Consider the following 144,179-nt stretch of genomic DNA (forward strand, 5'->3'; position numbering starts at 1 on the left):
CTCTCTGGCTGTTAGGTTTTAGGCGGTGGCCGTGACCGAGCGCCTGGCCATCCTTTACATTCTTTGGTTATAATGTACTAATAAGGAGTGTGAGAGGTTATTTCTCACATAAGCTCCACCCAAAGACTCTGTGTCTTCTCCTTCCCCCTTCTCTCCTTCCCTCTCTTGCACCACTCACCGCACAGCTTCCCCACAAGTGGTGGTAGAGCCTAGGAGCTCGTTCGATCCCGGCTACACCCCACGCGTGCAGCCCTCCCTGTCCAGCAAGGAAGCAAGAGAGCTTTGGAAGCTCTGCAGCAGTTAATCAAAGACTGCATCGAGCAGTCGAGCGAGGAGAGAGTCGGAAGGCATCTGCAGAATCGGAGCTTGGCAAGCATCACACAGATTGAGCAGTAGCGAGCAGGCGGAGCAACAGGTGAATCGAAGCTTTGGGAGCCCTGCAGATTTGAGCAGGGGAAATGGAAAGCAAGAGATCAGAAGCTCAAATCATAGCAAGTGCAAGCTTTTTTGAAAAGGTGTCGAGCACTTAAGTCGGCAGTTGATCGTGCTTAGGAGTAGTTGTCGGCTCAAACACACACACACTCTGCATGTGCACACAAGGAGCAGCACCGAGTACAGCAGGAGCAGCTGAGAATCAACAGGTGAACATGAGAGAAAGCAAATCGAGAGCAGGGACTGGTGGGGTGAGAGAGGCAGAAGCACTCAGAACCTTGACATCAAACAAATTAAGCAAGTAGCAGTCCTTGTACAAAAAACGAACTCTACACACACACACACACACAAGCAAGGCATTTTGCAAGACAGCGTCGAGCAGGGAAACAGAGCAACTTGAGGAGTTGAAAATCGGGTCAGCACCGAGCAGACAAGCAAGAGTCGAGTAGCAATCGAGCTTGCGAGGCCATCCCAAGGTAGCGCTTGCAGATTACCCACATACACACCCAACCTCCTTCTCCATAACACAGTCGACAGTGGAGCATGCCTTCGACAGTTCTTTGGCAGAAGAACTCGGTTTTTTGAGTTTACACACTTAGTGTGTGCAAACAGTCGTTCACACACATCAAAGCTGAGAACGAGATAGCAAGCAATCGATAATGAGATTGTGTGTTTGCTCGCGCACACACGCACACATTGCCTGTTGCAGTTTTGATCAATCTGACAGCCATAAAATTAGCAGCTCGCAAACCCGACATAGCCCTCGACCACTCTCGGACACCAACACATGTGTGCTCCCACACAGACACTTGGTAGCTCGAAGACTTCTGTTTGGCGACGGAAAGCGACATCGACATCGGATTTTGTGGGTGATTTACTCTTGGCATGCACGGGCGAGGTATCTCTGTCATATAGGAGTGACGCCCGGCACCGCATCGAGCACATTTTTGTCATTCTACACCGACACGCAGGTACACAAGGGGTTTTTCGAGCCCACCTATACCAATTTCTCCAGGTTTTCAGACACTTACAAACACATCGCTTTTCAAGCAATTTTGACAGTAGTTTCTTTGTGGACAGATGCGTGGACATATGCATATTTGTTTGAGCACGCATAGTGCTATTGAGATCTTTTAAAAGTAGATATTCTCGCAGGGATACTTTTTGCTACACGCAGTAGTTCTTGGCACCTATTCGTGCGCAGTCACTCATGTACATTGAGTTGCGATCATTGCCTATGTACGTTGTTTGTTACATTTATTTGGCATGATACTTTGGTATCTTTTCGATCGTTCCTAAAACTCGGACCGGAAGAGCCTTTTCTGAGACTATGGCTAGTCGTTTTATGTGTGCTTTAGCCTTTGGAGGGTTGTTGCGTGAGGTTTTCTTTGAGTTGGGTATTCTCGAATGTTGAGATACCTTCGATGATACAGGTAGTCGGAGTTCCCCTCTTACAGTACCCTCACCGTAAGATATGTATCTGGTCAGACTTTTTTGCTTTTGACATCGAGTTGGCGATCACACGGCATTGATTTTTGAGCAGTTTATATCCAGTGGTTGTTTTGAGCAGTTTATGTGCTTACTTTTGGCCTGTCGGGTTTGAGAGTTTGCTCTCCATATAGAGGAGATTTTGTCGGATTTTTTTCGCGAGTACGTTTCATGCATTCTTGGCACATTTGGTTGTTCTTACACAGTGATTCTACTACATTTGGTTTGAGTTTTTGCTCCTGTTATACGAAAAACTTTGTTAAAATTTTTTTAGAAAAATTTTAAAGTTTTTGGTCACATTCTTTTGAGTCATGGTTGCGAGTAGTGCTTTCAAAAGAGAAGAGTACTACATCAAAAAAATTGATGGCACAAACTTTGCTATTTGACGGCAGCATATGCAAGATGTTTTGATCAACAAAGGTATGATAGCACCCTTGCGTAAAAGAAGAGAGAACATGTATATTGATGAACAGTGGGAAGACTTGAATGAGCGTGCCATGGCGACCATTAGCCTACACCTTGGTAAATCCATTTACGTTACCATAATGAATAAGATCAATGCCAAAGATTTATGGATGCTCTATGTGCAACATGGGATGACAATAATGCTTCCAACAAGGTTTTCTTGATAAAGAAGCTTATGTGCATGAATATGAAAGCGGACACTAATGTTAGTTCTCACTTGAACGAGTTCAACAATATATTTTCACAGATTACTTCAAAAGGTTTCAACTTTGGTGATGAAATGAAGGCCATTTTCTTACTATGTTCGCTACCATCATGGGATACCTTCAACACAGCCATAAGCAATTCTGCACTTAATGGCAAGCTAGTTTTCAGTAATGTTTCTAGTGAGTTGCTCACTGAGGAGATTCAACGTCAATCTCTTGATGCGAGTGGGCATGGTGATGCGTATGTGGCTAGTGGCAATCATGACAAGCAAAGACAGTGTGGTCATAGCTGCGTTCGTTCTTAGGATTGCAGCCAAAGTCATAGGAAGAGTCACGGCAAAGACATAAGAAATATTGAGTGTTACTACTGCCATAAGAAGAGACACTTGAAGAAAGATTGCCGCACATTGCAGCATGACAAGGACAAAGAGAAAGCAAAGTTTGACAAACCTAAAAGCAGCGTGAAAATTGAAGAGATTAATGTGGTTGAGTCTCCAACCATTGAAACAGTTTCTGACGTGTCAAATGATGTGTTGAATTTTACATCGGATTTGAGTCTTGATGCATTGTTAGCTCTTAACGAGTGTTATGCACATAATTGGATTGTGGACTCAGGTGCTAGCTTTCACGTGACTCCTCACAAGGAGTGGTTTTCTACATATACCACCACACATGGCACAATGAAGCTAAACAATTCTTATGAGTTTGATATATGTGGTGTGGGCAACATCAAGTTTCTATGCATAATGGCATTGAGTTTATGCTGCACAATGTCAGACATGTACCCAAACTGACAAAGAGTTTGGGTTACACTATCATAATTTCTCATGGTTCTTGGATTATCAAGAAAGGAAATCTGGTCATGCTTAAAGGCCAGAAGTCTGGCTCATTGTACTCACTCTTATGTCTCTTTTGTGAAAGAGAATTCTATTTATGTAGTCGAGCTGCCGTCTACAAAGTTGTGGCATAGCCAGCTAGTCATATGAGCCAGAAGTGAATGAAATTCTTACAGCGTTCTGGTTATATCCTTGTGTTAGATTACTCTAACTTCTCTTTATGTGAGCATCGTATCTATGAAAAACAGACTAGGTTGACATCAGCACCTTTGGACAAGGAATTAGGGAGTCCTCTAGATCTTGTTCATAACGTTTTGTGCGGATCTATGTCAGTCAAGTCTTTGGGGGGAGCATTATACTTCTTGACATCCATAGATGACTCTACTAGAAATTATCTCTTGAAGCAAAAGAGCGACATCTTTAGTTCTTCTAGAAGTTCTTAGCCTCATTTGAGAACCAATCGGGTAGAAAGCTTAAAGCTTTGCGAAGTGGCAATGGAGGCGAGTACATCTCCTCCGAGTTTAAGGATTTATGCAGCAAACGAGGCATTAGAAGGTAGTTTACCATGCCTTACACACCCTGTCAAAACGATGTGATTGAAAGGATGAATAAAACCATTTGCGAACGGGTCACTTCTATGTTGTCTACGGCCAACTTACCTCAAGAATTTTGGGGAGAAGTTATTATCACGGCTGCTTATTTGATCAATCGGTCACCTAATACACCACTATAGTACAAGGTTCCGCAGGAGATGTGGACGAGAAAACAACTCAATTATGGCATATTATGTGTGTTTGTGTGTGAGGCATTCTCTCATGTGCCAAAAGAGCTTAGACAAAATATGGACCTTAAATCACACAAGTGCATTTTCATTGGATATGGTGTGGACGGAGAGATGGGATATCGTCTTTGGTGCCCGAAATCTAAGAAAATTATACATAGCTCACATGTGATATTCAATGAGTCTAAGATGTATAGACAACCAATGAAAGACATGGAGTATCACAGAGTACGATTTGAGGATGTTGCCTCACCACCAGTTACACAAAAAGTTGAACGTGCTAGTGATGCACCTTCCACTAGTACACACACACATATTGCTTCAGAGAGAGCGGAATCCAGTAGTCACGCACTTCAAAAATCTACTCGTACATCTCGTGCACCTGAGCGTTTTGAGCCAAGATTGGACTATTTGCTAGTCACTGATTGCGATAAGCCCACTTGCTACAAAGAGGCCATTCAAATGGACAATAACATGAAGTGGGAAGAGGCTATGCAATCTGTGTATATGGGATTACAGAGTTACCAGCCGGTAAACAGGCATTGCCATGCAAATGGGTGTACAAGAAGAAGTATACCATAGATGATCACGAGCATAAGTATAAGGTTAGATTGGTTGCTAAAGGGTTCAAGCAAACGAAAGGCGTGGATTTCGGTGAAATCTTTTCTCCTGTGGTCAAGATGACTACATTGTGTCATGTGCTTGATCTAGTAGCCATCAATAACATGGAATTGGTCCAAATGGATGTGAAGACAATGTTTCTTCATGGGGATCTTGAAAAGGAAGTCTACATGAAACAACCAAAAGGTTTTGCAATAAAGCTTGAGAAGCCAACACGGGCAGAACTAGTGTGTATACTCAAGAAGGCTTTGTATGGGTTAAAGCAAGGCTCAAGGTAATGGTACATCAAGTTCGATAGGCACATTCAATCCTAGGGTTATGTCCGGAGCCAAGAGGATCACTGCTTGTACATAAGGAGGTTGAACAATGGTTCCCTCATTATTCTGGTTTTGTACGTGGATGACATGCTCATAGCCGGGAAGTCAAAAGATGAGATTACACTTCTCAAGGATGGCTTAAGCAAGCAGTTTGCTATAAAATATCTGGGTGATGCACATCACTTTCTTGATATGCGTATCAAGAGAGATCACAAATGTGGTAAACTTGAACTTTTGTAGGAAGAGTATGTTCACAAGGTCTTGCAATGTTTTAATAAGCAAGTGGGGAAAGCATTGAGTACCCCAATGGTTGCACACAAAAAACTTAGCAAGCATGATTGTCCCAAATCAGATGCTAGAACGGTAGAGATGGCAAAGGTGCCCTATTCTTCGGCAGCTGGCAGTCTCAAGTTCGCCATGGTTAGCACACGGCCTGGCATTGCATATGCAATGGGAGTGGTCAGCAGGTATATGAAAAATCCAGGCAAAAAGCATTGGGAAGCAATGAAGCACATCTTGAGATACATGAAGGGCTTAGCTAGCAAGTGCTTATGCTGTGGGAACAGTGATGCATCCGTAGTTGGATACACTAATTCAGATTATGCGAGATGTGTGGATAATAGGCGATCCACATCTGGTTACATTTTCTTGTTCATTGGAGCGGCAATTTCTTGGAGATCATGTCTCCAAAATTGCACTTCATCTTCCACCACTGAGGCAGTGTATGTTGCAGTTTCCAGTTCTAGTAAGGAAGCTATGTGGTTATCTCGTTTAGTGGGAGACATTGGTATACACCAGACTCCAATGCTACATTGTGATAGTCAGAGTGTGATTGTGTTAGCAAAGAACCTCGTGTTTCACTCCAAATCGAAACACATAGATGCCAGGTCTCATGTGGTACGGGATATTTTGGCTAGCAATGAAGTTTACATGGATAAAAACCCAGTGGATGCTCTAACGAAGAGCTTAGCTTTAGACTGGTTCGCACATTGCATAGAGATGATGGGTGTAGAATGAAGCTATAGTCATGCTTCATGTTTGTACAATTGTACATAATAGCCCCTACATTCTTTATCCACTTGGGCCACCATGGCCTTCAAATGGGAGATTGTTAGGTTTTAGGCCAAGTGGTCGAGCGCCCGTCCATCCTTTATATTCTTTGGTTATAAGGTAGTAATAAGTAGTGTGAGAGGTTCTTTCTCACATAAGCTCCACCCAAAGACTCCGTGTCTTCTCCTTCCCCCTTTTTTCCTTCCCTCTCTTGCATTCACCGCACGGCTTCCCCACATTGGTGACCTCTAGAGTTTTGTGACACTCCAACCCTCAAGGGACCCCCTTGCTCTGTTGCCAGAGCAAGTACTTTCTTTATTCTTGCACAATGTTGATACAATGACTAAATGCTAAGATGCTGATGCTAATGGGTACTGATGCTAGGTACTAGGTACTGAGGTATTGAGGGTTTATGTCGAAGACGATGATGTCGACGACGGGTACTACTAGTCTATGTCGAAGACAATGATGTCGACGACGGGTACTACTAGTCTATGTCGAAGACAATGATGTCGACGACGGGTGCTGCTGGTCTATGTTGAAGACGGTGAGGCTGACGACATGGTCATGCGGGTTCTATGCTATGATACCAATGTCAAGTGCAACGGAAATGTTTATGAATTAAGCTCGGATCTAGTACTTCGCACACAAATGCAAGGGACACTCCCCACTACAATGTGGTCTACTTTGAAAGGCCATAGGCTGTTAGCTGTTGTGGATTGTAGTGGCCCTACATCAAACATAATACTCTTCTTGTAAACTGAGTGCGTGCTACAGATTTGGATCTACCATTGACTAAGAAACTTGAGTAGATGGACCAGCCCCATCATAATTGTAAGAGGGCCATGCCTGCAAATAATAGAAAGAAAGCTACACTTAAGCTTCCCTTTAACTAACTATAGATAAACCTAAATCTATTACTTGGACTTACCACCTCAAGCATCAAGTCCACTGGAGGCGACAACCACCCTGGTGGGCCCCCCAGCTGTGACGTGAACCAACCAAAGGAAGAATTCGGGGGCTTCTTCCGAATAGGTGGTCTCTCATCTGGAATCTACAAGAGATTAGTTTATAAGTATTGACCTAATTTCTCTTCTAATCTCCCTATACTTAATCTACACACCTCTATCTCTCTACACCCACTCTACACTGCTTCAATATCCTCTAACCTAATCTATATCACTTCTCTACACCTAATCTACACCGCATATAGAGAGAGAGAGAGAGAGAGAGAGAGAGAGAGAGAGAGAGAGAGAGAGGAAATAGAAGTAGGTAAGGTGTAGAAAGAGCATGGAGAGAGGTATAAATTTCCAAGAATCTATCTAGCTCTCTTTCTACATTTCATCTCTACCTAATCTACACACCTATATCTCTCTACATAAGGTAGACAGAGAGGTCATAGAGAGGGAGGTAAATGAACAAAATATAGAGAGAGGGAAAATAAAAGTAGGTTAGGTGTAGAGAGAGAGAGAGAGATAGGGAGATACATACATACATACATACATATATATACACACTTGCATAGATACGTATATACATGCAAACACATATTCTATTAGACCTTAGTAGGGTTTAGTAATGCCAAATGTCTAGTGGCACCTCTTTAGATATCATCACGATCTCAATCATGGTAAAACCAAGGATATGTTTTGGTAATCCATACATAAATGGATCAAGGACATCAATGCCATGATTAAAAATGGACTATATTTAAGAAGGTTTCATATATACAGTAATGATTAAATACATAGACCTGAACTATACTATTAGATCTAAGTAGGGACTAGTAGTACCACTAGTTTAGTGGCATCTCTTTAGATATAATCACAATATCAATTGTTGTAAAACCAAGGATAAATTGTAGTAATCCATACATGAGTGGAGCAAGAACTGCAATGCCATGACTAAAAAAAGACTATACCTCAGAGGAAGCGTTCAACCATCGAGTGATATGGCCCCTTAGTTCCTATATACATGCATATATACACACACACTCATGTACGTACATATATACATGCATATATATATTTGCACACTCACATATGGATCCCCCCCCCCCCACAACACACACACACACACACACACACACACATCAAAAGTAATGATATACACCTCTATCTACATTCTCTCTTTTTCCCTCTCTAATCATGCTAATAGCTCTCTCTCTCTCTCTCTCTCTCTCTCTCTCTCTCTCTCTTTATACCTAATCTTACCTAATCAACATTCTCTTATCTACATCTTGAATATACCTAATCTACACACCTCTACTTATTTACCTAATCAAAGTAGATAAAGAGGGAATATAAAGAGAGGTAGAAAAGGTGTAAATTAGGTGTAGAGAGAGAGGTATACCTATCCTACACCTAATCTACACACCTCTACTTCTCTACTTAATCAAGATAGATACAAAGAACTTTAAAAAAGAGGTAGATAAGGTGTAGAGAGTGAGGTAGATAGATATTTATCCACCAATCTACCTCTCTTTCTACACCTTATCTAAACCTAACCTACACACCTCTACTTCGCTACCTAATCAAGGTACAGAGAGAGGACGTACAAAGAGAGGTAGAATAGGTATCAATTAAGTGTGTACACACAAGCTCTCTCATACACACACATATTGACACATTCACATAGATATGTACATATAAGCATATATATACACACACACACGTAGATACGTACATATAAGCACACATATATACACACTCATATAGATGCATATATACATATGCATATGCATATATATATATACATACTAGTAGATTTAAGTAGGGGCTAGTAGTGCCAAAGGTCTAGTGGCACCTCTTTAGATATCATCATAATCTCAATTGTGATAGGTAATCCATACAGAAGTGGATCAAGGACCACAATGCCACAATTAAAAAGGAACTATATCCGAGAGGAAGCATTCAACCATCAAGTCTCATGCACCCTTACTTAGTCCCTACATACATGCATATATAGGTGGGTTAAATCTTCAATGCCCCCCTTACGTCTGGTTCATATTTCATCTGACATTCCGACATCTTTAAGTTTCATCCCAGTCCATAGAATTTATGAATAATGATCCAGAGCAGAGCAGACTCTTTAGGACAAGAGGCGTTGGACCAGAGGGATTTGAATTTGAAGGCCCATTGTTTCCTATCTAAGGACAACTTCCATCGGTGGTTTAAGGTGATGTGAAGAGGGGGAGAATGGGGGCTGGAGGAGAGCTGAGGGTGGGAAAGTTTGAAGCCTCCTCGCCAGGTGACCCTATGAAGGGAGAGGTCGGGGCTGCAGATGAGGAGCCAGTTCCAAGAGCCAGGCAGTTGCTCCAATCTTCTCTTGAGATAGGAGATTTTCCAAGGTCAGAGTTGAAGCTTAAGCAAAAATTCCAGATCAAGCAACTAGTCATGTAGGTCAAGAGACTAGAAATCAGCCCAACATTTTACACCTTTTATGTGGAGGGAAAGAGCCATCGTGGAGTGGTCAATCTGAAGATCATGCCCAGTGAACCAAGGCCACCATACTAAGTCGTTGAGAAGCAAGGGTTGACTATGGTTGGACTTCCAGTTGGGGACCAAGTTTTTCATATGCCTATTCTAGGCTCCCCACAACGATCAAAGAAGATCTAACCCACCGGAAAGTGACGGGTGGGGAAACGAAGAAATGGATGAGAGGTGGTAGGTCCTTCCAGCTAGAATGATCGGTGACTCTGAATTTTTTCATAATTTGAATAAAAGAATTTCCCATTCAGCTTGAAGATCTACGAGGGCTTGAGTGATGGTCTTGAGAGCCAGTTTGTTTGCAAGCTAGGAGACATTAATGATGCCTAGGCCCCCTTTGTCTTTAGGAAGGCAACAAATGTCCCACTTTACCTTGGCTTTTTTGTGGGATGATAATTCACCAACCCATAAAAAAATGTGGCACACTTTCATTATATCTTTGAGGTGGCCTTCAACAAGCTAGAAAGAAAACTAGATAGGCCAATAAGAAATGATTTATGACCATCACTCTTCCCATGAGGGGGACCCTTGAAAGCCTTTCCATCTTTCGAGTTTAGCTTGAAATTGATCTACTACCCATTTCTACCTTTCTTTCACAGAGAGCCCAAAACCCATGGGGATACACCAATAACCTGAAGGGTTCATGAGCTTTCAACAGTCTGTAGTCAATAGCTAGCAGCCATCGAGGGAGCGGAGTGTCCCCTTGCTTAACCTCGGTTTTAGAGTGGTTGATCTTAAACCTATAGGCTAGACAAAAGAAGTGCAAGCACTGCTAGAATTCCCATAGGGATTCCTCATCATTGGCGAGTAGGGCTTTCGTATCATTAGCAAATTGAGAGAGGCACTAATGGAACTGGGCTCTAGGGAGTTGAATGCCCTTGATTTTTTCTTCCAGAAGCTTGGTTTTGACTAGGTAGTTGAGGCCATTTGCGGCTATGGAAAAGAGGAGAGGAGCAAGGGGGCAACCTTGTCTCCCTGAGCAACTGAGCGTGAAGCATTTGGAGAGAAGACCATTGAAGGCAATCCTTGCTCGAGCGTGCCCAAAAAGAGTCTTGACAAACTTCAATAACATAGGACCAAAACCCAGCCATTCCATGCTAAGAAGAATGAATGACCATTCTAGCCGATCATATGATTTTGGCAAAACAAAGTCCTAGGCGGAATCCTTGGCATGCTCTATTCCTTCCCACAAAGTAATTACTACCTCCATGATATTTCTTCTTCTTTTAAAACCTTTCTGTTCAGCAGATATCCATCGCATGAGATGAGGAGTAATCATGTTGTGATGGCTTTGGCGAAGATTTTGTAGATAGTGTTGAGCATTGTAAGGGGATGCCAGTTCAACAACATCTCCCTCGGCCCCATTTTGTGTAGAATTTTGATTACTCCCATGTTGAAGGCATACAAGAGGGCTTCATGGGCGAGTGACTCCTCCTAGACCTTCAAGATGTAGGGCAATAAAAGCTCTTTGAATGTCTGAAAAAAGTCCAAGGGAAGCCCATCTAGCCCAAGAGCCAAGACTTTTTCTTTTCCTAAGATACATACTCCTTTGTTGAGAAACCTATCCTCTATGGATTCTACCATGTTAAAGTATCCCAAAAGTAGAGCCAACCCATTAAAGGCTGTAAGTTCTTCCCAAAGGTCAGCTCAATCAGCTATAGAACCTTCTGCATAGATGGAGATGATCCATAAGTTGAAGGGGACAGGATCACTGATAGCACTCCAGTACTTCCCAGTACGTTTCAAGGACGAGGGCTATTGCTTAGGTACCCCTAAAGCGGTGTCATGTGCGACTTTTAGGTGGGTTGAGGTGATCTAGCTGAGCTCGTTGGATACATTAGAGAGTCTCTTGAGTGAGTCTTTGCTAGTAACCTTGATCTCTTGAAGGGCAATAACATCCATTCTTTTCTCTCGTAGCCAATTGGAAATCTTCTTGGACTTGTTGGGGTCAGAGAGTCTCTTTATATTCTAGGAAATAATTTTCATTTATGGCCTCAAAGGGGTATGGGAAACATTAGAGTGGCTTATTTTGTTGTCTTTGAGAATCTCCATGGGAGATAAGGACGAGAGCTAACAAGGACCCATTACACGCGGTTGTATCCTTACTTAGATCAAGCTTTGAGGACTGATCTAGGGTATTGACTTGTTGCTCAAGAGCAGAAGAAGGTTCCTTAGGGCTGGGAGGACGCAATCATCTTCTTCAGAGTTCAAGGAGTCCCCAAAGTTAGTAAGAGAAGCAACACTGCAAATCATTTGGGTCTAGGAGCTGGTTGAACTTCTATCTCGGGGGGGTGGGGGGGTTTGGGGGTAGATTTTCCTTTAGGGGGATGGGATTCAACACTTTGAGGGGTAGGCCTGGGGGGTTACAAGCTTACGGGGGAACATAAATTCTAGGGGGAGAGGGGGAAGGAGTGGGAGAAGGATTCTTAATAGGGCAATTCTTACAAAATGACCTTCTACCCCACACAAAAAAAAAAGCTTGAGGGAGGTACTTGTATTCTAGAGGTTATTTGATCCCTGCACCATCATCTGTGAATATGTCAACATCAAGGGGGAGCGGGACTGAAATATCCATTTCAATGAGGACTGAAGGATGCCACAAAGGAATGAATTCACGCGAAGGGCGACCCCCCAATAATTTTTTAGAGTTGAAAGGATAACATTTTGAGATGCTAATGGTAGTGGAGGGGAAGGTTAGGCAGATCTACCCAAACAGGGTACTACTTCTGGGCAAATACTTCAAGGTTTAAATGCTTGTTCCATCAAGAGAGAGGGAGGGGAGAACTTTTTAGATCCAAGGGCCCATACTGATAATATCAAAGGCCATTTTTTTATGTCTAAAAGATGAACAAGTAGTGATTCTTTGAAAGAGCTTGGATTGTTTTGAGGACTTCTCCTCTAAGTCCCCACTGATTTTTGATCTAGCCTTTGAGGGTCTTAGTCGAGGGCCTCAGGCCCGCTAGAAGACCAATCATAACCCTTGCTTCTAAATCTTTCTCAAGTTTGGCAATCTGAGAGGTAGTGAGACTAACAGAAGGCTTACCTCCCGTGCTGCAACTCGAGCTAGTCGGAGGGGTTCTTTGGCCTTCTTGGTGGAAAAATGGGGGTGGGGGGGTGCAAGCAAGGTCCGAGGGACCTCCCCAATAGGGACTTGATGAGAGCTTGATGCTTCGCAGTAAGAGGTCTGCCCGTCCTGTTGAGAAGTGAAGCTTGGTGATGCAAAAAGACATGGTGGATTTGTTCTGCTTGATATGCTTGGAAAGATTCCAAGAGGAAGGGAGGGATGGGAGAGACGGAGTGGGGAGAGAAAGCTAAGCATCATCCCGTGGAAGAGATCTATGAGTGGAGAGAAGGGGTGTATCCCACATGCTAGGATGTTTTGCAACGGCATTATGAGACAAGAGGGGGCCAGGAAACCCAAGGAAGCACATGACCTCCCACAGGATAAAGAAAAAGGGAAATGCTAATCTAGCAGGCTTCCATTGCTAACCTCTTTGGTGGATACAGGAGTTCCACCACTAACCTTCATGGTGCAACTATTTTGGAGCGGAGCACTTGACATGTTGCTTCATTCAATTTTCAACCTACTGCTGGCAGCTACTCAGTTATTTCAAGGATTCCCACAAATCCCCTCTATCTAGCCTATGTCATGGCCTATACAACATTAGATCAACAAAATAACGATGAATCAATCTCACACCCTCTTCAATGGGAAGCACTCCCTAGTACGGCCAAGGGTTCTCGATGTCGTGCAACATGCTCTTTTATTTCTTTTAAAAATCCAATCAGCCTGCACTCGCACACATGATCTCTCTGAGCAAACTAAGCCTTGATCTTCCCTCATCCCTCATCCATGCATGCAAAGTCTAATCAGGCATGCTCTCTAAGAAAGCTCTCAAAGCGATCTCTCTCTCTCTCTCTCTCTCTCTCTCTCTCTCTCTCTCTCTCTCTCTCTCTCTCTCTCTCTCTCTCTCTCTCTCTCTGTGTGTGTGCGTGTGTGTGTGTGTGTGTGTGTGTGTGTGTGTGTGTGTGTGTGTGTGTGTGTGTGTGTGTGTGTGTGTGTGTGTGTGTGTGTGTGTGTGTCGCAAGCTCAAGCTCGTTCAAGTCACGTGACATTTTTTTTTTGCTAGTATTGAATTCTTGTGCAACTTTAAAAGCTGAGCTCTTAGGCTTATGTCCCACAAGGACACAATGCACACATATCCCGGTTTGTAGTGTGACTTTCCCAGCAGAAAGAAATTGAAAGCATGACCTTTGCAAAAGAAACTAAATGATGCATAATTTTGTAAAAGAAACTAAGTGATGCATAGATTTGTAGAGAATGCACTTGGTCATTGGCAGCAACGCCTCCATGACTACCTCAGACTGCTCTGAGATGCCTATCACCAAACATGCACACATGTTCAATTGAGAGTAATGCTACTTTCTTTGAGCATGTGTTTTTGACTGGACATGTAATAGCTAGATAGAAAATCTCAAATAATCCACTACATGGACTATACATGTAGAATCTAAGCAATTGTCAATGTAAGCAATAATAAAATCCCCTTCTCCCCATGCCCCCCCCCATGTACGATATAAGCATCCCAAAATTGGCGGCACCCCTGATTGATTGTATATGCTTATCGAAATTCTTCAAAAAACCCTCTATTGTGCACTCACGTGCCACCATACAGAAGATATTAGTGAACCCCTTGAGTGGTGGAGTTTCTCACAGGCATGCCAATCACCACTTCAATGATATAATGATGTGTGTCCCTACCAATTCACCTACTTGGAGGCACATCAAGACTCAGTGGCCAGCGTTTCAACTAGAGCCTCTACACTTGAGGCTTGGGTTGTCAAGTGATGGTGTCAATCCCTTTGACACCAAGTCTACATCATGGATCACTTGGCTAGTGGTGATCATCAACATCATCAACTAAGATATTCAACCATGGAAGACAACCAAGAAGGGTAATACATCTTCTTTCGCCGTTTGTGCTAGGGAGCTACAAAGTGGTGAATGTTGATAGTGGAAATTCAGTGACAAAATCCATCAAAATATGTTCCCAAGGTTTTTAAGGAATAGGGAGAGGGTGTAAAAGTCCCAATTTGTTATCCGTTGTTGCTTTGACCTTTTGACAAATTAAACAAGTTGAAACATACTGTTTAACGTCAGTTTTCATAGTAGGCCAAAAGAAATCACGACATAAGTTTTGAAAAATAATAGCAAATCCTCTATGTCCAGCATAGGGTGGTTGTGCAACTCTTCAATGATCAATGTACAAAAAGGTTTAGCTACACACAATGTTTGTTTGAATTAAAGAAATTTTCTTGAATAGTGTATTCCAAAAATGTGTGCACAAAGTTCTCAATCATATGCAACCATGTGGTTTTGAAATCATCATCTTGTGCATAAGTGTCAGGCATTGAATCAAATGAAGTACCCGTAATGGTTGATAGATTCTTAAGAGAGGGTCTTTGACTCAAAGCATCAGCTACAACATTCTCCTTACCAGGTTGGTATTGAATGTTGGGTTGAAAATTTTGAATGAAGGAATCCCACCTAATATGTCTATCATCTATTAAGGATTGAGACATTAAATACTTGATAATTTGTAGATCAATTTTGATGATTAAATGAGCACCCATTAAATAGTGTTTCCAAATTTTCAAAGCATGTATAACAACAGTTAACTTTTTGTCATATGTAGTAAATTTTTCTTCAGATGGTTTAAACTTACGACTTTCAAATGAGAGAATGGTTATCTTACATAAGGACTGCACCGTTACCTTTTCCACTAGCATCAGTGTGACAACGACAAAGAATGGTTTATCAAAATCAGGAAATTGCAGTAGTAGTAGCACTCTTGAGTGCATTGGAGGAACTTTCTTCCAAATCAGTCCATATTTAAGGATTTTTTTTAAAAAACAGGAGAGTAGGTAATGAGATTTGTAAGCAAAGTTACGTACAAACTTCCTGTAATGATTGCATAGGCCAATAAAAGAACGAAGTTTATGCAAATTTTTGGGTCTAGTCCATGATTGAATGGCTTCAATTTTCTTCGGGTCTACATATATTCCCTTACCTGATACAATGTGTCCCAAGTATTCAATTTCAAATTGGAAAAATAAACTCTTTTCAGGATTCAGATACAAGTGGTTGTGTCCAAGCAATTCAAATACACGTGTTAAATGGTCTCTATGTTCTTGTTCTGATTTACTGAATACAAGAATGTCATCAAAGAACACAATCAAAAAATCTTAATGCTAAATGAAAATTATGTTCATCATGTGTGTGAAAGTGGCTGGTGCATTTGTCAAACCAAATGGCATGACAAGAAATTCATAGTGTCCCGTTTGTGTTCTGAAAGCAGTTTTGTAGACATCTTGATCAAGATTTTGAGTTGGTGATACCTTGATTTGAGGTCAATTTTGCTAAAGATGTTTGCCTCTTTTAGTTTGTCTAATAGATCATCCACTCTAGGAATAGAGAACCTATTCTTGATGGTGAGCTTGTTTAAAGCCCTGTAGTTAATACACATACAAAAAGTCCCATTTTTCTTCTTAACAAGTACTGGAGCTCCGTATGATGAATTACTAGGTCTTATAAGTCCTCGATCAAACAAGTCACTGATTTGAGTTTGTATCTCCGTGTGTACAGTTGGATTTACACGATAAGGTGCTCTACAAGGAGGTTCACTACCCGGTATAATATCTATTTTTGTGGTCTTTTGGGTGTGAAGGTGGTATTCCAGGTGATCATGCATGAAATAGTTCTAAAATTGTGAGAGAAAATCATCATATGAAGAGTTACATGAGTTTTTGGTTTCATCGGAAATTTGATTTACCAACACTAGATATATTTTTCCTTGTTTTCGAATGGCTCTTTTGGCTCGAGTGTGAGAAAGAAGTGGAAATTTTTGGTGTGCTAGTGTTGCTTGGATGGAGAAATTTTTATTATCATGAGTGAGAGACATAGTACGTGTTTTATAATTAATTGATGGGTCAAATTCATGATGAAATGGCATTCCCAAAATCATATCAAGACCATGCAATTGTGCTACCAAAAATGTACATGCTTGTGTAAATTCACCAATGCAAACTTTAACAGTGAGTTGGGTTTTGCAACTAAAACATTGATTATTGAAAACAATTCTGACTTTGTGAGGTGAAGAAATTTCAGAGAGAGATAGCTGTTGTGCCAACCATACAGAAATAAAATCATGGTTACTGCCGTCATTCAAAAGAATGGTGACACTTTCACTCCACTGTGCCTTGCACTTTAAACAAAGTGTGAGGAGATATAGGAGTACTTGAAGATGGGTTCTCATCGTGATCATACTCAGGATCATATCTCTCACCATAATTAGCTTCCACTTTATTGTCGTCAGGATTAGCATCTTCGATGAGGTTAACAGTAGCATCGTTGGGGTGATTGTTGTTGAAGGGTTTTTGGCTTGGATTTTGATTGACTCCATTGGATTGGCCATTGCTCTTAACATAACCTTTTGGGCACTTATCTACATAGTGACCATATTGAAAACATTTGAAACACTTTACCTTTTTATTACAATTAGAGTTTTGAGCAGGACGTTGGTTGAAAGAATTTTGGATGCCTCGTTGTTGCGTGTTGTTGTTGTTGTTGCTATGAGGTTGAGAAGTTGTAGCAAAATTGTCAAATCTGCGTCTCTTGAAAATGGTACGGCTTTGATGTTTGTTCCTGTCAAAGTTAGGAGAGAAAGAATCTCTCTTGTTACGGTTAGTGTTAGCAGTTTGTTCAATGTGAGAGGGTTATCCACCTTTCATCTTCTTCGTATTAAGGACCAAATTAATAACATATCTACCTCAGCACCAATTTGTAGTGCTAAGCCAGAGATATATTTATGCTTTAATTTCCTGCGATTGACATATTCAAAGATTGCAATTGAATTAAACAGTTCCCAAAACGATCAGTATAGCCTTGGACACCTTCATTTCGACCCTGTCGAATTAAATCCCACTGGCGTCGTGCTTTAGCTTTATACTGTGTGGACAAAAATTGAGGTGAAAATAGTTTTTTGAGTGCATGCCAAGTACATGGTCTTTTTTCGTGTTGTTTGGTGGTGTTCCACCACATTGCAACGCTACTGGTGAGATGATTTGATACACATTTTACCATTTCACGTTCGAAAAAGTCTTCATCATGAAAATAGGCATCTAATTGACTAACCCATTTTAGAACCGTGCTAGCATCTTTAGTGCCATCAAAATCCTTGAAAGTGAAGTTTTTTCTGCTAATTTTGTTTTGCTTGGGTGCCGGTGCAGATTCTATGCCTGTAGAATACAATAATTTATCTTCAAGCTCTTGCCTTCGCATGCGTTCATACATGAGGGATTGTTGCAGATTGGCAAGCTGTTCAGCAATTGTGGGTGCTTGTGGAAGGTGTGCCATGATTGCTTGCTTTTCTTTTTCTTTTTTTTCCTTTTTTTTCTTTTTTTTTTCCTTTTTTTGTTTAAATGTGTGTTGAAAATTTTAAATGGCTATATGGAGATTTTTACAGATGCAGTATGCAAAATAAGTGAGAGAGAGTAAAAGAAATGATAGAAATAAAATGTACTTAGCTTAATATTGCATTGGCATCCATTCAAGAAGCGATGTGCGAGGAAATTGCCGAGAAGGTGAGCACCCAAACGGTTGGTCTGTGAGTCGGTCGAGTTCGCGGCATCCAATCTTCCGTATCCCAAAATTAATGGCAATACAATCGCTAATTTATATTACTGGTCATCGTAAAATGGAATTGGATCTTACTTCCGAGCTCCCTTCCTCCGTAGATGATAGTTGTTAATGGTGCTGGCCCTTTGATGGTTTTTCATTAGTCACCGCCCGCTTCACTCTCTTGATATGAATCCTCGAAGATTGTGGAATAAAAGCGACCGACTTTTAAGGGTTTTGGGCGACGTTTGTCCTAGTTAAAGTGAAACGGCCGAAATTTGTGACGATTGGGATGTAAGAGTTGTTGTTGGTAGGCCAATGAAACAAGTAATATCGATCAGCTTCCTTTTGATGCTCGATTGCAAACCTCTCAAAGCGTGTAACCTTTGAGGCTTTGGGTGATTATTTGATGGCCACACCTTTAAATTGTAAAAAGGTGTGAATGCATGGCATAGAAAAGTCATGAGGTAGCGAGCAGATTTGGACAACGATGCTGCGTAGGGAAAAGTACTTGATGGCGGCCGCTATGAAGCTTCTCTGCGTGCTTGAAGGCAAAATTGCTCCCAAGGCCAGGGCAACCACTACGATGTTGATTTTGCTCGTTTCTGCTATGGACGACAGTGAAGCTTTTGTCGGCACGATGTGTTCCCACGCCCACTCGGACAGAGGTAGATTTTCAAGAATTTAGAGTGTGTGTGTGTAGAGGGGTCTTCTCACAGCTGTGGAGAGTCGGAAGTCGCAATTTTTGAGTAGCCCTTGGGTCGATTTCCTCTTCAACACTCCGCGTGTCTTCACAAATCCGCCTTCTTCTTGATTCCTTACAATTTTGTCTTAGTTTACAAAATCAATTTGTTAATTCATAAATCTCTTTTGAAATCGACCTCAATTGCCAATTCTATTGAACCCAAGGCTCTTTCGAATCTTCAAGCTCCTCTGCTTTCTTCGACTCTTGCTCTCTCGCCTTCACAATCAATAGGAATTAGCCATCAATTAAAATTTAAATTGAGCATACCAAATCTCGTTGTCGTTAAGCAAATTAATTTGTCGACTTGTCGATTTATCGATTGATCACCGATTAGCTTCAATTTGAAGATCTAATATTGCCAATTGGAAATTCCTCTTTGGAGTTGGAATTTGATTGCCGATTTCCTCAAACCTGAGGCTTTGATACCACTAATGGAAAATTCGAGGGAGACCGGTTGCTTAGAACACTTCAACGATTGCTTAGAACACTTCAACGATTGCTCACAAACATCACCATCAACCTGCCAACCTCTTTCGCCAATTTCCAAGCGCGCACACACACCTAAACTATCACACACACACACACACACACACACACACACACACACACACACACACACACACACACACACACTAAAAGCACAGAATTGACAGAGACAAGTTGTAAGAAGGTGTAAGAGCATGGAAGAGAAGATGTAGACTTAATTAAGTAGTACACAGAGAACACATAATAGCTTAAGAGATGGGATATGGAAAATTGAGAGCATCTACACAAGAAATGCCTAAAATCATAGCCCTTAACTCCACGACACCTCTCTTGTGGAGTTGGTATTTGATATTTGATTATTATTGGTGCCAAAATTGGAGGCCCCTCTTTTACACTTTAGTTCCACTTAAGTAATTAGTGGTACACACTAGTTATTGCATGACCCTCTTAGGGTGGGTTCTCACTGTCCTATTTACAAAGGATCCATAGTGACTCGCTTCTAAAATGCTCTACTAGGATAAAATGAAAGAGAATTATTATTTGTTGGCGGCTCCTCGTCAACTCCTAGAGTTCCAATCTACAATGATTAAGCCAACTATCCAAATTGCAGTAAACCACATGTAGCCGGAGGGTACCCAGTCTCGTAACATGTCAAATGTATTTTTGCTGGTTATAGTGTTGAAAGCAAAGGTTATAGGTTGTACCATCCGCAAACAAAGCGTATCTTGGTCTCACGTGATGTTGTGTTTTCTGTTCATTTTCTATGTGCATTGGCAGCTCATTTTGGTTGGGATGTACATCAATCTGATATTGTTGGTGCTTTCTTGAATGGTGACATTTTTGGGGAAGTCTATGTAATGCAGCCTCGTGGTTTTGTCAAGAAAGAACAAGAGGACAAAGTGTGCAGATGTAAGAAGGCTTTGCATGGGTTGAAGCAACCTCCTCGTGCTTGGTATTAGAAAGATTACAGTCATTTGGTCAAACGAGGCTTTGAAAATAGTCCAACAGAAAGCACATTTTACATCAAGCATGAGGGAGATGTACTTCTCATTGTTGTTCTTTATGTGGATGATTTGCTGATCACTCATCCCAATGAGGCACATATTGCTGAATTTAAGGCTGATTTGAATGCTAATTTCAAGATGAAAGATTTGGGGTTGTTGCATCATTACTTGGGCATACAGTTTAAGCAGTGTGATGGTGGTATTGCCTTGTGTCAGAAAAGTTACATAGAGACATTGCTATGTAAGTTTGGACTTTAGCATTGAAAACTTATTGCCACTCCCATGGAAACAAGTATGAAGTTGAGTCTACATGATGCTGGTGATCCTGCTCATGTCACTCTTTACCAAACTACTGTTGGCTGCCTCATTTATGTACGCAACACAAAACTGAATATTCAGTTTGCAGTCTCACAGGTCAGCAAACTTATGCATAGCCCAGGTGAAGGGGATCGGGGAGCACCACAGACGGAGAGTGAGCGAGAGAAGGAGACACACGACACAGATATGGGTGGGGAGACTCAAAAGAGTGAGCAGCCCCCTATACACTTATGCTATGTATAAGGTACAAGTCAGTGGGCGCCCAGACTCTGGGCGGCCGGGCAAGGCACAAACGCCTATACCCCAACAACCTCCCACTTAAAGGCGACTGTGCCTTTAAGAAAGGGAACCTAGTTTAAAGACTACAAAAGGTGAGAGAAAACCGCTCTCAACTGATGCCCACTGGCTGGCTGTGATCGTGTGCATCCGGCTGTCCTGCTCCCGTGTAAGTCCATACACCACCAGACGTACCGCACACGTACTGCAAGTATGTATGCAATACCTGCATATCTCCCTCGTGCACTATGCCATCATCAGTCAACAAACGACTGACAACCCCAACTGCAAATGCTCCCACTGCAGCTGCGATATCTGGTCTCAAGATCAGCATCTCATACATGAGACCACCGAATGACGATGCAATGCTAGCGGGCCTTGCTAGCTCTACGGAGCATGCATCAACATATATATCCCTGGCAATAGGCATCTCTGACTGACAAGGCGTGTCAGCCACATGCATCTCCTGACTGTCCACAAAAGACGCATCAACCTGTCGTGCAACCTCAGAGCAAACCAGCTGCTCTAGGTGTCTGCTGGAAGACATATCCTGCACAACTATATAGCCATGCTCACTATCGAGCATAGAAAGGAATGACTGCATAATCGCTGACATCTCAGTCTCCTCTGCAATCATCCACTGCAAACATGACCACTCAATCTGATGTGACTCACTAGAGCTCTCATGCTCTAACTCCGTATGCATAGACTCTTGCACAACGTCCTCCTGTCGTGACTCACTAGAGCAAGACCGCTCTACCTGTCTATCCTGCATAGAAGTATCTCGCACAACTGACTCTCTGCTTTGCTCAATCACTAGAAAAGCATGCATGTCTGACTCTGTCACCTCTCTGTGTGACTGCTCAAGTCGTGCCCCAACTGTGTGCACAACGAGTTCACTACTCTGCACTCCATGCAAAGCATCTTGCAACCCACAAGAAAAAGAGACTCGCCTACTCTCTCGCTCTCTACCTGGCTGCGTGATCATAGAGACACCACTGTCTCTCGCGTGATCCACATGCAATGGGTAACCTATACCACTCCTGGCACCTCTCGCAATCACTAGCGAACCCAAATGCAACGTAAAAGATCGCTCAAGCAGCGATACCCGACATCCACTATCCCGTAATTGTCTGACTGAGATCAAATCCCGTCTCAGATCTGGCACATAACGCACATGACGCAGGGTAAATCTCATACCAATGGGCAAGGACAAACATACGTCTCCTGCACCCTCAATGTCATACACAACACCATCAGCCATGTGCACACAACCAAGTCTCCCACTAGAAAACGTGTTAAACCACTCACGATGCAACGTGACATGGAAAGTAGCATCTGAATCTAGTAACCAATGTGAAGACAATGTGCAATCCGATATGCAATCCGTAGACATAAGATCGTCCGAAGACAAGCTAGATGTAAATGTGACATCACCGTCACAATCATACTCAGTAACCACCGTACTGATCTCACTAGCATCTATCATGCCCAAATCTGCATCACGCATTTGTCGCCTCCGTTGTCTCAAACGCCTGAAACATCGACGCCTAATGTGCCCTCTATGTCCACAATGCCAACATGTCAAGTCTCTATGTCGTCGAGACTTGCGTGTGGGACCAATCTCTCCCATGGACATAGAAGTGGGACTAGACTCCCCAGTAGACATGGATGCCACGTACATAGCATGTAAACTCTGCCATAAAGCATGAGTTGTAGTCTCCCTCGAGACCTGCCAGTCAACAGACTCAACCAGATGCAAACGAATCGTAGACATTGCTAACTCATCAAGATCCTGCCAATCATCATCACGCATAGACTTGGGCTTCGCCGATAAACCACGCAAGGGTTTATCCTGCCCCAAATCCGCCAATGCAACAAGCATATGTTCCTTCCAAGCAACAAAATCTACACCATCAAACTGTGTCAGACCATAACGCTGGAAGTCAAATGAAAAATCAGCCATAATGCTCGCAAAAGAGAAACCAACAATGAGTAGCAAATGTCAACCAAATCAGCCCTAAACTGGCTTGAATCGCATCAACAAAAGTCTACAAATATGGCTGCAAATCAGCCCCAAAATTCAGCTCTTAAACAGCTGCATAAACAAGTCACAAACGTGTCCCAGATCAGCCTACAACTGAGTCATACATGGACACCTGCAAAGAGGAAACAATGGCTGAAAATTGAGCGCCCAAATAAGCCCTCAAACCTGCCTGTAAACTTGTAAACCTGTAGCTGAAACCTGCTGAAGAACCTCAAGCCATTAGTGCTCGAATCCGGCTCCCTAGCTCGTAGCCACACAAGCATACATCACAATACTCACTCCTGTGAGTGTGCCAAGATAATTGTACGCCTGTCAAACCCGTGAGCTAATCACCAAGCCCACATTGTGCGGTATCGATGCATACACACACACAAATCTCCCACCTGCAGAGAACACCACACGCAAATGCAGAGTGCAACCCGCAATCTCTACCTAGATCGCATAAATGATACGCATAAAACTCCTGAGAAAATTTCACCAGAGTTTCGTCAGTAAAACGGCCACAAAACCAGTAACCAAACTGACTGCACGCTCAAAACCATGAGCAACCAAGGGCATCAAGCCGCACTCCAAATGCATGCACCAATCTCCACACTTCGCATACATCATTGCAAACACCTGCAAATCTAGTACACAAATATCTGTTCTACCTGTGATTGCCAAAAAACATGCTCAAGGCATACATTGCCGAGCTCAAAATGTAATCACATTAGTCTCCCTGAGCATCAAACCACATAAGGCATACATCGTATCCTCCCACCTATGAGGAAACTTGCAACAAATATCACTCTCACATTTGAGAGCAAACCATGTGTGGAATCCTCGACACACAATAAACAACTGCTGCAGCAGAAAATTCAGCGTTCAAAATTTTAAAATTCAGATATGACGAGCGCATCTGGAGCGTGCCAACACCCCAAGGTAGACTCCTGGATCATATGTATCCGAGTCCGGGTGTGAAAGCTATGCCAAAAACCTCCGTTTCGACCAAAAAACGCAGCATAAACTGCCAAAAGAGGGCTGAAAAATACAGCTCCTCAACCGTATCTTGAATGAGGTTTCTGATGGCTCGAATGGCTTCGAAAGGGGGGTAAAACATTAGGACCCTAGTGGAAACGCTCTCGAAAAGCTGAATTTGTTGATGCCGAAGTCGAAACCCTGTTTGCACTCTTGAAAGTGCACGGGCGCGGACGCAATTTCGGGAATGAAACTGGCTCTCCGCCGTCGTCGTGACTGTGCACACACGCGCTCCCTCCGCACCTACGCTCTGATACCAATTGAAGGGGATCGGGGAGCACCACAGACGGAGAGTGAGCGAGAGAAGGAGACACACGACACAGATATGGGTAGGGAGACTCAAAAGAGTGAGCAGCCCCCTATACACTTATGCTATGTATAAGGTATACAAGTCAGTGGGCGCCCAGACTCTGGGCGGCCGGGCAAGGCACAGAATGCTATACCCCAACACCAGGGTCTAAGCATTGGCATGCAGTCAAGAGGATTTTTCGCTACTTGAGTGGCACTTTGCATCTTGGCTTATTTTATCCCAAGGGGGGATCGCTGCCGCCATATTACATGCTTTTTCAAACTCAAATTGGGCTGGTTGTTATGACACGCGAGTATCCACAAGTGGTTTTTGTTTCATGCTTGGCAGTTTATGTATTTCATGGTTGAGTAAGAAGCAGCCTATTGTGGCCACTTTCAGTTGTGAGACTGAGTACAGGGCAGTCTTCATAGCTACGGTTGAGTGTGTATGGCTCAGACGCCTTATGGCTGATTTTGGTGTTGGACAAGACATTGCCAACATCATCTACACCGACCATCAGAGCGCATTGGAAGTTGCGAGAAACCCAGATTTTCATGCTCGCACAAAGAACATTGAGGTGCATTACCACTATATCAGGAAGAGGCTCTCAGTAGGAGAGATCAGCTTGGCTTATGAGCCAACACAGGACAACCTTGCAAATCTTTTCACAAAGGCATTGTCTCGTGAGAAGTTCGAAGCTTTCCGCAAAGCTTTGGGCTTGCTCCCCTTTGTGGAGTGATCCTGTCCTCAGGGCATGGCACTTCCCTTTACTCTTCGTGCCAGCCCTCGTTCACCGCATCACTCCCAGGGGGGATTTGTTACTATATACATGTGGTAGTGATGTGTGTGAACACACTAGGACCGTCGGGGCATTTTTCCCTCTTTAGGAGGTTTTTTTCCTACTGCATTGTATATACGTCCATCACTCTAGGGCTATCTATCTTTCCATTGCACACTAAGTAATACACTCTCAGTTGTGTGCCTTGAGCTTCTTTCATCTTCTCCAAGCCGTGTGTGTTTCCTGCAACCCTAATTCCAACAAGTACACAATCAAAAAACATAGCATAGAATTCTTGGGGAAGGAAGGCAGAAATGCATAGCTTAATGTGTCCTTGAGTGAGACAAGGATCATAGGCCATGTTTGTCATACCCTAATTTGGCTAATTAGAGCAAATATAGTATATATTTCCTTCAAAAGGAAGCCGAAAAAGGCTTAGCTATAGTTGGCTAAGGGCAAGTAGAGTGATTGTCTAGTTTAGAAAAATGTGTGTGTGTGCCTTAGTTGTTTTTAATGAAATAATAAGACATAATTGAACTTTAACATTCAAAAGACAACTAGCTTTAGAGAAAAAGCAATGATAAGTACAAAAACAACTCAGTCTTAAAATTATCTTTGTACAAAGCTTATGAGAATGAAGCCTCATTCCATTATAAACTTATATTAGAAGTACTTCCCCAGTAGTAGGTGTAAGTGTAATCATGTACAGACATTTGCTTTAAGCAAAAAAGATAGAGTCCTCACCTGCATCCATTTAAACAAGACAACAAATACTTTAGCCTTGGATGTATTTTACAGGTGTCAATGGACTATATCAGTTGTTATTTATGTCCAATTTACAACTTTTTTAAACTAAAAACAAATGTCCAAAAGTGCTCATGTACTATTAAAAAAAAAAGTATTTTTGAATTTTAAGGAGATAGTTATACATATGGTTTCTATATAGCCCCATTTTATAAGAAAAAAACCTTAATAGATATTATTATACATATCATTTTGACCAGAAGGCCACCACCCCTGTTGATCCAAGTGTCTTAATACACAAATTGGCATAAAAGATCCAATCCTTCAATAACCTTGCAGAGAGTGTCCAATCCAACCCTATATTTTGCACGATTTAAGGTCAGTAAGACATCATGGCAGAGTGTAGTTTGCCCAAGAGCAGAGATAGCCGAAGCTAGGCCAACAAGATACAACATCCAAGGTACCAATTGTGTTCGGCAAAACAGACCTTCAAGTTTTTAGGGCTAAGAGGAAGGAAGTAATGCTAAAACCTCCAAATAACAACCAATTTAAGCTTGATAATCAGATCAGTACTACATTTCTTAAAGCTACAACATACTTTTGTAAAGTAGACAGCTTTTACGATGCTTACTCCTCACTGCATCATCGATACTCAGTCAGAACAAGTGAACACCATTCATATAAACAACAAAAAAACCATCACCCATGTAAAACAATCCAACTTAGATGATAGCCCTAATGAGCTCGTTATGGGAAAAACCAATCACAATTGATAGTTTATCAAAACAAAAAACCTTTATCATTGACAATCAAATACGTTGAAAACAGAGTTTTTGTATCATCTTATGAGTCTCTACCTATTTCAAAGAGGTAAACGAAATGCGATATCCATAAAATAAAAAATTATGAACAGTATGCATTTGAGGCAGGACACTTGTTTGTTTGACCTTTTCTCTCATTTTTCATCATTATTTCTTGGTCTTTCTCTTTTCTCATAGATTTACTAGTATTATTTTGATTGTGCTAAACAAGTGATATCCATTTTGAGAAAATCATTTTGAAAGTGAGTTTTTCATTGGAATCTTAAGAGATTCCTTTCATTATGTGATCACCCCCATGTGGAATAGTTGTCTTTATGCACTTGTCTTCAACTAAAATGATCTCTCTCTCTCTCTCTCTCTCTCTCTCTCTCTCTCTCTCTCTCTCTCTCTCTCTCTCTCTCTCTCTCTCTCTCTCTCTTTGAGCGGCGGTTTTAGTGGGCTCCCACGTTTTGCGTTGGGGGAAGCTGGGTTTTGTTTTCACGAGATGGGAAAAGAAGAGACAAGGATTGGTGGGAAGATTTGCGTTGTTTTCACCAAATGAAAAGGGAAGAGATAAATGGCCAAACAGTAGAGGGTGTGGTAGAGGGGCGTAGAGGTTGAAAAAGATGATAAGGAATCTTTTTAACTTATGAATACATTTTTTTGAAGACCTAAAAAGTATGTCCGGACAAAATTGCTACAAAGGCGAATCTAACCTCCTTTGGACTTTTCAAAGGTATCCTCCACCAGGTTGTAGGTGGCGGCAGGGCACGTGGTTCTTTGTGGAACTCTCTCTCTCTCTCTCTCTCTCTCTCTCTCACACACACACACACACACACACACACACACACACACACACACACACACACACACACACACACACACACACACACACACATAGAGGCAACGTTGCTACCTAGCCGACATAGTAGTATGTTTTCACTGGTGCTGAGGGTGCTAATGATCATGAGGTGAGGCTGAAGCGCAACACTTAGTTTGTGTGTGTGTATGTATATGTGTGGATTGCAGATAATATCACGATGAGCTAAGGTTGATGTGTGATAGGTGGCACCATTGTAAGGAGTGTAACAACTAAGGTTGTGTGTGTGTGTGTAGCTTTGAGTGCGATGGCACAGCAAGGGAGCTGTACAGAGAGGAGGATGGTGGCTTTGAGCGCGATGGTGCAACAGGGAGGGCGGAGCAGCATGAGCTGAGGCAGATCGTCTGGTGGCAGTGAGAGAGTCAAGGCTCTTTGATGACGAGTGATGTTATTGCTTGTGCACGTGATTGATTTAGGCACTAGTAGAAACGTTGTGAAATAAAACACACACACACACACACAGGGGGTGGTATCTCATTGTGGATTATTTTATTACGTGTGTGTCTATGTAGGTGCACTGGCGCAGTTAGAAATTAGCCCGAGGAATGGTGGATGAGTACACTTGTCCACCCAAAAAAAGAGAGACCTAGTTGAGAAGCGATCTTAGTTGCACACCTAGGAAAAGTGGAAGACCAACATAGAGCGCCAAGGAAAAATGCAAAAAGGACGACGGTAACGCTAAAAATTTGATGGAAGTTAAACTATAGTTGTGGTGGTGTAGATATAGATGTAAGTCTACTAGGTCAAATGCATGATTTCTTGAGAAAAGAAATTGTTGCTGGTATATACTCGATAGAGAGGGGAGGTATGTCTTTCGTTTGCACTTCGAGATGGTCATATGGATCTTAGCTAGCTCTTTAATTGCTATAAATAGGAAGGTAAAACCTTATTTAGGTTGGGATAAACATAATCTGCTTGGAGGGAATGTATTGTGCCAAATATTGAGACAAAAAAACCTACATACATTTGAGGGGATGGTTGGGTATTGTATGAAGGATGATGGTGAACCTCACTTTCAAAAAGTGGAGCACAATATAACTATGAATGAGATAAACAAAGGAATCATATTGTACAGCTTGTATGGAGTGGACGATACAGAGAACTGTGTTTGCTTGACACACATTAACATCTTTGATCGTGCATTGATGTACTGGAGATTCCAAATGCAGCATCCTTGGCAATAATTTCATGAGTACATTGCACAAGATGCAATGTAGTGGCAAATATTATCCCTCACGGATCACTCCTTATCAAGGACAAGGAATGAGCTTGAAAAAGATGAAAGTGCTTTGAAGGTGCATGACATTTCCATCTTCAATTACTTACCAAGATCTTGTAACACTGTTTGTGTCGGATGACTTGTATAAAAATATCCAATTGAGAATGGATTGGTTTATATCTCATTGAAAGGACATTCAAGAGTAAGTTTATACAGTAATCTTCTTCTTGAAGTTCTTTTATGATTGTGTTTAATGGTCCATACTTTTTTTGCTGAAGTAAGAAGATAAGCGACATGAATGTTGTAGTCGATCAACGTGCACATGTTGATGAAACAACTAGCAGTGAAAACATTGAGGATGACGAGAGGCTGCCACAAATAGGCAGGCGATGACTACATGCCTTTGGTGCATTGAATTGAAGCAATTACTATTGCATCATGTTGTGTTGTATAGTTATGGTGGATGAACTCTTGGATAGTATTCAAATATTTTATTAACATTGTTTGTATGTGAATTATAGGTAAGCAATGGACGATGATAGCCAACCATTTGATTTGGATGACATGCAAACAAAGGACTCAACAAACGGCACGGGCGATGCGAGGTTTGAGAGACTAGGAGAAATCATTTTACAAATTTGAAAGGAGATTCATGAGTCTACTAGTGATGGAAGTGAAACATTCAAGTCATATATTTCTAGCTTAATAAAGTCTTTACATAAGTCTGCAAATGAGTATTAACTCAACGTGATAGATTTTGAACTAGAACAACAAATAACGGCTTTGAGGAGAACCACTTAAACGATGAAAAGTCAACTGAATAAGTTGAATGCACGTATCATAAAGTTTTCAAACCAAGAATGGGCTTGTAATTTGTAAAGGGTTGACGTGGTTTGTAAATATATATTGTTTAATATAGATATATCTTGTGGATATATCTTGTTCAAAATGTTGTCAAAGGGCCTTAGGTGAGTACCCATTGATATATGCTCAGGAATCTTATCTTTTAATGGAACTATTTTATGTTGTGCAAGTATGGTCTAGATGAAATAGGTTGCTACTATTTTGGACCAATTTCTTGAGAAGAATCTAGCAAGATACCGTTGGCTTTAGGGAAGGAAAATGCCTTTGGATTGGGAAAGTAGGATGGTATTGGGGTGGAAAAAGGTAGTGCCATGTGCAGCAATGAGAGAGAGAAGAAGAAGAGGATAATTTTTAACGTCATGGGAAACCATCCCAAGAGACCTCAAATATCTATTCGATGAGAGTTGAACTCAAGACTTGTTATTCAAGAGGGAAATGGCATAACCAATCTACCACACTTGTGGGGGGGGGGGGGGGGGGGGGGGGGAAGAGAGAGAGAGAGAGAGAGAGAGAGAGATTGAGATTTTTTCATTGAACTACGAAGCTTTTGCATGTCCTTGGCTCGTTGTTCCGTTGGCACAATATTTACTTGGTGAGCCAAAGCTCCTTTTCCAGTTATCTGAACGCACAAGCAACCACGTGTAATAAAATAAAAAGATTCACTTAATAAAAATAAAGCCGCTGCAGTAAAAAGCTTCACTAGATTCACGTAAATAAAGCTTCACGTACAACAATTCCAACATGCACCTTTCGACTAATACTTGACAAAGCAGCAACCTCACGTTCACAATTCCTAGTAGGTCCACACAGGGCACGTCCGCAGCAGCCAGGTCCGTAGCATCAGTGCAGCAGGTTCGCAAGTCTGCAGCAGCCACGTCCGCACCAGGCACGTCCGCAGCAGCAGTGCACCAGGTTCGCATGTTCGCAGCAATTCAGCAATTCCCAGCAGGTTCGCAATTAATCATCGATTAAAATATGATATCTTCTGTTTCAGTAGCACTAGCACTAGACGAAACCTAGAGAGAGAGAGAGAGAGAGAGAGAGAGAGGATTATGCCAGCTGATCGTCGATCCATATCTGATATCTTCTGTTACAGTAGCACTAGACCAGACCTGTGCCATGAGAGAGAGAGAGAGAGAGAGAGAGAGAGAGAGAGAGAGAGAGAGAGAGAGGAGAGACAGGAATATGCCAATTGAACATCGATTCAAGTATAAAATCTTCCATTTTAGTAGGACTAGAACAGACCGATGCCATGAGAGAGAGAGAGAGAGAGAGAGAGAGAGAGAGAGAGAGAGAGAGAGAGAGAGAGAGAGAGAGAGAGAGAGAGAGAGAGAGAGATTCATGCCCGTGTTTGTTACTGTTGACTCAATTCTAGATTATGCCAAATGACCATGGATTGAAATATGATATCTTTTGTTTCAATAGCACTAGAACAGACCTTTGCCAGACAGAGAGGATACATAGGATTATGCTAACTGATCATCGATTCAAATCTGACATCTTTATTTCAATAGGACTAGAACAGACCAATGCCCTCTGTATGTGTGTGTGCGTGTGAGTGAGTGAGAGAGAGAGAGAGAGAGAGAGAGAGAGAGAGAGAGAGAGAGAGAGAGAGAGATTCATGCCGTGTCTATTACTATTGACTCGATTCTAGATTATGCCAAATTATCATCGATTGAAATCTGACATCTTCTGTTTCAATAACACTAGAACAGACCTTTGCCATGACACACACACACACACACACACACACACACACACACACACACACACACAGATTCATGCCCGTATCTGTTTACTATTGACTCACTTCCCGATTATTGCAATTGATCATCGATTGAAATCTAATATCTACTGTTTCAGTAGAGAGAGAGAGAGAGAGAGAGAGAGAGAGAGAGAGAGAGAGAGAGAGAGAGAGAGAGAGAGAGAGAGAGAGAGAGAGAGAGAGAGAGAGAGAGATTCATGCCCGTATTTGTTTATGTTCATACGAGCTTAACTCATGCCCATCATGTCTATCGCAATCTCGAGAAATTCAATGCAATCTCTAGTTTTGAACCACAAGTCCCCAAAATCCTTCATCATTGTATCAAATTGACATGTATCCAAAGTTCTGCGAAAATCGTAAAACCAACCTAAATGGAGCAAATTATGTCAAAATGAGCCTCACCTTTCACATACTTGACATATTGTCCATCATGGGGGGGCGCAATTTCAAAAAGTGGAAAAAAAGGTCGATTTCAACATGCTGATGAGGCAAACAATGACACTGTCTTGTTTTTCCTTGCATGCCCTGTATTATGCTAATGCGTATTTTGTGTCTTGCAGAGAGAACGTATACTCACAACACTGCACATTTGGATTGCACAAGCGTAACTCTAGCTGGACTACACTGCAAGGTTCGTTACGATATTTGTCCTCATTTCTCCCATAGTAGGTATCAATATGAAGTTCTCAAGGCGTGCAAGGTTACAGTCCAAGCGTTACGATGCCAAGAAACGAACCGCAGCCAAGTTGAAAGCAGCTTGCCGTCCATATGCTAGGCTCATGGTTTGAAATTACTCCATTGTATAAAGATTGAATCATGCAATGTGACATCCTCGCTCACAATCTAGAACTGTGTCCTTCTTGCATGACGGCAAACCTCACATACAATGACAAACGAGGCCGTGAGACAAATGAAATAGACAGTCCTGCTGCACTCACTTCAATATTATTGTTGAGCGCTTTGGAACATGTAGAAGTCAAATACTCATGGACGACGTGTACTTCTTGTAAAACAACTAATTCCCATCAAAGATATATTGCCATTTATGCCCGTGACTACATAGAGCGTATTCTCTCTGCTCGACAAATACACACACAACTGCTTAGCATTAAGATGTATCGATCAATGTGACAAAAACTACACATGCAATAGCACAAGGATCACTAGAGCAGAGGTCATTGCTAGATAACCCACTAATATCTTGGTCAAGTGCTGCTAGTCTACACTCTATAAGTCATGAGTTATCCACCTCAGCCATTTCAGATGTCCTGGCTTTCAATATCAAGAACAATCCCATATTGCAGAGATATAAGTGCATGGCTGAACGACCACACAAAAGAATAGGGTTGTGCATACTGTCTGAAGAGGTTCTAGAAGAAATGATGCATCGCCATTCAAAGGTACAACCCTTCGACTTGATGGAGCAAGCCCAGAATGAAAACAGCTTCTCGATTTTGGAAACATTGGCTGAGCCATCAAGACGACACGCATATACCACATACGACATGCATGAGTTTGGTTCCATACAACTCCGCAACGAAGATATGCTTCTCAGTCATGTTGCTTCCTTCATGTACAATGGCTTGCCAAGCAGGATATGAGATTTCAAAGACATCACAATAGAGTCATCTCTTTTTCCGTTCTTCTTTCCTTATGGACATGGCCAGTACAATGGACAGATTCGATTTAGTGACTACATTCGAATGAGAATCCACACCCTATTCTCTTTGTATACATTGTACAAGCCATACCTTACGCTAGTGTACCAGCTGAAACATGCAATTTTGATCGCAAATAGTACAACAATCACCATTCTGCAGAGAGATATCGACAAGTACAAAAGAGCACACAAGAATGCAAACGACGAGGAAGCCATAAGGAACATATTTCGCTTCAACCTCCTAGCGACAATTGCTAGCAGTCCATCCTAGCATAGACGTTTATTAAAGGATTTGATCACCATGGTTGATGCATGGGGTTCGCCAAACATATTCATTTCTTTCACAGCTGATGAAGTGACCGCCACAAAATGGAATGAGATCCGTACAATCGAGAGGATAGCTCGAACATTGAATGATGAGTTCTCTTGGAAAGATTGTCCAGTTGAATGTACATTGCTCTTTCACAATCGATTAAAACAGTTCATGAATTGCTATATCTTACAAGGAAGCCAGATCCTGGGCCAAATTCATCACCACCTTGTATGGTATGAGATCCAAAACAGAGGATCCCTTCATGCCCATGTCATCCTATGGGTGGATGAGAATGACATCCAACAAACAGCATAAGATATTTCTTCTAATATTCCTATTTCACTTGCTGATGAAATGCATGCAAGCACACTTCGTGAGCTTATCCTTAAGAAACAAATACATGCATGTCGCGTACACAACCACAATGGCAAATGTAAATACGGATTTCCATACGGTATTCAGCCAAATCCTTATTTATCTCTAGATTCCCATTTCGTGAAGTGGATGTACTATCGACCAACTCACGATGATTGAAATGTGGTTCCATACCATTTAGCTGTTCTTCTACTTTGGGGTGCTCATATGAATATCCAACGTGTCACAAATTCATCTTTGTCGTATTATTTGAAAGATCAACATGGAAGAACTCTTGAGACATCAATTATATATTTATAGATTATTTGTTGCACAGATATTGAAACACAAAGTCATATGAAAATTTTACGAACTATTAGAGTACATGATCAACTAGCCACCAAAACTTTCGTAATGAATTCCGTGTATAATATGAAGTGGAACAAGGCGAAATATATCAGGAGTCGGTAGATTGAGAATTCGGAGATTTCGACGATGTGTGATTCTCGATAACATGACGTATGCAAGCCCCGGTGTAAATGCATCTCTGAAGATAAGAAGAACTTTGGTAGAAATTGTTGCACCCTGGGCCTTGTGTCCAGTCATGGCGTATGCAAGTGTCAAGGGCAATGTGGATTTGTGAAACCATGTGCCATTGATTGCATCTCGTTTATGCTTTGTTCGATGAAGTGCCATCTTTTTACCGGTACAATGAATGATAGCAACAATACATATAAGTTGACCTTTGTTGTTATGCGTTATGGCATCAACAGTACATGTTGCACCGTTTGCTGCACGATTGTTAAGTCGATGTCTTCAGTGATCATACAACGAGCCCCAATTGCGATCGAGTCCAGCTCGTTGAACTTAGGGTCTAGGAACCATGGCTGAAGTACATTTATGTTACCCGCGTTCGTCTTCAGGTCAACTTTTGTAATGTCAGTTTGATTGTACAACTTATTCAAGGCAAGGTTGTTGTAGTGTTGGATGTCTGATCATTGTCATTAACTTGCACTGCACTCTTTGTAGCATTATCTTGTGCTCTACTTTTGTCTCGATTCTTATGAACACTTTCTCAGCGGTTTTGCACAATTCTACTATTGGTTTTTTCAGTATGAACTCTAACCATTTCACCATTGCAGGCAACATAGATAACGAAGAGAATAAAATGAGCAATTCAAAGGTATACTGCTCTATAAAACATATCTTATTATGTTCCTCCAATGCACACAAAAAAATATTGATCACATTTGTATAACCTTGCAAAGACTTGTTACCCTTTTCAAGCAAAACATTGCCTCAAAGAAAAACCCCCAAATCGAACCACGTCAATATCCAACAGAGAGACAAATGCACCTGCTTAACCTGGCAGGTTGTCGCTCGGACACTTACATCAAGGGTTTTGCAAACTATGTTGAATTGCGATTGTTAATAGACAGATCCGTAAAGCAACTCGAACAAAACAAGAGCATGGGTATCAAAAGAGCAACAAGTTAGCTCTACACACATGCAATTTTATCTTTTTTCCTTCTTCTCATTGCTTTGCTGTCTACAATAAACATTAAAAAAACATGCTTTTTTACAAGGGAAAAAAATTTGTTTGTCCCTTCTAATACTCTTTTTTTCTAGGTGTAATGAAAGAGATCATTTGCAAACTATCTATAGAGATTGACGTGCTCGAGGATCTCATGACAGTCGAGGACGGTAATCGTTTGCTTCAATTGAAGACACCAATAAAGCCCTACAATCTTGAGATGTTGCACTATGGCTACGATGTCGCGCTCAAGGACCTCTTAGATACAACAAACAATGACGCAAGTGAGATCTTCGCAAGCTTCAAAAGACAATGCAATGACGAGCCACCATCAATTACAGAGCAAAAGCTGACGTGGCAACACAACAAGGATGTTTACAAAGCACACTTTGGAAGTGACTATCCGTACGCTTTCATCAACATCGACAACCCACGCACAGGTGACACCACCATGAAAAACATTCAAGAAATACCCCGCTTGATTATATAGTTTAATATTCTCAGGTTTCAGCATGCAATCCTGCAGTAATCCTATTTCTTTCTTTCCTGCTTTTGCTGTGCATAATAGGACAACAAGACTCAAGTTCTGCTTCTCGAGCACGACAATCAACCGATAAAAAAACAACGGACATTGAATACACCATCTACTCCATCACATGCCGCCAAAACGGACGATAGTACATAGGTGTCACAAACAATTTTGAAAGACGAAAGGCAGAGCGCACTCGACAATCACCTTCAAAAATGCAATCCGACGTTATTCGCTACCATCCATTCGAAGAAAACTTTATTTTTGACATACTTTCTGTCTCCAAGAATTTACATGTAGCACGTATACTTTAAAAAACATTCATCAGTACATATAGTAGTACAAGTTCATTTGGATATAATATTCTACGAGCTCATCCCCCTCACTGCAAGAAATACATGTTCTTGAAACAAAAAAGAAAGATCTAAATTATCCTTGTCATTGCCATGCACGTTTCAATGAAATCTGATTTCCTGTCTGCTAACACAACATCCTTTTTCTCTCTTTTTCCTCAATTATTGTGCACAAAAAACTCACCAAGTAAACAATCGCAAAATTTTTATCGAGTAGTCTTGTTCATTCATTATTAAAAAACTCATATCAATCTCTATTGTTTCACATTTAAATCAATTTTGGATCCTCTCATTTAAACTTAAAAAAAAAACCAAACACCAATTTCTCTCTCTTTCCACAATTATTGTTCCCATAACCCATAATCACAAAAAAAAAGTAGCATTTCTCAAATGTATATATGCTTTTCACACAGTGCCAGCATTGCCAAAATAGTCATGCTGCTTCTTCCTTCAGATGTTAAATGTCAATTTTCATATGTGCTATTGTATTCTATAGATGTTATATAGGAAAGCCTACCAAGCAAGACTAGTTCCCTCTCCATGTTCTTGGCAAGGCCTCGGGATGCGAGGCACGCTCTCTTTACCCAACAAAGGGATGGAGGCGACTAACATGTCTCTCTCTCTATTTGAACACCGCAAGGTCATTCATAGTTCTCTCTCTCTCTCTCTCTCTCTCTCTCTCTCTCTCTCGTGATCTTGCGATTTTGCGAGGCACACTCTATGCCTAGGAAGACGTCGACATGCGAGTCCATCTCTCTTTGTGTCTCCCCCCCATAACTCTCTCTCTATGTCAGAATTATGAGCAGGTCTCTGTTTGTGTCTCCACCAATAGCGCTCTCTCTCTTTGTCTCTCTCTATATGCAAACAGACCAGCAAGAGAAACACACGCATCCAATGGGGGATCTACTAGCATAATTGTGAGGGTGGGGGAGAAATGCTATGACATGACACAATCTAATGAGAGATGGCTGGAGGACAAGGTGACTGCAGGAGGTTTAATCTCTGGAAAGGGGGGAAGGAAGGGAATATCAAAAGATTCCCTTGAATGAAATTTAAAGATCGAATATGTCATACCGATTTCAGAAAATAATCAAAAAAGCAAAATTTCTCGAAGATACTTCTCTGGAGAATCCAGAGAATCCAGGAAAACACCTGCGTGAAAGGAAAGAAGGGAATCTTGCATCAAGAGCAGAACATGGGGGCTTGACGCAGAACATTTGGGGAGGGGGGGGGGGGGGGGCGCATCTTGTGTCCTGAGCAGGCAGGCAGACGACGACGAAAACACACAACACAGGCAACTCGTCCTAGGCAGTTGACGTAGGAGTAGAAACAATGCTCCTTTTCTTTTATGTTCACTTCAACAATGATGGATGATGGCAGCGAACTGGGATTGCCTGGTTGGCTTACCGAGTATCCCTTCGATTGAGTTCGATCCTTGAGTCTCAATTTTTGGCCTCAATGAAAGAGAGGAGTCTCGAGAGAGCATCTCGTGAGATTTCGGGGTAATAAAAGTTGTAAGCTGCTAGGTAGGGGGTACCCAATTGTAGAAAAAGAAAATGAAGGAGAATCTTGGCAAATGCAGAAAAAGCGAGAGTGGAGTTCTCGACTGCAACGCGCGGAGGAGAGAGAGAGAGGAGGAGGAGGAGGAAGGGGGGGAGATGCGAGGCGACGACCGCGCGTAGGGGAGCTCGCAGCTCTAGGAAATGGAAACGAACTGGGAGATTGGGGGATGCGTGTTAGCAGGGACGAGCACAGACGGGCTTGGGGAGTTAGAGTTGTTGTCGCTGTGGAGAGTACCTTTTTTCATTACAAATAACGCAACAAATTTCAACAACCGCTTCTGGGTATCGTGGTTTAGGCCGTCGCATAGAAGTGATGACGGAAATGGGTTCAACACCCTTAACAGACTTTTTAGTGAGGGAAATCTGTGGATAAATATAGGCAAAAAGTACTAAGGTTCACTAGTGATTGGTTGGAGGAATCTTACTAATAAATGAATACATCTAGAGTAGTAGAAGGAGAAGATGGAGTAGTATACTACATGGTGGGATATAATAGGATTAGTTGTCTCCCTCCCATTGAGCTGTGACATTTGATATCTGTGTGTGCGTGCATAGCAGAAGCAGGAGGGGCGATTGCAGAGGGATATAGGGCAAGGGTTTGCACGATGGTGAAAGGCTTCCCAACAAGGCGCCCCACAAGGTGTAAAGGTGCAAAGATACTATGAGCTGTAGGGGTGGCGGTTGAGGCACATGCCGCCAAAAGGAAAAGGGGAGCGTGCAGGGCACGGCAAGTGCGATGGCAGATGCAAACATGAAGACCGCGAGGGGGGCTTATTCAGCTTTTTGTAGGAAGATGAGATTAGGAGAAATATATGTGCAAATGCGAGGAGGAGATGTAGGTATATCAGTGTAATTACGCGTTATAACACACATTTATTCCAAAAAAAATTAAATGATATAGAACTAAGTAAAGAGGATCTACATGTATTTTTCCAATCATGGGGTAATTGGCACAACATCAGGCCACCCGCAAATCTTTGCTTAGACAAAAAGCAATGGAAAATCAAACCTTTTTTGTACTCTACATAAAAGACAAAAGTCTAGCCTATGCTACCTTGTGTATCATTTTTCTCTAGCGATTCTCTCTCTCTCTCTCTCTCTCTCTCTCTCTCTCTCTCTCTCTCTCTCTCTCTCACACACACACACACACACACACACACACAAACAAGTACTTATTTCTTTGTATATTACTTACAACTATGTTCTAAATCACACCCTAGGGTTTTTTTCTCCACACATATTGCTTTGCTCTATAAAAACACCCCCATACTGCTTTCATTTTTTCTATAAATTTCCACTTAAGCTATAGCTTAACAGCTTTCGTTATAAAAATAGTGCCTATTTTCTGGGCTACACTGGAATAATATCCACCGTGGGATGGTACCCCTAAAGGGTTATAAATGGTAAAACAAAAAACATGAGCAGTTAATTTGGCAGCAATTAACGAAGCTTGACTCTCACTCTACAGATGTGCCACACACACTCTCTCTTCCATGCCATGATAATGGCGCGTAGGTTACTCTGCTCTACATAACCCAGCCTCATTAGAGGCGGCTGCTTTTGTTTCCCTAGTAAAAATGGCACCTTGCCTACTCAAAACTTGGAATGATGAGAGATACTGCTCACTACACGCCATGATTACTCGTGATCAACCTTCTTCTATTTAAGAGGTGAGGGCGCATTCTACCTCTCACTCAGCCTTGTGTGTATTTGATTTGCGTAAACTAAAAGAGAGGAATGTGTGTATTCATTCTCTATTGTGTCGTTATGGAGCTTGCAGCGCAACCTACACATGTCGGTTACTATATATTCTTCTTGGTATTATGGTTATCTCTCCTTTGTAAATATAGGTCTAAAGGTTATGTAAGCACCTTTGCTTACAGGCATGTAAACCGTTTGGCTTAGCTTGGTAAGGCCCACTGTGTGGGTGACTAAGTCTGACAGCGTATGGCATTAAAAGGTTGACTGGTAAAACACTTGGTATGGTTGATTATGGTTTAATGATCTAGTTACTTTATCTGTTTATGTTTTTTATTCTGTGAGCTTTGCATAAGCATTTCACTGCATAAAAAAAACAGGGCACGTAAGTTTTTGGGAGTATGGGGAATTAGTTGATCATATATAGCAATAAATGCCACAAATCTTTTTTATGATGTTAAGGGGTAGGAAAAGGACACGACCGGCGAAGGCTGAGAGCCATGGGGAGCCATTGTTATGTGGGAAAGGACAATCGATGTCCTTTCCCGACCGTTAAATGTTGGGGGGAGGGCGGGCCACTTGTACTAGTGTACCTGCAGACGTTCACAGGTGCAAGGCTAGCACCACGTGCTTGAATGGCAAGAAGTGATTGGGTCTCAGGGCTTCATATTTTAGTGATGACATGTTGCCCACATGGCTATCAATCTACCACTTTCACCATTCCGCCTATAGATGTGTCAGAGGGGCATGCAATTCTCAAGGCTGACATGTTGTCGCATCATTGGGTGCTCAACCCATTACAGGTGCTAACATGTTGACCATAGAGTCATGTATACAATTGGATTACGGCCAAGAATTGCAGAGGGTTGGATGGCCCAGATCTATAGCTCGTTGACCGTCTACTTTGACAAGCGTTTGCCTTTCTATACCTTGGGGACCCTTCGTTGTCCACATTGCTCTACATTACCTTTGAGTGTGTATGTATGTATGTGTGTATGATTCACCCCTCTAAGCTAGATAACACAATAGGGAGGAGTTGAAGAATCTTTTATCTACATGTGTAGATTTGTTTGGGGCTACTTACTACTTACATCTATATGTATTCTATAATGGGAGAAAGAGTGCTCTTTACCCATGTCGAAAACTGCGAGATTACGGCTAAAGTCCAAAAATGAGAGAAGCTCCTCTGCACACGATAAAGAGGGAGAGAGAGAAGGAGAGAGAGGCCGTCGAAGGCAGCCGGTTGTATTAGTACTTTTAAAGAAATAGCTACTTCACCCCTAGGCCCTGCAGTCGCTCACACTCTTACATTCACCGTTCATGGAGCAGATGTAGTGCGCACATGAGACAATCAAAGGAGCGTTCATTGGCATCAAGTACGCAGCTCACTGATCACCTCACGGACACATCTGACCAATCCCTTGTTTGTGCACATGTGCTGCTATCGTTGCCGCTAATGCCATGGTCTAATTGCGTGCATGTTAAAAGGCGATGGAGTGAGTGCCACCTCAGCCTGCTGCTGCTACAGCTTTTGCAGACCCTGTCTGCACTGCATCGTTCTTCCCGCCACTTGAACGTTGCAGCATTCGCATGAATGTGGTTTTGCGGTGAGACTAGTGGAGGAGCAGTTTGTTTGATACAGTTGTAGTCGTGGCAAGCGTGGCTGATATGGCAACCCCTTTTTGATTGAATATCCAACTCAACGTCTCAATGTGCACAAAACGAGAGATAGCCTGCGCACATGCACCTGTCTCGGTTGCCACCGGTTTCTTGCGCACATGCAGAGCGGTTTGCCCCGAGAAAACATTGGGCATTAATGTCACCTCCCTTTTTGTCGTTCACATAGCTTGCAGACGAGTCGGTTTGGTGGAAAGCACGGTGGTTTACTGCAGGGGCGTGCACAGCTATTGGTGGGCCTACGATGGGATTTCCACATCTTTCTTCGATCGTCGGCTGCATGTGCGTGGGCACAGAGAGAGAGAGAGAGAGAGAGAGAGAGAGAGAGAGAGAGAGAGAGAGAGAGAGAGAGAGAGAGAGAGAGAGAGAGAGAGAGAGAGAGAGAGAGAGAGAGAGAGAGAGAGAGAGAGAGAGAGAGAGAGAGAGAGAGAGAGAGAGAGAGAGAGGCAACGAAAAACTCCGATCGGTTTATTGAGTACCATACTATATTGCCCTTTCCAATAAAAGAATCAGCCGTTATTATTATTACTTCGTTACCATAGAGAAATCTGGCTTCTCAGGCGTTGTCAATTCTTTTATTTAATGTTTTATTTTCATCTGCACGGTGAGCTCGCAACTATTTTATGTACGATGGACCATGCATGCAATCTTCCTCTACCCCCATCATCTTGAAGGCATGTGGCTCCACGCAAGATGCTACTATGGGCACAAAAATACACAATTACATTGTTGAAAAAAGATGTCGTGCCTTGCACTATATATATGTCAAATGTGTTGCGCTTGAGAAATTCAGCAGGTGCAAAGCAAGTGTGGCTATGTTTACATCTTGAAGACATGTGGCTCTACGCAAGTGCTCAAGGAGCTTCTTGTCCGGCGTGTGGACTCTTGGAATGCACTAATTACAAGATTTTCCCCACACGGCAAAGCTGTTGAAAAAAGATGTCGTCGTTGATATGTATGCAAGCGAGGGCCTCTCTCCATATGCAATCACCCACATATGTATCTTGAAGGCATGTGGCTCTATACAAGATGCACATATGGGCACAATTATATTGTTAGTCAAAGATTGTTGAAACCAGATGTTGTGCTTGGCATTGCCTTGGTCGATCTGTATGCCAAATGTGGAGAGCTTGAGAAAGCATAAAAAGTGCTTGATGAGCTTCCTGTCTGGAATGTCGCCTCTAAAAATGCATTGATTGCAGGATGTGTGCAACAAGAGCAGCTCCAAAAAGCTCTACATTGTTTCCATCAGATGCAAAGCAAGTGTATCAGTCCAAATTCAGTCACCAATACTTTTGTCTTGAAGGCTATGCTTACATCTTGAAGGCATGTGGCTCTACGCAAGTGCTAGAGGAGCTTCCTGTCCAGAGTGTGAACTTGGAATGCACTGATTGCAAGATTTTCCCCCAGGGGAAAGGCCAAACTCTAGTCTATTTTCAACAAATACAAAGCGAGGGCCTCTCTCTAGATGTAATCACCTACGCATGCATCTTGAAGGCATGTGGCTCTATGCAAGATGATGACATGGACACAAAAATTCACAATTATACTGTTAGTCAGAGGCTGTTGAAAAAAGATGTCGTGATTGGCATTGCCTTGGTCGATATGCATGCCAAATGTGGTGTGCTTGAAAGCATAAAAAGTGCTTGAGGAGCTATCTGTCCGGACTATTGCCTCCTGGAATGCACTGATTGTGGGATGTGCACAACGAGGGCAGGGCGAGAAAGATATAGGCTATTTCCAACAGATGCAAAATGTGGTGTCGTCATGATAGCACGAGAAGTTTTTGATGGGGATCCTCTCTAGGATGTGCGCAACGAGGGCAGGGGGCGAGAAAACTATAGGCTATTTTCAGCAGATGCAAAATGTGGTGTCATCATGATTGCACAAGAAGTTTTTGATGGGGATCCTCTCTAGGTTGTCATCTCTTGGAGTGAGTGGATTGCAGGATATGGTCAACCTTGTCGTGGAAAGGAAACTCTTGGTTTTTTTTATCAGATGCGACGGGAAGGCTCGTCTCTAATTGCACTCACATATGCTTCCACCTCAAAGGCTTGTGGCCTCATACGAGATCTTCAAATACAATTTTTTTCTCAGTTTTTTTTAACAGAATCAAGGAACAAGAAATGCTCGGAACACAAGTCAAGCATACACAAGTAGAGCATGACGAGGATTAAAAGGAACGGGTTTTGCTTTTCTGACCGGACTAATTGCAGGATATACAACCTAGTTGTGCCAAGAAAGCTCCGGGTTTTTTTTACCTGATGCAAAGAGAAGGCATGTCTCTAATTGCAATCACCTACGCTTCCACCTCGAAGGCTTGTGGCCTTATACAAGATCTTCAAACACAATTCATTTTCTCAGTTTTTGATTAACAAGATCCGAAGAACAAGCAATATTCAAAAGACAAGTTAAGCATAGACAAGCAGAGCATGATGAGGGGTTAAAGGAAATGGGTTTTGCTTTTCAAACCGGACTGATTGCAAGATATACCCAACCTGACTCTTGCTAGAAAGCTCTAGGCTGTTTTTAGCAGATGCGAAGGGAAGGCCTCTCTTGTAATGGCACTCCAAGTAGAAGCATCGATTTTTATAAAATTTTGAAAAATTAATTAGCTTGGGCAAGATTCCCAAAGGAGGCATGCATGCGAATCAAGGAATTTGCCAATGTAATATTTGTTGCTAGATCATTTTGTAATACGGCCTTCTAAAGTGCTTCTCCAGCTGAGTGGTTACGTTCATCTATACAGCTCTAAATCTAACTCTGAAGCTCATTAAGGAGGCCCTGGGTGATCCAAGCTATTATCAGGGTCAAGAAGGAGTGGAAGCCACCCTCCACCACTTCCATCAGCTGGCAAGGAATTGCAAGGGAAGCATGCATCATTTCAGCCGCAACACAAGATGTTGATATGGACACAAAAATTCAGTCTGATATTGTTAGTCAGGGGCTGTTGATGAAAAAAGATGTCGTGCTTAGCAATGCCTTGGTTGATATGTATGCCAAATGTGGGTGGGTGTTTCACAAGAAGGTTCTGTCAAGAATGTTGCCTCTTGGAGTGCATTGGTTGTTTGTAGCTGATGCAAAGCATCAAAAAGCACTGGTCACAGGATACGCACAACAAGAGTAGGGCCAGAATCTCTATGATGTTTTCAGCTTCCTATCCAGTGCGCTTGAGAAAGCACAAAAAGTGATTGAGGAGCTTCCTCTCTGGAATGTCGTCACTTGGAATGCACTGACTATGGGATGTGTGCAACAAGAGCAAGGCTAGAAAGCGCTAGGTTGTGAATAATACTACAAGAAAACCATACAAAAGATATACACAAGTAATAATAGTCAAATGCCAAAGTCTATTGAGTGGGAATGTAGTACCTATAAAGTAGACTGCAACTAGAGGAACAAGCACTAGTTCCTACTGCCCCCCCATGAGAATGGTTGTTCTTCAATTCCTATGGAGGAGGTACATACCAGCACCTATAGTGATCCAACCCCCATAACATTAAGCCCAATTTATTTTATAAAAAAATTGTGGAGCAAGACCTTGAGTCCCAAAGCTGCAGCCTCAATAGAGGGCAAGGGGGCTTGTCGTAATTATAGACTTCATGACCATTGGGAGAACAAATGCACTAAACTTCAACTTCATATCCGTAGTGTGGACTCTTGCAATGCACTGACTATAGGATTTTCCCCACAAGAGAAAGCTCTAGTGTGTTTTCAGCAGATGCAATCACCTACGCATGCATCTTGAAGGCATGTGGCTCTACGCAAGATTCTGATATGGGCAACAAAATTCAAGCTGATATTGTTAGTCAGGGCCTGTTGTTGAAAGAAGATGTCGTGCTTGGCAATGCCTTCATCAATATGTATGGCAAATGTGGTAAGCTTGAGAAAGCACAAAAAGCACTTGAGGAGCTTCCTGTCCGGAATGTCACCTCTTGGAATGCATTTATTGTGGGATGTGCGCAACAAGAGCAAGGCCAAAAAGCTCTAGGGTGTTTTCAATGGATGCAAATCAGGTGTCTCTCTCCAAATTCAATCACCTATACTTTCTTCTTGAAGGCTATGCTTACATCTTGAATGCATGTAATGCACTGGTCGCGGGATACGCACACAGGAGCAGGGCCAGAAAGCTCTAGGTTGTTTTCAACTTCCTATCCGGAGTGTGGACTCTTGGAATGCGCTGATTGCTAGATTTGACACAAGAGAAAGCTCTACAAGCACCTACTTATGCATCTTGAAGGCATCTGGCTCTAAGATGCTGATATGGGCACAAAAATCCACAATTATATTGTTAGTTAGAGGTTGTTGAAAAAAGGTGTCGTGTTGGACACTGTCTTGGTCGATATGTATGCCAAATGTGGTGCACTTGAGAAAAGATAAAGAAGGCTTGGGGAGCTTCATGTCCGGAATGTTGCCTCTTGGAATGTGATGATTGCGGGATACTTCGTTAGTGATACAAACAGATTCAAAAATCTGGCAACTCGTCGGTCCACGTGGCACATGGTCGTTCCTTTGCCTTGCATTTTTTTTTATCCGAGCCTGTTGTTACAACTTTCATCAGCTTTTCACCTTCAGTTGTCTCACGCGTACAATCATCAGTCACCTGGTCCGATCCTCTCCAGAGTCTCTACACCACACATGTTGGCTATAGGATGCCCCTTATGGCCATTGCAACACTACGCTGCTTTCACCGGTGGATGCAAGGGAAGAGCTCTCTCTAAATGCAAATCACCTATCCTCTCCAGAGTCTCCACACCACACATGTTGGCTATAGGATGCCCCTTATGGCCATTGCAACACTACGCTGCTTTCGTTGGTGGATGCGAGGGAAGAGCTCTCTCTAAATGGAAATCACCTATCCTTGCACCTTTCAACCTTGTAGCCTTACTTACGCAAGACGTTAAGTGCAGGCTACTTAAAAAAGACCAAAAAAATGTATGCCAAATATGGTACCCTCACGAAAGCACAAGTTCGTCCTTGATGGGCTTCTTGTCCTAAATGTCACAGCTAATATGCCCAGCACGGTTGTGGCAAAGATGCACACCGGATGCCAAGGGAAAGGCCTGTTTCCAGATGCAAAATGACATGCTTAATGGCGGTTTGGTTGATTCTCTCTAGACTTTTATCACTTGGAATGTATTGACTACAGGATATGTCCAGCATGGCTATGGCAAGGAAGCTCTTGGTGGTTTTAACTAGATGTGAAGGAAAGGCCTTTCTCCTAACACAATCACCTATGCTTGCACCATCAAGGCCTATGGCCTAATGCAAGGCACTCACATGTGGGAGAGAATCCATGACTAGATTGTTGGTTGTGCAAAAGAATGTGAATAGTAATAATATAGTTGTGTATCCCAAATGTCAAGCATAGACAAAAAGAGTGTAAAAAACAACGAGCTGTCAGAACCAATTCAGCAGGATACACAAAGGTCCACCAATTTTTTGGTAATACTATAGTTGATACGCATCCCAAATGTCAAGCATAGACAGAAAGAGTGCCAAAAGCAATGAGCTGTCAGAAACAATTCAACATTCAACAGGATACACAAAGATCCACCAATTTTCAGGAAACACAATTTTTGAGTTCATATGCCAAATCCGGTGCCCGCATGAAAGCATGAGAAGTTCTTTGTCTAGAATGGTATCTCTTGGAATTTGCTGGTTGCAGGATATCCTCGACATGGCTGTGATAGATTCTTTATCTTTCTTATTATTTTTAACAAAGGCAAAGACATGCAGACTCTTTATGAGACAGATGGTGTGATCCATTAAAGAAGCAAAGACAAGCAGACTCTTAAACTTTCTTGCTCTTTTTAACAAAGGCAAAGTCATGCCGACTCTTTATGAGACGGCTGGTGCAATCCACCACTCGCTAAGGACTCAATATAGATAGTTGATGTCCGAGAATTGTAGTTTAAGGAAGGGCGCATTGCTCCCCTTGATATAGAGCGGATGCATTGCTTGAAGGGCTTCCTATCTCGACGATCATCAGTTGAAACTTGCTGTTGTAGAAGGATGTCATTCTTGTTGGCACTTTGCTCAGTATGTATACCGAATGCGGTTCCCTCACAAAAGCACAAAAAGTTCTTGATGGACATCTGTGTGATGTCGTCTCTTGGAGTGCGTTGATTTCATGATATATCCAACGTGGCTATGGAAAGGAAGCTCTAAGTTGGTTTTACTAGTTGTGAAGCAAAGGCCTTTCTCTAAATGCAACCACGATGCCATCGTATGATCATCCTCTAAATTGGTCAGCTCTTTGAAAGCTTGTGGCCTTACACAAGACCTTCACATGGATGAGAATCCACGATGAGATTGCAAGATATATCAATGGAAGCAGACAGGAAGCATGTTGGCAAGCTCATTCACAAAGCTTTAGCCAACATCATTGTGTTGGTTAGGACAATCGACAAATGAATGTCGAAACATGAGGTATGTAAGATACTCTATTAGAACCCAATGAAACAAACACACTGAAAATTGCATTGCAAAAGGAATGGCACGTTCCCTCATATTATAAAGCTTGGAGAAGATTGTGCAAACTCCCCCATGCAAAGAAACTTGCATTTTTTTTTTTCAAACATAAAAGAGGAACAACTTTTAAAAGTGAACATATTTCAAATGATCCGTCTCATCAATTTATATAAATTCTAACATTTCTCATGGTTCTTTTGCCAAGTACACCAATCAAAATTGAAGCTTCACGATTGTCGCGTATTAAAGAAAGTACCAAGAAAACATGCTTTAATGAAAAGTATCGAGCTCTCTCTCTCTCTCTCTCTAGAGATAATGATTCTCTTGTTGAATCTTCAAATGACACATCCACACTTACACAAATGACAAGAATGCATGCAAGATTAAATCAAAGAATTAATACAATCTAAAAGTTAAAAGACATATTTAAACATATCAAAATTGAAACATGAAGATCGTGGCATTGTAAACACATGACCGTGTCAACTTGAAGTAGCAAGATTTGTGGAAACAAAGCACAAGCTCTCTCTCTCTCTCTCTCCCCCCCTAAGCTTTTCTATTCTAGATTCTTGTTTTCTCTTATCCCTTGACTCACTATCCCTGGACTCACTTCAATTCAATACAAATGCGGCTAGTTCCTCTTCATCACAATTTTTCAGAATTGGCCGCTAGAGAACAAAAACAATGCAAATTTGCTTTTATCAAGGATGCACGTATGACTCCATTACCAAGAGGCAGGTCCAGCCGTTACTCACGCTGGTGCTACTTGCCTTCTCAGTGTATGCTTCCTCCTCGCCATGCAATTCTGTTGGACCTCACACCGTCCTCCCCATCACATTCTGTTGTGCGCTTAACTGTGATGCCCCCGCCCTCCCCTCCTCCCTCTTTTGTTAAGCGTGCCATCTCTCCATCTCTCTCTCTCTCTCTCTCTCTCTCTCTCTCTCTCTCTGTGTGTGTGTGTGTGTGTGTGTGCACGCGCGCGCGCGCGGGTCTGTTATGTTTCTAAGAAGAATTATAGCTGTCTTTACATTCAACAAAACTGGCAGGTGTAAACTTGAAAACAGAATGCTTGCACGGAACCATTTTGACGAGGCAAACATCTGTTTACAAAAAAACTAGCTTGAAAATTACAAAGAGAGGCAACCTGGAAATTGAACCGTGTATTACCAAACTGGACCATGTCTTGATTTCTTATAAATTCGTTGGCAAAGAGCACCTACCAACATAAATAATCACTTGGTTTGAGGGCGCCTATTCCCCAACTAATACAAGACTTTGCACCATTGATACAACACAAACAGACGTTTGTCACGCCATAAAATTACCTTCAAGTGCTGTTCCATAAAAATCTGTCACTCAACAGACTCAGACCCTCACATTTTATGCCGCTCTTCTTGTCATGAGCACCCCAAAAATAATCATGATGAACCCTGCATACTAGGAACCTTCTTTGATTTGAGAGTTTGCTCATTTACCACCAAAATCCATTGCCACCTACATAACACAAGGCTCGATCATACTTCATAGCATTGCGAGACAGCAGAGAACTGTTGTATCAAGCAGTTCCATGAACTTTCATGGGTTCAGCCAAAAAATCCCTGCAAAGCATTGAGCCTAGGCTGGCTTTGAGGGAAAGCAGGTGCAGGCAATCAAAGCAGAACTGACCATCACCATTCCCCATCAATTTAGAGCAGTCGTCTAATCTACAGGAACACTCGCTTTCTCAGATGTCCCTGCATAGCGCTGTAGGTACACCCAAAAAATGGATATTTTAACCCACAATCTGTAAAATTTACATTGCTACATGTGCTGTATGCTGTGGTAATAAAACCTGTTTTCCAAAGTCGAATGGGACATATTTGTATTTGATCATGTGTTGGAGCTGCCGCCGCATAGTGAGTACAAAGAGAACCACCCAGTAAAGTAGCAAGATAGGCCAGAAAACAGGAACGTCAAATATTGAGAAGAACGTCATGACAAATGCCACACAAAATGCTTTGGTTATTGAGTACCTGGACAAAGAGTAAAATCAAGGAAACTGAGGGCTTGCAAATGTTAAACAGCAAGAAAATCGAAACTGAGGGCTTGCAAATGTCTTAAAAATTCACCAGGCAGAAAGTTTTAAAGTTCAGAGACAATGGCACACAGCCAGTTTGCATTAGACCAAGGCATTATTCTAAACAAGAGGCAGGTGTTCCCAATTGGGAAAACACAAACCATAATCATACAAGATGCTGCCTGCTTTTGATTCAAGAGAGAGATATGTGAGGTTTGTCTGAGAAAGCTGTAGTTCTTCCTACTGTCAAAAAGTGCCTACTCTTCCTGCTACTCTTTTTGTTGCCACTAGCCATCTTTTAATGACCGAGCAAATCTAGGGAAAACCCCAAATTTTGCATCCAAATCTGCTTTTCCATCTAAATAGGAAGAGGGATACCATGTTCATGTGAGGATTTCCTGGATCGTGTGTGTGCATGTGCATGCCTATATGTGTGCACGCGTGCATGTGTATGTCTCCTCCGCACTCTGTTGTGAGCTGGCAACCTAGTGTTGAGCACCTGAGCAAACGCAACGTACCTGAGAGCCTAATATCCCAAGAGCTAATAGGGTCGTACCATAATTCATTGAAGTAGTGTAAATCCATAGCTCAATGCAGAAGGCTATTATACACAAATTCCATCAATGGAAGATATAAATCCCAATTAGTCTTCCTATCAAACTATGGATTGATGCAATCCATGTAGTCTAAAATGTTTTGAATAGACACATTAGCTACCTGTGGAGCTTCCACAACCTCGGATGTTGGAATGAAATAAAACATCTTGCTCAAACGATCAACTACTACCAAAATAGTATTATTTGCTTTTTGAGTTCTTGGTACTGCCACAATGGAATTATGGATTCCATGGACATACTTTGCCAATTTTGTCATCGATATTAATTTTTAACCTTCTCAAAGTATTTTCCAACTGAATTTAGTCACTCAAGTCCACGGAAAATAAAAAGAGAACAAGTGAAATTGATCAAGTGTTGATGGACCAACTGGTCAAAGCTTGGGACCAAAAGGGGAAAAGTCCATAAAAGAGCATAACTGCTAATTAGTTATCTCAGTCATATGTACAGGTCAAGGAAGGATAAATGTATCCCAGGCAACCTTGATCAAAGGTACACGACAAAGGAGATGACTGAGAGCAATTATAGGAGTCTAAAAATAGAAAGTGATAGTGCTAAGCTCAAGTCATTAAAATAAATCTTTAAACTCAAAGTATGAAGTCTCGGAAGCCTTAGGGTGAAATTCTAAGTTGCACAGGTTTAAATTTAGCAGGTTTTGGAAGCAGCTTGGTGGCACCTCCAAAGCACTATGCCAAGGCTTTGCACAAGAGGTGCAAGTTTTAAAGCCAAAAGGGTGAGTTTTATTTTTACCAAAGTTTATCATAATTTAGCAAGTCCTAAATTAGTAGATAGGTTGTAGCCCCGGGTCAGCTTCATAAGCCTCCAAGGTTTGTACAAAGGTCTTACACTCGATTTAATTAATAAACAGGTAAGTTTATGGTTTTTAATAAATGAAAGGGAAAAGCTAAAGACCAAGGTTAGATCAATCCTTCCTCATTTAGTAAGTTTGACTCTAGTCTTTGTTTACTAAGCTTGACTAGGCTTACTAAGCTTGACTAAGCCACATGTCCAAAGTAGTACACACTTGCTATGTGTGAACTTAACAAATGTGTGTGAGTGTATGTGGTGTCTCTACTTGCCAAGAAGAGTCCAAAGAGGGGGAGGGGGGGGAGGCAAGTTCTTCATGCAAGGCAAGCTAGGACAAGTGTAGGATAAGCATGAGTTGCATTATAGGGTGTTCCCACCTCATTGGCAAAGTGTTAAGCATTCTAATTGAAGACTAGTTGCACACTTGCACAAGCATATAAGGAGGGGCTCGTTGAGATTTTTGCTCTCTTGCTCCTCTCACACACTCTCTCAAGTGCCCAAGTTGGCAAAGAAAGCTCTCTCTCTCTCTCTCTCTCTCTCTCTCTCTCTCTCATGGGAGCTCTAGAGATGGACTCTATGCTCAAGCTCTTGGCTATGGCTGTAAATCCAAGCCAATGAAAGTTTCTTCTTCTCCATCTCTACTATTCTATTACTAAGCTATGCTAAGAGCTTGCCCATGAGCGCTTAAGCGTACACGGATTATCAATTCTCTTGCTTGAAAAATACTTCTTTTCACTCTCATCTTCCTCTTTTCCCGTAGTTCCTTTCTCCCCCGCTCGGGTGTTTAGAGTTTGGAAGGAGGGTTATACCATGGAATCTTGAAGAACACCATCTTCTTGGTTCAAGAAAAGCTCCGCAAGAGCACAAACATGTATTATAGCAAAGCTCTCGTTTGAGAGGATTATAATGTGCTTTTGGAGGGGAGGACCGGCTCCAAGAAAATCTAGTCCTCATTGAGTTTTCAATCTTAATTGTGTATCCTCTTTGAATTATGTGCATGATTATAGTGTTTTTTATGTGTAATCGTGTAAAGAAATCAGCTCAGCACAACCTATAATCTCCTTGATTTCTCTTCAACAAAACTCTCTCCTTTCATAGTTAAATTCCGTTGAATCTAAAAGTAAGCATTAGATTCTCTGACATTGGTATCAGAGCTCAGGTTTCTCTTTTCTTGCCTAAGAAGAGAGGTCATTGAGTAATCTATGAAAGATTAGAGTTGTTCATTGCAATAGGGCAAGTGGGACTGGGATTTATTAACTTGGTTGATATGAATGTTTATAGGGTACGGGGGACACATCGGGATCTATGGTCTTAATAATGGAATCTTTCATGGCTTGTAACCATTATTGAGCTATTAGCCGCCCAATAAGAACCGTTGCCAGCCTCACACTATTAAACCCACTCCACTATTCTTTGCAATTAACAATATCCTAAACCACGACTGTATTTACTTGAGTGCTAATTTTCAATGGATATGAGGAGTAGCAGCCAAAGTTTTGGAAGTACCTAGGAAAGAGATGACATACACATACAAGGAAATTCAATCATGGCCCAACATAATAGTGTATTCATGCGATAACTCAAGCTTGCAGTAGCTTAGTCTCTCAAGCATCTAGTAGACCAGGCCAATCTACTATGAAAGATGATAATGGCTAAGTAAAGGCATGCTTGCGACAGCATGAGCTCTCTTGATCCCTGGTCAAAGCCGTGGAATAAGAGCTAATGGAAGCGCAACCTCATCATGTGGTAGTGGTCGTAGAAGTTGTCCTGGGGTAAAGAAGCGAGCAGCTGTAAACCAAGAACCAAAGTAGTCAGAAGAGCACTCACTACCGACTCTCACCATACTCGCATGGTGCAAGGGATTGGAGTTGTATAGTCCACAGATAGAACCAGTGGTAAACAATAGCAATCCTCTATGTGTATCCACTTTATAGCTCATATGCTTTGTGCTAGTCTATCGGTAGCAATGCATGATGGGATGCAGCCTGGGCAGGTCGCCACGAGACGATCGAGCCAATCGCCACTGAAATCCGAGCCGTAAAAGGTTGGCTAGGCTCTGCTCAAAGTCATTTAGGCCCCTCGGCAAGACTTTTAAGTTGGTGGGTACTAGGAAATTAAACCAAAGGGAGTCAAATGGACACTTGGAGCTGCATGCAGAACAACACATACTTTCCAGAAGCCTATCCAAGAGGCCCCGGGGCACCCATTTTTGAGTGGGGGCTGATATTTGGACTTTAGAAGTGTGCTACACTGTGTGTGAGTAGTGGGTGCAGGTGATCACAGCTTTAATGGAAAGCTTGCCTTCTCCCTTGCTCTATGTAGCGCCATGATTTGCTCTCGCGCATCTCTCTCTCTCCTTTGCACATATGGTAATGCCCCACTAGTTGGGCTTCTCAAATGACCATGTACAAATTTGAGGGTTTTATGCCCGTTTGCCAAGGCAAGAGCCTTTTGTGCAGATAATCCCCTTTAGGTGCACACAATTTCATCGCAAAGGAAAGCAAAAACGGAGAGTTTTCTCGCGTGAAAACTCGTCCAATTCAGAGGGGAACAATCCCATTGCATGCGGGAGCCTCTGAGACACGCGTAGACGTGTTTGCTCCGCGCAAAATGTTGTGAAACAGAAAATTACAGCCTGCTGTGTTTTTTTGTAGGTTTAGGGTTTCGCACCTAAACTACAAGGTAATGCCAGAAAAGCCTTGGGAAAGCCTTGGGTGCTTGTAGAGGACAATTTAGAGAGATTTCCCGCGAAGAATCTCGTCTAATTCAAGGGGCAATTGACCCTACAGGAGCGAGAGCTCGAGGGCTACCCACAGAAGTGATCAGCACACGAATCGGTGCGCAAAACAGAGAATTACAGCTTGCTGTAATTTAGTTCAGGTTTAGGGTTTTGGCCAGTTTTGATGCCTACAGGTCCCAGGAGCTTCGGGGAAGCTAGGGAATCACCGAACAGGTGTTTTGGTGCAAATTGGAGGCCAAAAACAGAGCATTCAGCGTGCTGTAATTTTTCTCCGGGTTTTGTATAGTGCTCCAAAGTGCGTGGAAAGTCACCGATTGCTTGGGATTTTGTCTGTGGAGACTTCTATTGTGGTTATGCTACCGAAATCGTGTTAGAGTAGGGGAATTTTAAACCGATAAAAGTGGGACAGCTTGTAGAAGTTTACAAGTTTTTCTCAAGTGTAATAAGAATAAAGAAATACCGAAAGGGGCGCCAGTGTTTGGGGCCAACAGGTGTCGTCGTCTGCTTGGGAGAGCTCTAGCTGCCAAGTCGTGGTTTGTTTTGAAGTGTAATTCCAATCACAGGCTTATTCGTGAAGTTCCTTTGTGTCGTAAAGTTAAACAGTTTATCAAAGTAAAGATCGGGTGAAAGCTAAAGTCTACCACCCTACAGGCCGGTTTTAGCCCAAGTATGATAGCCTGCAAGGTGTGGCAAAGAATAAAATCCAATACTAAAACTTATGTCCATGTCTCCATGCTAGTAAAAGGTAGGGAGAAGAAGAGCATGGGACTCTGCCGACTACCTAGAAGAGAGCGTGCCTTCTGTGCACGCCGTAAAATGCGAACCAATAACAACCCAGTGCTATGACCGTTGTACTCAACTCTAGAAAACTACCAAGCTGGCGGCATAGAAGCTATGAAGGATAGAGAAACATGACGGGGCGATGGGCTGCACAAAAGGGGTGGAGAGGGTGGAGTGCCATGGGTGAGGGTGGGGGGGTTGGGGTGGGTGGTAGGGGGTGATGGAGCTGCAGCCTGCAGTGGCAGTGGGTGAGGGTGGAATGGGAGAACTTAGAAGGGGATGGTAAAGATGGTAGCGGTGGAAAATCAATCTCCACAACAGAATGTGAGTTAGTCGTGGGTGGATGCCGCGAAGTAGAGGGTATGTTCGGTAGTGGCTAAACCAATGAGTAGTTGAAACCAGTGAGATTGGCTATCGAGGTGGTGGATGTGGTGCCACATGAGGCAGTGTCCATCAAAAGGTATGGCGATGAGGGGCCTTTTGCCAACCCTCCGCTATTCCCTGAGGTGGGGATGTTGTGGCTCAGGGCGACGAGGAGGGTGGGAAGGGCAGTCTCTCACCATGTGCCCAAATTGATGGCACCTGAGACACTAATCGTAACTACCAACCTCTGTAGACGAACCTGCTCTGTAATAGGATCACAAAGCTATATTGTATTCAGAAAATGCGTGTCATCAAGTGCGTGGACCTATATCCGGGGTGTGCCGATCTTGTAGCCAATGAACCTGGTATAACCAATCCCACCTAGCCGCTACACCACTGACAAAAAGGAGAGAGAGAGAGAAGCAAGGGATCCGCTGCTGGCGATCAAACTCCTCAACGTGGAAGTCTGGTGTCCAGCACTCTAAACCAACAACCGGGTCCCTACAACGACAGGAGAGCGATTGGAGAGAGACTCGGCCCAGTAGTTGTCTGAAAGTTGCACCCGAATGATGCCACAGCCCAACATGATGAGCTCCAAGATACTGCCTTTGGAGCCACCAAGGGCAGCCACTCCCAAATTGTCTTGCGTGAAGGGGAGAGGCCCACCATGCGCCCAACCATTGTCCAGCCCAAGAAGTTTTTGGTGCCCGCCTCAATATTGGCTAGGTCCTCCGTAGTCAAGTCCTATGTCCAAGTAGAGGGTGCGTGGGCAGTTGTCATGACGCCCGGTGCACGTGCGGTGGCCGCCATGGAGCAAGAACTGACTAAGGATAGAAGTCCTCTCTCTCTCTCTCTCTCTCTCTCTCTCTCTCTCTCTCTCTCATTTTTATTGTTTTGCAAAGAGAAGAGGCTGATTTCTATTACTTGACAAGTCCCTCCGCACACCCAAATGGTGCCAATTTTGAGGGCAAGTACACAATTGTTTACAAAGCGGGCTCGAAGGCAAGAAATTGGAAATGTAAAAACTAAGGACAATCAAGACTGTAGAAACTGAAATCGTCCTAGCAAGCTAAGTGAAGAGAGGATGACAGCTGCCTTTGAAAGATAGGCACTTCCACTGAAAGCACGCTCTGCAACTGTAAATCAAAAACCTTAACCATCAAAGGTCAATAGGATAATGAACATCTGCAAAAGCTCAATATCCGGCATCTGCTCCCAACTGGTATGATCTGATAGCAAAAGGCAATAGAGAAACAAAAGGAAAAGAGTGGTCCATGACAAAGGCGATAGATAAGAGACAACTGAATCACCAAGAGATTGCGCGAGGCTGCCCCAAGGTGAATACCAAAGCCTTTATTGGAATTGGCAATGACCTATCAGCCAGGATAAAGACCAGTCTTGGAACAAACCTAGGCACCCCAAGTCTAGAATATGTCGCGACACGAGAGAGGTTCACTTAAACACTTCAAAACTTTAGATCACAATTCAATTCGAGACGACATGGCCTGGTGTAGTTCCGTGCCCAGAGGTATTGGCCCCAAAAGCTGGCACCCCTTTCGGTATTTCTTTTTATATTAACAATTTGAGCAAAGTTACAACTGCCCGTGGGACCTCTACTCTCAGACTATGCGTCCAGATGCTCTGAGAAGTGAGGCCCTTAGGGCTTATTTATTCTTACAAGGATTGCCAAAAGCCGAGCCCAAAAGCAGTTAAACTCAAAAGCCCTTGGTTCATGAAGCAACGAACCCCAAAAGCAATTTTGTTCCAGAAGCAACTGATCCCCAAAAAAATGTCAAAAGCAGTCGACCCTTTTTACAGAATTCCGTACTGCCATGCCACGTCAGCAGCTGGTGTGAAACGCGAAAGTCCGTACATTCTGCCCTGTCAGCAATGCCCCTACAGTCGGCGCGAATTGCGAAAAAACTGCCACATCGTCAACTTGTCAGCGCTGTATTGTTCTACCACGTCATCATCTGGCCGAGCGGTTGGACATGCCACGTTACCATTTTGTGACATACACCCCTTTTGAAAGAATTGTAATCTCCCTCGATTACGCTTGCGAAACAAACAGAGGCCGTAAGCCATTTCAGCAAACACTAACTCTAAGTACCGATGCACTAGACACGACATATCTAGCACTTGTACAAAGACGACAGTCACATCACTGCACATGACATCACATGACAAATCAATCACAAAAAAATTCATTCCAAATCTCAGACCATGACTGTCATCAACGTATTTAGTAACCGCATCTAGATCCATCCCGGACCTCACTAATGTCGGATTAACTACTCCCATATTGCAGTCATGTCTATAGAGATTTTCGCCTCAAGCACTGTTGTGCGCGAGAAATCTTTTATGGGGATCCCATGTCGAAGTACTTCTCTCATAAAGTCGTTCAGCAGAATACTATCAGCCCATCAGTATCACTGAAACCCAAAGGGACATTAGTGACTTTATTCCATCGAGGTAATCAGTGACAAAGGAGTGGAGTAACTCCATTCTTGTGCACTCCCGCCTGCACCACATTCAACCCGTTGATCTGTGGGAACTCTTGGAATAGCCACTGCTAGACCAAAAGCGTCGAGGTAAAGTTCCAAATCCGAGGAGTATCTGCTAGGTCCTCGTCCTCCATTCATTTCGCATTCAATGCCGGATGGTTCTTATCTAAGATCCACCATTCACTTTACCTTTCTCTTTCCTGTCTTGGAAAGTCAGTATCTATTCCTGAACGAGTATCTTCTCGCTCTTTTTCAATTTGGTTCATCCGGGAGCTATCACCGCTCCAAAGTCATCATCATCATGATTCATCTCATTCATAATCATAATATATGCTCACAAATAATAGGTTCTTCCATACAACATTGGTTTCATCCAAAAATTGAAATCTTCTTCTGAAAAGTCTTGATTCATAAATTCATACAGCAAACTAATGCTAATTCATCCATAAGGTTCTATCTAAAAACTGTTCTGGAACGAGTATCTCCTCATCCCGTTGTATTTCCATTATGTCAGTAATCCTGATTCTTGTGCCTTGCTAGGGCACCGTGCAACGATATGTTCTGGTTCTCCCCATTCAAAACATTTTCTTGCTTTGAAATATTCATCTTTCTAGTCTTCAATGAGTCGAATTCGTATATCTGTTTGTCGTCGGTTTCTGTTTTGACTGGTCGACTGGTGGGTAAGTCAAGTTACCCGAATACATAGCGAATCCCCACTTAGCATGTCCCATCAATTGTTGAATGGACAACTTCTTCTCAAGATAATAGTCTCGAAGTTCTACGGGGAGTCCACAACAAAACTTCTCAATCTATTCCTTAAAACTGATCTTCTTGAAAGAAGAGGTAAGTATCCCAAAATCTTTCACAATAATCATCCAAAGTGTCACCCCTGATCATTCGAAGATGGTTCCAGTCGGTTCTCATATCTCGTTCATACTCTTGAGTGAGCCAAGAAGACAAAAAAAGTTTCTTGAATTTCAACCACTTTGTCGGTGCTTCTTTTCTTAACAAAAGAGTGGACTGCCATGTCTGTGCGTTGCCTTTCAAAAAGAATGTTGCACGTCTAATCTTGGAGTGCTCTGTATAGCGACCTCCAAAAAATGCTATATCAAATTGTTGGATAAAGGCTAAATCCTGAGGAGCATCTCAAACCCTAAAAAGGTTTCAAACTTTACCGCTTGTCCACCTTCTTTGAATTCCTTGGACTTCTTGCCCTTGTCATCGAGAAAATCATATTGATTAGCGTTGTAAAAGTGCTTCCTTTTTTAATAAAACGTATAGTCTATTCGTCATTTCTGGCCCACTCTGTCCTCATCACTCGAGTCAGAAAAGGATGAGCTATCGGAGCTGCCAAAATAAGATGAGGACGAACTGGACAATGCTTCGAAGCGTACATGCTTCTTCTGTTTTCTTGCTTTCTCAAAAGAAGATTTTCGGCCAAAGTAACCAGGGAAGTCAACTCCCTTGTTACGTTTCCTCAATTGCTTCTCCTCTGACCCAAAAAGTTGGTTGACTCGCCTTTCAACAATCTCCTCGAGTTCATCTTCAGTAAACATCCGAGGGATAGGAGGTTTCTTGATTGCCGGTTTTATTGGCGACTCGATGGCTTTCTACCAATGAGTATGTACTTCGTCCATCGGATGTCGGGTCAAAAATTTGGCATACTATGGATCCTTTGCAAACTGAAGCATCTGCTTTGCGCACTCGTCAACCTGCTGCTGACGTTGCATTTCCATGAGTTCATACTATGAAGGCCGAGATGGCCCGTACTCGTTCTCTGTTAATCTGCTTGAATCTTCCATACCGCCTCCTGCTTCGAAGATGGCAGATGGAGTCGTCTGAGTCTTTTCGGAATCCATATGTAATCTCGGATTCTTTATGGCTTTATGCCCTATAAGACACAACGATGAAGACGGGAGCGCACCCGATGCGCGATGAAGTAAGGGTGGAAGTGGCTAATAAGTCCGGGTTCGGCACACAAAGATTCCTCAATAACAAAGCGGCTAATAAGTCCGGGTTCAGCACACGAAGATTCCTCAATAACAAAGTGGCTAATAAGTCGGGGTTCGGGACACGAAGATTCTTCAATAACAGAGTGGCTAATAAGTTTGGGCAAAGATTCTTCAATAACAATTGCCCAGGTACCCTGTTTTCTCTTTGATAGGACCGGTATGCTTTGAGAAAAGCACACGGCTCATGCTCTGATACCATTGTAACAAACTTGGGCACCCCAAGTTTAGAATCTGTCGCGACACGAGAGAGATTCACTTATAAACACTTCAAAACTTTAGATCACATTTCAATTCGAGACGACACGGCTCGGCGTAGTTCCGTGCCCAAAGGTATTGGCCCCAAAAGCTGGCACCCCTTTCAGTATTTCTTTTTATATTAACAATTTGAGCAAAGTCACAACTGCCCGCGAACCTTTGCTCTCAGACTCTGCGTCCAGATGCTCTGAGAAGTGAGGCCCTTAGGGCTTATTTATTCTTACAAAGGATGCCAAAAGCAGTTAAACTCAAAAGCCCTTGGTTCTTAAAGCAATAAACCCCAAAAGAAATTTTGTTCCAAAAGCAATTGATCCCCAAAGAACTATCAAAAGCAATCAACGCTTTTTACGGGATTCCGTACTACCAATGCCACATCAGCAGCCAGCGTGAAACGCAGAAGTCCGTACATTCTCCCACGTCAACAACGTCCGTACAATCAGTGTGAATTGCGAAAAAACTACCATGTCATCAGCCTGTCAGTGTCGTATTGTTCTACCACGTCATCATATGGCCAGGCGGTTGGACATGCCACGTTACATTTTGTGACAGTCCACTTGCTGAAGGTGGCTCCTAACGACCAGAGTTAGGGAGGGAACCCCAAGGAGTCAGTGAAGGAGGCCCTGATGGCAACAACCTTGTAAAATCTTGTTGTACAATCTTGGTAGAGAGCAGAGAGCAAGCAAGTAGCAAAGCAACAACCCAAACCAAACCCACAGAAAACTAGAAAGAAGACAAAACAAAAGGAAAGAAACCAAACAGATACAAGAAACAACAGAAGCAAAACCAAACAAAACAAAAAACCAAACGAGAAAAAGAGCAAGATTGTACTTCTAGGACCAGCCTCACCCATACCCACTCACCCACCCAAACACACACACTCACTAACTCACACCCAAAAGCAAGAACTCACCCACCCAAACACACACACTCACTAACTCACACTCAAAAGCAAGAAGTAGAATGTAAACTGCTTGAACGCTCCAAGCGAGAAATCAATAGCAACACACGAACAGAAATTTCATAATCATTGAGCTTTAATAGAGAGAGAGAGAGAGAGAGAGAGAGAGAGAGAGAGAGAGAGAGAGAGTCGACGCGGCCCGGCGGAGTTCTGTGCCCAGAGGTATTGGCCCCATAGTCTAGTGCCCCTTTCGGTATTTATTTTTCATTAATCATTGCAAAGTACAACTCCTAAGGGACCTTTGCTCTCAGACTCTCCGTCCACATGCTCTCCAAAGTGACGCCCCAAGGGCTCTTATAAATTTTTACAAGGGATGCCAAAAGCAAAGTCCCAAAAGCTTCAAACTCAAAAGCAATTGACTCAAAATCTGCCAGTAAAAGCATAAACGCAATTTGTGGAATTCCATACAGTCCTGCCACATCAGTAGTTAGTGCAAAAGCGGGATTCCGTACAGGCTGCCCGTCAGCCGTCAACACGTTTCACGAGCATTCGTACAACTGCCACGTCAGCACGTCGTACAGCCTGCCAACGCCACTTGCGATTGTCGGTATTGTCTGCCACGTCATCAGTTTGTGACATACCTCCTCTTGAAAGAATTGTAATCGCCCTCGAGGCTCGATTACGCCTGCAAAACAGAAAGAGGCCATAAACCATTTTAGCAGACATTGACTCGCACTAGACACGACACACCTAGCACTTGTACAGAGACGACAGTCACATCACTGCACATGAGCATTCCAAATCTCAGACCATGACTGCCAGTAACCTATTTAGTAATTGCATCTAGATCCATCCAGGACCTCACTGATGCCGGATTAACTAATTCTTATTGCGATCATGTCTATAGAGATTTATGAGACCGAAATGTTGCAGTCATTTCGTCTTTCAGTTTCAGCACAAGTCAGATGAGAGAGTACAAATCATTCATGTTCGATTTCGGGAACTCCGTTTCATAAAGTCATACAATAGAATATTGTCAGCCCATCAGTATCTCTGAAACCCAAAGGGGACATCAATGACCTTATTCAATCGAGGTAATCTGTTGACAAAGGAGCGGAGCGACTCCCCTCTTGTGCAAACCCGCTGCACCAGATTCAACCTTGTTGAGTTCAGGGTTCTATCGGAGTAGACTATGCTAAACCGAATGCTTCACGGTAAACTTCCAAAATCTGAGCAATATCTACTAGGTCCTCCTCCTCCATCCACTTCGCATCTAATGCCGGATTGTTCTTGAATTTAACCAAGAACCGCCGAATCACTTTACCTTTCATCTTTCTTTCCTTGTGTGACAAAATCTGTTTAGGAACAAGTATCAGCACCTCACCTTTAAAAGGTTTCAAGAGACTCACATGGAATGCATTTGTGAATCTTCCCAATATCGGGCAGCTTGAGTCGAAAGGAGACATCATTTATCTTTTCTTTAATCTGGAAAGGGCCATAATACCTCATGCTAAGCTTTGGGAAAAGTCGCTCCTTTCCCTTTCGTTTCGTTAGGCGTGCCTTCTCAAAACGTGAGAGCACCTTGATTGCCCTCCAAAACAACCTAGTAAACCGAGCATCTCTATCCAAAGCAATGGACTTAGGCATGCCATATATTCGGAAAATCTGTGAGACGAACAGTTTGCGAATGATCGGTGGCTTAACTATCTTCTTTATCGGACCGAAGTGTATCTGTTAACTGAATCTGTTCATGACTGCAATTTCGGAAAATCTGTGAGACGAACAGTTTGCCAATGATCGGTGGCTTAACTATCTTCTTTACCGGACCAAAGTGTATCTGTTTACTGAATCTGTTGATGACCATCCAAATGCCATCATGCCCACTTTGAGTCTTGGGGAGATCAAAGATGAAATCCATCGCAATGCTTTCCGAGGGGCGGGTGGGAATGGGTAAAGGCTGTGATAATCCTTGTGCCTCATGCCTATCAAACTTGACCTTCTGGCATACTAAACATCTGTGAACAAAGTCGTCCACATCCTTCTTGAGTCTCGGCCAAAAGAAATAACACTCCACGGCCTTCAAGGTGGTGTCGATGCCGTGGTGACCCGTAAATGGTGTTAAAACCTTTTCCCTCAAGGACTGTGTAACACGCAACATCGTTTTCGTCATCAAGTAGCCATCCCGCAAGGAAATAGCCTGAAATTGTCTCCCCATTCTGTATGCTGGTAAAAATATCAGCACAGTCAGGATCCATGGTGTACTGCTCAACCATGTCCTCGAAGCTTCTGTGATGAATCGCGGAAATAGCCAGAACGAAGGGCAATGCATCTGCCACTAAATTCTTTTGTCCTTGAGCATGGACAAACTGGAAGTGAAATTGTGACACGATGTTAGCCCATCACATCTGCTTTTCTGAAAGCTGCTTTTGTGACAAGAAGTAGCGTAAACTCTGATGATCCGTAAAGACTATAAAATAAGCTCCGAGTAAATAGTGTCGTCATTGAGTAAGAGCATGTATCACTGCTCATAGCTCATTCATAAATCTTTGCAACCATGTCAAGACATAAAAACATCCTACTCTCATAAGAAATTACATGGCCTTCTTGCATCAAAACTGCTCCCAAACTGCGACCATAAGCATCACAGTAAACTTTATATGTCTTTTGCAAGTTTGTCAAAGCCAACACAGGTCTAGTAGTCAATTTTTCCTTAAGTGGCTGAAAAGCAATCACCTCTGTCGGTCCCCATTAGAAAGGGACTCCTTTCTAAATCAATAAGTGCAAAGACGAAGCTATCTCCGCAAACTTCCGAATGAACCGCCGGTACTAAGAACACAAGTCCAAAAAGCTTCTAACTTCATGAACATTCTTCAAGTCAGGCCAATCGCGCGTGGATAGTCTCACTTTTGGCCGGATCCATCTGTACTCCTGTTGCTGAGACGATGTGTCCCAAAAAGTGTATCTCTGGCAAGAAAAACTCGCTCTTTTTGGCATTGATAACTAAACTATGATCACACAATGCCTAAAAGACCTGTAGCAGATGGTGTCGATGTTTTGCTTCATCCTTGGAGAAGACTATAATATCATCAAAGAAAGTGCCCACAAAACTCTTGGAAAATCCTATCCATCATTCGGTTGAAAGTCACTAGAGCATTGGTAAGTCCAAAAGGCATCACCAAAAATTCGTATAAACCAAAGCTTGTCCGAAAGGCTGTCTTGTAGACATCTCCCGGAGCGATTCTAATTTGATTGATATCCGCTTTTCAAATCAATCCTTCTGAAACAAGAGGATCCCTGTCCTTGGAGAAGACTATAATATCATCAAAGAAAGTGCCCACAAAACTCTTGGAAAATCCTATCCATCATTCGGTTGAAAGTCACTAGAGCATTGGTAAGTCCAAAAGGCATCACCAAAAATTCGTATAAACCAAAGCTTGTCTGAAAGGCTGTCTTGTAGACATCTCCCGGAGCGATTCTAATCTGATTGATATCCGCTTTTCAAATCAATCCTTCTGAAACAAGAGGATCCCTGAAGTCGGTCGATCCTTGAAGTCGGTCAAGAATATCATCGATCCTTGGAATCGGAAATTTATTTTGGTTCATTGTTTCTTTATTTTGGCCTCGGCGAACTCTGTAAGGTGGCCGGTTCGGTGGTGTACTACCAAGAATCAATCATGTGGTCTTCAGGACGTAAAGGAGGCAACTCGCTTGGTACGCCTTCAAACAAACAGTTAGCCCCTATTGCAGAAAATCTTGTTGTTCCTTTTCGGGGTCAAACATATTCAACCTTCAATCATCATTCAATTCTTTCAAGAAAATCAAGTAAAAAAAACTGGATTTCCTCAAGTACAATCTCTTTGTCCTTCATTTGTAAAAGTCGCTGTCTTAGCTCGATAATCAACCTCGGCTTGTTATTGTGGTACCAAGGGATTCCTCGAAGGACATCACATGCTTCCAAAGGCATGATATAAAATTCCTCGTGTCCTAAACACCCCTAACATTGCAAATGAAGTTTGCCAATGATCGGTGTAATGGCAACATCCCGTCCGGTGCCGCTAGAACTGCCTCCACCTGTGGCCTCAGCCTATCTTGCATAATTCCAAGTCGAGCTGCTAATTCAAGTGAAAAGAAGTTGGCCTTGGCTCCTCCATCAAAGAAAAATGAGGGCTTCCTGATCTTTCACTTTGCCCCATGTGCGGCAAAGTTTTGTACTTTCGTTCATCTGATTCGGGTCAGTCCCCACGCAATGTGGTACCAAATCTGCTTTCATCTTTCCTTTTCTTCCGCACTTGGCTGCTACTCTGTAACTCAGAAGTTTATCTTCCGGTGGTCCTTTGGTTCATCTTCTTTTCAAGAGTTCTTGTCCATCTCTTTCTGCGAGTACACGTTTTGCTTTTCTGCACTCGTCTGTCCTTTCGGCTTTCCTCCCGACCTGAGAGGAGAAGCAATGGTCACACGCCATCTCGAGTAAATCTTATCAATCAAGTAATTCTTCAGGTGTTTCGCCAATTTCAGGTCCCAATCAATCTGTCCATACATACACCAACCTGCAGTTGACGTTTGTACTTCATTCCGGCAAACTTTTCCGTCGAAAAAAGTTTGCCCGTATCTTCATTCTTTTCTTCAGTTCCCGCGCTAGATTTTCAACTTTTCTTTGCCTTCCCACTGAAAGTTGTTATCTTTGTCAGATTCTCCACGAGAACCCATGTGTAATCTGGGATTCTTTCTGGGATTCTTTATGGCTTTATGCCCTGTAAGACAGAGCGATGAAGACGGGAGCGCGTCCGATGCACGATGTACAAAGGGTGGGAGTGGCTAATAAGTCCGGGGTCAGGTCACAAAGATTCTTTCACAAAAAATGCGTGTGCTGCAAAGAAAGGAATGGATCCTCCGGAGAAGAAGAATCTTTCTGTGCTCTGATACCACTGTAACCGGCTTGGACACTCCAAGCGAGAAATCAATAGCAACACACGAACAGAAACTTCATAATCACTGAATTTATATATATATATATATATATATATATATATATATATATATATATATATATATATATATATATATATATATATATATATATATATAGAGAGAGAGAGAGAGAGAGAGAGAGAGAGAGAGTCAACACAGCCCGACGAAGTTCCGTGCCCAGAGGTATTGGCCCCAAAGTCTGGCGCACCTTTCGGTATTTATTTTTCATTAATCATTGCAAAGTACAACTCCCGAGGGACCTCTCCGTCTTGATGCTCTCTATAGTGAGAATCCAAGGGCTCTTACAAATTCTTACGAGGGATACCAAAAGCAGAGCCCCAAAAACTTCAAACTCAAAGCAATTTGTTCCAAAAGCAATTGACTCAAAATATGCGAGTAAAAGCATCAGTGCAATTTGTGGAACTCCGTACAGTTCTGCCACGTTAGTAGTCAGTGCAAAAAGCGGGATTCCGTACATGCTACCACGTCCACAGTCAGTGTGTTTCACGGACGTCCGTACAACTGCCACGTCAACGCGCCGTACAACCTGCCAACGCCACTTGCGGACATCCGTATTGTCTGCCACGTCATCACTTTGTGACATAGAAGTACACTAATAACCAAGCAGACCCTAAAAACCTTTCTCCAAACACACACACACACTATACAGACGCACACACACACACACACCAAAGCGAGGGATTAAGGGTTAAAGCGGCAAGAAAAGCAAACAAAGAAAAAAGAAAGGAAGAAACTTGAAAGCAATAAGACTATCCTGCCAACCAGAAACAGCTCACGAAGCGTATGCGGAACAGTAACCAAGCTGTTTGCATCCTCCATAAGACTACAAGTTGCACCACAAAGTAGGGCTCCATTGGTCGCAAGGTGCACATCAGGCTGAAGCGAGATCGGCGAAGCTTTCCAAGGGGGTAGCTACTGCAAAGGAGGCGATCCAAGGCCGACAATGGCAGCATCCTAGAGGTCAGACCAATCCTCAATCGACACAGGGAGAGCGATTGTACTTGAGAGGAGCGACTATACTCGCAGGGCGTCAGGCAAGGTACCCCACGACACTTGGCTATGAATCTAGTGGAAAAGGAATGCCTTCAAGCTCCAAGAGTTGTGGGAGCACATAGGCATGCACCCACGAGCATGCACGATGGCATGTAGTGAGTCCTCTCTCTCTCTCTCTCTCTCTCTCTCTCTCTCTCTCTCTCTCTCTCTCTCTCTCTCTCTCTCTCTCTCTCTCTCTCTCTCTCTCTCTCTCTCTCTCTCTCTCTCTCTCTCTCTCTCTCTCTAAGCTTGGTACCCCATTAAATTGAGTAATGGAAATTACAAGGCCAAAGGCACACAGAATATGATGGATCTGATAGTGAAAAATGTGAGTGCACGTGTGCAGAAGCGTGAGAGAGAGAGAGAGAGAGAGACACACCCCAAAACGCTGTGTGTAGGAAGAGGAGGGGGCGATCAATCATCAGCCCCCTATGACTACCATGAGCAAGAGACCAATACAATGCCAGTAGATGATAATGAAATGTGTACCCCCTTGCCCCATATGTATGAGTGCCCAAGGTGGGCGCCCAACTGGGGGGCTGGCCCCAAACTCGGGCGGTCGGAGCAGATACAACCTAGACTATGGGTGGTTGTAACAGACTTGGACTCTCCAAGTCGAGATTCTACCGCGACACCACAAGAATTCACTTCAAAACAGTTCACAGTTCACAATTGATTCGACACTGGCCCAACGGAGTTTCGTGCCTAGAGATATTGGCCCCAAAGACTAGCGCCCCTTTCGGTATTTCCTTTTGTATTAATCTGCAACTCAAAGTACAAGCGAGTAGTCAGGACTCACTCTCAAACTCTGCGTCCAGATGCTCTGAGGTGAGAGCCCAAACTACTAATATATAGATTTACAAGGGATGCTAAAAGCAGAGCCCAAAAGCTTCAAAACCAAAAGCATGTTCTCTCTCTCTCAATCTCTCTTGAGCCAAAATAGAGCAAAAGCTCTCTCACTGCTTTCTCTTGCAAAATTGCGTAGCCAGAAAAACAGCCCAAAACTATTGTAAATTTCACCGCAAAAAGCGGACGTCCGTACAACATGCCATGTCAACCAGTCCCGCAGAATGCGCCACTTTTAACGGGCATGTCCGTACACTGCAGCCACGTCATCAATTCTGTCGGAATTTGCAGGCTTGTTCCATGCCAGCACTGGGCAGGCATGTATGTGTACAGGGTGGCCACATCACCAGTTTGTGACATATCCGCCTCTTGAAACCATTGTAATCGCCCTCGATTACGCCTGCAAAACAGACAGAAGCCATAAACTGTCTTAGCAGACACTGATTGTTAGTACCGACGCACTAGGAACACACATCTAGCACAAGTACTAATCGACAATCACATCACAAGACATCACAGGACATCACATGACAAATCACATTCAACATTCATTCGTATCTCGGACCATGATTTATCGGCAATGCAATTAGCAATCCCATCTAGATCCACTCTGGATCTCAGAGATGCCCGATTGACTAACCCCTATTGCTACTGTCACGTGACACATCCAACCCTATGTGTCCGTGGACAAGCTACAGCATGATCAAGATTCAGTCAGTCCAGTCAATCTAGAATAGGAAGTGATATGGCCCTTTTGTGAGTCTATTCGTAGACCGTGCATGCCCAGTCACTTAGTGTAGATGCATATCCTCTGGTTGCACACAGCATGATCATAAGCATTTCCATCACAATCCTTCAGGGGAATTTTCCGGTGCATTTAGCCTATTTTACCTATTTTTGACATTTTTCACTTATTATTTTTAAGTGACTTTTGTTGGAAAGTAGGTAGGGAAAATTGAGTAAGTTTGTATATAAGCAAACCTAGACTAGCACTAATTGGCAGAAGAGGCAACAGGAGCAAGCTCAGCGGGCAACTTCTCAACAAGACCTTGGCGGTACTTCCCTCCAAGCAAGAATCAGCCCTAGCGTTTCCTCCATCAAGCCTTGCAGCAGCCTGGCGTTTTTGCATCAGGATACCATCGCCACAGTACCCCTTGCCCTAGTGTTTTGTATCAGCCCGGAAAGACCAGCAAGCTAGCGTTTTTGGATCCCAACGTTCGCAGATTTCAGCCTTTGCAGTCTTCAGCCCTAGCAATTTTCAGCAGTAGAAAGACCATCAAGTTCAGCCCCTAAAGACCATCAGATTCAGCCCCTAAAGGAGTCCCAGATTCAGCTTTAAGAACCTCAGTTTTCAGCCCTCAACCTGCAGATTTTCAGCGACAAAGACCATCAGAAAACAGCCCTAAAATCAGTGTTTTTTGGCAACAGCAGATTTCAGCCCGTAGCGTTTTTGGACAGCAGATACCAGATTGCAAATTTCAGCCCTAGTGTCGGTTTCGTCATCCCCGTCGTCATCGCCGACATAGCCTAAACTTGCATCGGTCCCATGCATTCCATTTGTACCAGATTGTGCAATCATAAGTAGACCACTCTCGCCGACGAGAGTGGGGCCTTCGGAGGAGGGTTTTACAACGTCTCTGGTGTCGTATCTCTCTTCTCTCTCTATCTCTCGGTCTCATACACTTGCACGCACAGAGTCCATTCACTTTGTTTTTGATCATAGCATTCTCTCATTGAGAACGGAAGGCTCTCCCTTCCATACGAACAAAAGGAACCTTGAGCACAGTTCGGAGCACTCATTTTGAGCAAAGCGCAAACATTCATTCCGCTGCACCTAACAACAACCATGTCTATCGAGATCATTCAGACCAAAATGTTGCAGTCATTTCGTCTAAGAGTTCTTGCACTTAAACAAGTCGAGAACAAATCAGTATCATATTATCCGGAATTCCACAAAAATCGAGGCATCTGTTGACAAAGGAGCGAAGTAACTCCCCTCTTGTGCAAACCCACTGCACCAGATATCAGGCCAAGCTGAATTCGGGGTTCCATTTGGAATAGACTATGCTAAACCAAAAGCTTCAAGGTAAAGTTTCACAATCTGAGGAGTATCTGCCAGGTCCTCCTCCTCCATCCACTTCACATCCAATGCAAGATAGTTCTTGAATTTAACCAAGAACCGCCTTCTCGCTTTACCGTTAATCTTTCTATCCTCATGTGCCAATATCTGTTCTGGAACAAGGATCTCCTCGTTTTCTTCCACTTCGGGTTGCTCATTAGGCTCCCCATCTTCGGGCACATCACCTTTAAAAGGCTTCACGAGACTCACATGAAAAGCAATTATGAATACTCCAAGTATCAAGCAGCTTCAGTCAGAAGGAGGCATCATTTATCTTTTCAGAGATCTGGAAAGGTCCGTAGTATCGCATACTAAGCTTTGGAAAAGGCCTCTCCTTTCCCTTTTTCTTTCTCAAGCGTGCCTTCTCAAAACGTAAGAGCCAATCATTCTCCTTTAATTTCAGATCGCGACAATTGCAATCTGCTGCCTTTTTCTGTCGTTCCTGAGATTTCTGCAAAGCCTCGCGGACCTTGGCAAAAGCTGTGTCCAAGTCGCGCGTGTACTCATCGGCTGCAAAAATCTTATCTTTCGTGCTTAGGAAGGGTGGAACCTTCGCAGCACCTTCAATAATCTCAAATGGCGCATTCCCCATCGAAGAGTGTATCGTGTTGTTGTAGGCAAATTCCACCAAAGGTAAGTACTTTTCCCATTGAGTCTTCTGATCTGAAATGTAAGACTTCAACAAATCTAGTACCACTGAATTAGCAATCTTAGATTGCCCGTCAGTCTGCGGGTGGAAAGATGACGAGAACTGCAACCGCATGCCAATGTTCTCCCAAATTGCCTTCCAAAACAAACTCGTGAATCTGGGATCCCTATCGAAGACAATCTTCTCAAGCATGCCATGTAATCTGAAGATCTAGGCCACAAACAGTCTCGCTAAGTGATCCGGCTTGATTGTTTTCTTCACTGGAATGAAATGAGCTTACTTGCTAAATCCGTCAATGACAGTCCAGATACCATCATGACCACTCTGTGTTCTCGGGAGATCAAAAATGAAATCCATTGCAATACTTTCCAAGGGCGGGTGGGTATGGGCAAAGGCTGTAACAATCCCTGTGCTTTATGCCTGTCAAACTTGACCTTCTGGCATACTGTAACTAACTTGGACACTCCAAGTCAAGAATCAACCGCGACAGCACCAAATAACCACTTCAAAACAATTCACAGATCACAATAGATTTACACTGGCCCGGCGGAGTTCCGTGCCTAGAGATATTGGCCCCAAAGACTGGCGCCCCTTTCGGTATTTCTTTTTGTATTAATCAATCATCAAAGTACAAGAGAGCGGTTAGCGTTTCACTCTCAGACTCTGCGTCCAGATGCTCTGAGAAGTGAGGCCCTCACCACTAATTTAAAGGTTACAAGGGATGCCCAAAAGCAGAGCCCCAAAAGCTTTTAAAATCAAAAGCATCAGTTCTCTCTCTCTCTTAGAGAGTCTTTTCTCTTTTTTTTTTTTTTTTAAAAGCAAAAGCAAAATTCGCGTCGCTCATCAAGTTCCAAAAAAAAAAAAAAAAAAAAAAAAAAAAATTTAATAATCCGCCTCCGCGATTTCCGGAATTTAGGGTTTTTGGCAAAAATTAGGGTTTGCAGGAATTTTAGGGTTTCTGGCAGAAATTAGGGTTTCTGCTGTCCGCCACGTCATCACTTTGTGACATACCCCCCTCTTGAAAGCATTGTAATCGACCGCGATTACGCCTGCAAAACCGACAAAAGCCATAAACCGTCTTAGCAGACACTGACTGTTAGTACCTACGTACTAGGAACACACATCTAGCACATGTACAAAATCGACAGTCACATCACACGACATCACAGGACATCACCAGACATCACAGGACATCACATGACATTCAACATTCATTCGGATCTTAGACCATGATTTATCGGCAATGTAGCTAGCAATCACATCTAGGTCCAATCGGGACCTCATCGATGTCCGATTGACTAACCCCTATTGCAACCATGTCTATTCGAGATCAATCAGACCAAAATGCTGCAGTCATTTCGGCTATCAGTTCCTGCACTCACAAGAAGTCAAGAACAAATCAGTATCATAATCAGGAATTCCATTTCATAAAGTCATCCAGCAGAATACTGTCAGCTCTCAGTATCCCTGAAGCTCAAAGAGACATCAGTGACTTTAGTATCAAAATCGAGGCATCTGTTGACAAAGGAGTGGAGCGACTCCCCTCTTGTGCATCCCACTGCACCAGATCTTCGGCCAAGCTGAGTTTCTGGGTTCCGTTTGGAGTAGACTATGCTAAACCAAAACATCGAGGTAAAGTTTCACAATCCGAGGAGTATCTGCTAGGTCCTCCTCCTCCATCCACTTCGCATCAAATGCAGGAAAGTTCTTGAACTTAACCAAGAACCGCCTTCGGACTTTACCTTTCTTCGTATCATTATGTGCCAAAATCTGTTCAGGAACAAGGATCTCCTCGTTTTCTTCCACTTCGGGTAGCTCATCAGGCTCCCCATCATCAGGCACATCACCCTTAACAGGGTTCAAGAGACTCACATGCAATGCATTATGAATCCTCCAAGTATCTGGCAGGTCCAATCGGAAGGAGACATCATTTATCTTGTCAGTAATCTGGAAAGGTCCGTAGTATCACATACTAAGCTTTGGAAAAAGCCTCTCCTTTCCCTTTTTTTTTCCTTAGGCGTGCCTTCTCAAAAGTAAGAGCACCCAATCATCCTCCTTCAGTTTCCAGTCGCGACGATGGCGATCCGCTGCCTTTTTCTGTCGTTCTTGAGACTTCTGTAAAGTCTCGTGAACCTTGGCAAAAGCCGTATCCAAATCTCGCGAATATTCATCCGCTTCAAATTTCTAATCTTCCGTGCTCAGGAAGGATGGAACCTTCGCAGCAGTTTCAACAATCTCTCATGGCGTCTTCCCCATCGAAGAGTGTATCGTGTTATTGTAGGCAAATTCCACCAAAGGTAAGTTCTTTTCCCATTGAGTCTTCTGATGCGAGATACAAGACTTCAATAAATCTAAAATCACTGAATTGGCAATCTCAAATTGCCCGTCAGTCTGCAAGTGGAACGATGACGAGAACTGCAACCGCGTCTCAATGTTCTCCCAAATTGCCTTCCAAAACAAACTCATAAATCTGGGGTCTCTGTCGGAGACAATCGTCTCAGGCGTGCCATGTAATCGGAAAATCATCGTGATCATTCTGTATTCTCGGGAGATTAAAAAAAAAATGAAATCCATTTCAATATTTTCCCAGTGGCGGGTGGGTATGGGTAAAGCCTGTAACAATCCCTGTGCCTTATGCCTGTCAAACTTGACCTTCTGGCATACCAAGCAACTGCGCACAAATTCTTCCATATCCTTCTTCAGTCTCCGCCAAAAGAAATCTCTCTCTACCCCTTTCATGGTGGTAGCAATGCCGCGGTGACCCGTAAAAGGTGGACAGTGGCAATCAGTCATAACCTTTTCCCTCAACGGCTGTGTAACGCACAACATAGTCTTTTTCATCAAGTAGCCTTCCCGAAGGGAGTATCCAGCTACTGTCTCCCCATCCCGTATCCGTGTGAAAATATCTGCAAAATCTGTATCTGTGGCACACTGATCGACCATATCCTCGAAGCTCCTATGATGTATCGCGGAAATAGCCAGAACCAACGGTTTCCGAGACAAAGCATCTGCCACCACATTCTTCTGTCCCTGCACATGGACAATCTGGAAGTGAAACTGTGACAAGATGTTCGCCCACCGCATCTGCTTTTCCGAAAGCTGCTTCTGTGACAAGAAGTAGCGCAAACTCTGATGGTCTGTAAAGACAATAAAATCCGCTCCGAGTAGGTAATGCCGCCACTGAGTAAGAGCATGGATAACCGCCAAAAGCTCTTTCTCATAAATCTGTGCTGTCATCTCCGGCCTAGAGAACAAACGGCTCTCGTAAGCTATGACATGGCCTTCTTGCATCAAGACCGCACCCAGACTACGACCACAAGCATCACAATATACTTCGAATGACTTCTGCAAGTCCGGCAAAGTCAAAATAGGTCCCGTACTCAATTTCTCTTTCAATGTCTGAAAGGCAGTCACCTCTGTGGGTCCCCACGAAAAAGGTACTCCTTTGTGTGTCAAGATATGCAAAGGGGAAGCAACCTCTGCAAACTTTCGTATGAACCGCCTGTAGTATGAACATAGTCCCAAGAAGCTTCTAACTTCATGGACATTCCTCAAATCGGGCCAATCACGGATAGTCTCTATCTTGGCCGGGTCCATTTGCACTCCTGTTGTGTTGCTGACACAATGTGTCCCAAAAAGTGTATCCATGGTAGGAAAAAAATTCACTTTTCTTTGCATTAATCACTAGCGTGTGATCTCGTAATGCCTAAAAGACTTGAAGCAGATGATCTCTGTGTTCTGCCTCATTCTTCGAGAAAACAATGATGTCGTCAAAGAAAGTGCCAACAAATAGCCTGTACTGTCGAAAAATCCTGTCCATCATCCGGTTAAATGTCGCAGGAGCATTGGTTAAGCCAAAAGGCATCACCAAAAACTCAAATAACCCAAAAGTCGTCCGAAAAGCTGTCTTGTAGACATCTCCTGGCGCTATCCTGATCTGATGATATCCACTCTTCAAGTCAATCCTGCTAAAGCACGAGGATCCCTGTAACCTGTCGAGTATATCATCGATCCTAGGAATCGGAAATCTGTTCTTGATGGTGATTTCGTTGAGAGTGCTATAATCGATGCACATTCTCCAAGATCCGTCTTTCTTCAAAACCAACAACACTGGAGAGCAATACGGTGAAGTACTAGGCTGGACAAGACCCTTTTCCAAGAGGTCTTTCACTGAGTTCATAATCTTTTCATTCTGTACTCGGCTCACACAATAAGGTGGCCGATTCGGTGGTGTGCTTCCAGATATCAGATCAATGGTATGATCTTCAGGCCCTCTCAAAAGCAATCGGCATGAGCGTGGAGAAAAAAAATCTTGGCGTTCTTTTCTTCAGGTCAAAACATATTCAACTTTTATCCATGGTTCAGTTCTCCCAAAAGAATGAGTAAGAAAACTGAAGTTCATCAAGTACAATCTCTAAGCCCTTCATTTATCAAAGTCGCTTTCTCGGCCCGGTAGTCAACCACGGCGTAGTTCTTGTGGTACCAAGGGATCCCGAGTAGAACGTCACTCACGTGCCCTGAACGCCCCTGTCATTGCAAACGAAGTTTGTCAATGCTCGGTGTAATGGCAACATCCCATCCGGGTGCCAGTCGAACTACCTCCGCCAGTGGCGTCAGTCTGTCGGGCGCAGTTCCAAATCGAGCCGCCAATTCCAAGTGAAAAGAAGTTGGCCTTGGCTCCTTCAAAAGAGCTTCCTGATCCTTCACTTTGCCCCAAAAAAAAACGGCAAAGTTTGTACTTTCATTCATTTGATTCGGTGCAAGTCCCACGCCATGTGGTACCAGTTCTGCTTTTCTATCTGCCTTTTCTGCCACATTCCTCAGCTGCTCTCGAACTCTCAGACCTGTCGTCGTCTTTATCATTCTGTTCTTTCTGTGCCTTATCAGGGCACTTTGCGGAAATATGTCCATGTTCCCCGCATCCAAAGCACTTCCCCTCTCTGATGAAGCGAGCTCTCTCCTCAGGAGTAAGCTTGGGTCGTGCATCCTTTTTTTTTCTCTGGGTTGCTCTTTTTCATTCTACTTTCATTCCCAGAAGTCTGTTTGGCTCGTTGTGTCATGGCCTCATCTGTGGGGTAGGTCAGACTGCCAGAGTGAATGGCAAAGCCCCGCTTCGCATGACTCATCAACTCCTGAATAGAAGCTGACTTCTGTTCCAAGCAGTGATCTCGGATCTCTGTAGGTAGACCCAAGGTAAACCGCTCAATTTGTTCTCTGAACGAGATCTTCTTGAATGAAGAGGCGGGTAGAAAAGAGCTCCAGAATCTTTCACAATAAGAATTCACTGTATCGCTCTTGGTCATCCGGAGATGGTTCCAAGCAGCTCATATATCTCGCTCAAACTCTTGAGTCAACCAAGAAGAAATAAAAAGCCTCTTGAATTTCAGCCATGTAACTGGCACAGTCTTGCTTAATAGAAGCGTGGACCACCAAGTACGAGCATTCCCCTCAGAGTAAGATGCAGCTCTCCGAATCTTGGAGTGCTCTGAATAGCGTCCTCCCGCGAAAGCGATGTCAAACTGCTGTATAAGAGACAAAGCCTTCGAAGCATCTGAGTATCCTGAAAAGTATCAAACTTGATCGAGTGGCCACCTTCCTTAAACTCTCGGACTTTCTTGCTGTTATCTTCGAGAAAGTCATACTGGTTGGCTTTGTAAAAATTCTTCTTGTTCGCATAAAACTTTCCGTCATCGGAATCTGAGCTGTCTGTAGACGAGTCCTCAGTAGAACTGTCAGTCTCTGGGCGAGATGTAGCCTTCTTTGCCTTTTTCTTGCCCGTTCCGAAGCTTTGTGTCTTGCTTCGCTTTTTGATTTTTTTTTGTCTTCTTCGCTCTAATCCGAGGAGCTAGAAGAACTGTCAGAAGAAGAAGAAGAAGAACTGGGTACTCCTTCAAATCGAACACGCTTCTTCCGTTTCTTTGCTTTGTCGAATGTCGACTGACGACCCAAATATCCCGGGAAGTCAGTACCTTTGTTCTGCTTTTTGCCATGCTTTTTGCCTTTCTTTTGCACGTCGAAAAGCTGAGCAATCCGTGCATCAACCACGTTCTCCAGTTCCTTCTCCGTATATTTCTTGGAGGCAGAAGGTTTCTTGAGAGCGGGTTTCGGGAGTGGTGTTGTGGTTCTCTGCCACTCCATCTGTACCTCTTTCAAAGAGGTCTGGTTCATATATTTTACCATCTTCGGGTCCTTGGCAAAATTGAGCATCATCTTTGTTGCATCGCCAATCAATTGACGACGCTCCATCTCTGTTTGCTCCGCCTGAGTAGGCCGAGGCGGGCCATACTCTCTGTCTGAATCTTCGTTGTGATCCCAGCCCGCATCTCCAGATGCAGAGGGAGTCGACTGATCATTGCTTGAAGCCATAGGTGCCGCGGAAAAAAAAATTCGGGGATCGGATTTCCCGCAAAAGAGAAATCGGCCGTGCTCTGATACCACTGTAACTAACTTGGACACTCCAAGTCAAGAATCAACCGCGACAGCACCAAATAACCACTTCAAAACAATTCACAGATCACAATAGATTTACACTGGCCCGGCGGAGTTCCGTGCCTAGAGATATTGGCCCCAAAGACTGGCGCCCCTTTCGGTATTTCTTTTTGTATTAATCAATCATCAAAGTACAAGAGAGCGGTTAGGGTTTCACTCTCAGACTTTGCGTCCAGATGCTCTGAGAAGTGAGGCCCTCACCACTAATTTAAAGGTTACAAGGGATGCCCAAAAGCAGAGCCCCAAAAGCTTTTAAAATCAAAAGCATCAGTTCTCTCTCTCTCTTAGAGTCTTTTCTCTTTTTTTTTTATAAAAAAAAGCAAAAGCAAAATTTGCGTCGCTCATCATTTTCCAAAAAAAAAAAAAAAATAATAATAATAATAATCCGCCTCCACGATTTCCGAAATTTAGGGTTTTTGGCAAAAATTAGGGTTTGCAGGAATTTTAGGGTTTCTGGCAGAAATTAGGGCTTCTGCTGTCCGCCACGTCATCACTTTGTGACACATACCAAGCAACTGTGCACAAACTCGTCCACATCCTTCTTGAGTCTCGGCCAAAAGAAGTATCTCTCTACCCCTTTCAAGGTGGTAGCAATGCCGCGGTGACCCGTAAAAGGTGGACAGTGGCATTCCGTCATAACCTTTTCCCTCTTAAGGGCTGTGTAACGCACAACATGGTTTTCCTCATCAAGTAGCCATCCCGAATGGAATATCACGCTACTGTCTCCCCGTCCCGTATCCGTCTGAAAATGTCTGCAAAATATGTATCCACGGCATACTGATCGACCATATCCTCAAAGCTCCTATGATGTATTGCAGAAATAGCCAGAACCAACAGCTTCCGAGACAAAGCATCTGCCACCAATTTCTTTTGTCCCTGCACATGGACAATCTGGAAGTGAAACGGTGACAAGATGTTCGTCCACCGCATCTGCTTTTCCGATAGCTGCTTCTGTGACAAGAAGTAGCGTAAACTCTGATGGTCTATAAAGACAGTCTCCGAGTAGGTAATGTCGCCACTGAGTAAGAGCATGGATAACCGCCAAAAGCTCTCTCATAAATCTGTGCTATCAATTTCGGCCTTGAGAAAAATCAGCTCTCGTAGGCAATGACATGGCCTTCTTGCATTAAGGCCGCACCACGACCACAAGCATCACAATATACTTCAAATGACTTCTGTAAGTCCGGCAAAGTCAAAACTGATCCTGTAGTCAATTTCTCTTTCAATGTCTGAAAAGCAGTCACTCCTATGGGTCCCCACGAGAAAGAGACTCCTTTCTGTGTCAAGATATGCAAAGGGGAAGCAACCTTTGCAAACTTTCTAATCAACCGCCTGTAGTGTGTATCTCTGGTAGGAAAAATTCACTTTTCTTCTTATTAATCACCAACTTCAGATCTCGTAATGCCTGAAAGACCGGAAGCAGATGTTCTCTATGTTTTGCCTCATCCTTGGAGAAAACAACGATGTCGTCAAAGAAAGTGCCAACAAATAGTATGTCCATCATCTGGTTAAATGTCGCAGGAGCATTGGTTAGGCCAAAAGGCATCACCAAAAACTCAAATAACCCAAAAGTCGTCCGAAAGGCCGTCTTGTAGACATCTCCCGGCGCGATTCGGATCTGATGATATCCGCTTTTCAAGTCGATCCTGCTAAAGCACGAGGATCCTTATAGTCGGTCAAGTATATCATCGATCCTAGGAATCAGAAATCTGTTCTTGATGGTGACTTTGTTGAGAGCTCTATAATCGATGAACATTCTCCAAGATCCGTCTTTCTTCAAAACCAACAACACAGGAGAGCAGTACGGTGAAGTACTAGGCTAGACAAGACCCTTTTCCAAGAATTCTTTCACTTGGTTCATAATTTCTTTGTTTTGGGCTCGGCTCTCACGGTAAGGTGGCCGGTTCGGTGGTGTGCTTCTAGGTAATAAATCAATAGTATGATCCTCAGGACGAGCGGGTGGTAACTCACCAGGCAGGCCCTTTGAGAAGCAATCGGCATGGGTGTGGAGAAAATCTCGGCGTTCTTTATCAAGTTCAGACATATTTGTCCTATTCTCATCATTCATCTCTCTCAAGAAGATCGAGTAAACAAACAGATTGGATTTCATTAATTTTGAAATGGCCGAAGCCAATACAATAGGGACAGACTCGCCCTTAAGTTTTACATCTAGTACAATGGTTCTACCCTTCTCTGTAGTCAAAGTCGCTTTCCTCGCCAGTCGACCACAGTGTTGTTCTTGTGGTACTAGAATTCCCAAGAGGACATCACAACCTTCCAAAGGCATTATGTAGAAATCCTCATGCCCCAAATACCCCTGACAATGCAACCGAAGTTTGCCAATGACAGGTGTAATGGCTACGTCCATGCCGGATGCCGCTAGAACTGCCTCTGCTAGTGGTCCCATTCGATCAGGTGTGATCTCAAGCCGCGCCGCCAATTCGTGAAATGAAGTTGGCCTTGGCTCCTCCATCAAAGAAGATCAAGAGTTCTTGGTCTTTCACTTTACCCCAAGCTCGGCAAAGTTCTGTACTCTTGTCCATCGTGCTTGGGTCAGTACCCACGCAATCTGGAACCGGTCCTGTTTTCATCTCGTCTTTCTTCCACGTTCCTCCGCTGCTCTCGAACCTTCTGGCATGTCTTCATCCTTGTCATTCTGTTCTTTCGGTGCCTTTTTAGGACACTTCGCGGAGATGTGCCCAGTTTTCCCGCATCCAAAGCACTTCCCCTCCTTGATGTAGAGAGCTCTCTCTTGAGAAGTGAGTTTGGATCGTGCATCCTTTTTTTTCTTTTCTGGGTTCCTCTTCCTCTTTCTACTTTCATTTTTTGAAGTCTGTTCATTCCTTTGTGTCATGATTTCATATGTGGGGTAGGTCAAACTGCCTGAGTAAATGGCAAAACCCCATTTCGCATGACTCATGAATTCCTGAATGGAATCTGACTTTTCTTCTAAGCAATGATCTCGGATCTTTGTAGGAAGACCCAAGGTAAACCGCTCAATTTGTTCTTTGAACGAGATCTTCTTAAATGAAGAGGCGGGTAGAAAAGAGCTCCAGAATCTCTCGCAATATGCGTCCAATGTATCCTTCTTGGTCATCCGAAGATGGTCCAAGCAGTTTGTATGTCGCGTTCGTACTCTCGAGTCAACCAAGAAGAAATAAAAAGCCTTTTGAATTTCAGCCATTTAATTGGCGCCGTCTTGTTTAATAGAAGCGTGGACCACCAAGTTTGAGCATTTCCCTTGAAGTAAGAGGAAGCTCTCCAAATCTTGGAGTGCTCTGAGTAACGCCCTCCTGAGAAAGCTATGTCAAACTGCTGTATGAAAGACAAAGCCTTCAAAGCATCTCTATAGCCAGAAAACGTGTCAAATTTAATTGACTGTCCACTTCCTTAAACTCTTGGACTTTCTTGCTTTTATCTTCCAGAAAGTCATACTGGTTGGCTTTATAAAAATTCTTCTTCTTTGCATAAAAGTTGATGTCATCAGAGTCCGAACTATTCGAAGACGAGTCCTTCGTAGAACTGTCAACCACTCGGCGAAATTTAGACTTCTTTGCCTTTTTCTTGCCCTTTCCGAAGCTTTGCTATTTGCTTCGCTTTTTGCCTTTTCTGTCTTCTTCGCTCGAGTCAAAGGAGCTAGAAGAACTCGAAGAAGAAGAAGAAGAAGAAGAAGAAGAACTGGGTACTCCAAATCGAACACGCTTCTTCTGCTTTCTTGCCGATGCAAATGTAGACTGACGACCCAAATAACCCAAGAAATCGGTTAAGAGAGTTTACCTTAACCATATTTATCACAGCTTGATCATTAGATTGTATGACTATATACAATTCCCCCATTGTATCCACAAATGCGTATTCTTCAAAAATACTTGAAATTGCTTCATCTCGGTCCAGTATTTCACATCCTTGAAGTATGCCTTGGACATTGCAAACATGTTTTCTTTCCCATTTGCACAAATCATTGAAATTTTTGTAAGATACCAAACCCTTAGAAGCCAATCCCAGAAATCCTGAAGAAAAAGTCTCTATGTAGACATCTGCTATCAACGAGAACTTATCCTCCAAAGCACCATCGTAGTCCCGCTTTACAATGGCACTTGGAAAAAATCCTGAAAAACCCTGTTCTCTTTGAATTCTTTCGTCAACTTTGGCAATGGATGATCTCTTAAGGTATGCCTGTTCCTTTCATGGTCCACACAAACAGTTAGAAATTGTACTACTCTCTTACCATCACGACTTTTGATCCTAGCATACGAAGATCCATCATCCAAAACCTTGGTTTCCATCTACACTGCCGTAATGTAAGGCTGCCCTAAGATGACTGGATATGTAGAGTGATCCTGTACGAAAAAAATTTGTTTATCGCCTACATCTCCGATTGTTATTTTAACATTAGGACATGCACCATACAAATCCCTTGATTGTGCATTGGCCGCTCGGATACACCACCTATGTTCCACATTAACATGCCACTTACCTTTCAAGAATAAGCTCTTTGACATAAGGTTTACTTCTGACCCATGATCTACCAATGCAACAACTAACTCTTCCGAATCACCTACCTTTACCAAAATCTCAGTAGTAGACCTAGCCCAATGATTTCGTGTAAAATGACTGCGAGGTACATCTTCTCCATACTCATCCTCATGAAAATCTGACGTGCTTTACCCATCTTGGAAGCTCATCGTTGTCTACTATGCTTCCCCATTCATCTTCACCTAGTTCTTCTTCATTAACACTGCCCAAAATAGCTTCAATTTGTTAATAAATACTATGCATTCCCCGTGACCTGGTTGGGTCATTTTCAGGCCCGTACAATATTTGGCGCTTTCTCTTCATGAGATCACTGATATTGTCATGGAATTCCCGTTTCGCAGTACCTAGGATCTCACCTAGGGTGAACTCCACCCTACTATTCAGAATGCGCTCCTCAAGTACCTTCCTCACATCCATAGCCTATTCAATATCAGTTCTCAACTTATATGAAGGTCCTCGTGATTTTCTCGCCTTTTTCTCCTTCTCAGTCTCATCCATTGAGACATCGGGCGGGGTAGGAGGTACTCTTGAGCTAGACTCTTTTCCCTTTGGTACCTCTGATCTCGTCATCCTCTTTGATGTTCCTGCCAGATCGTCTTCCCTCTTTCGCTTTTCTTCTACAAAAGCCTCATTGTTTTGAGATTTAGCTATGTATGCATATATTGGGAGGGAATCTACAAGCTCTTCCCACCCAGTCGTCTTTCTAATACAATTTCCCACTTGACACAACTGCTGATATGCAACTTTTCCTTTTTGCGTTGTTGTCATAACATACAGCCAGAAGGTCCCATTCCTGCTAGAACCCTCAATTGGCTTTTTTTGTATTTTATCTTCAATTTGCACACCATAAGTCAGTGCCTCAGCTACACTCGCACGGTGTTCCTACAACATCTCTTCCATGATTTTCTTCATACCACCTCTTCCATATTTGGCCTTTAGAGGCAAATGTATCAGGCCATCCTTCCAAAAAACCACATCTTTACGCTTGGCTTCAGCAAACTCCTCGCACTCATTCCTGACATGGTCAAGACTGTCATACCACATACAGTTTTGACTCGCACTTCCTCTTTGTGGACCGCTTTGTCTCGACCGAGAAGTTGAACCTTTCTCTTCAAGCTTCGCAGCTTTCAAATTAATGTTCAATTCCTGGATCCCCTTCACAAGCTCATCCATGAACGACTCCTCTAGCTTTGGAATCTTCTCTTTTATTGGCACAAGAACCTCTTCTTCCTTTTCTCTTACCTCTGCATTCATCCCAACCAACTTATCCTACCTTTTTTGCCGTTTCACCACCATATTGACTGCTTCAATCACTTCTTTCCAATCTGATAAGATGATATAGAGATGCTTAGAGAGAATTGCAAGAGAATGTCACATAACAAAACAGAGTTGACAGTTTTGAACTGTTTTTCTGACTATGTAATTTTGAAAGAGAAAGGAGTGAGAGCTTTTGCTTTATTTTGGCTCAAGAGAGCTTGAGAGAGAGAGAGAACATGCTTTTGATTTTGAAGCTTTTGGGCTCTACTTTTAGCATCCCTTGTAAATCTATATATTAGTAGTTTGGGCTCTCACTTCTCAGAGCATCTGGACGCAGAGTCTAAGAGTGAGTTCCGACTACTCGCTTGTACTTTGAGTTGCAGATTAATACAAAAAGAAATAACTGTTTTGAAGTGAATTCTTGTGGTGTCGCGGTAGAATCTCGACTCGGAGTGTCCAAGTCTGTTACAGTGGTATCAGAGCGTGGCCGATTTCTCTTCTACGGGAAATCGATACTTTTTACGCGGCACTTATGGCTTTAGACAAAGATCAGTCGACTTCCTCTGCATCCGGAGATGCGGGAAGAGATCACAATGAAGATTCACGCGAGGAGTACGGCCCGCCTCGGCCTACTCAGGTGGAGATCGAAGAGATGAAGTGTCGACGATTGATTGGAGATGCTACAAAATGATGCTAAATTTTGCGAAGGACCCGAAATTTGCAAAATTTATGAGGCAGACCTCCTTCGTGAGGTGCATGCACAGTGGCGGCAAACCACAAAACCACCCCTCAAACCGACACTGAAGAAACCTCCTACTCCGAGATGTATACAGAGCAAGAATTAGAAGAGATGGTTGATGCACGGATTTCTACTGTAAATTTCGTCGCAAAAAGCGGACGTCTGTACAACATGCCACGTGTCAGCCAGTCCCGCAGAATGCGCCGCTTTTTACGAGCCTGTCAATACATTGCAGCCGCGTCATCGATTCTGCCAGAATTTGCGGGCCTGTTCCATGCCAGCACCGGGCAGCCATGTATGTGTACAAGGTGGCCACGTCGCCAGTTTGTGACAGTGGCCAGCCCGAAGACACTAACCATACAAGGAAGTGCCCTAGACCTGCTGAAGCAACAGAGTGGTGTAAATCTAACACCCCCTCTCAGTTTCGGATGCTGAACAAACCGCATGAAGCTGAAGATGTGAGGCAAATGATGAAGATGCTTGCTGCGATGTCCACTGAAGGACAGTACTCCATGACTGTAGCAGCAGTCTAGGGTGTCCCAACCTCCGAGAGAATCCATGGTAAAGTGCCGTCACGAGCAATGTAGCAAACTGCTGTACTCCGCCGATACAAAGTGAAGATACTGCACGAAGGTCCCAAGCTGAGTGTGAAAACAACTCCTTGTAGTAAAAGTAGTGTCAATAGATATGCAAGTGTCCTGCCCAATAGGATCTGTGGTGTATGTAGTCAAACCGTCTAGAGAAAATGGGGAAGCCCAAGAACCGTCATCAATATGCATAGACGCTTGTCAATGTGTGAACCTGCAACCCACTGTGGCCAGATGGCCAAGCTGTGTAAAACTCCAGAACGGCCAGATGTAGCAATCTGCGCCGTAAACTCCTCCAAATCATAAAAGCCAGACTAAACAGTCTGCACTGTAGAAGCGACTGTAAGCTCCAGCAATCACCGATAGACTGCACGGACCACCACCAGATGGTGTCCTATCAGTAGGTAGGGTAATCCAAGATGAGAGGAAAGCCAGACTCAAGAGTCTATGTTGTGTAGGGCCTCTGAGAAGAGGTGCAGTCAGACCAAGCTATCTGCACCATAATCATCCTATAGAAGTAGGGAAGCCAAACGGAGAAGTCTGCGCTGTGAAGATCCTCTAAAAAGAGGAAAGGCCAGACTGATCTGTTTGCGCCGTCTTGCCGGTGCCAACCAAACAGAATCCGCGCCAACACCACCACCAAACCGCATGTTGGTGTGGCTCTCAATGTGAATGAGCTAGGCATGGCTTACTGCCCAGCTCAGGGGATAAGTCTGCTGTAAGGTTACCGAGGGTGAGTGTAAGCAATTATAAAGGAAGCAATCCAAATGATCAGGAGTGTAGAAGAGCAACTGCACTGCCATCCAAGCCAAGCTCTGGGTGACTCCAAATGCAATCGCGGGATGTCCGATCTCCCGCATCTAGCGGGTAAACTCTCCATGAGAGTCCAAAGCACCGAAGTCCCACTCCAGTTTGTAGATCCAAGCAATGAACATGTCCAAGAAGAGATCCAAGATCCTCTCCCTAAGTCCATGTAGATGCTCTTGAGTAAGCAAGTGATCTCACGTGTCGAGGTCAAGTGATAAGTGTCTGTCCACCCAAGATGGTGGTGTCTTCTCTGGGAATGTCGAAATCCCATATGCCATGAGCAAGGCCATATATCGGGTGAACTCCTCTGATGAGTGCATAGGTGTGTCCATAGCAAATCACAAGTCACCACCCCCTCTAGAGTGCGCAACCGCCAAATGATGGCTGGAATGAATGGATCTCCCAAGGATCGAGGGATAAGCTCTCATGTTGCCGTAGTAGGTACCGTCTCCAAAGTTGTAGCAGTCCACAATAACCGCCGGATGGTGTCCTGCTGACGAGCAATGGACTGATCGACCACACCATAGGCAAAAAGTCTGTCACGTGACACATCCAACCCTATGTGTCCGTGGACAAGCTACAGCACAACAAGGGTTCAATCAGTCCAGTCAGTCTACATTAGAAGTGATCTAGCACTTTTGTGAGTCTATTCGTAGACCGTGCATGCCCAGTCACTTAGTGTAGATGCATATCCTCTGGTTGCACACAGCAAATCATAAGCATTTCCATCAAAATCCTTTAGGGGAATTTTCCAGTGCATTTAGCCTATTTTACCTATTTTTGGCATTTTTCGCTTATTAATTTAAGTGGCTTTCCAACAAAAGTAGGTACGGCAATTTGGGTAAGAAAATATATAAGCAAATCAAAGTTAGCACTAAATGGCAGAAGAGGCAACAGGAGCCAAGCTCAGCAGGCAATGTCACAAAGTGACGACGTGGCGGACAGCAAAAACCCTAATTTCTGCCAGAAACCCTAAAAAAAACCTGCAAACCCTAATTTCTACCACAAACCCTAATTTCCGAAAATCGCGGAGGTCCAAAAAAAAAAAGAAAAAAGGATAATTTTTTAGCGACGCAAATCTCAGCTTTTTGCTATGATTTGGGAGAAAGAGAGAGAAAAAGAGAACTTGCTTTTTACTAACTCTCATTGAGAGAGAGAGAGAGAGAGAGAGAATCTACTTTTGCTTTGAAGCTTTTGGGGCTCTGCTTTTGGGCATCCCTTGTAACCTTTAAATTAGTGGTGAGGGCCTCACTTCTCAGAGCATCTGGACGCAGAGTCTGAGAGTGAAACCCTAGCCACTCTCTTGTACTTTGATCTGATTAATATAAAAAGAAAAAGAAATACCGAAAGGGACGCCACTCCTAGGGGCCAATATCTCTAGGCACGGAACTCCGCTGGGCCAGTGTACATCTATTGTGATCTGTGACTTGTTTGAAGTGGTTATTTGGTGCTGTCGCGGTTGATTCTTGACTTGGAGTGTCCAAGTCTATTACAGGCAACTTCTCAACGGGACCTTGGCGGTTTCCCCCACCAAGCAAGAAGACCATCCCCTCCCACTAGCGTTTTTGGAAACTGCATTGCCTGGCGTTTCTGCACCAAAACACTGTCGCCAGCAAGTCCCAGCAGATAGCGTTTACATCAGATCCTCTCGACAGCAGAAAACCTCAGCTAGCGTTTTTGGGAAAACACAACAATCCAGCATTTTTGAAAACCAGCAGCCTAGCGTTTTTGGTTTCCCCCCGCGTTTGCAGATTCCAACCTTTACAGCCCTTCAGCCCGGTGATTTTCAGCATTAGAAAGACCAACAAGATCAGCCCAAAAAGGTAGCAGATTCAGCCCGGAAGGACCCTCAGTTTTCAGCCCTAAACCTGCAGAATTTCAACGACAAAGACCCACAGAAAAAGCCCCAAAAATCAGCGTTTTTGGACCCGCGGCAGATTTCAGCCCATAGCGTTTTTGGACAGCAATAGAAAAATTGCAGATTTCAGCCTTAGGTCGACTTCGTCATCACCGTCGTCGTCATCGACATAGCCTAGACTAGCATTAGGCTCATGCATACCATTTGCACCAGATTGTGCATCATAAGTAGACCGCTCTCACCATAGAGAGTGGGGCCTTCGGAGGAGGGTTTTACGTCGTCTCTGGTGTCGTATCTCTCTTCTCTCTCTATCTCTCAGTCTCATACACTTGCACGGACGGTATCCACTCACTTTGTTCGTGATCATAGCACTCTCTCATTTTAAGAACGGAAGGCTCTACCTTCCATAAGAACGAAAAGGAACCTTGAGCATAGTTCGGAGCACTCATCTTGAGCAAAGCGCAAACATTTATTCCGCTGCACCTAACATTGGTATCAGAGCTTTGGTAGTGTTCTGTATCACTCAAGGAAAGAACCACAAGAATCACAAGAAAAAAAAATTTTGCTTGTTGCGGTCGCACGAACCCAAGTTCGCTTGGGCGTGTCGATTCCTAATCGTGTTTTGAAGAGTGACAGGAATCCCAAGAAAGAAGGGCTTGTCCAACCTCCCCTTGTGTCTCTTTACACTCATTGAGAGCGGACCGTGCACTTAGCGGCCGGCCAATCGACGTGAGGTGGAAAAAAGCAACCTTGGTGTGAGCGCAAGGCCGACAAGGGGTGCGCCCGCGGAAAAGAGTAGAACTCGGGTGAAGAGAAGATCCTTCTCAAACACAAATTGCAAGCGAAAGAAAAACCTCAAGAACCTCAAGACCCTCAAGAACCCAAGAACCCAAGAACCCAAGACCCTCAAGAACCCAAGTTCCTCGTGAACTTAAGAACCCAAGACCACAAGAACCCAAGACTTCAGTGGATGGTCATCACTTGAAGCGGAATGGATACTTCGCTTGGAGGTGATGAGCATGACAAAGGCGAGGAAGAATTTTTCCCACCAGGAGGTTTTTCCGACCCTCCGCCTTCCCCATCTACGTCAAGGATTGCGATAACCAGAGTTACCCGGAACGCGGAACGGGAACGGCGACGGGCCTCCCTGCGGAACGGGGGAACGGGAACGGGAACGGCGTGGAACGGCAGGCTAAAAAAACACCCAAATATTATTTTTTTTAGCGTTATGTGTTTGAATACAAGTAGTATTAGAGTCCTTTGACTCTAATACCCACAAAAAACACGATTCGAAGACCATTTAACCTTATTCTGACTTGATTGGGATGTGAGGCACCCAGAGTACATAGCCAGATGAACAACAATGAGCAAACACAATGCCCATAGTACATACACAATGCTCTCAAATAATTGCAAGAGTAGTAGTCAGCAATAACACTTTGGAATTAATTATGGCTAACATAGTAACAAGCCTCAAGGGCACAAAGGTGCTACAAAAAAACCAAAGGGGGGCAAAGTTCAAACCAGACTTTAGTGACCACAATACCAAAAGACTGAAGGTGATAAATACCATAAAGATGCTAGTAGCTACAAATGGCAAAGAGGGCAAGGCTCAAGCAGCCATACAAAAAGGTGGATAAATGGCAAAGACTCAAGACTCAAGAGCCACTAGCCTGAGAGGCCTCCCAATCCGTAGTAGCCGGCTGTAAATCATGCACATCCTCCCATTCCTCATCATCGAGGTCTAGGTCCGGCTCGATCTCAGCCACAGATGAAGTACCTGGTGTTGGTGGATGTGCATCTCCACCCGCCTGAGAAGCCTCTTGCTCCATCTCCCACTGTGTAAAAGGATCTGTCTGTTTGTCTGTACTCTTGCAAAGCATTTTCAAATTTGCACTGACGAAGACAAGATCATTAGCCTTCTCCACTCCAAGCCGATTTCTCTTCTTGGAAGCAATGTGGCTAAAGGTACTCCACAATTGCTCCAAGCATGAGGTACTAACTGACTGGCTGAGAATACGGATCGCCAATCTCTGAAGCTCAGGGCCATCATAGCCATAGTCCTCCCACCAAAGCACTGAACCTATTTTCCTGCGGTCAATCTGAGCATCTGGACTGCCAAATGACCCCCGCATCTCTCTGTACTGTCTCAGCTAATCTCTGACAATGCGTCGCCCATCTCTGTCTAGAACCATCTTGTTTAAGATCTCTGTAAATTGGTTCATGACTTCCCTATTTGTCTCTTGCCCTGCACCTTTGAAATCTGGATCCACCATGTACGTTGCCCCGTGTAAAGGAGCTGCATATGAATTCCACCTCGAGCTGCAAAGCGCATGGATCTCCTCATATCGCTCTGCGTTCGGCTCAAGTTGTGCAAGCTTCTCAATCATGCGGTCCATTGCCTCATAAATCTTGCCAATGCAAGGATCCATGCCATCCAGAACTCGAAGCAAATGAACCACCGGTTTTACCTGTGCATCTAGACTCTTGAGCTCCTTCCAGAACTCAAGATCCTCTGCCTTATCCTTGCACAAAATCCCTGCAACTGTCTTTGCATAGGGGGAGGTGGTGAACTCATCACTGATGAAGACCTGTCGGACCGCATTTTGACATTCAAACAGCCTGCGTACAAGAAGCAAGTTGAATGCGAAGCGGGTATCTGAATACTTTAGAAGCACTTTGCCGCCCGACCTCTTGAGGTACTCACTCCGAACCAAGTTGTGATTGTTGATGAAAGTAACCATCTTCACTGCATCAACAATGACTGGAGCAATCCAGTATAGCTTGGCGATGTCTTTTAGAAGGTTGTTCAAGCAGTGTGCCATGCAAAAGCACACTGTCACATGCGGATAGTGGCCCTCTATGATAGCTGCTGCAGCCCTGTTTGATGCCTCCCCATCTATGACAAAGGCCACCACGTGTTGCTCACCGATGGTTTCTATGGCCGCTGTCCACTCTGCAGAGAGGACATCGGCGGACTTGCCACTCTCAGTGGCATCATGAGAGTGCACAAAGTACATCTCTCCACTGGAGTATGCGACGAGACCATGGATAGATCTCTTCCTTGTATCGCTCCACCCGTCAGCAATGAGGGAAACGCCATGTTTTGCCCAAAGACGCTGAATGTTGAGGGTTGCTTGCTCCACGATAGCCTTCTCTCGATCGAGCAAGGTGGTTCGGAGAGCCTCTGAAGATGGCGGCACATAGCCGGTGCCATACTCTCCTATCCGTTGCACCGTGACTTTCTAATACTCCGACCTATTTTGATCAAACATAGAAGAGGTTAGTATCAAAAAAGTGGAAACGACGATAACGGAAGAAATGAGAGAGAATATTGATGAATCATAAAACAATGAACATGCCTCGCTGCGACAAATGGGATATTGTCGTGATAGAAGAATCGGGCCACGGTCGCATCCACCTCTTCCTTCTTCTTTGGGTCCCAAGAGGTGGCAAGGGTCTTTTGGCGACGAATTGGACCTTTTGAAGATGCACCAACACCTACACCGGGTAGAGAGGAAGAAGGGAAAATGAGGGTCTTTGGATCAATACCTTTGCGTGCCGGCTTGGCTTTATGGTTGAATTGCCGATCCTTTTCCTCGAGCTCCTTCCTCTTCTCGATGGTTACGTTGGCACAAAATTTCACCTCATGTCCCGACACTCGAAGAAAGTGTGCCCTCACTTTGTCATGCCCCCCTTTCCGCGTGTAAGAGCATAGCTTGCATCCACATGCACGAGAACCTCCCGCCGCCGACAAGGTGTCCTCCGAGGTCACTTCATCCCACCACGACTATTCCTTCGCCTTTTGAGTGTTGCCCGCATGAACGGAGGGGGTTGAACGAGAAGAAGAGGCCATGGATGATGGATTATCCGTGAAAGAGAGCTTGATCTTGAACTTTGAGAGAGAGAGAGGGATTGAGAGAGAGAGGCTTGTCGCTTGATTCCGTGAGAGCTTGAGCCTTGAGTCTTGAAAGTTGAGGGTTAGAACTTAGAAGTTAGCCCAAGAGAGAGAGAGGTTGAGAGCTTGAGCCTTGAGGCATGCCGCGGCGCCACACTATGGCTTGAGAGTTGAGAGCAAGGCTCAAGCAAGGGAGAATGGGCCTTGAGGCTTGATGAGTGTGTGAAGAATGGGGGAGGAGGGGGGCATTATATACTTTTTTGACTGCTGAAAATGGCCGTTGGCTGCCTAACAGTCATTTTTTTCAATTTCAAAAACTGTCGTTTATGGCCATTGGGGCCGTTCCGCCGTTCCGTTCCGGTCGTCCCGTTCTGGTGACAGTTTCCAGTCGGAACGCCGTTCCGTTCCGACGCATTCCAGAAAATCCCAGCCGGCCGGAACGCCGTTTCGGCGTTCCAAGGCCCGAAATGTCCGTTCCCTAGTAACTCTGGCGCTAACTCCTATGGAGAAGTTGGACCAAGAAAGAGAAGCAGACAGAAAGGCATACAAAGAAGAAATGGCAGCCATAGATCATGATTGCAAAGAAGAAGTGACTGCCATAGAGAGTAAGTACGACTTGGAAGAAAAAGAAAGTCAAGCCAAATTTGATCGCGAGAACAAAGCAAGACAAGCAGAATTTGATCGCGAGACCAAAGCAAGAATGCAAAAGATGTTGCGACTCTTTTCTCAAATGCAGGAACAAATGCAAGAGATTCGGGAAAAGGAGACTCTCTCAGTCTCTTCTTCTCCAAAGCATGACACACAGGATTTGCATGATTATGAGAAGCATGATGATTTGAATGACAATGACAAGCATGAATTGAATGACAATGATTTGATTGACAATGATAAGCATGATGATTTGGATGACAATGACAAGGATGATGTTTTGCATGATCCAGATGTGATTTCTCACAAGCATGATAAGTTGCATGAAGATGATGTGATTGTTCACAAGGATGATGTGTTCGTTGATACTTTTGCTAGCGAAGCTAACCTCGTTGTAGATTCGATCAATCACCAAGAACCGATCTTGGCTTTCGAGTCAAGGTCCAAAGAACCCCCCCAGGACGATTCGATTCTTTAGGGGCTCTCGAGCCTAGGTCTAAAGAACCCTCACAAGAAGTATTATGTGTTCGCATGATTGATACGCACGCATTGTTCGAGTGTTTCATTCATGATCGTTTCCTGTATTTTAGTCAACGTCTTTATGTGATCCCTTTTCCTAGGCATGACATATTGTACGTTGAGCACGTTTCATTCATGAATGAGCACGAATGTATGCGGATTGTTCATGAAAAGCTAAAAAGTATGCATTCAAGGAAGTCACAGTCCTCGTCTCTTCCTTGGCATGACACATTTGTAGAACGAGCACATGAAAGTATGAGCACCAAGCATGGGCATTTCCGTTGTGAATTGCCAAAGTTGATTGCTCTAGATCATAAGAGAAAGATTCGATCTCGTTGTTTGCGTGTGTGTGGTGAACGGTTTGGCACTCCGTCTCTTTGTTCATCTAGATTGCATGCACAATCTTTGAGGAAGACAAGATTTTTTCCAATCACTTTACATGGAATGGGTATGTTCATGGTTTTGTGTTGGAAATGGTTTCAGGAATTTTCAGCCATGGAGATTCTTGAAGAAGGAAGAAGCATGAATCTAGACGAAGTGGAAGCGTGGCAGAAGCCACAGAAGATTGTCACTTTCGGCGCAACCCAAAGAAGAAGGCATTGCAGACCTTTATGAAGTTCAAGTATCGCACGACCCATGCATCGGAGTGGGCCAGCAAAGAGTCCTTTCCATGATTCCGGATGTTATTGGCAATCTCCCTCGACGCCATACAGTTCGGTACCAATACCTCACTTTGAAAAGGAGGGGATGTCACGTGACACATCCAACCCCATGTGTCCGTGGACAAGCTACAGCATGACAAGGGTTCCGTCAGTCCAGTCAGTCTAGATTAGAAGTGATCTGGCACTTTTGTGAGTCTATTCGTAGACCGTGCATGCCCAGTCACTTAGTGTAGATGCATATCCTCTGGTTGCACACAGCAAATCATAAGCATTCCCATCAGAATCCTTCAGGGAAATTTTCCAGTGCATTTAGCCTATTTTACCTATTTTTGGCAATTTTCACTTATTAATTTAAGTGACTTTCAAACAAAAGTAGGTAGGGCAATTTGGGTAAGAGACCATCGCCAGAAAACCCCTCCCACTAGCGTTTTTGGAAACTGCATTGCCTGGCATTTTTGCACCAGAACACTGTCACCAGCAAGTCCCAGCAGATAGCGTTTACATCAGATCCTCTCGAGAGCAGAAAACCTCAGCTAGCGTTTTTGGGAAAACACAACAATCCAGCGTTTTTGAAAACCAGCAGCCTAGCGTTTTTGGTTTCACCCCGCGTTTGCAAATTCCAGCCTTTACAGCCCTTCAGCCCGGCGATTTTCAGCATTAGAAAGACCAACAAGATCAGCCCAAAAAGGTAGCACATTCAGCCCGGAAGGACCCTCAGTTTTCAGCCTTTAAGACCCTCAGTTTTCAGCCCTACACCTGCAGAATTTCATCGACAAAGACCCACAAAAAAAGCCCCAAAAATCAACGTTTTTGGAACTGCAGCAAATTTCAGCCCATAGCGCTTTTGGACAGCAGTAGAAAGATTGCAGATTTCAGCCTTAGGTCGACTTCGTCATCACCGTCATCATCATCAACATAGCCTAGACTTGCATCAGTCTCATGCATACCATTTGTACCAGATTGTGCAATCATAAGTAGACTGCTCTCGCCATAGAGTGTGGGGCCTTCCAAGGAGGGTTTTACAATGTCTCTGGTGGCGTATCTCTCTTCTCTCTCTATCTCTCAGTCTCATACACTTGCACGCACATATCCACTCACTTTGTTCGTGATCATAGCACTCTCTCATTTTAAGAACAGAAGGCTCTACCTTCCATAAGAACGAAAAGGAACCTTGAGCATAGTTCGGAGCACTCATCTTGAGCAAAGCGCATTCATTCATTCCGTTGCACCTAACAAAGTCAGACTGCTGTCCGCCCAAAAAACGCTACAAAGGGTGCTGGAAACGTTGCTGTAACAGAGATTTCAGCGTGCATGTACACCACGGGAGCGTCGCAGAGGTTCAGATGAGGGGGTATTCGCACTTCTCAACCGTCAAGGGGCTGACAATGGCGTAGATCTGCAAATTCCAGGCACTGTAGAAGACTCCCGTGAGTGCCTTGGCCGCTCCCATGTATGCAAGAGGTTTAGCGTTTGCGGGAAAACGCAGCTACTTCTGAAAACGCACATCTGTTCCAGAAACGCAAGGCCGATTGATGCCTTGGGGTGCGTTTCTTTGCAAGGAGGGGACGCCAAGAGAGGACAGGGAGATCGATGCCTTCAGATGGAAAAACCCAAGGCTGGTTTGCAAAAAACGCTAAAGGGCTCAAAAAACGCTAGGCTGTTGCAAAAACGCTACGGTGTTTTGCAGTTTTCCTGCGACGAAATTGTGCAGAATTGCTAACGCTAGGCTTGAACTTTTTAGCCCTGCTTTACGAGACGGATCGGCTATGTTTTTGTAGCTAGATTCTAGCCCTTCGATTCTCTCACATTGGGAGCACAAATCAACCCCAAATCTACCCCTTGGTGGCCATCAGCAACCCCTCATCGAGATGGATGCAAAGGTTCATCAAATCAGCCCCGGAGGTACTTCATTTTGAAGGGTGACCACGGCGGCATTCCCATTCGAGTCAGTAGAGTTTGCACTTGAGGCATTGCATGTGTGTACATTCCATTTACGCAATCAAAAGCAAATACCACATTGGCAACGGTGTGGGGGGGCCCTTGAGACAGTTGGTTGGGACCCCATCGCTCTCTCTCTCTCTCTCTCTCTCTCTCTCTCTCTCTCTCTCTCTCTCTCTCTCTCTCTCTCTCTCTCTCTCTCTCTCTCTTTAGGGAAATAAAAGGAACTATCTCTAGTGCTAAGTAGCACACATTCAAGCGAGGAAAGAAGTAAAGATTTTGGAAGTGTAAAGTCTAGATTTTGTCACCATTTCAATTCCGTTGCACCTAGCATAGCTTCACCAGTTTGAAACAGATTGGTCTCATAGGTCATTTTGGCCATTTGAAAACTTTAATATATCATTTCGTTTCATCTCTAATGTATGACCATCCTTACTTATGACATTCTACTAAAAACCATATTAGCTCAGGCAAAGAAAATGGATTAAGTCTGCACAATCTGCTCCTTTGGAAACCAGTAGCGTCCATCCATTTTGTCCCTCCATTGGGAATACGAGCCCTATGACATTTATGGGCTCTAATGAGAACATGATTAGAAGTAGGATTGATGAGAGCCAGAGTTGTACTTATGCCTTCAAATCTTACTACCAAGTCCCCGGGTCTCCAATTCTGCTGGACTGTCCCCTTAATGGACTGGCTCTTTCCACTCCTTTGAGCATTAATTTTTTTCTTTTCTTTTTCTCTCATGAAATGTTTCTGTGTTTTTCAGATAAGAAACAGCTACAACAGGCAGCAAACAAACCCGGACAACAACTGAACGGGAGCGGGGGGGGGGGGGGGGGGGGGGGGGGGGGGGGGGGAACAGGAAAAATAAAGTCCATATAAATCTGCTATGCTACCCTAGAACTTGCTCTGGAAACATGAAAACAGAGTTTGTTAACTTCCCAGGAATCAAGCGTGTAGATAATCTCAGGCAACAAGAAAAGAAGTATGTGAATGTTGTGGCTTACAAACAGAGGGCAGGATAAGACAACGTACCAAAACTTGAATTCTGGAAGCCGACGAATGAAAGGCTTGAACTCATCTGTTCCTTTGGAAGGCAATGTGGGACCTTCACTCTCAGGGTCCACTTGTGGGGATAAGAATCCTAGTAACTGATTGAGCAGGTAAATTCCCAGTCCATACGTGACAATATAGAAACCCTCGAGGTAGTAAACCCTGATGCCATAAATGAGGGCTATGGCAACCACACTCAGCCATCTCCAAAGGGTGTATGGGGTAGACTTATCCAAGCATTGCTGATATTTGGTGGATAGATTAAGCTGCCATTGCGACCAGCTTGATCCGCCATCTGCACTAATGCCTTCCTCTGCGTGTGACACTTCCATGACTGTGAATCGGTTAATGACCTTGTTGATAAGCTTCTCTCCTCCACAAACCTCGGGCGGGCTGAGACAGATGCAGGCAGAAGAGCTCCCCTCTCAAACGCGGCAGTAAACTGTCGGAACCAGTCGTTACATTAAAATAATCCACGTCGTTCTAAGGTTAGAAGCTTATTAGGATGGGGGCCTGGAAAATTATTGGTAGAGTCATAGGCCACATGTTGTCTGAGGTCAAAATGCATAGGGTCGATGGGCGATGCAAATTAAGAGAACTTTGGTGCAGAAGCCTAACAAATCTCTTTCTTTCTCTCCTAGTTGTCAAATAGTTTCTGACAATAATAATATGCATGTGAGGAGGTTAGAATTAGGCTTACCTCAAATATTCAATGCTTTACGTGAAGGCATGCTTGTGCCCAAAAAAGAACATTTGTAAGCATGGTGGGGAGGTGGCACCATCCCCACCCTTATATTTATAAATCGTAAGGACATCATATAGAAAAGTAAGGCTAAATTTTTATGAGAACGATGATGTTGAATACATGCTTGACAGCTTACTTATGTTGATGTTTTTAACTCATTTAAATTACAAATAATGCTTAGCTTTGCAAGGTCTCTTTATCAATTCTTAATTTAACACATAGTCGCTTGACCATCTCAATTTCTTCATCCAGCTAGCAAGTCCTATTGCTACATGTGTAGCTTAATCATCATCAAGTCATATATGCATATCTACCGTGCACTTACAAAAGTATACATTACTCTTGGATTTCAAATAAACCAAATGTGAAGCGGCCAATCCATCTAAACACTCCCTTGAACACGGAGTATTTAAGGGCCTTTAAACACTTCGTGCTTCCTATTTCGAGGGGATTTCAAGGAGATTTTTTTTGGATTTTTCTTCGGAATGAGCTATGTGGATAATCGTAACTAGGTTTTTGGAACCTTCTAAATGCAATGATGATGTCATAATCCTCAAATTCTACTTTTAGTTGAGAATTTGATTTTAAAAATTAGATAAAGCGCTATTGTATTCATGCTTGATGGGGACGTTCATTAAATTAATAAAACCCATATGCACCTTGATGAAAGGCTCATAGTGTTATTTATCTACTGAAAAGCACATGTAACTATCTAAAAAATTCACTTAGGTCTTGTGTAAGAGGTGTGTGTGTGTGTGTGTGTGTGTGTGTGTGTGTGTGTGTGGCTGTTTTACTTATATAATAAAACATAAATGAACTTTTAAGCTCAAAAGACAACTGGCTTTAAACAAGTGACAATGATTATTACAAAAACAACTCGGTCTTATAATTATTTTTGCACAATGCTATAAGAATGAGGTCTCATTCTAGTGTAAAAGTACAATTCCAAGAAGTAGTAAGAGCTAGTGATGTCAAGGACAGACATTTGCTTCAAGCCAATAAAATTCCAAGAAAGGATAGAGTCCTCACATTCGTCCATATAAAGAATACAACAGATTCGTTAGCCTTGAATACGTTTTATAAGTGTCAACGAACCCTATCAATTGTTATCCATGTCCTACTTAAAACCTTTTTAACTTATACCTACCATCCAATTAGTGCAAAATATCCGTAAGTATCCATTCACAAAACAATTGATATGAAGCTATCACTGTCTTTTTGTAATGAGGAAGGCCATTACCCCTCTCGATTAAGTGTAAAGTGTTTCACTTTTAATTCATTTTAGTTTGTTTTGATTTGTGATATGAATTTTATCACTCCTTTAGACCTAAATGAGATCATAAGTTGTAATTACGGTTAGTAATCCAATTTTTTGAGGAGTTTATACATATTTATTTTAAATTGATTAAGTTCTGATCAGAAGGCCATCACCCCTTCTGATGCAAGTGTCTTACCCAATCTTTTAACCCAGAGAAGTTAAGATATGAAGTATTTTGGCCAAACTATTATACATTTTACAATTGTAGGAAATGAAAACTCAAGATATGCGTTGAAGTCGTGATCTCTTAACTAATTAGTGCTAGCAAGGTGATTTATGAACCTAAGTGCTCAATAAACACCAAAGTGGAGATTTTTTGCTAAATAATTGCAACCAATCCCAAAAGTGGGGCCTTAAGATTGTAGTACAAAACTCAAAAAAAATATCTCATTCACATCAGATGTGTGTGTGTGTGTGTGTGTGTGTGTGTCACCTAAATCTAATTTGTAAAGTAGTTAAGCTAACCATATGTAGGTTAGAATCTTAAATGCACATAATATAATGCTAGAGCATAGCTTCAAAAAAGATCACAACAATGCTTTAGTAAAGCATAAGAGTGAAAACAAGCTGATCAAGTGCAAATGAGTCAGAAACTCTTAGTGCATTTTAGAGCAAGAAAAACCAATAAAACATAATCAGGGAAGGCAAAGGTAAACCAAGGTATTACCATTCCAATGCAATAGAGGTAACAAGATAGGATAGTAAACTTCAAGCAATAATCCCAGATGATAGCCATATAACATCTAGAGAATAGAAGATTACAATGATAGCTATAATATAGCTAGTAGAAATGTAAGAGCATATCAAGATCTAAAGATAAGAACTTAGGTACATGACGAGTAAATGTCCATTCATAGCATGCATATCTTGCCCTCCCAAGGTCTCTAAATAAATGCATGAAATCACATAAGCAACAAGATATATTCATTATTTATAATTATAAACAATGCAATCATGCCAAGTTAGTCATCGTCACAACTTCTAGAGAGCTTGGAAACACTCCAAGTGTTGCTAGCTGAAAAAATTGCTAATGCAATCTTCAAGTTTTCTTTGAGAATTTGTGAAGCAAATCTATCTTAGGTCTAATCATAGACCTAGTAAAATGCCCACAAGTTACAACAAAATAAGAGATATCCAACCTATGAATCCAGTGTATGCTATGCCAAGACGATACCTTGAAATAAGATATCACTATCCTACCCATTGTCATCCATTTGAACCAATAAGGTCAAAACTTCAAATACAAACTTTTCTCTGAGTATAGAGTAGGCAAAAAGCACAATCATACGATAGAGGAAGAATCAAGTTCAAGTTTCCATCCCTAGTCAAGCAAAAATATGAATAGAGTATTTAGGCATGCTAAACCAAGCAATCTCAGAACCAATCATGTCATGCTTTCCTCTTATTTTTCAATCATAAAGAGCAAGCACTCAAAACAATACAAGCTTATTTTTTTCATTTTGTATTTTATATCATCATATCACAGTCATAGAGATCTATCGAGGTAACGATTGAGCTAGTAAACTAGTGTAACGAGTAGAAACTTGTGAGGAAACTCAGAATTACATCAAGCGATATGTGTGTGTGTGTGTGTGTGTGTGTGTGTGTGTGTGTGTGTGTGTGTGTGTGTGTGTGTGTGTGTTCCAATAACAATATAATGTATACACCAAAGAATCCTTTCGAATTACAAAAGACACTAAAAACTATGTCAATGAAAAGGTGGTATAATTTCCATTCATAGTACAAAATAATATTTATACACAAGTGCTAAAATCAAGGGCCAAAATATATAATTATCATAAAATATAATATCTAACTTTACCAAGTGATTTTCTCATATTAAATTGATCATTTAATATGGGAAGATAAAAGGGAACAAGAGTTAGGATATAGATATGTGCTTCTAGACCTATTTCAATAGGGGACCAAAAGGAGAAATGGTTGCATCTCAATAGGGGTCCAAAAAGAGATGGTCTACCAAAAAGAGCAATGTGCAATAAGTGCTTCTAGATTTACCTCAGCAAGGGACCAAGAGGAGAGATGGTTACATCTCAATAGGGGTCCAAAAGGAGGTAGTCTATCAAAGAGAAACGTGTATCTAATGGAGCTTAGAAGACCTTAGGGTTAGCTTCATTAAAGACCTCCCAAAGTTAGTGTTAAAAAGTCCTTTGACCTTAAACAAGCTAGGGTTGACCTTGAGGTGGGAATCCTACCCAAGCATGAGGTGCTTGTCGGCTTGCTAACTAAAGTGCTTAAAGTGTTTATGGGAACCTTGCCCAAAGCTTGAGGTGATTTTTATGCTTAAAATGACTAAGGTTTTTGAAGTATTCAATGCAAAGATAAACTCTCAAGAGGCATAAAATGTTTCCATGCTTGATTGACTAATTGCTTGTGAAGTGTTCAATTCAAACCAAATGACTTAAGTAGCATAAAAGACACATGGAAAAATCCCCCACATGTGTCCCTCATGATGTGCTTGAACCCTATTGGATAAGCTTTAAAGGGGTCCAATGAGAATTTAAATGCATAAAAATAAATGATTAAGTTCTTTCGCTTAAAGAGGAAAAAGAGGACACATGTCCAAATGATATAAATAAATATTATGAGAGAGAGAGAGAGAAAGGTGTGGACCAAGCATGAGAGGGGGGTATGCTCTCTCTCTCTCTCTCTCTCTCTCTCTCTCTCTCTCTCTCTCTCTCTCTCTCACACACACACACACACACACACACACACACACACATATTCTCTCATTGTTTGGAGTGCAAAGTGCAAGAGCTCCATCTCCTTCTCCAAGCTTGTTGAGAAGTGGAGAGCCTATACCATCACTCTTGGCTATGGAATGCAAATCCAACCAAGAGCCATGCTTCAATGCTTAAGCTTGCCATCTTCTTCATCTTCATTACTATGCTATTATGCTATGCTAAGCAAGAAGAGTGATGATAAGTGAGGAACTATTTCTTTCTTCTATGAGTGATTCTTCTTCCTCTTCTCTACCCTCATTCCCCGCTAGCTCTCTCCACCTTTGAAGGTGTTTGAGGCCTTGGGACTAAGGCTTGGGATAGTTAATGCTTTTTGCAAAGTTTATGTTATGCTCGTAATGCATGAAGCTTTCCATCTTCATAGCATCACCAAGGTCACAAGGAACACAAAGATTGTATTGTACTAAGTCTCTATTGATGGGAGAATCTATAATATAAAGGCCTTTTGGAGGGGGGACCGGCTCCAAGTAAATTCGGTCCTCAACGATTGTCATGTTCTCTAATACTCTCTCTCTCTCTCTCTCGCAAAAGTATTGTTCATGACAAGTTAATTAAGTACTATGTTTATGTTGCTACAATCAATTAAGTCCACCCTCTATATTCTCAGTGTGATCTCACAAAAATGCTCACTTTAATTACCTTAATTCTGCTATTCTCAAAGTTCATAGGCCATTCCCATTACATTGGTATCAGAGCATTTGGTTTCTCTTTTCTTGCTTAAGAAGAGAGGTCCTTGAGTAGCCTACTAATGGTTGATTTTGTTAATTATATTAGGGTAAGTGAGACTAGGATCTATTATCGGTTTTGTTGAGCCCACTATGTGGGATATGGTGCAGACCTTCGGAGCTTTGGTCTTAATAATGGGTGTTTTTAGATTTGCCTATGGATTTACCATTATTGAGCCATGAGAAGTCCGAAAGGAGCTATCCCTCGGCAATTCTGCTATGTTAGACCCACTCCACTACTCTCTATAATTAACCAATTCGAGTCGTGGGTGTAGATACTTAAGTGCTTATTTTCAAAGGCTAAGAGGAGTAGCAACTAAGGTTTTGAATTGCCAAAGGATAAAGTAAACACATAAGTATAATTAGCATGGCTGACAATAACCAAGAGAGTAGAATGAACATTGATAACTTTGATTTTGCACATGAAGGTGCTAATGATGATGCCCCCATGTTTATCAATTATCTTGTTACTAGGCTGATCAAGCTATGGGCAACAAGCTATGAGCAACCCTACTTTGCAAGCCGAAGTTACTCAACAACTTCGTGCTTATGGGATTTCCCTTCCTCTCCAAGAGGAGAGAGAGTCTAGGAGGCCTCTTGATGAGGCTCACATAAGAGAGGAGGTATCCAAAGAACCACAAAGAAGTGAATCGTAAGTTCCTTTGAAGATGTGGCTCCACAAAGACGTCGGTCTAGACAGTCGCCAACTCCTCCCAAGAGGAAACGGTCAATCCATAGTCCTTCTCCTCGTCATTCCAAAAGGGAGAGAGGAAACAAAGGAAGAAAAAGGCAAGAAAGAGGTCACTCTCTTCTCCTTCTTCTTCACCTTCCTCCTCTTCCGACGAAAGTGTTAGGTAAAGGCGGTGTGCCTCACCGTGCTTTGCCCGTGTCCGTTGGCCAAAGTCCGACCACCCATATTTATCTCCTTAATCTTTATACATACAAAGAATAAGGAGCTCTCACTCATTCTCACATAGTGCTCATACAGTGAGATTTGGAAGCTCCACCCACATCCTGTGTTGTGCTCTCTCTCTCTCTCTCTCTCTCTCTCTCTCTCTCTCTCTCTCTCTCTCTCTCTCTCTCTCTCTCTCTCTCTCCTTTGCACTCTCTGCATGCGCACCGCATTCCCGCACTCACAAATGGTATCAGAGCGAGCTGCTTCATTCCTAGAAATTGCTTCCGCGCGCGTGCACTTTCAAGAGTGCAAACAGAGTTTCGACTTCGGCATCAGCAAATTCAGCTTTTCGAGAGTGTTTCCAGTAGGCGTCCTGGGTTTTACCCCCCTTTCGGAGCCATTCAAGCCATCAGAAACCTCATTCGAGCTACGATTCAAGAGTTGCATTTTCAACCCATTTTTGGCAGATTATGCTGCATTTTTGGGCCGAAAACGAAGGTTTTTGGCATATCTTTCACACCCGGACTCGGATACATGTGATCCAGGAGTCTACCTTTTTTGCACATTCCGGACACGCTCGTCATATCAAAATTTTAAAATTCTAAGTGCTGAATTTTCTGAAGCAACAGTTGTTTATTGTGTGTCGAGGATTCCACACATGGTTTGCTCTCGGATGTGAGAGTGGTATTTGCTACAAGTTTTCTCACTGATGGGAGGATATGACGTATGCCTCATGTGATTTGATGCTCAGGGAGACTCATGTGATTGTAGTTTGACCTCGGCAATGTATGCCTCGAGCATGTTTTTTGGTAGTCCACAGGTAGAGCAGATATTTGTGTACTAGATTTGCAGGTGTTTGCAATGATGGATGCAAAGTCTGGAGATTGGTGCATGAATTTGGAGTGCGGTTTGATGCACTTTGGTTGCTAATGGTTTTGAGCGTGCAGTCACTTTGGTTACTGGTTTTGTAGTCGTTTTGGTGATGAAACTCTGGTGAATTTTTCCAATAGTTTATGCGCATCGTTGGTGCGATGGAGATTGGAATTGCTTGTAGCGCTCAGGATTTGCGCGCAGTGTTTTCCCTTTTGGGTGGTGCATCGCGAGCATGCTTCGCTCTGTATTTTTGGTCTTGAGCTGTGAGTGCTTGACCATTTGGAGCTTCCAGTTTTGACTCCCAGCTAGGGTGAGTCTAGTACTCCCACAGGTGTTGCCATTTGCAGTTGAGGACATCTTCTGCAATGTTTTGGCTTGCATACTAGTTTTGACACAGCAGGTGTCTTGAGCTTTTGCTTTGTGTATGCTTTTGTGGGATAGTGGTTGGAGTTTATTCGCCATAGTTTGTGATTGAGCTTTCACTTTTGACAGGTTTTGTCAATTTGGACACAGTTTGGTGTTCTTGTACTGACTCTTGTAGGAGTGAGGAGTTGTGTATGCTACGGTTTTCTGGCACATTGTTCATTCATTGACAGATTTTGGCAGTAGTTTTTCACTCACATATGTATGTCGTTTGTGGTGTTGTTGAGTGATACTCCGGCTAGAGCGGTTTGGCTCTGTGTATGACTTTGTGAGGTGATTCCGGACGAGTACATTCCCAGATTGGCCATTTGGGCATTTATTGTTATCTCCATTGCGATTTACTGTTGAGTTTTTTCTCTAGTTACAGGGGAGACTCTGCCAAAATTTTGCCAGACATGTATGCCTATTGTAGAGGCTAGTGCACTTGACCTTTTGGTCACCTTCTTTGCTTGAGACAATGGTTTGCTCTCGGGTGGGAGAGTCTTGTGATCTCGAGCATTGTTTGCCATAGTTTTGGCATGGATATGGAGACGCTTCAGGTTAGAGGCGGTTCTCGATCACGATCGCCATTAACATGTTGGCATTGTGGCCACGATGGACATATTAGGCACCGTTGCTTCAAGCATATGAGGCAGCAAAAGAGACAGATGTATGGTGCTACTATGAGGACAGATGCTAGAGAGTATGCATGTGACGGGCATGTCACTTTTGAGTTTAGCTTGCCTTCAGACTACTTTGTGTCTTGGGATAGCGCATTGTCTACACGTTTTCTACTAGATGAGCATGCAGTTTTTCACGTGATGCCACATCGTGATTTGTTTTGCTCTTTCTCTAGTGGGAGACTTGGTTGTCTATAGTTTGCTGATGGTTCATCATATGACATAGAGCGTGCTGGAGATGTATGCATGTCTTTACCTAGCGTTGCATTGCTTATGCTACGAGACGTACGTATGTACCAAGACTTAGCCAAAGTCTCATTTCAGTGCATCAGTTGCAAAGTAGTGGACATTGTGTACTACTCGAAGAGCGATCATTTCGAATGCATAGGGGATCACTAGTGATAGCCAGAGGTGCTAGGAGTGGTCTGGTATACCCTTTGCATATATGACACACGAGGCGATGTAGTCTCTATGTATTTGTAGCCATGTTTGGAGCGAGAGACGAGGCGTGCCTCTTTTGCGGATGTGCTTCATGGAGAGCAGGTTGTGCATTTGTCTTGTGGTGACGTTCACGCAGACAATGGTATCTCTGGGGATGCACATCTTTGTCAGTCATCAGTTGAGATGACATCAGTTGAGCTAGAGACCGATGCATTGTTCTATGATGCATCTGATACGTTTGAGGGCGATAGTGCTTCAGATAGTTGTGTGTGATTGTAGTGGTGCTAATTTTTTGGTTTCGCAATCATTCTTAGCATATATTCCTTTGCCAGACGATGATGACATGGTGATGCATAGTCGAGTGGTTCCTTATGAGGATGCATATGGCACTGAGGTTGCTAATAGGGATAGGTTGGCACACATAGTGCATGTTTCATCGGCTTTTGGGTCTCTTATGTCTGACCTTTTGGTCTCGAGCCTGATCTTGCTTATGTGGTTGGTGCATTTGCAGTGGGAGTTGTCATTCGTGCGATGGCTGACACTGGCATCGTGCATTGTGGAGCCATACAGGTCATCACTTGATACCTGCAACATGAGTCTCATTGTGGCTCTAGTCCTAGTGGTATGCATGCTGCATCTACTCTAGAGCGGTTACAGAGTGAGCCAGTGGGTATAGGTTGAGAGCCGTCTTCTCTCACCTCTTGTATATACTAGTTGTAGGCTAGTCTTCTCGCCCACTTATCGGCACACAGCCTTTAGTGGGAAAATGTTAGGTAAAGGTGGTGTGCCTCACCGTGCTTTTCTCGTGTCCATCGGCCAGTGTCCAACCACCCATATTTATCTTTTTATTTTTTATACATACAAAGAATAAGGAGCTCTCACTCATTCTCACATAGTGCTCATACAGTGAGATTTGGGAGCTCCACTGACATCCTGTGTCGTGCTCTCTCTCTCTCTCTCTCTCTCTCTCTCTCTCCTCGCACTCTCCACACGCGCATTGCATTCGCACACTCACAGAAAGCAATAGTTATTCGCCTAGAGAATACAAGAGGAGAGGACATCGCAAAACTTACCCTGTATGGCGAAGGTCCCAAAAGCTCAAGAAATTCAAAGAGGGAGAAAAGAGTATCTCTTTTCTTACCTATGATGGCACCTTTTGTGCCACTGACAAAGTATTGGCCTTCATCCAACAATTTGATGCGGCCTTTAGAGACAAGGTCTTCACGGAGTCCTCCAAGCTATGCCATGTAGCTATGCACTTCTAGAAATATGCTCGTCAATAGTGGGATAGCCTTCGTGGCAATGATGAGGCCCTAAAGACATGGAAAACTCAAAGAGTTTCCATCATGAAGCAATTCCTTGCAAGCGATGCAAAGGACAAAGTGCTTACCGAATGGTGGATCTTGAAGTTGCTCTTCAACGAGTGTATCCACAAATACGTAGACAAGTTTTGGGATTTACATGTCAACGCTACAATCTTTGAAAGGATAGAATTCATTGAACAAAAGCAACAATTTTGTGAGGTATGTCGACTCGCAACAGCCTAGCACTATCACTAAAGTCATCCACCACACTATGGTTGCTTCAAGGATCAATTTCCAACAAGGGGCGAGAAGAAATTTCAAGCCCATGGAAAACAAGGATTGAAATGAAGCTAAAGGGAAGACCAATGCTCAAAACTCTTCCCAAGGCAACACCAACAACAACAACAACAAGGCCAAGAAGAAAGGAGCTTACAAAGGTAAAAATAAGCTCTCTCTTGAAGAATTAGAGGCCTTTCATAAAGACCATAAATGCTTTAAGTGTGGGGAGCAAGGACATGGTTATCGTTCTTGCCCCAAAAGAAATGCACTCAATGACACTCCTAGAGCTTCCATGGTTGAAGCTCCAAAAGTGGATACTCATTGCAAAGGCTCATCACTCTCCTATGCTTGGGGAAAAGTAAGGGAGCATGATGCCCTTATTCTCTTTGACACTGGCTCTACTCACAACTTCATATCAACGGAGTTGGCCACTAAGTTGGGCATTCAAACTTTTGAGATGGGAGATACTATAACTATTGATGTAACTTTCAAGGGATAGCAAGCCTCCGTTACTCCCTTGATTGGGAAGTTGAGGCTTCATGTCCAAAGCTATGTCGACGACAAAGAAGACTTTTTTTATCTCTCCTCTACAACATGAGGATGTTATCCTAGGGGCACCATGGTTCAACCTCATGGCTGCCCAACATGAAGTTCCCTAAAAGGAGAATCTACTCCACCTATAGGGAAAAGAGCATGTACATAGATGCTAATGATTCGGGGAACACCATAGCCCTGGTAAATACGCTTGCTTCTGATGAGTCAATGAAAAGCTCTATTTTTGCGTATGTAATTTTTGTTAGAGAATCTGTAAATGATTCTATTGTTTTCACAAGTAGCAATAAAGAGAATCAAGAGGAACTAGAGTTGTCTAATTTTCTAAATGGATTCCAAGATGTTTTCATTCTAGTATGGTTTAGTGAGTTTCCTTCCGTTTGTGTGTATGTGGGTTGAGTGGTGTAGTTGAGAGTAGTGAGATTCTAGATTGTGGTTTAGTTAGCCAGGTGCTAGAATGCCTATAGACATGAGATACACACAGATAATAGAAGCATCTAATAAACAAGCATTAGTACCAACTACAATGTATTATAATAACAAAAGTAGTTACTTCCTTCAAAGCAACAGAAGATGAGAGAAACAAATGGAGTGGTGAGGCTAGTACAACCTCCACCTCCTGCGTTTCAACCTGAAGAAAGAAGGTACAAGATGGACAAAAGGACATTGCAGTTCATTGCAAATAGAGGCTTAGAGAGGTCAAAGCATGTTTACAGCCAAGAGTAAATGCAAGAAGAAGCTCATCAACCAAAGATAGATTGTCACCAAATCCGTGGCAACCACTTGGTCAAACAATGTCCTCAGACGGAGATCACACAAGTAAATGCCTATTGTTTTGACTATGGTGTCATTCACTTGATCCCCACCTATCCAAAAAATCCAAACCGAGTCAAAAGGATCACAATTAATGTCTGAGGAATCGTTCAGCTATCCAATAGCTTGGAAAATAAAGATGTTGTACCAGTTCAAGTAGTTACGAGAGTGCAAGCTCAAAAGGAAGCTTATAAGGACCCAGAGACAAAGAAAATGGTAATTGATGCGAGTCTAGAGACTGGTGAACCAAAGATTGATGCACCTACTCCAAAAGCCAAGAGCAAACGGAATAGTTGGAAAGCTAGAAAGGCTAGGATGAAAGCAGGTAGGGAACGAGAGCAAAAATCTCTATCTGAGAAGCTTACCCAAGCTAAAGAGAAGATAAGACAACATGAGGAAATGTTTGCACCTTCTCTTACGCAGATGTCTCGATCTCCAAAAGAATCATCCACATATGAGAAACCAAGAAGTGCTAGTTCAAGAGGATCAGTATTGGTCGAGAAGGTTAATGACCCATTAGACGCCCTCCTAAAAGCCTATGAAACACGACTAAAAACCAATCAAATCCAAGAACATAGGTGGATGACATATCCATATGTGAAACTAGAAAAGGACAAGCTTGAAATGTGCCAAAAAATCGTTAAAACAACCCAAGCTTTACTAGCACCACAAGCTGGAAAACCTGGGGGTGTGATCCTTGTCCCACCTACACCAATAATCCCACCAAAAAAGGAACAAAAAGAGTCAGATTCCAACCACGAGCACAAACCAAATCTCAAGGACCCCACATCAGATCCAAGGATAGTGTTGAATACCACAGATAACTCTTCCAAGGGATTTCACGTAGCTATACCTGACAGCTGTAAAGAAATGAATGGTCTTGACAAGTTGTGGAAACAAGTGAGAGAGGCCAATGAAGTGAGTGAGAAAAGCAGACAAGTAAACCACACGGGTGATGGAAGAGGAGTGTCTCTTCCACCAATAGAGGAAATTGAGATTGGATCTCAAATGAATCTAGAACTGAAATCATATTGGGGAGACAAAGGATCTGTACAGTCTATGGACAGTCAACCCCATGCACTAAGAACACTACCATCCTATACAGGAGAGCATGAGGCCAAGTCAGATGTTATTCCAGTCCCATCAGAAAGACTATCTTCCAACAAGGTCATTGATTCAAAAGAGCTGATAGATATTCTATCTACCCCACTCACTTATACAATAACGTTAGTCGAGTTGCTCACAATTTGACCAAACATGTGGGCTATTGTGAGAAAGTGCCTAGAGAAATTTGGTATTAAAAAACCAATGACTGAAATTGATGAAGGGATCAAAGAGCTAAAAATGCCTTAGATAAACACTAGGCTAGTGCCATTAAACAAAGTAGGCAAGTACTATGAGGGAGAAGATGGGAACACCACTCTTCCTATGGAATTCCAAGGTGTAAAAACCATGGCAATCCTTGACAGCAAAGCTAACGTTTCCATCGCAACAAAAGAGATATGGAAAAAATGGGAAAAAACAGCAGTGAGGGCTACCGGGTTGAAATTGCAGCTTGCAAACGGACACATGAAAAGGCCCCTAGGACTGCTAGAAAAAGCAGTTGTTACTTCTTCTGGCATTGAATATGATAAAACTTTTGCTATTTTTGACTTTGGCAAGAAGAACAATTATGATATCATTATAGGAAGAACATTCATGTGACAACTGAAAATGGTCCAGGACTTGGGTTATGACCATATCTACGTGAGGCATATGGAAACCAGAACAAGGATAAACTTGAAGGATCATAGTTACAAGGATGTGATGAGAACACTTGTGGAGGAGTTTGATTCCGCTACTATAGTAGGATCAAAACTTCCAACATGGCTAGGTAATCCTAAAGAACTGTGGATGTGTGGAGCTTCACAATGCAGAAGTTTAAAGCCAGATGAGTGTATTTTAGAAAGGGCAATTGAGAATGAGGATTATATCCAAGAACCCTTTCCTGAGGAAGCTTTAGAGCCACTTGAATGGGAACACATCTTGACTACTCTTGATGTGTGCGATTCAAGACGATCCAATAACAAAGCTTTGTGATGAAGATGGCTATGATGTCATTTATTACTTTGTAGTGAGCGTAATCCAGGGAAACAAAGATGAAGAAGAAGAAAATTTATATGACTCTGTAAAGCACTTGGAACTTCAAGAAGATTTTGACAATGGAAATCCAAACAACCCAACAGGTGACATGAACAACTTTAACAAATGCACAATTTTATGATTTTTCAGATCAAAGGTCCAAGAATCAATGTCACCGCTACAAGAACAAAGTGCATCAAAAGTGGATTACAAAATCCTTGATGGAAACACAACTGCAACAAGAATCCTCATACATGACTCCTATAAATTAAGAAAAGACTCAACCAAGAAGACACCCATGTCAACGGGCTAACAACGCTCTACTCAAGTGGATAGAAAAGTCATCCCAGAAACAACAATCCAGGAGCAAACAAACAATAACTTTCCATAACCAGCCAAACCACAAAGGGAAAGTGCTAGAATACAACCTTATTGAGAATAGCAGCAACAGTGATGATTCTTATGACATCCCCTACCAGGAACTCAAGTCATCACTCTCACTAGAAGCTTTTGTAACAACCAAGGAAGGCCAAAAGCAAAGAACAACAAGTTTGACAAATCTGGATACCAAAGAGTAACCTTGTCCAAAAGCAGGTATGGATCAAGAAGACCAATATCTTTGATGACAAATCACAAGATCCAATGCCAAAAGAAAAAAAGTCGAAGCTTGCAAGAACATCTAAGAAAATCACAAAGTCACAAGCTTCCGCAACTCAGATTTGGGTTCAAAGCGTCAATTGAGTCAACGCCAGTTAACAAATGCTGCTAAAGACCAAATACGTACGGATGTACATCGAGGATGAATAGGAAGAAGCAGTAAAGATTGGAGTTACACATTTTCCACATTTTTCCAAGATGGTAATGTATTGTAAATTCCTGAATTATTTCAAGCCATTGTAATATTTCTAATGTGTTACGTGCTCAATCACTGGGAGCTCCAAGATGTAAAGAATAGGTCAGTTACTGTGTTTAGGTTGCAGATTCAGTAAGTGGTGGAGCCCTAAAGGCCTTGGGCGCCCGGACATTGCATATTTTTACCCTAGGTATATAAAGCAGTGTGTAAATGAAATTAGGGTTCTCAAGCTCATTTGTTGAGAGCACTCTTTGGTGAGAGCTCTTGAGGTATGTGGCTATGGAGTCCTTGAGCTTCTCCTTGCTCATGAGACTTGATTAACACTAATCAATGATTCATTCTCTTTCACTATGCCTCTCTCATGCTTTTTATGATTGCCTATAATGCTTAGATTAACTAGATCTTAACTAATTAGTGGTTAATCCCTCTCTAATCTTGTGTGATTGCCCTCTTTGTCTTGTGTCTGCATGTAGGTTTTATTGGAGTGTGGTGCTCTATAGATCTATGTGTGTGTGCTTGCGATTAGTGTGTTGCATGATAGGATTAGTGTTGTGTGCGTCTTGCAATCGTAGTCTGTGTGATTGGGTTGATTAGAGGTGAAGAGAAGTGGATATGGAGATTGCCTTTCATTGCGGCTTAGCTCCTCCATAGGCCGAGAAGCTCACCTCGTAGAGTTAACCATTTGTGTTTCCACGATTAGCTCACTAACCGTGTGAGTGTTTCCATGCCCTAGCCATGTAGCTCATCCCTCCGCATGGACAATTTTGTTGGTCATCGGAGCTATTGCAACGATGGGACCCCAACATTTAGTGCCGTTGCCGGGGACGATGGCCTACGCTAGTGTAATTGTGCATTAATCGAATGCGTTCCCTCACTAATTTCACTACTAATTTCACTTGAGTTTTCATCTTTTAGTGGATTTTAGATGTGTGTACATGAAGCAGTGTGTTCATAATTCCCTAATGTATACCTGTATCTTGCCAATTGTGTGTTTACACTCTAATTTCTCACTAACCCCTTGCTAAATTCACTAATTTTTGCTAGCTTACTATTTTGCTATGAAGGATTGGAGCATTCGACCATTCATTTGATCTTCAATGGAAAGGTAATTAAGGTGGTATTTTCAACCTCCCTAGAATCTAGAGATGTGTAGAATCGTGTAAAGATCCTATCATGATGATGCAATGTAATGATGTGCTATGTTGATGCAATGTGGATTGAAAATTTTGCGATTTTTCGTTTTCACGTCGTTGTAATGCCGAAATTTTTAAGATTTAGTGGCTTATGATTTGACAAGTTTCAATTGCTAATTGGTGATTGTAGGTTGCTCATTGGGTGCCTAATTGAGTTGATTGCATGCTTGGATGGTCAATTTCAAGTGTGTGTGCACTAAAATCAAAAGTGTGTGCATTCTAATTGAGTGTGTGTATGCCTAATTTTAGGTGTGTGTGCACTATTTTGCCCATGTTTGTGCACCTAGAAATCAATGTGTGCGTTATGATTTTTCAATTGTGATGATTGCTTTGTGTTGTGCGCATGCCCAACTAATGATTTGTGAAGTCACATTGCAAACCCGACAAGTTTAACCCTTTTGTGTGCGCACCTAAACATTGGTAAAAACTACCAATTTTTTAGTATGTGTGTGCTTCAAAGAAGTATGTAATTTGCATGATTGATTCATATTTTGATTGCATAATTGATGTGTGTAATGATTAATTTCTGTATTTTTATGCTCAAAACAGAGATTTACACACTTCAATTGCGTCAAATTTTGACCTACTTTTGTCAGTAATTTTGCATGTTTAATTACATAGTCTTGATTTTATTGATAAAATTGTTTGGCAATTGAATTGATGTGATTTGTGTAATTTTATTTGGCTGCACTATTCCCCAATGTGTGGAGAATTTGTAGAAATATTTTGGTGATTTTTTATTCCCCAATGTGTGGAGAATTTGTAGAATTTTTTGGGTATTTTTGGATAATTTTTACAATTTTTTGGTAATTTTTTGCTAATTTTTGCATTAATTTTTGGATAATTCCATAAAAATTTGATATTGCAATCTTCAGAAGCTATTTTGTGTGTGCATAATTACGGCATCATATTGTTCGCATTTGTGTCCTTTTGTGGTTAATTTCTGAGCGTTTTACTATTTTCGGGGGTCGAGTGGACAATTTTGTCGTAAATCGTGTTTTCGATAAAATCTACTATTTTTGGTGTGCTTTTGCGTGTCCAAAGTGTTCAGTTGTAAATGACAATGATTTTTTAAGATTTCTAGAAATTTTTGGTGAATTTTTGGATTTTTGGATTGGATTTTTGGGTGATTCTCAACATTTCGGCTAATTTTCAGCCTAAATTTGGTTTTTTTTTTCTGTTTTCGACCGTGATTTTCGGCGCATGGACTTTCCTCGTCGGATAGATCTTTACAGTCTCTTGGGATTGTTTCTTACGACGCTAAAATATTCTTCTTCTTCTTTCTTCTTTCGCTTCCGTCGTCGTTCTCGCGCTTCGTGGCGTGTGAACCCACCCTTACACACACAACACAAGAAGACAAAAAAAGGGGGGGGAGCTCTTCTCAACGTGCCTGCTGGGAGCCTTTTGTCCTTTTTGCCTTTTTTGTGTCATTGACTTTTGTATTGATTCATTTCATTTTGTTTCAATTTCATTTGAATTTCATCTCATTTCGTTTTCTTTCCCTTTAAATTTCATTTCATTTCAATTCAATTTCATTTTTCCCCTTTACATTTCATTTCATTTTATTTTTTTCTCACTTTCATTTCATTTATTTGTACATTAGTATAAAAAAAAATCACAAAAAAAACCCATTAAAAAACATAAAAACAATAAAAATTTTCAAACCCCCAATAAAAAAAAGGAGTTATACAATTACAAAAAATAGAAAAATCATTAAAAATAAGTTATTTTTTTTAAAAAAAAGAAAAAAACATAGAAAATTCACAGAAAAACAAATCAATTTTTTTAACAGAAATAGTAAAAAACTCAAAAAGTTCACAGAAAATCCTTAAAAAGTCAAAAATTGATCGGGAAAATTTCAATAAACCATAATCAATTCATAAAAATCAGAAAATTATCAAAAAATTTATAAAAAATCAAAACTTTTCCAAAAAAGTCATAAAAAATCCTAAAAATACAAAAAATAAAAAAGACAAAATGTCACAAATAATTAGAAAAAATAAAAAGGAAGTCGCAAAAAGTGCCAGAAAAAGCCAGAAGGAGGTCGAAAAGAAAAAAACAACGCTGCGAAAAATAGCAACGTCGAGGAAGCCGAGAAGTAGTGTATCGCAGGCCGAACAAACCGCGAAAAAGCCAAAAGAGCCGTAAATCGAGAAAACTGTGCAAAGGGAACCAGAGATTAGCCGGAGAAAGCGAGATAAAAGTTCAACTCGAAGTAGTTGAGCGGCAAGCAAACTTTCAAATTTTGCATGCTAGAAATTGGCTAGTGTAAGCAATTGCATTGCAAATTAGCTTGTAATTGGACGAACAGGGACAACTCACATGTGAATGCAGATTAAGCTAGTATGAGCAGCATAAATTTAGCTAATAGATACCAAAATATGCTAGGAGATAGTTTTACAGACCAGTCAACATGGACTCAAATCGATCTGAGAGTTCAAGTACAACAGGACAAGTCAATAGCAGTGGCAGCACAAGTGCAACTACAATCGACCATATTTTACAACTATATGGCTACAATGGAGACAAAGTCTTGCACACAGATTCAAAACGCCATAGATACTTGGTGAGCAGTAAAAGCAACACAGGAGCCAAGATTTTATTGATCAGGGTAAAGCCAGATTCAGAGAACTCCCAGATGTTCACAAACTTCAGTGGAGCTAGGTATTGCAAGCTCAAAGATGAAGTGCACATAGAAGTGCAAAAAATTGACCAAAGTGTTTATCCAAAAATCTGCACAAGCCAGCAAAACATACAGTTGGTGCATATGCAATCAAGGTCATTGTACATGGATTACAATGGTCAGATCTATAGTCGAGAATCAGAATTGCAAGATCCAACATATCAACCAATTGAAGCCAATCTAATTGGAGAACCAAGCCAAAGATGGTACAAAGGTCAAGATGGAGCAGTCTACAATTTGATGCTCAATGTTTTGAAAGAAAATGCCGACAATTTGGCAAGCACAAAAACAGAAGCTCCTCAGCAAGAGCTTGACATGATAGAGCCACATGAAATACCACCAGTCATGGCGTATTGCTCAGATTGTGGACAAAAAGGTGGACATTTTTCTGAAGATTGTCCAAGAAATCTAGACAACAGAGACATATCAACTGACAAGCAAGGTACATAGCAAATTGGAAATGAGAATTGGAGTGCAACTTGGCCTAAAGAAGTTGAAGGTTTAGCCAGACAATTTTAACAAAATCCTTACAAATCTTTCATTGGCTCACACAATCTGAAAGACAATCATTCAATTCTATAGATTGTAGAAGTTGTTTCTAAGAATGAGAAATACTCAAAATTGACAGATTTGCTGAAGCAAGTGATGGATGAAGTTTTATCTATCCATGATGATAAGAGTCAAATTGAACAAGATTGGGTTCTAGCTGAATTCAAATCTGGAAGTAGCACTATAATGATAGCATTTGATGTTGCAGCTAAGGGCTTGGCAGTGAAGGACATAAAGTTCGTCATCAATTATGATTTTCATGGATCATAATTGTTTTCATGGATCATTATGATTTTCATGGATCATAGTTGTTTGTTGTGGTTTGACAAAGTACAAGTAGTGGAGCACAAAAGCAAAAACAACAACAAAGACCGCACCGACATTGACAACTAGGCCATGTCAGGGGCCACATGAATTCAGAGGGGGGAGTGTTGACCCGTGGGTCAACAACACGACATAACTCAACAAATCCTTATTTTTTAAGAGTTATGAAATGCTATGAATTATGGTTAAAAACATCATTTGTAATGAGTAATTAGTCTAGTTGCAAAAGCTGAGGTGCAATGGCACTTCCAAATTGTAAATACAAAGCCATTTGACCCCTTGTACTCAATTTTAGTTTAAACCTATGGTAGCCTTAGTATATAAGGTACATAGATCATTTTGTAAAGAAAAATCTTATCATAATCTAAGTTTTAAGCTCTTGTCAACAGTGTGTGAGAGAGAAAGAGAGAGAGTGTGAGCTTCTTCCTGACGCAACTCCTCGCTCATTCATTACATTAGAGATCCAGCAACACCATCGTGCTCGGCAAGAGCTATGCGACAATGCTAAGCATACTCGCAGAACGGAGCAAACACACTTGCTCATCTACAAGCTATTTGCAGTTGTAAGTATATAAATCTATGATTGTTTTCTACTTGCAAGTAGTCATTAGAATCGTGGTGACATAAGCTACACATAGGTGCTCATAAATTTTGGGCACTTCCAAAATCCGGCTCTGTCTTCATACAGATTTTCTGCAGATGGGTATAGAATGAGGGTTTTGAGTAGGAGGCTTTGGGATAGGTGTATCCTAGTGAGGGGATGGTGTTCCTTAAGTTTCATTTGATTCTAGTATGGTTTAGTGAGTTTCCTTCCGTTTGTGTGTATATGGGTTGAGTGGTGTAGTTGAGAGCAGTGAGATTCTAGATTGTGATTTAGTTAACCTTTTAGAGTGTTGGATGCATGGATGGTCTTAGCATGACAAGCTAAAGAGATTGCCTGGGTGCGCCTATCATGTCCGTACTCGATTGACATTATGTTGATCTAGATTGTGTTGCATGCACTCGCAACACACACCCAAAATCCTATATGAGTGCTACAACAAGCGACATCTGATTAGATATAGGGACAACTTGAGGTGTTGGTGTTTCTCGTGTATCAAGAAGCACAAAATTTGAAGTGTTAGCTACGGACGAGTCTCGAGAAACTCTCTCTTGGGAATTTACATGGCATACTTCATGGTTGCGGAAAAAAAAACAATTTCTCCTAGTGATAGGTTCACAAATACTCAAGGGTAGATTTAAAATTCTATAAAAGGTAGACATTTCAAAAAATGGATTCTCTTTATCATGTTCAAAAAAACTACATTTGAGGGAATAAGTAACGATTAAGAAAAGCACTTCTTTAGCATTTCTAAATGTTAAGTTCTTCCATTTTCATGTTTTTGAAAGGATTGCCCTTAAAAACCTAGGGCTAACAATGATGAAAATTACAATATTATATACTTGAATAAAATTTGAAAAGAGGATTTTTTTTTCTTTTTTTTTTTGGAAATATAGCTTGATATCTTTTAGATTCTAAGCTAGGTGATTCGTTCTTGTTCCCTTTAATTGTATACAAATGTTACATTTCCTTGATTACAATAACTTTATTTTTTGGCTCAACCACTCCATCCTTATAATTTATACATACATACATTCCTTGGTGAAAGTACTTTCCGTCTTTCTATCTCTTGCCCTCATTGTCATTCCTTCTGTTGGCAGTTTGAGTGCCTCTGCCACTATATCCTTGGTAATCACCACTTCAACTTTATTCCCTTCTGGGGGAAAGATCTGAGCGGTTCCATCTTCTTTGATCGTGGACAAAAGCTCATAAGCTTTTTGGAAGTCCACTCCACACGGCTATTGTTCATAATATTCTCTAATACCAAGCCTCTTATTGGCTTCTTTGGTCTGGGGCTTTGCGGCGACATCATATACTTCTTTGGTTAGAAGTTGCAACTCTACCCGATGTCCCTCTTCACTCTTGAATTTTCCGGTGAACACTGTGGTGCTATGCTCTTCAAGCTGTTCTCTTGAAAGATAGGTTGCTTTGGTGGTTTTAACTGAGTTGGGATCCAATTGGTATTCTAGTAGCTCTTGCAACTTTTCTTTTTGGTTAAGCTTCTTGTTGGCCTTCTCTGCTACTTGCATGGCTCCTGTTGAGTGAATAGAGTGTCAAAGTTAGTAAATTTGACAGACTTTCTTTGAAATATCCTTCAGTCTGAAATGCTGACAAATTGAGTCCAATTTGCTTCAAATGAATTTTTGAACATGCATAGATGCATAAAAACATGTAAGGAACAAAATTATAAAGTCCAAACAAAAAATTGCAACAAAAGTAGATAATCGTGATTATTTACAGATGAGTAATTTTTTTAACTTTTTGCAAATTTGAAATTACAGGCTTGAAGTATATACCAAATAGATACTCTGAGTGAGATAAGGGCTCACTTGGATGCATAGGATGAAATGGTGCCAGATTTAGGCTTTAGGTCTCTGAAATAGTAGATATAAAGAGATTTTGAGATTCTGAGCTCTAAATTTGTTCAAACTTGGCTAGTGGGCTTAGCATATCATGTACTTTGGATGTATGATGGCAAAATTGCAAATTTCTACCATTTTGGCCAAAAAGTAAATAATCGTGATTATTAACTTTCTACCAAAATAATTTTTTTTGGGTACAACTTGGTTTTAAGCATTGTATAGACCCTGTGTTTGTGATATGAGGTGATTTGGATCAAGAAATGTGACTCATAACTTAAAATTTGGCTTGCAAAGCATTTTTTGGCAATTTGCCAAGTTATATGTGATCATTTTGGCTCATACTTGAATTTTGGCATGTGTTAGGTGTGTACAAGTGATAGGTGATGTGATGATGCAATTTTCAAGAAAAAATAGTGCAAAAGTAAATAATCACGATTATTTACAGCAGATACATTTTTCTTGCAAAACTTAAAAATTTTGACCTAAACACACTCTATACACCTAAAACATGTCCTAAATTGAATTTGGTAAGTTTTGGTCTTGCCGACATCACTTTGTGCTTTTTTTTACTTAGAAATCTCTGATTTTTGTGAATACACTGCCTGTTGAGTTGGTTAGTCACCTTCAAGGCTATGGACTGGTCCGCAACATAGTCATGAAGCAACTCACCAATTTTGGCCCATTTGTAGTCAATTTGACCCCGTATGTCAAATTTGACGCTTTGTAGCCTTTGAGATTTTTTTTGCTTTACGAGGGCTTTGCTTGATTGATTTCACGAAACCAATCAATACATTGTGTATAGACCTCGTAGGTAAGCTCTATGGAGTCGGAACCCAATTCTGGCATCTGCTAAAAACCTAGCTTTTCTACTTGGTGTTGGAGTTAGGGTTGCAGAGAAACACACACAGCTTGGAGACGACGAAGGAAGCTCAAGGCACACAATAGAGACTGTGTTACTTAGTGTGCAATGGAAAGATAGATAGCCCTAGAGTGATGGGCGTATATACAATGCTCAGGGGAAAAAAACCTCCTAAAGAGGGAAAAAATGCTCCGGCAGTCCTAGTGTGTTCACACACATCACTACCACATGTATATGGTAACAAACCCCCCCTGGAGTGATGCGGTGAACGAGAGCTGGCACATGAGTAAAGGGAAGTGCCACGCCCTGAGGGCATGATCAGTCCACAAAGGGGAGTAAGCCCAAAGCTTTGCGGAAAGCTTCAAGCTTCTCACGAGACAATGCCTTTCTGAAAAGATCTGCAAGGTTGTCCTGTGTTGGCACATAAGACAAGCTGGTCTCTCCTGCTGAGAGCCTCTCCCTGACATAATGGTAATGCACCTCAATGTGCTTTGTGCGAGCATGAAAAATTGGGTTCCTCGCAACTGCCAATGCGCTCTGACTATCAGTGTAGATAGTGTTGGCAGTGTCCTGTCCAACACCCAAATCATCCATAAGGCGTCTGAGCCATACACACTCAACCATAGCTGTGAAGACTGCCCTGTACTCAGCCTCACAACTCGAAGTGGCCACATTAGGTTGCTTCTTGCTCAACCATGATATACATGAACTGCCAAGCATGAAACAAAAACCACTTTTGGACACTCGCGTGTCAAAACAACCAGCCCAATCTGAGTCCGAAAAAGCATGTAAGTCTGGTGGCAATGATCCCCCCTTGGGATAAAACAATCCAAGATGTAAAGTGCCACTAAGGTAGCGGAAAATCCTCTTGACAGCCTGCCAATGCTTAGACCCTGGGCTATGCATAAATCTGCTGACCTGTGAGACTGCAAACTGAATATCCGGCCTCGTGTTGCATACATAAATGAGGCAGCCAATAGCAGTTTGGTAAAGAGTGACATCAGCAGGATCACCAGCATCATGTAGACTCAACTTCAAACCTGTTTCCATGGGAGTGGCAATAGGTTTGCAATCCTCAAGTCCAAACTTACATAGCAATGTCTCTATGTAACTTTTCTAACACAAGGCAATACCACCATCACACTGCTTAAACTGTATACCCAAATAATGATGCAACAGCCCCAAATCTTTCATCTTGAAAGTAGCATTCAAATCAGCCTTAAATTCAGCAATATGTCTCTCATTTGGTCCAGTGATCAACAAATCATCAACATAAAGAACCACAATGAGAAGTACATCACCATCACGCTTTACATACAATGTGCTTTCTGTTCGACTGTTACGAAAGCCTTGTTTGACCAAATGAGTGTCAGCTTTCTCATACCAAGCACGAGGAGATTGCTTCAACCCATACAAAGCCTTGTTACATTTGCACACTTTGTCCTCTTGTCCTTTTATGACAAAACCGCGAGGCTGCTTTACATAAACTTCCTCAAATATGTCAGCATTCAAGAAAGCAGTAACAATGTCTGATTGATGTACATCCCAACCAAAATGAGCTGCCAATGCACATAGAAAATGCACAGTAGTCATACGACAAGTGGGAGCAAAAGTCTCTTCATAATCTATGCCTTTTTGTTGTGCATAACCTTTTGCAACAAGTTGAGCCTTATGGCGATTGATTTCACCATCGGGCTTGCGTTTCAACTTGTAAACCCACTTCGTACCAATGGCCTTTTTGCCAGGAGGCAAATCACATAAAGTCCATGTGTCATTTTCTATAAGTGCATCATATTCTGATTGCATGGCAGCCATCCAATTTTCTGAATTCTGTGCTTCATCAAAAGTCAGAGGCTCCTCAACATCATGTAAACTAGACACAGCCAAAGCATAACAATCTGATGCATAAGATGCATGGCGAGAGCCTGAATGAGTACGACTAGACAAAGGTGCATCCAATTTACTGTCACGCAAAGTGTGCACCAGCCATTTTGGCATACCTCTAGCCTGCTCATTTTCAGCCCTTTCCTCATCAAGTACATCATGTACATCTGGATCAGTAATAGGCTGATCTAAAACATTTTCAGAAACCCCCATAGGCTGTACATTTGCCTCATTGGAACTTACATTCGTATTTCCACCACTGAAAAGAGGCAACAAAGTGTCATAAATGTCCTGTGAGCTTACATTACTGTCTCTAGTACATGACAGCAAGGGCTGAACAAAATCTTCCACCAACACTACATCTCGAGAAACTAGAATACGTTTTGTTTGCGGATGATACAACCTGTAACCTTTGCTTTCAACACTATAACCAACAAAAATACATTTGACAGCCTTATCATCCAATTTTCTACGCTGCACTTGTGGCACCAAAGCATATGCCAAACAACCAAAAATACGCATGTGCTCAATAGAAGGCTTTCTATCATGCCATGCTTCATATGGAGTAATAGACTGCAAAGCTTTCGTAGGACACTTGTTAAGTACATAAGTGGCACACATAATGGCCTCAAGCCAAAAAGAATGCGGCAAAGCTTGACTTTTGACCATACATCGTGCCATTTCCGTCAGTGACCTTTTTTTCCTCTCAGCAACACCATTTTGCTGAGGTGTATAAGGCACTGTACATTGGTGTTTTATCCCACGACTAGCCAGAAATGCATTAAATTCATGAGACATATACTCCCTCCCTCGATCGGAACGGAGGGTGCCCATAGTACATTTTGAGACATTTTCAGCCATAGCTTGAAATTGTTTGAAGCACATAAAAACTTCGGACTTCGCTTTAAGCGGAAATACCCACGCATGCCTTGAGTAATCATCAATGAAACTCACGAAGTACAAGTAATTGCCCAAGGACGGAGTTTGCATGGGCCCACAAACATCACTATGCACAAGCTGCAACCTGCATGTGGCCCAAACTAAACCATCCTTTGGAAACTTAGAACGCTGCATCTTACCCAAAATACAGCCTTCACAAACATGTTTGACAGGTGCTTCAAGAGGTGGAAAGAAGCAACCATGTCAGATTTTAGCAAACTCGGCAAATTGGTAAAATTCAGATGACCAAAACGTGCATGCCAAAGTTTTGCATCTTAAATAGCCCTTGAATCTGCAACAACATTTGCAAAGTTTTGTCCACACTTGTCATACAAAGTGAGCTTATACAGCCCACGGCACAAAAGGCCAGATGCAACAATTTCATCACCAAAACTGAGATCATGAACTGTACATCTGTCATCCACAAATTTGACTACAAGTCCAAGTCTAGCAAGTGCGGATACAGACAAGAGATTCTTCTTGATCCCAGGTACATAAAGTGCATCAACAAGTGTGAAAGAACTGCCATTAGCAGCAGTAAGCACAATCTTTCCAACTCCCTGAACTGGATAAGAGGCGTTGTTGGCACAAGTGACTGAATTCCCATGAGGGACTGACTCGAGAGAGGTAAACAATTCACGATGTGAGGTAATGTGCTTTGTAGCACCACTGTCAAAATACCACACATGTGAATCTACAGCAACAACTGACAAGCATGCATCATGGACAACAGGATTCTAAGTGCACTCTGCACTAAAAGCCCATTCTGCATCAACATCAGCATTACAGTCTCCTTTCACAGAAGACTCAACAATGGCTGCATTTGTAGTGGAACCAGCATTTGCAGTGGAACCACCCTCTTTCTTCTTAGCCTCTTTGGCCTTCAACTTACGACACGACTTGATCAAGTGATCATTGGCTTTACAATAATGGCAACGCATCTTCTTTTTGCCCTTATCACCAGAATTGCTAGACGAAGTGCTGCCAGCAGAAGCATGAGGAACAGAATTTTTGCCACTCGCAACAGAACCATAAGAAGTGGTTGCATTACTGTTACCACCCTTTCTTTGAGAAGCAATAAAAGCCTGTTCAATTGCACGCTGCCTAGTCTTGTTTTTTCTAGAAAGTGACTCTTGCAACAGCAATGTGCATAATGCATCAAACTTGACAACTTCAGGATTTCCTTGGGTCATCAGTCTCCAAGTACTAGCAAAAGTCTGGTAGGAATCTGGTAAGGCATCAAGAACAGTCTGCACAAGGGAACTGTCTGAAATGACTTCACCTGCAGAAATAAGCTGCTCATTGATATCCTTGACACTAGCAAGGAAAGTGTCCATATCATCTTCCTCATGCATAATCTTCGACTCCAGCTCTTTACGCAGCAAAGCAATTTTAGCCTCATTGCGGCTTGCATAAAGACCTGCTAGAATATCCCAAGCCTGTTTTGCAGATTTTGCTGAACGGATGTGAGGAACAATGGTGCGCTTCACAGACAACGCAATCAATGCATGAGCCTGTGCATCCTTAACATCCCAACGAGCTTGTTCTGCCGTAGGCAAAACAACTCTAACAGCTGCAATCCTTGCAGCAAGACCTACAACATCCTCAACATCGCCCACATCCTCAGAACCAGGACGTACATCAATGCCCTGCACAATGTTCCAGACACCTTTTGACACAAGAACATGTTGCATCATATAAGCCCACATAGGGTAGTTGTCCCCATCCAACCTGTCCTCAGCAGCAAACATCTTGAACACATCTGTGTTGTTGTTGTCAGCCATGGTAAATGCTGCACCTAATGTGAAAACTACCCAAAAATAGGAGAAGCAGAGCGAGAACAACCTATGCTATATAGCACAAACCATAGAAGACTATAAGGCACCTGCTATGCAGAAAACGACATTGACAAAAATTTTGCACAAAATGACAAAATTGCCTGTGCAGTACTACCTGTAGTGGAAACGGAGGTTGAAATGACCCCAAATCAAAATTCTGAGCAGACCAAGCTCTTTGAGCTTGCCCAAAATTGTTGTCGACTTGCGAACGCTCGCCAAAGCTCACTGCAATCGGAGAAAGTGAGCAGGCGTGTGCTGGAGCAGCTGGCGACTAAGCCCGGGAGGACGTGACCTGCTCTGATACCAATTGTTGGAATTAGGGTTGCAGAGAAACACACACAGCTTGGAGAAGACGAAGGAAGATCAAGGCACACAATAGAGAGTGTGTTACTTAGTGTGCAATGGAAAGATAGATAGCCCTAGAGTGATGGGCGTATATACAATGCTCGGGGAAAAAAAACCTCCTAAAGAGGGAAAAAATGCCCCGGCGGTCCTAGTGTGTTCACACACATCACTACCACATGTATATGGTAATACTTGGGACCCCCTTGACCTTTGTCGAATGGTCAATTGTTGCTATAGAAGTGTTCTAATATGTTGGGGCATGCTACAGTTCAAATCTCATACAATTTGGTTGAGCTGACAGGCCGCTATGGTTGATTTTTGGTCGTAGGTCTTCGTGCACTGCTCGGATTCTAGGGGTTTTTGTAGGGGTTTAGACTAGCTACCGACCGTACAAAATGGATCATGGATGAGTAAAGAACTTACCCCTCATGTCTTGTTGAGACGCGCTAAAAACGAACAACTGTAGACTCCGAAAAGTATGCAAGAAGAAGTCGAAATGCTCTCTCTTCAAAGGCAACAAGTGGAAATGAGGTGATTTTAGCCTAGATGACCATTTGACCAAAATTGGTCCGAACTTGATGAAACTTGGCTAGAGACCTTAAGTTGAAGTGCTTAACAGATCTGTGTCAAGATTGGGGCAAAAAACTTGCAAAAATTAACAAAAGTAAATAATCGTGATTATTTACATCTGCTCCAAAAATTGACAATCTTGCATATTTGAGCATACCACAAGGTCAAGCAAGCATATCAAGTAGACCCCACAAATCAATTTTGGTGAAATTTGGATCACAAAAGTGAGACTTAAACCAGATTCTTAAAAGCAAAGTCTTCGGACACGAAACAGTTGATAAAGCTGAACAGATTTTGTCCAAACTTGTTGAAACTTGTCAAAGGACCTTAACTGGTTGTACACTTGGCAAATCAAGCCAAAAAGTACAAAAAGCTGACAAAAGTAAATAGTCGTGATTATTTACTACTGCTACACAGAGCCACCCATTTTGATTTTTGAGCTTGCACAGTGTTAGACCAACATAATACAAAGCCAACGGGCAATTTTGGGTTCAATCGGATCCAAATTGGTACATGTTCACTCAGTTTTTGAGTTGCAGATTAGTCCTTCGATTTTTGCCAAACTCGAGTTTGAAAATTGCAATGGTTGATTCAATTAGCTCAATTTGCAGTGATACACATAGACCAATCACAATAGCTAGCAAAAACTATAGTCTTTGTGGTAGAATAGCTAACTTGATCAAATTTGTAGAGGAATCAGGTTGCAGATGAGGAATCGGTAGCTCAGACAGAAAGTGCAATCCAGTCAAGTGGAAGAAATTGACAACAAGTCAATCCAAAGGTAAGTACTCTATCCAGGGCTTCATAAGTCTTTATGAACCTTAGATCTGGTCGTGTACTAGGAAATCAGGGTATACTTGGAGAAACCTCCAGTAGAGTATCCACTAAAGGAAGCGTGAATCAAGGCAATTCCTTGCACACTATCCCTAAAGAAGTCTCAGACACTTTTTCTGATTCAACGTCCGAAATGTCTTCGTATTCGACTCACTCGAAAACCGGAACGACAATGTGCTATAAGCATATACTCTCTTTCTATAAGACTAATCGTCATGGAGCTCAGGTTTACCTGGATCCTAACAAAGGGAGTATGCCATTCACATTGATGACCATGGTATTGAGTTCTAAGAAGAGATTAGGGCAAACAAACAAGGAAAAATGTACATGGATTGAAACGGAACTCAGTATTTACAAGTCAAAGACCTTGATGTGATAGACAAATGGGGTTTAGAAGTAAACACCATAATTCTAGATATGGTTGAAAAAGAAGAACCACCAACTTAGAATTCAAGGGATACAATCAAGTTGATTTGAAGCCCTTGAAACAACTTAGTACTGATAATCCTAGGATTGGAGATTATTGTTAGGAGGATAGAAATGTCAAAGATCTCCTGTGGACTTCGCATGCCAAATCAGGACAACTGACGGCCATGAAGATCATTTATATCTTCAAGATCAAGGATAAGGGATCAAGAGACCTACCAACCTACCTGTTTAGGGATTGTTATAACAATAACTTTGTTATGATGACTCCTGAGTAGGTAGAACAAACCAAATACCAAGGGTATTCCATAAGGGATTGGATATTGGGACAAGGACCAGAAACAATTCCAAGAGATAAACACCGTGAGAGATCATCTGAGAGTAATGTTAAGAAACCAGAAACCACCTCATCACGCAGAAAATCGAGTGACACTAAGGCCAGTTCGAGGGCTAAATGAGTCACTATTTCCAACAGACTGGTTTGAAGGACTTGGAACATGACCAACTGCGAGGAGACCGGGAGTTGAACCAAATAGATGCGTCAGACCTGCTGATTTTCAAAAAATGGGCCAGAAAATACAGTGGATCTGGGATCCATATGACCACTTAGTAAGCTTTAAGCAAGTGCTAAGAGCAGAATGCATATTTGATTTCCGTACTCAATTTGAGGGGTTTGGAATGACATTAGAAGGAAAAGCATTGACATGGTTCCAAAATATTCCACCAAGGTCAATCATGGACTTGAACACTTTAGCTCAAGGATTTGTAGCTGCTTGTTCCAAAACAGGGATCAAACACAATAGTGTAGCTCAAATCTACAGCTTTAAACAAAAACAAGGTGAGTCTGTTAGGGATTGTGCAACTCGAATGAAACAATAAATTGCCAGATGCCCAGGGCTAGAGATACCTGCAGAAGAATGACTAGTATCATTGTTTCTAGAGGGACTGCTAAACAAAGAACTTTATGCTATACTCTATAACAAGAAGCATACAACCCTAGAAGAGTGTGTGTCAGATGCTATTGACATAGGAGACAATTGTGATATTTTCAACGAAGAAGATGTCCCTAAGGATAACCAAAGTGAGAAAACAACATCCAATAAACCAGCAGAAGTGGGAACAGCTGCTGCAGCCACACTTTCAGCCATAGAAGACATGCTCAAAAGGATGAATGACATGATGAATAACATGCAAAAAGCACCTATGAGGGGACCAGGACAAGGAATACCTCAACAGGGACAACCAATTAGATGGAAAAAATGGTGTGCAATCGAGGGTAAATGGACCAACCATGAGACCAATGAGTGCTATTATTGACCAAAGTATGATGGAAATGTTCAGTATGGCCCATGAGGCCACAAGGACAACCCATGTACAGATACCAGCCTAACATGGCACCAGCTCAAAGACCACCGATGAGTATGGAAAGACCTCAACCCGTGTTGGTTCAACAAACTCCGTATCCAGAACATAATGCAGTGCTTGTAAAGTACATGCATTTAGAAGGAGTTATAGATGAACAAGCACTAGTGCCTGTTACACCCTATGCTGAACCTAGTCCATCTATAGTAATGGTAGAAGGAGATTGGTACAATTCACATCCACCACCAATGGAAGAACCTATGACATGCTCCACTAGAGCTTGCACCAATGTATTATATGGCTAATCAAGGTGTTAGACCTCCTATGGTAAGACCCATGATTAAGCCAAGAACGGGAAATTGTCATAACTGTGGTACATATGATCATTGAAAAAATGAATTCCCAGAGCCTGACAAAAACCTCAAGTGATTGAAGCTTATTGCATACAATGCTGCAAAAAGGGAGGACACTTCCCAGAAGATTGTCCTAAAAATCCTTTAAACAAGGGGAAAACAGAAGTAAATGTAGTCCAAGTGATACCTAGTAGCTCATCTGAGAGTGAATTGATTGTTCCAATCAAGGTAATCAATCACTAGAGCCCAGGCTAAGAAAAAGAAACATAACTCCTATGATGATTCGGAGAACACAAAAGTTGCCTCTCAAAAGACTAAAATAAGCAGAAGCAAAAGGTATGAGATGAGAAAACAGAAACAACGAGCTGAAATCGAGGAGAAAGCAAAACAGATATTCTAGGAAAAGGTGAAATAACCTGGAAGTGAACTCAAAGAAACAACTGGGAAATCTGGAGGATGAATTTTGGTTGATAAAATTTTTGAGTCTATTAATGCAGCCTTGGAAGCCTACCAAGCAGGACTTAAAGCAGGCCAAAACATGGAAAACAAATGGAAAAACTTTCCTTCTCCAGACATGGAAGCAGCTAAGCTTGAAGCTTACCAAAATTTGGTAAGAATCACACAGGAGTTGCTGGAAAAACCGAAACCCAAGCTCGAAAGTATGGCAAAACCTGAGGAGCTTGTGGTAAGAGACAATCAAGAAAAATCCAAAGTGGTGGTAGAACTCCACTTGAAACCAAAAGAGCCAGAACTTATAGTGCCGCACAGCAAAGATTCCTTAGACGAAATTCCATTCGTAGAAGAAGACTGGCCAGGACACTTATGGAAAAAAGTTCGAGAGATCAATGATGGGAGCCTAACTCTAAATTCAGATCCTATAGAGGAAGTTTGGTTAGACAACCTACCTCCTGTTATGGACATGGATGTACAATCCCTATACGGGGATTGCGGATCTGAAGCTTCAAGAATGTCTAAACCATTGACCTTGAAAACATTACCCTCTTACTTGGGAGATAATAAAAATGAATCCATAGTGTGTAAGACCCCACTCAAGTAAAAAGAGTGGAACAGACCTTGGAAGTAGACAATATTCATTCAATCATGTCTACACCCATCCGATGTACGCTTACTTTGGGAAAACTGTTAAAACTCAGACCATATTTATGGAATGATCTACAGAAAATCCTAGAGAAGGTGGGGATAACGTGGCTCATCTCAAAAAAATTGGAAAATTTGAAAAATGAAATGGACAACAAAGAGATTCGATCTGTTCCAATGAACAAAGTCGAAGAATACTACAAAGGGGAATAAGGAAACACCACCCTTCTAGTGAAATATAATGACATTGAAACCATGGTAATACCAGATAGTGGGGCAAGCATAGCCATAGCCACAAGAGCAACATGGGAATCTTAAGGACAACAAGTCATTAGACAAACTCAAATGAAATTGCAATTGGCTGATGGACATATTGAAAGACCCTTAGGACTACTAAAAAAGGTGATAGTTAACTCCTGTGGGATTGAATATCAACACACTTTTGTCATAGTAGACTTTGGGAAGAAACTCAATTACGAAATCATATTGGGAAGACCTTTCATGCGACAGGTACAACTTATCCAAGATTGGGGAAACAACTATCTGTACTTGAAGCAAGTGGAATCTATAACAAGGGTTAATTTAAAAGATCATACTTATAAGATGTCATGAAAACGCCATACAAGAGTTTGATTAAGTCTCTTCAGCTGAAACTAAGCTTCCATCTTGGTTAAACAAAGACACTCCTATTTGGATGTGCCGAGCTTCAAAAAACGGAAGTTTAAAAAGAGAAGAATGTATTTTAGAAAGGGATTGCACAGACGAAGCCTACGTACCTGAACCCTTTCCAGAGCATTTGTTTGAGCCATTTGAATGGACTCAAATCTTAGCAACAATGGATGTATGTGTGAATACATCTATGCCTACTCAATTTTGCAATGAGGATGGCTACGACATAATTCCCATCCAAATGATTTCAACCCTACACATTGAAGATGAAATTGGAGAACCCAAGGACTTGATGAAAGCTCAACAAGTCTTTTCAGACCTCTACTATGATGCGACAGATGAGTTAGAAGAACACTCAGCTACCTCAGAGGATTTGGTGTCAGAAAAAGAACATGTGAGAGCTAAGCTACTCCTGAAAGGAGGGGAGGAATTTTTTTTTGACATTCCTAACCAGAAATCGAGAAGAAAAAAATGGTATAGACAAAAAAGAGACACGAGAAACGTGAAAACAAGACCTATGCCATCAATCTCCAGTAGAATACAGTTCTTGATGCAGATAGATGCACATGATTGTGTCAAGGACAAAATCACTCATAGATATCCTTCAAACAAAAATCCAAAAATGTCAAAAACATTGAGAAAAACAAGGAAGGATACTCAAGCAAAGCCAAACAAATGGAACAAGGAGCCACCATGACACAAGTTGAGCGGAAGAAGAAATATCAAGAGTTGAAAAAAGCTCTAAAGGAGATATATACAACCGAAATGGAAACCACAAAAGAGGATGGTAAAGACTTAATGAGTGTTTCATCCTATTACAAAAAATATACTCTCCAAGACCGAAAAATCATAGTAGAACAACCTGTTAGAGAACTACGAAAACAAGGCGAGTACTACGAAGGGCCTGAAAACGCGAATAAGATAGATTTGGTTGAACCAAGAGAAGAACCTAGGCCTGCCTACATTGCAAATGACCTAACAGAAGAAGAAGAAGAGCTTTTACTAAGCTTCCTAAAAGAATACCGAGATATCTTCGCTTGGTCTTACAAGGATCTCAAGGGTGTTGATCTAGAAATCTGCCAACATAGCATACCTATGGGAGATGATGTGAAACCAAGTAGACAAAGGCCATACACATACGATAAAACATTTGCCAGGAAGATCAAAGAAGAGATTGAGAAACTAAAGGAAGCCAAATTCATTTATGAAATTGAACACACAGATTGGGTGTCTCCAATTGTGGTCGTACCCAAGAAGAATGGAAAATTACAAGTGTGTGTCAACCTCAAGAAAGTGAATGAATCTACCATTAGAGACAACTTTCCTCTTCCAATCACTGAGCATGTGTTAGAAAAAGTTGCAGGAAAAGAAGCTTACTGCTTCTTAGATGGCTTTTTGGGATACAATCAACTTTTGGTTGACCCAAAAGATCATCATAAAATTGCTTTTGCAATAGAATGGGGTATTTTTGCCTATCGAGTTATGGCCTTTGGGTTAACTATGCTCTTTCCACATTTCAAAGATTGATGAGTCATGATTTTAAAGAATATATAAGGAAATTCTTGGAAGTATACATGGATGATCTATGCGTACATTCATCAATCCGGACTGATCATTTTGAACACCTCAAAAAGGTATTCAAAAAATGTAGACTTTATAGGATTTGCTTAAATCCTGAAAAGTGCACATTCATGGATAGACAAGGAAAAACTCTTGGAATTATAGTGTCTAAAAATGGCATGGCTACTAATATGGATAAAATTCATGTTATTGTTGATCTGTGTAGACCAACAAGAGTGAAGGAGGTTCAAGCCTTCATGGGACATTGTGGATATTATAAACGGTTCATTTACATGTACGCTATAATTGCAAAACCCATGTATAGCTTGATTACACACTTTGAATGGATTGATGAGCGTGAAAAATCCTTCATGATGCTTAAGCAAGCTCTCATCTCAGCTCCAATATTGAAAGCACCAGATTGAATACGATATTCCACATACATGTAGATGCTTCCAATTTTGCCATAGGGTATATACTAGCTCAACCAGGAGATGGAAAAATTGATTTTTCTATTTCTTATGCAAGCCGATAGTTGAACATGGCAGAAAATAATTATACCACCACTGAAAGGGAAGGATTACGAATGGTCTATGCCGTAAAAAAGTATAGGCATTACCTATTAGCAAACAAATTTATATTCTTTGTGGACCACCAAGCCTTATTGTACTTAGTCAACAAGCCATGCACCATAGGAAGAATAGTGAGATGGTTCATCATTCTTCTGGAATTTGATTTCACGGTAGTTGTAAAAAAGGGCACTACTCATCAAAGAGCAGATCATTTGTCTAGGATTTTTCAGGAGAGCCTCCTAAAGGAGTAGATGATGAGCTACTAGATGCATATATGTTCTCCATGGAAATGATACCTCGATGGTCAAAAAATATGGTGTCATTGATGACCATAGCTCAGTGGATTCGCAAATACCAGTTCCTATTACAATCGGATGAATTGAGCAATCGGCTATGTATCAATTACTAGCTGGTAGGCTATACAAAAAAAACCGAGATGAAATATTGCTCTTATGCATTAATCCTGAAGAGAAAAACCAATACCTAAGTCAAGTACATGTTACCATAGTGGGACTTCACTTTGTGGAAGACCAAACTATGCAAAGGATCTTGAGACTTGGAGTATTTTGGCCAACTATGAGCAGTGATGTTCGCTCTTATGGAAAGGACTGTCCTCAATGTAAAAAACAAACACCCATACCTCATGTAACATTGTTTCAAATGTCACATGTTCCTAAGTGGAGTAACTATCTAGTTACTTACTTATCAAGCTGAACATTTCCTGAGGATATGAGTAAGCGTCGTCAGAGCAATTGAAATTGAAGCAAGGGACTATGATTGGAAATGAATTGTATCAGAGAGGTAATGATCAACATCTATGTATTTGTGCAAATGAAGACAAATATATTCTGATTATAGAACAAGCACATGCCGGATTAGTTGGAGGTCACTTTTCTAGTGAGACCACCGCAAGAGCAATCTTGATGGCAGGCATATGGTGGCCAACACTTTTTGCAGATGCCAAAGAATATGTTCAAAGATGTGATGCTTGTCAACGAGCAAAAATGCCAACACGAGTAGATAGCATGCCCTTAAGACCAATGATGGGAGCTAGAGCTTTCGCAAAGTGGGGTATAGACTTTGTTGGGGAAATACAACCACTTGCTTATAGAACCAAAGCTCAATATATTATTGTAGCTACGGATTATTTGACTAAGTGCGTCGCAACTCAAAAGAATGATACCAGAACCACTGCAACATTCTTATATGAGTATGTGTTTACAAGATATGGACTGCCAATAGAAATTGTCAGTGATAGGGAAACTCATTTCCTCGATGAGGTAATCGAGTATCTGCTTAATGAATTTATGGTCATCCATAATAAGTCAGCTCCCTATCACCCACAAGTAAACAGACAAACTGATTATACGAATAAGATTCTTAGCTCGATGTTAACTAAAGTGGCTAGTTCAGGAAGGACAAACTGGGAAATGAATCTCTATGCTGCTCTATGGGCTTATCGAGTTTCATTCAAAATAGCTTTAAATGCCACATCCTTTAACCTTGTTTATGGTCTTGATGCCATACTACCAATATAATTTCTATTGCCGACACTAAGGGTAGCAAAGAATCGTGAGTGGACTGGACATGAATTTTCAGAAAGACTTGAAGATTTAGAGAAGCTAGATAAGCAAAGGCTAACTGTTGTAGCTCACATCTATGTAAAAAATAGAAACAAAAACAGTTTTTTGATTCCCATCTCATTACGACTTAGTTTTAGTATATTCCCTTAAGCAACATTCCCAAGTTTAAGAAAAAGGGAAACGAACCGTTTATCATTGAAGATGTATCTCTAAGTGGAGCAGTTAAGTTGTCCACCCTAGATGGTGAACCAATGGCTAATTGGATTAGCGGGTGTCGTTTAAAGAAGTACAATTTGCCGCTAACCAATGAATTGTTAGAAAAAATATATGCAGCCAAGCAAAGGAAGATAAAACAACATCAGGTTATTGATAAAGCCCACGAAGAAGCTCGGCTTTGGATGCTCAAAAGGAAAGCTGCTCTCAAGAATCAACAAATACCTATTCCCATCAACACACTGGAAATAGATGACCGACAATGGGAATTGCTAAAAGATGCAGTGTCAACAGATGATGAATGGCTAGATGGAATGGACCTTCACATCAAAGTACAGCTCAACAGTCATAGCACAAATGCTTTGGTCGATACAGGAGCTAGAGTAATGCAGTTAGTTATTCCACGTAAAAGAAATCAACAACTCAGTCATTGACGGCAGGAATAACGACTATCAAAGGATGCAACAAGAACCCAACACCAACATTGGGAGTAGTCAACTTGAATGTGATAGTACATGGATCAGTTTGTATGCTTACCAGATGAACACATGAATGAGACCATGATCCTTGGAATTCCTTGGATGCAGACATAGAAAGCAGTACCAGATTGGGATACAAATCAGCTCAAGCTATCACCTAAAGGCAGGCAACTCATTGTTCCAATTGCACCAAGCAAGGAGGAATGGAAAAAAAATTATCAGCAAAGCAAACCACGAAGTAATCAATCTTCTCCATCCTCTCGACAAGCAAATGCTACAAGTAGCATGCAAGGACTCAGGCAAATTTGGGTACAGAAAGCACAGCTTAAGGACAAACCAATTCAAATCTGGGTGCCCAAAACATCATCAACAAAACCAAAGACGGTTCCAAGAGTCAAAACACAGAGATGCACTTCTCCGAGAAGGGAACCTAACATGAAATGGATTTGGAAGAAAAAGGAGCACTTGCTCTCTTCACAAATTGCAAAACCAATCACGCAATGGAGAGTTAAGTCTGAGAAACCTCAGCCACACCATTCTGACCGAGACAAACAAAGATATCAATGGCGAGTAAAAGCTCGACAACGGTCATTATTGGTAACAAAAGCTCAGGAAGTCAGCGTGCTAAAGCATCCTGATGGTATAATCAAGCAAAGAGCACACAAGCTACAAGATTTGCTCTTTGGAAGACAGCAACAGCAAGCCTCGAAATCAGAAACCCTTGAGTTAATCACTCAAGACCCACCTCTTGCACAGCATAATGGTTTGAACTGCATTGATCTTCAAAGCATGGTAGAGCCAACCATGGCTATGCATAGACACGATTGTTCAACCCATGCACAGAGTCATATCGGAGTACGCCATCTAGGAGGGGTGGAAGAGTACTAAGTAATTAAGGGCAATGTTTGAAGAGGGAGGAAAAAAGTTTGATGTTAACATGTGAGTGTTAATAACATCAAATTCACATTGAACTATTAAAGCCGAGAGTTCCTGTTTGCCTGCTGGGATGTTTGATTTGCTCGCACCTAGGGCCCGACAGGCCCTCTTAGTAGCCCAGTGGGCTCGACATTCCCTCCAAATTTTCAAAGAGGTATCAAGTTTGGAGGGGCCTATATGAAAAATGGCCCATCCTCTCAGACACCCCTTTGACACACTCTCTAGAGTCCTCACTAGAGCTAGAATCTAAGGTCTATCCTTGAGCTTTATCATGTTTTTTTTGGCATCTTTTTCCCCCAATAAGAATGTCATAGTTATCTCCCTTGGGTGTGGGTGTATATCCACCTGCAAGTAGGTTTGGGTAGGAAGAAGAATTCTCATAAAGAGTTTAGGTGGTGCAAGTGCTTGGGGATCATTTCTATTTTTGGAATGGAACACTCCCCATCACTACACCGACGTACTTTTATTTTTTGACTAGTTACCTCCCTTGGGTGTCTATCCGCCTAGAAGCAGGTTTTGATAGGAATCATTCTCATAGAGGGTTTAGGTGGTGCAAGTGCTTGGAACTCATTTCTATTGTTGAAATGGAGCACTCCTATTACTACACTGACGTACTTGTATTTTACCAATAGTTACCTCCCTTGGGTGTCTATCCGCCACCTGGAAACATGTTTGGATAGGGAGCATCTTTGCGGATAGTTTAGGTGGTACAAGTTCTTGGGGATCATTTCTATTGTTGGAAAGGAGTGCTCCTCATCACTACACTAGTGTAATTTTATTTTACGGCTAGTTATCTCCCCAGGGGTAGGAAGCATTCTCGTCGAGGGTTTAAGTGGTGCAAGTGCTTGGGGATTTTTTCTATTGTTGGAATGGAGCGGTCCTCATCACTACACCACCATACTTGTATTTTTACGACTACTTACCTCCCCTGGGTAACTATCCACCGACTAGAAACAAGTTTGGGTAGGAAGCATCCTTGTGAAGGAGTTAGGCAGTGCAAGTGCTTGGGGCTCATTTCTATGGAATGGACCGCTCCTCATCATTACACCAATTTCATGCTATTTTATTTTATTTTTTGCTTACATATCACTTTTGTGGGGGTGTTAATGTTTCTCGAAGAGCCCTTACTGCTGCTCGGAGAGCCTTTGATATTGCTCGGAGGGGACGAGAGGGCTAGGGTTATTGCTCGGAGGGCAAAAATGACCGGATTGTTTGGTAGCCTTCAGGTCACATGGTCATTTTCTATGAATGTGAAGAGTTGTAAACTAATAATTTTGTGAATTAACATTGTGATCATAGGAAAAAACATGTGATTATGTGAATATGAAATCCATAAATGGAAGAGAGAGAAAAACACACACACCAGCTAGAAGTAGAGTGCCAAAGAGAGAGAGAGAGAGAGAGAGAGAGAGAGAGAGATAGAGAGAGAGAATAAAATAAATTGTTATATTAAACATCTTCACATAAGAGACCTAGAAAATTACATCTCGGAGGATTTTATAAAGTGTATGGAAGAAAAAGCAAGCAAAAAAGCTAACGTGGCTAAATAGAGTTGTAGGCATTCTGGGGGAGATGATTCTAGGAGCTCAGACAAAGGTACATTCTTGATGTCCAAGGATGTCCAACATCAGTTGCTGTCAAACCTCCTTAACTTGATAAATTGTTATATTGATCAATCGTGATGAAATATTCAACAACGCCATGTCTTCATTCATATGAGGACGTTGAATAGCTCACCACGGGTGTCAAACCGTGAAGTGTGCCTAGGAAACAAGCATCCTTACTAATAGCATAGCCACCATAGCTTGAATACTTAAGTGCTCAAGCATGATATATAATCAAACATTGACCATGAGTGCATCATGTATTCATTCATATGAGGAGGTCGAATAGCTCAACCATGGGTGTATTCATACCATCGGATGTTGAGATGTAGAGAGAGAGAGAGAGAGAGAGAGAGAGAGAGAGAGAGAGAGAGAGAGAGAGAGAGAGAGAGAGAGAGAGAGAGAGAGAGAGAGAGAGAGAGAGAGGGAGATGTAGAGACAACCAAAACACCATATATGATCCCAAAAACTAAATCATAATTATCAAGTTACGTATATATAGGTGATATCTAGTGTAGTTAAGGTAAGCTATATATAGCTCCACCACGTCCACTCAAACAAAGGTTTCTAGCTACATATTAACAAAAAACCTTTGAGGAGTATAAGGAAAAAATCCAAGCCCCTATATACAAACTGTTACCATATACATGTGGTAGTGATGTGTGTGAACACACTAGGACCGCCAGGGCATTTTTTCCCTCTTTAGGAGGTTTTTTCCCCCGTGCATTGTATATACGCCCATCACTCTAGGGCTATCTATCTTTCCATTGCACACTAAGTAACACATTCTCTATTGTGTGCCTTGAGCTTCCTTCGTCTTCTCCAAGCTGTGTGTGTTTCTCTGCAACCCTAATTCCAACAATTGGTATCAGAGTAGGTCACGTCCTCCCGGGCTTAGCCGCCAGCTGCTCCAACACACGCCTGCTCACTTTCTCCGATTTCAGTGAGCTTTGGCGAGCGTTCGCAGGTCGACAAATATTTTGGGAGAACTCGAAGAGCTTGGTCTGCTCAGAATTTTGATTTGGGCTCATTTTGGCCTCCGTTTCCACTACAGGCAGTACTGCACAGGCTATTTCGTCATGTTGTGCAGATTTTTTGTCAGTGCCGTTTTCTGCATAACAGGTGCCTTATAGTCTTCTACGGTTTGTGCTATATAGCACAAGTTGTTCCCGCTCCATTTCTCCTATTTTCGGGCAGTTTTCACATCAGGTGCAGCATTTACCATGGCTGACAACAACAACACAGATGTGTTCAAGATGTTTGCTGCTGAGGACAGGTTGGATGGGGACAACTACCCTATGTGGGCTTATATGATGCAACATGTTCTTGTGTCAAAAGGTGTCTGGAACATTGTGCAGGGCATTGATGTACGTCCTGGTTCTGAAGATGTAGGCAATGTTGAGGATGTTGCAGGTCTTGCTGCAAGGATTGCAGCTGTTATAGTTGTTTTGCCTACGGTAGAACAAGCTCGTTGGGATGTTAAGGATGCGCAGGCTCATGCATTGATTGCGTTGTCTGTGAAGCGCACCATTATTCCTCACATCCGTTCAGCAAAATCTGCAAAACAGGCTTGGGATATTCTAGCAGGTCTTTATGCAAGCCGCAATGAGGCTAAAATTGCTTTGCTGCGTAAAGAGCTAGAGTCGAAGATTATGCATGAGGAAGATGATATGGACACTTTCCTTGCTAGTGTCAAGGATATCAATGAGCAACTCATTTCTGCAGGTGAAGTCATTTCGGACAGTTCCCTTGTGCAGACTGTTCTTGATGCCTTACCAGATTCCTACCAGACTTTTGCTAGTACTTGGAGACTGATGACCCAAGGAAATCCTGAAGTTGTCAAGTTTGATGCATTATGCACATTGCTGTTGCAAGAGTCACTTTCTAGAAAAAACAGGACTAGGCAACGTGCAGTTGAACAGGCTTTTATTGCTTCTCAAAGAAAGGGTGGTAATAGTAATGCAGCCACTTCTTATGGTTCTGCTGCGAGTGGCAAAAATTCTGTTCCTAATGCTTCTGGTGGCAGCATTTCGTCTGGCAATTCTGGTGATAAGGGCAAAAAGAAGATGCGTTGCCATTATTGTAAAGCCAATGATCACTTGATCAAGTCGTGTCGTAAGTTGAAGGCCAAAGAGGCTAAAGTCAAGCTTTGCCGCATTCTTTTTGGCTTGAGGCCATCATGTGTGCCACTTATGTACTTAAGAGGTGTCCTACGAAAGCTTTGCAGTCTATTACTCCATATGAATCATGGCATGATAGAAAGCCTTCTATTGAGCACATGCGTGTTTTTGGCTGTTTGGCATATGCTTTGGTGCCACAAGTGCAGCGCAGAAAATTGGATGATAAGGCTGTCAAATGTATTTTTGTTGGTTATAGTGCTGAAAGCAAAGGTTACAGGTTGTATCATCCGCAAACAAAACGTATTCTGGTTTCACGGGATGTAGTGTTTGTGGAAGACTCTGTTCAGCCCTTGCTGTCATGTACTAGAGACAGTAATGTAAGCTCACAGGACATTTATGACACTTTGTTGCCTCTTTTCAGTGGTGGAAATACGAATGTAAGTTCCAATGAGGCAAATGTACAGCCTATGGGGGTTTCTGAAAATGTTTTAGAACAGCCTATTACTGATACAGATGTACATGATGTACTTGATGAGGAAAGGGCTGAAAATGAGCAGGCTAGAGGTATGCCAAAATGGTTGGTGCACACTTTGCATGACAGTAAATTGGATGCACCTTTATCTAGTCATACTCGTTCAGGCTCTCGCCATGCATCTTATGCATCAGAGTGTTATGCTTTGGCTGTGTCTAGTTTACATGATGTTGAGGAGCCTCTGTCTTTTGATGAAGCACAAAATTCAGAAAATTGGATTGCTGCCATGAAATCAGAATATGATGCACTTATAGAGAATGACACATGGACTTTATGTGATTTGCCTCCTGGCAAAAAGGCCATTGGTACGAAGTGGGTTTACAAGTTGAAACGCAAGCCGGATGGTGAGATCGATCGCCATAAGGCTCGACTTGTTGCAAAGGGTTATGCACAACAAAAAGGCATAGATTATGAAGAGACTTTTGCTCCCACTTGTCGTATGACTACTGTGCGTTTTCTATGTGCATTGGCAGCTCATTTTGGTTGGGATGTACATCAATCAGGCATTGTTACTGCTTTCTTGAATGGTGACATATTTGAGGAAGTTTATGTAACGCAGCCTCGCGGTTTTGTCATAAAAGGACAAGAGGACAAAGTGTGCAAATGTAAGAAGGCTTTGTATGGGTTGAAGCAATCTCCTCGTGCTTGGTATGAGAAAGCTGACACTCATTTGGTTAAACGAGGCTTTCGTAACAGTCCATCAGAAAGCACATTGTATGTAAAGCGTGAGGATGATGTATTTCTCATTGTGGTTCTTTATGTTGATGATTTGCTGATCACTGGACCAAATGAGAGACATATTGTTGAATTTAAGGCTGATTTGAATGCTACTTTCAAGATGAAAGATTTGGGGCTGTTGCATCATTACTTGGGTATACAGTTTAAGCAGTGTGATGGTGGCATTGCCTTGTGTCAGAAAAGTTACATAGAGACATTGCTATGTAAGTTTGGACTTGAGGATTGCAAACCTATTGCCACTCCCATGGAAACAGGTTTGAAGTTGAGTCTACATGATGCTGGCGATCCTGCTGATGTCACTCTTTACCAAACTGTTGTTGGCTGCCTCATTTATGTATGCAACACGAGGCTAGATATTCAGTTTGCAGTCTCGCAGGTCAGCAGATTTATGCATAGCCCAGGGTCTAAGCATTGGCAGGCTGTCAAGAGGATTTTCCGCTACCTTAGTGGGACTTTACATCTTGGCTTGTTTTATCCCAAGGGGGGATCATTGCCGCCAGACTTACATGCTTTTTCGGACTCAGATTGGGCTGGTTGTTTTGACACGCGAGTGTCCACAAGTGGTTTTTGTTTCATGCTTGGCAGTTCATGTATATCATGGTTGAGCAAGAAGCAACCTACTGTGGCCACTTCGAGTTGTGAGGCTGAGTACAGGGCAGTCTTCACAGCTACGGTTGAGTGTGTATGGCTCACACGCCTTATGGCTGACTTGGGTGTTGGACAGGACATTGCCAACACTATCTACACTGACAGTCAGAGCGCATTGGTAGTTGCGAGGAACCCAGTTTTTCATGCTCGCACAAAGCACATTGAGGTGCATTACCACTATGTCAGGGAGAGGCTCTCAGCAGGAGAGATCAGCTTGGCTTATGTGCCAACACAGGACAACCTTGCAGATCTTTTCACAAAGGCATTGTCTCGTGAGAAGCTTGAAGCTTTCCGCAAAGCTTTGGGCTTACTCCCCTTTGTGGACTGATCCTGTCCTCAGGGCATGGCACTTCCCTTTACTCATGTGCCAGCTCTCGTTCACCGCATCACTCCAGGGGGGATTTGTTACCATATACATGTGGTAGTGATGTGTGTGAACACACTAGGACTGCCGGGGCATTTTTTCCCTCTTTAGGAGGTTTTTTCCCCCGTGCATTGTATATACGCCCATCACTCTAGGGCTATCTATCTTTCCATTGCACACTAAGTAACACATTCTCTATTGTGTGCCTTGAGCTTCCTTCGTCTTCTCCAAGCTATGTGTGTTTCTCTGCAACCCTAATTCCAACACAAACATGTACAATGATAACTAAGAAGAGTTATAATTCACATGCAAAGTGAATATACATCTATACAAGATTATCAAGAAGGTCAGAATATGAATGTGCATGAGTGAGGTGTATAGTGCCTACAAGATTACAACATTACACATACATTGTACTACAAGTTGAGAATAGTTGTCTCCAAAGAGTGAAGTTGAGGCAATCCCAAGATCTGAACATAAGAGACTTAATTGTGATTCATTAAGTCCTTTGGTGAAGACATCTGATCACTAGGACAGTGTTCAATATAATTGTGTCTTTCTGTACTTTATAGTGCACAAAATGAAAATGCACTGCAATATGTTTTGACTTAATGTGTTGGTTAGTAATGGAACTTTGGTTCTCACATCGAAGTGATGTACTCAATAGTGGAGGATGACCAAATTCTGGCAAGCATTTTTTGTAGCCATACTAACTCTCAGGCTGGTAAAGATGGAGCTACATATTCATCCGGTGTGATAGAAATTGCTACACATCATTGCTTCTTGTTGGTTCAAGAAACAAGACAACTATTGATAAAGAAACAATTTTTACTTATAGAGCGCATAGATAAGCAAGAGCTTGCCCAATCTACATATGTATACCTGGTAGTGAATTTCTGGTAGCTCTTATACCATGTTGAGATGTAAAGACAGAGGATATATAGACACAACTAAGACACCATGTATGTTCCCAAAGATAGAGAAGATATATAGAGAACCAAGGCACCATGTACGCTCCCAAAGATTGAATCATATTGATCACAAGGTATGTATATATAGGTGAGACCTATTCTAGTTAGGGCGAGCTATATATAAATCCAATATCGAGTGCACCTAGGAATCAAGCATCCTTACCTAGTAGAGGGCTATTAGCATAGCCTCCACGGCTTCAACAATCAGGTGTCCAAACACAATATATTAAATAGCACCTCAAGGGTATTTTACAAATTTGGCCTAGTTAGGTAGATTGCCTATCATGAGACTCTTTTCTGATGCATACATGCACTATTGAGAGTGAGATGCTGACCTAGTGATCATGCTCAACCCTTCGACAGCTTGCGCACATGCAAATCAAACTAAGAATTTCTTCTTCTTTTAACATTAGGGTCCACAACTTTTCACACATTCTAGACGGCACAAACCACTAAGCCCTCTTCTTGCCATGTGAATGGCTATCCACCATTGTGAACGTTAGGATCTTTGATGTGCATTTGTATGTCTTCGGTCTTTAAAAGCTCCTGTTAACTGACGTTGACTCAGTTAACATTCCCCCTTCCAATTTTAGTGTCCGTCCTCGAGCACTGTTGAAAAGTGTCTGTGGAGGATGTGGAAGGTTTTTGATTGGTTGTTGATGGCTGATTTTCTTCATTTATCATTGGATTTGTTAATGAGGTTCAATTTGCTGCAGCATCTTCATTGGTTCGAATACGTCTGATGTGAGAGATGATGTTGCATTTATCCGTTGTAATAGCATAATGATGAGGCTGTTGTTATTTAGGAAAAGTATGTACAAGGAAAGTAGAATGATGAGGTTCTAAATTAGGGTCTAATACCTAGATGACCAAAGAAAAAAAAACTAGTGGGAAAAAAGTGCCTTTTGGATAAACGCATTATTGGAGTACTTATTAGCATGGAAAATATTAATAAAGTGCTCAAGGGATTATTTGGTGATAGATATAGAATTAAAAAGGCAGCAAATATGAAAGGGAAGCATGATGGAACATTGGTTCTCCTGTTGTAGTCACTCAAGGTGCATAGGTTGAAGCAAAAAAGAGTGTCTAATGCATATGTTCGATGATGGGACATCCTATTCATGCATACATAAAAATGCATGGAAAATATCATGCTGTGCAAGAAGGATTTTGAGGGGTTCTTCAGAAAGATGGTGTAGCTATAAAAGCATATAACATGGCTTTGCAAATTGGCACCCCTTTAGGAATTTTTTTTGTTGACGAGGATATGTGCTCTCATCTTACTATGCACTGTGTGTGAGTGTTGGTCTCTGCGACACTCCACCAATTGTAAGTTAATAGACTTTGACTCTTATTCTCATCTCATCCAGCATGAGCAACACGGCTTAGATATGTACAACTCTTCTAGCTTGAGCGTAAGCCTAATAATTACGAGTCTTAGAATAAAGTTTAATATGACTTGAAGATTTGGGACTAATGCTTTGCTCATTTTATGGCTCAGCATCCCGACTCTGACTATGCCAAAGAGTGTTTTCTGCACCTGGGCGACTTGACTTTTTACATTCTTGTGCTTGCTACAAATATTTCTTCTAGTAAAAGTACGCTTGAATCCTCAAAAAGAGGATTATTGAGGGACCAAGTTGGCATTGAAGGTTCTTTTGCCATACCTGTTTTATCTTCTTTGAATCTGCATTCACGTTGGTTGGGTGATCCTTCTTTGACCATGAAGATTCCATTATCTGTTTGATTCTCCAACTAGGCCTATTGATAGGAGTCTTTGATGATATTGTAGGCCTCTGTTCACTGTCAGCATTTGGCTTTTGACTAGGAGCATTGGAAGACTTAGGAATCCAAATTTCTTGAAGAACTTTGTATCTCCATTGTTGACTTTGCTTTGCACTAGGTCTCGTTGAGTTCTTGAGATCTTCATGCAGGTCTGGTGTAGTTGTTAGCAACAAGCTAACTTGGATACCATTCTTCGGAGCTCTCCTTGTAAAAACATTTATTATTTTGATGAATCGAGAATATTGTAACTCCTATTTTTTGGATAAACTTTGTAATTGATGAGCCGGGGCTACAAGCTTCCACATTGTATCAACCTGTCTTTACCTATCTTTAGTTAGAGCTCCCAGATTATTCATTTTGACCACCAAAAACCTTGGCTAAGGTATAAAATCCAATTTTTGTAAGTTATTTTCAAGTTTTGGATAATGAAAACACAAGTGAGCTAATGGCACTCACTTCTCTCATTCTAGTGCTTCCTACTCCCTCCGCGGTTGTCACATTGCAGTGCAGTCTGTTGCGTTCCAACTGTAAGTAAGAACTCTACGCATTGACATAAGCATTTCATGGTAATCCGTAGCTTTTGGCGTCACCGAACTGCAACCTAATTTTGTCATAAGTAGGAATTTAAACTTAAAAATCATAAAATAACTATAGGTGGGGGTATTGGGACATCATTGCTAAGCATTTCAATGCATTCTGGGTCGAAAACGACTAGGTCAAAAACTCACTGCTGTTAATAATCGTGATTTTTTCACTTGACCTAAAGTGAGATTTGAGATCATAAGCATGTGTGCTTAGGTCTTATAAACATGTCCTAGAAGTTTCGTAACGTTTGAATATCATTTGATGCTGTAACGGATGTGATTTGTTTGTCGATGAGCGATTAGCTTTTGGTGATTTCAACCATTTGAGTGTAGCTTGAGTTAGATGTGAGTTGTTTGTTGTTTTCCAAGAGATTGAAAACCTCTTGTAGCCTCTATGCACTAGCTGAGTTAGCTTTGTCCTATGGATTGACAATTATATACGTGGTTCTCGCTATGTCTACAATAAGATAGGAGTGAGGTTAGCCACATTTGGCACCGCTGCTGAGGATCGAAAAGACCTAAACTAGGAAAAAACACGAGCGTCTGGTGAAGTTATCCTTTAACTTCCTCTAGGATCTCCTAGAGTCAAAACTTTCTTTTAGAACCACATAGCTTAAGATTGTTGTCTTTTGTTGTGTAGAGGTAGCTTGGAAGTAATCGTACTTGCTAAGTGCCTTTAGGATTGTAGGATTGTAGAACTAGATTATGATTTTGAGAATGACTGATAGACGAGACAGAAGTCTTAAGATCAATGCTAAAAAAACCATAAAAAACAAGAAAACGAGTGTTTCTGGACACTTTCCACAACCCCATTGCACTAGAACCTAGAAGTAGGGTAAGTAGGATTCGAGGTGGATTTCAGAACATTGCTCTCTTCAAAAGAATCAATTGTGAGTTGTTATTTGAAGTTGCAAAATTTCATATCTACGGCTAGAAATA

The 144,179-nt window shown here is 42.2% G+C and overlaps 2 protein-coding genes across 2 annotated transcripts; one reads left to right on the top strand and one right to left on the bottom strand.

Annotated features, from left to right (window-relative positions):
- The first annotated feature begins 34,983 nt into the window (after positions 1–34,983).
- LOC147440203 (uncharacterized) lies at positions 34,984–36,132 on the top strand. Its single transcript, XM_086483828.1, has 4 exons — positions 34,984–35,101; positions 35,185–35,292; positions 35,550–35,894; positions 36,023–36,132. The coding sequence occupies exons 1-4, from the start codon at positions 34,984–34,986 to the stop codon at positions 36,130–36,132; spliced, it is 681 nt and encodes a 226-aa protein (XP_086339954.1).
- A 12,750-nt stretch (positions 36,133–48,882) lies between these two features.
- LOC147440204 (protein RER1A-like) lies at positions 48,883–95,949 on the bottom strand. Its single transcript, XM_086529995.1, has 4 exons — positions 95,385–95,949; positions 49,576–49,756; positions 49,410–49,487; positions 48,883–49,238 (listed from the first exon to the last, which is right to left on the bottom strand). Exons 1-3 carry the CDS (start codon positions 95,732–95,734, stop codon positions 49,443–49,445), a joined length of 576 nt encoding a protein of 191 aa, XP_086386121.1. The 5' UTR covers positions 95,735–95,949; the 3' UTR covers positions 48,883–49,238; positions 49,410–49,442.
- Positions 95,950–144,179: the final 48,230 nt, after the last annotated feature.

The sequence above is a fragment of the Adiantum capillus-veneris genome, chromosome 15 (genome assembly GCF_014529385.1).
Source record: "Adiantum capillus-veneris isolate H3 chromosome 15, ASM1452938v2, whole genome shotgun sequence".
In the NCBI taxonomy this organism is placed as follows: domain Eukaryota; kingdom Viridiplantae; phylum Streptophyta; class Polypodiopsida; order Polypodiales; family Pteridaceae; genus Adiantum; species Adiantum capillus-veneris.

Excerpts from the sequence above, each read along its gene's own strand:
- LOC147440204 (XM_086529995.1), bottom strand. The coding sequence starts at position 95,734 with ATGGAAGTGTCACACGCAGAGGAAGGCATTAGTGCAGATGGCGGATCA. Across the intron at positions 49,757-95,384 it reads CTTCCAGAATTCAAGTTTTG|GTACTCAATAACCAAAGCAT; the intron begins GTACGTTGTCTT and ends CTCTTTGTCCAG. Across the intron at positions 49,488-49,575 it reads CATTCGACTTTGGAAAACAG|CGCTATGCAGGGACATCTGA; the intron begins GTTTTATTACCA and ends GTGTACCTACAG.
- LOC147440203 (XM_086483828.1), top strand. The coding sequence starts at position 34,984 with ATGAACACTTTCTCAGCGGTTTTGCACAATTCTACTATTGGTTTTTTC. Across the intron at positions 35,102-35,184 it reads GAATAAAATGAGCAATTCAA|AAAGACTTGTTACCCTTTTC; the intron begins AGGTATACTGCT and ends GTATAACCTTGC. Across the intron at positions 35,293-35,549 it reads GCACCTGCTTAACCTGGCAG|GTGTAATGAAAGAGATCATT; the intron begins GTTGTCGCTCGG and ends CTTTTTTTCTAG.